The 144179-nt window shown below is 45.8% G+C and overlaps 1 long non-coding RNA gene across 1 annotated transcript; it reads left to right on the forward strand.

Annotated features, from left to right (window-relative positions):
- Nucleotides 1–28895: 28895 nt before the first annotated feature.
- LOC135973111 (uncharacterized) lies at nt 28896–90738 on the forward strand. Its single transcript, XR_010589810.1, has 4 exons — nt 28896–29630; nt 77156–77250; nt 81508–81762; nt 89220–90738. It is a non-coding gene; the product is annotated as an uncharacterized LOC135973111 (long non-coding RNA).
- The last annotated feature ends 53441 nt before the right edge of the window (nt 90739–144179 follow it).

Here is a 144179-nt window from a genome sequence, read left to right on the forward strand (position 1 = left end):
AACATCTCCTCTAGCCCCTCAGCTGCCATGTTGCCTATAAGAAATCCACCAGTGGATAGTGGCTTGAGGGGCAGACACTCTAATCTATTCCATTTTTTTAAAATCGCAAGTGTCTGTGTCTAGATAAAAAGTGTATCTATTTAATTGTATCCCTTCTCCCTGCTCTGAGTGTGGCACTTGTCGTCTTAGACCATAGGCTTTTCTGGACAGGGACCACTTGTTTGCATAGCGCCTAACACACTGGGGCAGGGCCCCAGTCACAACTAGTTCTTCTGGATGCCACCGTGATATCAGTTTGGCATAGAAATGTGAAGTAACATCTAGCCAGACAGCTCCTTGCTCCATAATGCTGAAAAATAGCATAGCCACTTGAGGGAAGGGGCGGGTTAGAATAACCCTTGTCAGGTTTATTTTTGTCAGTGATGGCTTCCTAGCTAAAAGCTCAGCTCCACAAGGCACAGTGGTAGTTCTCTCACTCGAGGGCTCTTTTCGGTGCCTTTTTGATGTGGTTTCCTGTAAGCTGCAGGGGCAAGAGGAGCAAAATCAACCACATGAAGAGGCTGTAACTTGTATGGGATCTGCACAGCACAGGGCTGTTGCTGCCTGAGGAAACTAAACAACTGAACTCACTGTCTCCGACCTCATCACTACTGTGACCTTTTCACTCTGCCCAGCAGTGCAAGGATCTCCTGCATTCTAGAGGGCTGTGGACCATCCATTGTCCAGAGGTTAGGGCACTAACCTAGTACTTGAGAGACCTTGGACACAGGCCAGGAAGCCTTGTCTATCTTTTCTGAATGGATGGGGGCTGAAACCATTGTTCCCTTTTTGGGAAAGTGCCACTCCAGAAATATCATTGATTGGCACCCCACCTGTTTACACTGAGATTATATAATCCAAACAGTTGCCTTTTATAATAGGAGACTTGCCACTAATTGGTGAACCCCAATTTCCTGCTTAAGCTGAACCAATAAATGGCTGATGGGGAAAAGTATCGCTCTCCTTTCTGCCCCAGGACCTGGCATGGGAAGGTCACTGCAATCAATCCCATCTTGACTACAAACAGTGGAAGCTCCCCAGCAGCATTTAAGATATCCCTTGACCAGCTTGTGATATCCATTTTGGGGTCAGAATGCAATGCTGTTTCCTCTGTATGGGTCCCAACTGGCCTTGGCTCATGGTCCTCACTCCTGAGCCACTAATCAAAAGGGCCTATGTCTTCTTCCTTTCTGCTGGCTCCTTTTCATGGCTTGCCTGATGATTGCTGGACAGACACTGGCTGTCCTCTGCTTCGTCAGTCTGATCCTGCTATAGTTCATCTAGGGCAGAACGTCTGTTGCTGGTGCCCATGTTCTTCGCTGGTTTGTTACTATTTTCCTTTGTCTTCCTCCACCCTTCTCATCTATCCCATAAATGATCTCAAATTTGCTACGCCACTCCAGAGGATGCCTCCTTAATGGGGTTTATCTGATTCAGCTTCTTGGGTTTCTCAGAACAACTTCAGCTTCTGCTTGAATTCCCTCTGCCTCTTCATTCAGAATGGAGCCAGTGCTGGGCAGATACTGCCAACAGTAGAGTTTCATAATGCAACTTCACAACATCAATCAGAATTCATAAGATGTACAACTATAGCCTCAGTCAATCATACTGGGCAAGTCACTTAGTTCCTCTGTGCCGCAGCTCCCCATCTGTAAAATGGGTCAGTACTTCCCTACTTCATAGATGTGCTTGCACTGATATGAGGTGCTCATATGCTTATAAAATCAGGACAAGGGATATCACTTTCTTTCCTCTAGTTGTGAACTTGAGTCATTAGAAAAGACTCGACCACGAGGCTGTTTCCCCGAAATAAGAAACCATAGACAACTGAATGGCTTAGGTGATTGGCAGCAGAGCCTGTCCACCAATGGTACAAATCTGCTTCATCTGGTTATAAATGAAAATGTGGATGGAGCACTGGACTTCTGTGTTCTGTGATGGGGCTCGGAGACATAGATTCTATTCTTGACTCTGCCATTGGCCTGCGGGTGATCTTGGGCAAGCCAGGACACACCTCTGTGCCTCAGGTTCTCCATCTGTAAAATGGCGATGATGATCATGACCTCCTTGGTAATGTGCTTGGAGATCCATTGGTGAAAAGTGCTAGGTAAGGACTAGGTATTCTGTATTATTTGATGTCTGCTCAGTGGAGTAAGTGAATCAGTGTGAAGTCTCAGTACAAGTTCTAGCTGAGCAAATCACTTTCCCAATTAGCACCAATTCTTCTTACCACGCTTAGCCCAGAGTCTGAGGAGTGGCAGGCTGATGGAGACCAAACTCCCTTCACACCGTGCTAAGTGCTCTTCCAGGTCAGGGTTGGGATTGCCACCTGTGCTGTGGTTAAAATGGCGAATTCGGGACTTGATTCTCCTGGATGCTGCTTTACACTGTTTAAAAAGCCCTTAGTGTCTCATCCCTGTGGCTTTCTCTTTCCTTTGCATGACATAAAACCCAGCAATGTGAGATGTCCTAGTCCCATTCTGTGCCAGATTAAGCTTTGAGTGCGATAACGTGCAGACCTATCTAGGTCACATTGTGGTGGTCCGCCTGGGGGTGCTGGGCAGTGATCCCCAGGAGGAGTGCCTAGCAGCAAAGGCTATGAGTGTAAATTGAGCCCAACTATTTCCCCTTTTGTGTCGGATAGCTGAGGGATGAGGCTACGCTGCGTTGAGCTGCGAGACCAAAGGCAAACCACACTGTTGAGAACTGAGTCTGGTGACTGTACTGGAAGATAAAATTAGAATGGTTTCTAGATATGGTCTGTCGAATTAAACACGTTGTGGGCCATTTGGTTTCTGTCATTTCTATCCATTAGCTGATCAGTCAAGTGGAAATAACAAATCAGAAAGCATGACAGACAGCATGAAACCCAGGCTTGGAACCACGGGAAAGCAGTGTTCCTTCTGCAGGGATGCTGATGCAAGCAACATTCACCACCACACCGCAGAGCTAGTCAGTCTATTGAAGTGTGTGTGTGTGTGTGAGCGTGCAACAGCCCTTTGTACAATAATTCATGAATAGACTTATCCCTCTCCTTTGCAGGACCCTTATCTGAAAGGTTTAATTGTTAGTTCAGTCAGAATGATCTTTTATTCTGTATTTCGCCGGAGAGCAAAGTAATCAATTGAGGATCAGACCCAAGGCCCAGTGAAACCCGTGGAAATCTTTCCATTGATTTCAGTGGCCATTGGACTGAACTCTGAGTGCCCCAAGGAATACTGAGAAGGCAGCTGCTCTTTTTCTTTTTACATGACACACACATACAACAACGAACTTAGCTGAATGTTCAGGTGGCAAAATGAAGCAGGCAAAAGTTAGGAAATGCCAGACTTAAGGTTTTTCTGTACAATTGGAATCCAGCCCCCTTGTGAGTATGCATTATGATGCAATCTCCTCAGACATTCAGTGCACAGGATGGACCTTCTCTGGGGAGGAGGCAGGACTGTGTAGTGGAGGACACAGTTGTCTGGAGGATCCCTGTCTTATTTGTTGCAGCATTTGGAAGGTGTGTGGTGAAGAAGGAAAGGGATGAAAGAAGACAAAGGATGGTCTCATGGGTAAGGCAGTTGAAGGACACCTGGAGAGTTGAATTCTATCGCTATCCCTGCCACAGAGTTCCTGTGTGAGCCTAAGAAAGTCACTTGAATCAAACTGTTCTCAGGCAGTTTTGACCATTTTGGGTTTAACCTCTCTGTGCCTCCACTTCCCATCTATAAAATGGGGCAAATAACATCACCTAATGTCACAGGGGTGTTGTGAAGATAAAATCCATCAATATTTCTGAAGCACCTAGAAATTACGTAAACGCTCACCAGAGACAAAGCCTCTGAGGAAATGAACACTTATGTATTAGGTGGTGGTGATGATTTTTCCCCTACTAGCCACAAAAATCATTCAGCATAATAACAGAACATGCGTGGCTTTAATAAGAAAGAGGAAAATTAGGTTACATGAGGGAAATGACTTAGAATGATGACGGGACTGGCTATTGTCATGAGTCAGTGACCTGCGATATCCTCATTTAGCCAGGACGCGCTTCTTATCACTAGGAGCATCCCTGTAACTTGTGCTCCTTTTCCAGTTAGTTAGTTCCCCTCCGTTGTTTGCTGACAGTTTGCTTTGGGCACCGTGAGTGCTCCCCCTTTGTGCATTAAAGTGAGAAAACCTCTTGCAAAGCCGTTGAATCGCGTCTGTTGGCAACATGCTTTGCATAGCCAGTTTGGAAAATTGCTCTTTTTTTTGTTTTGTTCTTTTTTACCCCTTCCTCTTCCTCTCCACCTCCCTCAGATGCGTTCGCTCGAATTTCCTCTGCAAATAAGAGAATGTCACATCGACCACCATGGCCCCACATTCTGAAGCTGCTACTTCCTGTGGTCTTTGTTCGGCTTGTGTTGATTACAGAGAAGAATCAGATCACGAATGCCTTTTAGTGTCTGTTGCTGAGTGCAAAAGGGTGTAGGTGTGCGGGCAGAGCCCCATAACTGCTCCCACTAACGACCAGCCTCACCCATAACCGCTGAGTCAGCAGCTCACACCTCGTTATTCAGGGATCTCATTCCTGCACTGTCCAAAGAAGAGAATGTTTCAAGGACTTGTCTGCACCAAAGCAATGTTGCAAAATTGTTCCAGCCATTGCTACCATGTGAAACTCTGTGCCCCAGTTTCCCCTCTGGGGTTAAATAAGAACTGTGGCCCAGGTCCTCAAAGGTATGTAGGTGCCTAACTCCCATTGAAATAAGCGGAAGTTAGGCCCCTACATACCTTTGAGGATCTGGACCTACCTACCTCTCTGGGGGGTTGTGAGGCTGGTTTTATTAGTGGCTTTTCAAGGACTGTGAGATCTTCAGATGGAATATACTATAGAAGTGGAAAGGGTTATTACGTGTATTTGACCAGCTGTGTGGGGCTTTAATCATGTTAGACAAATGCCTCACAGCTCTTTGAATATTTACCCCATAATATCAATCTGGACATAGCGACATATTAGTAGAATGATTATAGGATATAAAAATAGGTATGCGTTGCAGGGGATTAATGAGGGATCAAAGAGAAGAAATTCCTTAAATGCTCACATATTGATGTTAGGAGTCTGGGTAATAAACAGGACCAACTGGAAACACTCTTGAAGAAGCAATGTGATGTAGTTGGTGTTACAGAAAACTGGTGGGAAGATGCACATGACTGGAATGTTAAGTTTGTTTAGGAAGGAAAAAAGGAAGGGCTGGGCGGCATTCTAGATCAAATCCCATTCCCTGTTTTAGAGCTACTGACAACTCAGAAGCACAGGCTCTTGAATGCTTATGGATCAGTGTTCCAGCTAACAAAGTGCCAGATGAGTTACTAGTGGGCGGGTCTGCTACAGACCATCAAAGCAGACTATAGAACAGGATGAATGCCTCCTTAAGCAACTATCTATTATGTGTGAAAAGAAAAACTGTGTTATCCTGGGGAATTTCAATCTGGGGGATATATGCTGGAGGTTTTATGCTGCCACTAGTAAAACATCCTTGGAGTTTGTAAAAATTATACAAAATAATTTTCTAACACAAAATATAGCAATCAATGCAGGGTAATTCTATATTAGACTCATTCTTGTTCAATCTGATCAGCTAGTCAAAGTTCAGGTCACTAGAGATGTTCCAGTTGGAAGTAGAAATTGATGAAGTCCAGTATTTGCTTTGATGCCATCTTGTTTATTTACAAGGAATATGCAAAGTTCTGCTTCTCTGAATGGAGAAGAAACCAAGAACAAGAGAAGCAGTTTCTTAGACCCAAGCCTTTTTAGCCAACAGACCGAAAAATTCTCTCTAGTTTTTCCAGGGTCACATTGTGCTCACCGGCTACTCCTGGGCTTTCTTGCTTTTTCCCCTCGGCCTTTCTTTGGTCTGTCTGTTCTTATTTTTTGAGTGTTCTATCTTTCCTAAAACACATTCTAAAAATCTGCTGGGTGGGTTCACATACTCCTTTAGTTATAGGTGGGGGGGCTTATCCTTAGTTATATTAATTCAATCTTAATGAGGTTTTAACTCAACCATAAGAAGGTTTCACCCAGCTCATATCATTATAAAGAGGAATTGATCACTGAACTAAAAAAAATGAGTGGTTTCTTAGCTGTAAGTGATTATGACCTGATTACATTTTTTTATGTGCAAGCAGAGTATAGTTCAAGCCATAAATAAGGACTAATACTTAGGGTACGTCTATACTTACCTCTGGGTTCGGCGGTAAGCAATTGATCTTCTGGGATCGATTTATCGCATCTTGTCTAGACGCGATAAATCGATCCCGGAAGTGCTCGCCGTCGACACCGGTACACCTGCTCTGCGAGAGGCGTACGCGGCATCGACGGGGGAGCCTGCCTGCCACGTGTGGACCTGCGGTAAGTACCTTGTAGTTCGAACTAAGATACTTCGACTTCAGCTACATTATTCATGTAGCTGAAGTTGCGTATCTTAGTTCGAACTGGGGGGTTAGTGTGGACCAGCCCTTAGTCCTGCCATGAGTGCAGGGGACTGGACTAGATGACATCTCGAGGTCCCTTCCTATGATTCTAAGTATACTTGGTAATTTAAAAGGGCCAGTTTCCCAAAGCTGAATATAATGATGAGCAAAATTGACTGGGAGTGAAAATTTAACCGGAAAACATGAACTGTTGTTGTAAGCTGTTTGTTTGTTGCTTAAAAAGCCATGATCATGTAAAAAGGCTATGATTAATTAAAATCCCTCTGGTTTAGAAGGGAAATGAAAGCCGTCACAACAAGTACAAGACAGTATATAAGAAGATGGAACAAAGGGGAAGTTTGTACCAATGAATATAAATTAAAAGTCAAGAAATGCAAATATAAAGGGTTAAGGATACTAAGGGGGATTTTTAAAAATACAAACAAACAGAATGTTAACAATTCTATAGTGTGATTGAGTGCACCCTTGTATTCATACCCTACCTGGTAATGTAATAATCTTTGTACAAGGCATGCTTGGTGAGGTGGTATTGGAAAACTTGTAACTTGCTGATCAGTAATATCATGGTAAAATGCATATTGCAAAATGATGTGTAAAGTTATGAGCGTAAGCTGAAACGTTGACTGAAGTGTTTCCCAGATAAGCCACCAAAAAAAAAAAAAAAGTAAGAGAACAACAAAAAACATCCCCCCAACCCCGGAAAAAAAAAAAAAAACCAACCAAACAAAAAAATGCCACCATGGCTAAACAGCAGAGGAAAAGAGGTGATTAGAGACATAGTGACATCTTTTAAAAATTGGAAGTCAAATCCTGCTGAGGAAAAAGAAAGACACATAAGCTCCGGCAAGTGAAGTGTAAAAGGACAATTAGGCAGCCAAAAATAAATCTGAAGAGTGACTAGCAAAAGACTTAAAAATTACCAGCATTTAAAAAAAAATACATTAGAAGCTAGAAGCCTGCTAAACAATCAGTGGGGCCGCTGGATGATCAAGGTGCTAAAGCAGCACACAAAGAAGATTAAGGCCATTGCGGAGAAGCTAAATGAATTCTTTACATCAGTCTTCACTGCAGAAGATGTGAGAAAGATTCCAACACCTGAGCCAATCTTTTTTGGTGACAAATCTGAGAAACAGTCCAAGACTGAGGTGTCAATAGAAGAGGTTTAGGAACAAACTGATAAATTCAACAGTAACAAGTCACCAGGAATACCAGATGGTATTCACCCAAGAGTTCTGAAGGAACTCAAATATGAAATTGCAGAACTACAAAGTATGGTATGTAGCTTATCGCTTAAATCAGCCTCTGTACCAGCTGGCTGGGAAGAATTGGTAGGGGAAGGAGAAGTTGGTGGCAATCTGGGCAGCAGTGACCATGAGATGGTTGAGTTCAGGATCCTGAAGAAAAGGAAGAAAGGAGAGCAGCAGAATATGGACCCTGGACTTCAGAAAAGCAGACTGACTCCCTCAGAGAACTGTTGGGCAGGATCCCTGGGAGGCTAATATGAGCAGGAAAGGAGTTCAGGACAGCTAGCTGTATTTTAAAGACACCTTATTGAGGGAGCAGGAACCAAACCATCCTGATGTGCAGAAAGAATAGCAAATATGGCAGGCGACCAGCTTAGCTTAACAGAGAAATCTTCGGTGTGCTTAAACTCAAAAAGGAAACTTACAAGAAGTGGAAATTTGGACAGATGACTAGGGAGGAGTATAAAAATATTGCTCGAGCATGCAGGGTTATAATCAGGAAGGACAAAGCACAATTGGAGTTGCAGCTAGCAAGGGATGTGAAGGGTAACAAGAAGGGTTTCTACAGGTATGTTAGCAACAAGAAGGAAGGTCAGGGAAAGTGTGGGTCCCTTATTGAATGGGGGAGGCAACATAGTGACAGATGATGTGGAAAAAGCTGAACTCAAAGCTTTTTTTTGTCTCCGTCTTCACAGACAAGGTCAGCTCCCAGACTGCTGCACTGGGCAGCAGAGTATGGGGAGGAGGTGAGCAGCCCTCAGTGGTGAAAGAACAGTTTAAGGACTATTTAGAAAAGCTGGATATGCACAAGTCCATGGGGCCAGATGCTATGCATCCGAGGGTTCTGAGAGAGTTGGCTGATGTGATTGCAGAGCCATTGGCCATTATCTTTGAAAACTCACGGCAATCAGGGGTGGTCCTGGACGACTAGAAAAAGGCAAATATAGTGTCCATCTTTAAAAAAGGGAAGAAGGACAATCTGGGGAACTACAGATTGGTCAGCCTCACCTCAGTCCCCGGAAAAAAGATGGAGCAGGTCCTCAAGGAATCCATTTTGAAGCACTTGGAGGAGAGGAAGGTGATCAGGAACAGTCAACATGGATTCACCAAGGGCAAGTCATGCCTGACCAACCTGATTGCTTTCTAGGATGAGATAACTGGCTCTATGGATATGTGGAAAGCAGTGGACCTGATATAGCTTGACTTTAGCAAAGTTTTTGATATCATCTCCCACAGTATTCTTGCCAGCAAGTTAAAGAAATATGGATTGGATGAATGGACTATAAGGTGGATAGAAAGCTGGCTAGATCATCAGGCTCAACGGGCAGTGATCAACTGCTCAATGTCTAGTTGGCAGCCAGTATCAAGCGGAGTGCCCTGGGGGTCGGTCCTGGGGCCGGTTTTGTTCAACATCTTTATTAATGATCTGAATGATGGGATGGATTGCACCCTCAGCAAGTTCGCAGATGACACTAAGCTGGGGGGAGAGGTAGATATGCTGGAGAGTAGGGACGGTCCAGAGTGACCTAGACAAATTGAAGGATTGGGCCAAAAGAAATCTGATGAGGTTAAACAAGGACAAATGCAGAGTACTGCACTTAGGATGGAAGAATCCCATGCACTGCTACAGACTGAGGACCGACTGGCTAAGTGGCAGTTCTGCAGAAAAGGACTTGGGGATTACAGTGGACAAGAAGCTGGATATGAGTCAACACTATGCCCTTTTTGCCAAGAAGGCTAACGGCATATTGGGCTGCATTAGTAGGAGCATTGCCAGCAGATCAAGGGAAGTGATTATTCCCCTCTATTCGGCACTGGTGAGTCCACATCTGGAGTATTGCATCCAGTTTTGGGCCCCCCATTACAGAAAGGATGTGAACAAATTAGAGAGAGTCCAGCAACAAAAATGATTAGGGGGCTGGGGCACATGACTTATGAGGAGAGGCTGAGAGAACGGGGCTTATTTAATCTGGAGAAGAGAAGGATGAGGGGGGATTTGATAGCAGCTTTCAACTACCTGAAGGGGGGTTCCAAAGAGGATAGAGCTAGGCTATTCTCAGTGGTGGCAGATGACAGAACAAGAAGCAATAGTGTAAAGTTGCAGTGGGGGAGGTCTAGATTGGATATTAGGAGAAACTATTTCACTAGGAGGGTGGTGAAGCACTGGAATGGGTTACCTAGGGAGGTGGTGGAATCTCCATCCTTAGAGGTTTTTAAGGCCTGGCTTGACAAAGCCCTGGCTGGAATGATTTAATTGGTGTTGGTCCTGCTTTGAGCCGGGGGTTGGACTAGATGACCTCCTGAGGTCTCTTCCAAACTTAAGCTTCTATGATTCTTTGACTGGAGGACAGCTAATGCAATGCTGATTTTTAGAAAAGGCACCAGAGGTGATCGTGGCAATTACAGACCAATAAGCCTAACCTCCGTATCAGGCAAATTGGTTGAAACTATAGTAAAGAACACACTTCTCAGACACATAGATGAAGATGATATGTTGGGGAGAGTCAACACAACTTTTATAAAGGGAAGTCATGCCTCACTAATCTATTAGAATTCTTTGTGGGGGTCAACAAACATGTGGACCAGGGTGATCTAATGGATATAGTGTACTTGGACTTTTGACTAGGTCCCTCACCAAAGGCTCAGAGTCATGATCAGTCCTGGGGTTAGAGGGAAGGTTCTCTTGTGGATCAGTAACTAGTTAAAAGATAGAAAACACTGGGTAGGAATAAATGGTAATTTTTCACAATTGAGAGAGGTAAGTAGATGGGTCCCCCAGGGGTCTGTACTGGGACAAGTACTGTTCAACATATTCATAAATGATCTAGAAAAAGGAGTAAACAGTGAGGTGGCAAAATTTAAAGATGATACAAAGCTATGCAAGATAGTTAAGTCCAAAGCAGACTGTGAAGAGTTACAAAGAGTGATCTCACAAAACTGGATGACTAAGCAACAAAAGGGCAGATTAAATTCAATGTTAATAAATACAAAGTAATTCACATTGGATAATATAATATAATCCAAACTATACATACAAAATGATGTAGTCTAAATTAGCTGTTACCACTCAGGAAAGAGATCTTGCAGTAATTGTGGATAGTTCTCTGAAAACATCCACTCAGTGTGCAGCAGCAGTCCAAAAAGTTAACACAATGTTAAGAACCATTAGGAAAGGGATAGATGATTAAAACAGAAAATATCATAATGCCACTATAGACATCCATGGTACACCCACTCCTTGAATACTGTGTGCAGTTCTGGTAGTCCCATCACAAAAAAAGACATGATACAATTGGCAAAAGTACAAAGAAAGGCAACAAAAATGATTAGGAGTATGGAAGAACTTCCATATTAGAAGAGATTAAAAAGGCTGTGTCTGTTCATCTTAGAAAAGAGACAACTAAGAGGGGTCTATAAAATCATGACTGATGTGGAGAAAGTGAATAAGGAAGTGTTATTTACCCCTTCACACAACACAAGAACCAGAGGTCATCCAATGAAATTAATAGGCAGCAGATGTTAATGAAACTCACATGCACAATTAACCTGTGGAACTCATTGCTAGGGGATGTTGTGCAGACCAAAAGTATAACTAGGTTCAAAAAAAGAATTAAAGAAGTTTGGCTATTAGCCAACATGGTCAGGAATGCAACCCTATGCTTTGGGTGTTCCTAAACCTCTGACTGCCAGAAGCTGGGACTGGATGACAGGGGATAGATCGCGCCATACATTGCTCTGTTCTGGTCATTCCCTCTGGAGCATCTGGCATTGGCCACTGTTGGAACACAGGATACTGGGTTAGATGGACCATTGGTCTGACCCAGTATGGCCGTTCTTATGTTCTTGTGATAGTAATATAATTAATACCAGTCCTTAAAGTGAGAGGAAAACAAATCTTGTCAGAAGAACTGGATGTTGTTGTTTTTTTAGATTAAATGTTTATTGAAAAAGGTAAATGTGTTAACTAGGGCTGTTTTGATTAATCACAATTAATTTTTTTAATCACGATTAATTTTTTTCGAGTTAATTGTGTGAGTTAACTGCAATTAATCACAGTTTTAAACACACTGAAACAATAGAATACCAATTGAAATTTATTAAATATTTTGGATGTTTTTCTACATTTTCATATATATTGTATTCTGTGTTGTAATTGAAATCAAAATGTATATTTTTTATTACAAATATTTGCACTGTAAAAATGATAAACAAAAGAACTAGTATTTTTCAATTCCCCTCATACAAGTACTGTAGTGCAATCTCTTTATGATGAAAGTGCAATTTACAAATGTAGATTTTTTTGTTTGTTACATAACTGTACTCAAAAACAAAACAATGTAAAACATCAGAGCCTACAAGTCCACTCAGTCCTTCTTCTTGTTCAGCCAATCGCTAAGACAAACAAATTTGTTTACATTTACAGGAGATAATGCTCCCCTATTCTTATTTACCATGTCACCAGAAAGTGAGAACAAGCATTTGCATGGCACTTTTGTAGCTGGCATTGCAAGGTATGTACATGCCAGATATGCTAAACATTCATATGCCCCTTCATACTTCGGCCACCATTCCAGAGGACATGCTTCTATGCTGATGACGCTCGTTAAAAAAAATGCTTTAATTAAATTTGTGACTGAACTCCTTGGGGGAGAATTGTATGTCCCCTGCTCTGTTTTACCTGCATTCTACCATATATTTCATGTTATAGCAGTCTTGGATGATGACCCAGCACATGTTGTTCATTTTAAGAACACTTTCACTGCAGATTTCACAAAACGTAAAGAAGATACCAATGTGTGATTTCTAAAGATAGCTACAGCACTCGACCCATTGTTTAAGAATCTGAAGTGCCTTCCAAAATCTGATTGGGACGAGGTGTGGAGCATGCTTTCAGAAGTCTTAAAAGAGCAACACCTCCAATGCGGAAACTACGTAACCTGAACCACCAAAAAAGAAAATTAACCTTCTGCAGGTGGCATCTGATTCAGATAATGAAAATTAACATGCGTCAGTCCGTACTGCTTTGGATTGTTATCGAGCAGAACCTGTTGTGACATTCTATACGTTGGGGGAGCATCCTGGAACCCCCATATTCCTCATTTTTATATAATCTGGATCTTATATATAAAGCATGCCTTGTAAGGTATCAGGGGAAAGGTTATGATCTGCTGAAAGTCATTGTTCTATCTAAATATGTGTATCATCAGCGCATATTAAGTTATGAGAATTGTGTTGTATGGTTGTCACCAAAATATATTATGGGTTTGGGAGTTGCCTAAATACTGGCTCTACAGAGACAATGACAAGGTAGGTAACCAACACCCGGGGCCGGATGGGTGCTGTTGCACAGAAATCACTAGCCATTGTCCATCACCTGCATAAGGCCACACCAGGGGAATTGCTCAACCTTGCTTATGGACTCAACAATGCCCCCAGACATGCCTGGACTTGCAATCTCCAAGCACATGGGACTGAGGGTATAAAAGAGACCAAAGGGGCCCTATGCTTGGCCTTTTCTCCTCCCCCATCTATGCTGCAAGCAACTAAGATACTGAGAAGAAGACAAGACTCCAACAGAGGAGATAGGCCCAGGTTTAAGGAACAAACCTGGGTATCAAGGACTGCAATATCCAGTGGGGTGAGAAAAACTGCTTAATCTAGATGTTGCTCAGTTTGATAGGGTTGAGAGTTTAGACTGTGTCCTTATTTATTTATTTTTTTTTTGGCAACTAACCCTGAGTTTTTGCCTATCACTTAACATTTCATCTTGAGCAGTGCAAGATGATATACTCCTGAGGTACAAGGCTGGGAGCTGGGGGGATTTGGCTCTGGTGCCTTTCTCTGGGTGATTCATGAGTGGCTCTGGGAGCATTCATGCAATATAGCTGGGTGTGGGGCTCCACATGCTGTTGTGCTGAATGATCACACCGCCTGGAGGGGTTTGCTGCTGGTCACTAGCAAGGCATTGTGAAAGACAGTCCAGGCTGAAGAGAGTTAAGGGGTGTAGCCATGTGGACTCACCCCTGCGGTGCCTCCTGCTGGTCTCTGAAGGAATTAGCTCCATTTCCAGCTCGGAGCGCCCTCTGCAGGCGGGTGATCCACTACCACTTGGCCCCCGTGTCCCTCCCTGGACTCCGGTGCCCTGTTAGCTGGCGTGCTGCCCCGTGGCAGTAACCCCTTTCTCTCAGGGTCTCCCCTCCCCGGGAAACCCCCACCCACTATCCCCACCTCGCCTCAGTATAAGGCTACTGCCAGTCATCGTCTAGCCCCCACGCCCTGGGGCAGACTGCAGTATCAGCCTACTCATCACTGACAAGGTTGGGTTTGGACCTGCTGCCTTTGCCTACTCCCAGTACCTGTTGGCCTTATGCTAGCCGCAGCCTGGGGCTTTCCAGGCTGGAGCTCCCTGGCTCCTCTGCCTTTCCCTAGCCCTGCTCCACTCAGGTACCCTGTCTCTAGCTCCCTGCATCCAGGCTTTTCTCTCTGAATGCAGAGAGAGAATTTTTGAGGTCCTGGCTCCCAGCCTTCTTATACAGGCCAGCTGTGGCCTGATTGGGGTGTGGCCCAGCTGCGGCTGCTTCCCCAATCAGCCCAGCTTTTAGAGCTGCAGCCCTCTCCAGGGCTGCTTTCCAGCCCTCCCAGACAGGAGCGGGTGTCCACCCCGCTATAAGGGGGCACAGCGGTCCCACAGTCCCAGGCCGCACCCCGGGATGATCCCGTCACACCTGTCATCAGCAGGGTGCATGTCTCCTGGAATGGTGGTTGAAGATGAAGGGACATATGAATCTTTAGCACATCTGGCACATAAATATCTTGCGACGCCGGCTACAACAGTGCCATGCGAACACCTGTTCTCACTTTCAGGTGACATTGTGAACAAGAGGCAGGCAGCATAATCTCCTGAAAATGTAAACAACTTGTTTGTCTGACTGATTGGCTGAACAAGAAGTAGGACTGAATGGACTTGCAGGCTCTACAATTTTACATTGTTTTATTTTTGAATGCAGGTTCTTTTGTATATAATTCTACATATGTAAATTCAACTTTCATGATAGAGATTGCACTACAGTACTTGTATTAGGTGAATTGAAAAATACTATTTCTTTTGTTTTTTTTACAGTGCAAATATTTGTAATAAAAATCAATAAAGTGAGTACTGTATACTCTGTATTCTGTGTTGTAACTGAAATCAATATATTTGAAAATGTAGAAAACATCCAAGAATATTTAAATAAATGGTATTCTATTATATAAAGGCGTGATTAATTGTGATTTTTTTTTTTAATTGCTTGACTGCCCTAGTGTTAACATAATATTTTTGAACTTCTTTAAGGCATTTGACTTACTAACACATGATATCCTGATTAAAAAATTTGTACTATACATATTTGATTGATTAAAAATTAGAAGTAAGTGAAAATTGGAATTTCCATTGTCTGGTAAATTCCAATATTTTGATATTTGTTTTCATTCCAAATTGGGACCAAATAGTTGAAATAATTTTTTTCTGGGAAGAAAATTTCCAAAAAGTTTTGATTTGGAAAAAGTTGAAAAGTTTTTTTGTTTTAATATTTGCTGTTGAAACTAAATCATTTGACATTCCTGAAATGAAACATTTTATTTAAAGTTACTGAATCTGATCAAAATGTTTTGTTTGGAGTGAGTTCCATTTTAAGCTGCATATGCCTAACGTGCATGATGCCTCATGGGACTTATAGTTCAGGTTCTACTTGCTGCTCCACTTCCCTGCAATTCTGGGCTCCCTGACAGTACTACATCTCCCATGATGCACCTGAAGTCATTTGACTCCCATGATGTACCAGAGGGAGGACTGCAAAGGATTATGGGAAAAGTAGTATCACCAACGAGCCCAGCCCATGGAGAAGAATGGGGACATGGATTACAACTCCCATGAGGCACTATAGGCAGATACAGTTTAATATTGACCTGACCCGAAACCTAAATGTTTCTGTTCTATAACCTAAAATATTTCAATTTGAGTGGAACCAGTCCAAAACAAAATATTTGATTTTGATTTTTCCAATGAAGAATTGAAAACTTTCTGAAAATCAGAAATTTTCCCACCAAAAAATTCAATTTTGTGGAAATGACATTTTCTGTGAAAAAATGATGTAGGCAGAAAATTCCTGACCAGTTCTATTAAAAACTGGCTGGTAGATCTGAAAAGGTAACTGTTAATGTGGAATCATCATTAAATGGTGGTATTTCTAATGGGGTCCCACAGAGCTGGCTTCTCAGTCTTATGTTATTCAATATCTTGCCAATGAGCTGGAAGAAAATATGACATCATTGCTTGATGATAAACTTTGCAGGCGGCCCTCAGGCTGGTGGGCTGGTAAATAATGATGAAGATCAGTCTCTTATACAGAGCTGTCTCTATTGTTTGGTAAACATATTGCAAACAAACACGTTTTAATACAGCTAAATGCAAGATCATACATTTAGGAACAAAGGGTGGTCAGCCATACTTACAGGATGGGAAACTGTATCCTGGAAAACAGTGAGCCAGAAAAATATTTAGGGGTCATGGTAGATAACGGCTGAGTATGAGCTCCCAGTCTGATGCTGCAGCTAAGGGGGCTAATGCAAATCTTGGATGTTGTGCCTGGGATAGGCCACACTGATAATGCCACACTCAGGGCAGACTGCAAGAAATAGGGCAGACAATCCCCAGAGCTGGTGGTTTACTCTATAATTAGATTCACCAAACCAGAGCTTTTGCAGTATCACACTGGTTAACCAGAAGACAAACACAGTCCCATCAGCATTCCAGCCCTTGGCTCCCAGGCAACCCAATCTAATACAGGGAGAGGTTACTGAAAACCAATTTCACCATATGTGAGGTTCTTTCTAATCGCAAAGGATCTGGCACATATCCCCAGGGTAATATGAATCTCAGATCTTACCCAAATGTCATGCTGTCAGCCAATCCTTAGTAAACTGACTAACAATTTAATAATAAACCAAAAGAAGATGGGACATTGGGTGGGAAGGGCCAGCGTTCTGAGGCGGCCCAGAGTGTTCTCTCTCTCAGCTGCTTGGCTGGCTGATTCTTGCTTAGGGTCTGACTGATCACCATGTGTGGTGTCGGGAAGGAATTTCCCCCCAGGTCAGATTGGCAGTGACCTGTGGTGACAGGGAATCACCTTTGTCTGTCACATGTGGGTCACTTGCCAGGATTATCTGGGTCTGTCTCACTTCCTCATTTCCCTGCCATTGCGGGTGCGTGGGGCTCTGAGGCCTGTCATTCCCTCCTATTCTCTGCCTGTGGCACCTATTAGGCCAGTCTCCTGTCTGATGTAGCACTTCAGTCTAATTTCGGTCGTGGGGTTTAATGTGCAGTGCTAGGTGGCGTTGGTGGCGTGTGATATACAAAAGATCAGATTAGATGATCTGCTAGTCCCTTCTGGTTGTAAACTCTGACAGTTTCTCTCAGAGAACTCTCTCTCCTCAGGAGTTGGGGAGGGAAAACTAGAGACAGGCGTTGTTCAGCTTCTTCCTAGTCACCAGGGCCGGCTCCAGGGTTTTGGCCGCCCCAAGCAGCAAAAAAACAACAACAACAAAACGCGATTGCAATCAGCTCTACTGCCGCCGCTTCAATCTTCGGCGGCAATTTGGCGGCTGGTCCTTCGCTCCAAGAGGGACTGAGGGACCCGCCGCCGAAGAGCTGATGATTACAGTCTACATGGATCAAGATAGCAGATAGCAAAGGGTCCTTTAATCTATCAGGCCAAGGAATTACAAGATCCAATAACAGAAATTTGAAACTAGACAAATTCAAACTGGAAATAAGCACCGGTGAGGGTAATTAACTACTGGAACAATTTACCTAGGGCTGTGGTGGATTTGCCCTCATTTGAAGTCTTTACATTAAAATTGGGTGTCTTTCTAGAAGATCTGTTCTAGCTCAACAAAATGTTATTGGGCAGGAATCATTGGGTGACTCTCTCTTTTTAGTGTAGACCAGGCCTAACTCTTCCCATGGAGAGTTTCAGCCTGAGGGCTTTCAGCTATGCACATGACATTTACCCCTGTTGCTGTAACAGTGTGAATCACCTTAGAACGCTGACCTGGACCCACCAGATCGCAGAGAGGAGTCATGACAAGCCTTCCTGGGCCTCATAGCAGAATGACATCTCCAGCTGGTGACAGTGGAGGCTTGGCTTCTCTACACAGTCTGAGGGAGAGGCCTTCCCTGGGTGACCCTTGGTAGAATGACACCAAGCTGACAAACCTGAGAGCAACCACAGACAGATACTGCTACCAGGAACTGCATGCAAGAAAACCACTGCCTTGACATTTGTAACCTACATTTCCCGACCCACTGGCGTGCAGCTTCCTGTAGCTGTGTGTACACAAGAGACAGAGGAAATGCCTTTTTTATTTGTATTTCCTGCTCTAATTAACAGTCCCTTGTTTATGTGCAGCTGCAGTTAACCCCACCCCCAACCTCGCGGAGCCTGTCACTCAGAGGAGCCTGTTATGATCACAGGCACCTACGTGTGGAACAACATGGTCACCCAAAAAGTGCTTGTGCCTAGGAAGAACCTAATCAACGCCTGTCTCTAGTTTTCCCTCCCCACCCCAAGAGAGAGAGTTCCTTGAGAGAAAGTGGCATAGAGTTTATGGCCAGATCAGTCTGACCTTTGGTATATCACACGCCACCAACACCCCCTCGCCTCCGCACACTAAACCCCACCACTGAAATTAGACTGAAGTGCTACAGCACACAGGAGACTGGACTGTTATATGCCCCAGGCAGAGAACAGAAGGGACTGAAGTCCACCAGTGCCCATGCACCCACAATGGAAGGGAAATGATGAAGTGAGATAGACCCAGATAATCCTGGTAAGTGAGCCACATGCTGCAGAGGAAGGTGGACCCCCTCTCCCCAGGTCATTACCAATCTGACCTGGAAGGAAATTCCTTCCCAATCCCACATGTGGCAATCAGTGAGATCCTGAGCATGTGAGCAAGAACCAGCCAGCCAAGCGCCTGAGAGAGAATGCCCAGTGCCCCCTCAGAGCCCTGTCTCTCCCTGCCCCCTTTCCCATCACTGGCCATGGCAGCCCTGATGCTTCAGAGAACAGATAGATTTTTAAAAGTCCCAAAATACACTAGGCAAATCCCTTCCTGACTCCTGGCAGTAGCCAGCTGAAGCCCTGAAGCATGAGCTTTGGGAACATAAGTGATAAATCAAAGTGAGCCCCAGGGCTTTTGAGCCCTGTCCCCTACCATCACAACCAAACCTGTTGTACAGTAGCACTCACAAATCTGTCCAGTGCTCTCTTAAAACTAATTAAGTGCTTTGCCCCACAACTCCGATTGGGAGTCTGCTCCAGAACCTCACCCCTCTGGTGGTTAGACACCACCTTCTAATTTCCAGTCTGAATTCGTTCATGGCTATTTGAACTTGTGCCAACATTGTCCTTTAGCTTAAATAGCTCTTCACCCTCCCTGGTATTTACTCCCTGATGTATTTATAGAGAGCAATCAAATCCCCTCTCAGCCTTCTGTTTGCTAGGCTAAACAAGCCAGGTTCGTCCAGTCTCCTGTCACACCACAGCCATGCAGCAGCTGCACAGAAATAATTTCATTCTATCCGTGCGCTTAGAGCTAAGTTGGCATCTGAGCCTGAGTCAGCTCTGTGGGTACTCGGGCAGAGCCACCTCAGCACTGATCTGCCAGCAGCCAGCCTCCCCCGCAAAAGTACATCTTCCAGGAGACAGAACTTCCAGAAAGGAGAACAGATTCCCATGGGACACATGCTCCGTAAAACTCCCACCACCTCAGCCAAACAGACGCTTCCTTTGGCTTATCTGATAGAGCTGCTACCTTCCAGCCCCGTTTGAACTTTGGTTGTGGTATCATCTATATGTACACAACGCCAGTCAGACCGGTAATTCCAAGAAGGGCTTCAATCCATTCCAGCCTCTGGCCTCCAAATAGCAAGAAACACTAGTTCACCCCCAAAGGAGATGAGGTGTCCCTTCCTGGTTTATGGCCTCAGTTCTTAACCTTTTCCATATTGTGATACCATGACACAAAAATGTTGGGACACTCCCTCCCAGCTAGTCATGTAGAAAGCATGGGTGGACACAACTCTTTGAAATCTGTATGTGACCCCAGGTTAAGAACCTGTGACTTACCAGAAGGGGAGGATGTGACATCCAATTGCATATGGGAGGAGGGAATCAGAGAACCAAAGGGCTAGAAGAGACGGTAAGGATCATCTAGTCTAACCCCCATCTGGTAATCTAGTAGCCCAGAATGAAGAGGATCCCCTTTCCACCGCATATTTAACCCAGCTCAGCTAGGGTATCAGACTGCTCAGAAGACACTTTTCCCCCTCCTCTGTGACCACATTCAGTACATCCCTGATGATCCATTCAGCACAGGAGGTGTGCTCCTCTGGGAGATGCTGCCCGATTAACCGTGTCTTGCTAAACAAGGAGGAGGTTAAAGAAGAGGGGAGAGCCTGGGAAGGCTCCACTGCTCTTTGTGGAAAAAAGGCCCTCATCATTATCTGGTGTGATTCAACCATCCCAGTGTCTGAAAGAAAAGTCAATAACACAATGCAAATCACTATGAATCACATGCGGGCCTTGCCCTCCACAGGGCTGGTTTGGAGCTGGGTATCACATTCTGAATGTCAGCTTGCTGCTCCTCTTACTGGTGCCACGTTACTCTGCTGTGCAAATGAAGGGCAGGAACTCTCCAAACTCGCTCTGGGGAGGAGCAGCTTGGGGGCAGAACAGGTTAGCGAGGGAGTGGGGAGCAGGAGGTCAAAGTTGAGGTGTATCAACCAAGCTGCACAGCCAAGGCTCTGGTCTAACAGTAGGGTTTGCTGCAAGTCAGGACTGAGGTGCAGGGACAGAACTGAGAGGGGGACTGGACAGGACTAAGAAGGGTGCTGATGGTCAGCGTTGAGGGGCATCAGCTAACACGTGTGAGGTCCAAGCTTCTGGTCAAATATCATTCTGCTATTGCCCCTGGATATTGTGAACTCCATGAAGAAGAGTGTTCACGAGACTTGTAACACTAGTCTGTGTGGGCAGGCACTGGCCCACTGACCTCAGTGCTGTCCTCTAGAGCCCTGTCCCCCAGTATGTCAGTCTCGGGCCACTCCAAGTCATGGTGAGTTGTGTATGGTTGTTTTAAACCAAAGACAAGCCTCCAAGACAAAAGTCAGTTTCCTCTGGGACAATCCAGATGCAAACCCAAATCTCCCCCTGAGGTGGGAGAGGACAGCATTAATCCATCATCCCTTGTTGCTCCTTTTCCCTGCCATGAATGTCACCCACACAACAACGTGTGCCTGCAGTTCATGTCCCTGGTCCAGAATAAATTAACCATGTAGAGTTAATTCTTCCTCTCACCCCTAAATACAAGAATTCTGCTGCTCACTGAGCAAGGGACACACAAGGGAGAGAAAATCAACAGGACATTAGCTGGCCCTACGTTTGGGAGGTGGGGAAGGTGAGCTCCATATCTCTGTGCCTTATTTGTTATTAAATAGATTAGCCAAGATCTGCAGGAACGTGTCCAGCATCCCCACATCCAGCTCACTGCTCCACTTGTGTCCTTACACACATCCAAACTGTACACTCAATGGAACTAGGGAACTTCACACTCACCCAGCACTCAGGGCATGGTGCCAACTGGCGTTGAAACTCCTGCTGATCCTTTCCCAGCTTCACAGTGTCATTTCCACCTCTCTGGTCTGCACAGCTGGACAGGAAATTTCATGAAAGCAGCATTTCTGGTGGTGTTTGGATCCTTCCGCTTGCAGACACTATCCAAAGCAGGTAGAGCAGAGCTGTGTGACAAAGGAAAAAAGGTTCACCTTCTAAACACCAGGAAGGATCCATTCCCAGTTCAGCTTGAGGCTAATGTCATCATCTCATTTCTAGAACGACTCCCCTCCTAAACTGTCATTTCTTCCATCAGCACTGAAATGCAGCCACTCCTGGTGTGGGACACAATAACAACACACAACAGTTGGAGGGCAGGAGTTGAAGAAGGCCATCTGGTACTGATTCACCAGTCCCTCGTTAGTGATGGGTCTTTTGGGAAATTTAAAGCTAGATAACACTCAGCCCTGTTATGGGGATACAAGGGGAGAGCAGGGCATATGGGGTATTGTTCTTTACAAGGAGAGCTTGTGTTCAACCAAAAAATTATTTTATTCTAACTTCATATGCTCCTAGTATACCAGAGACTGCTGCTACCCTGCAGCTCTCTGTCCTGCTCAGCACTCAGAACCCTTTCAACTCTCTAGCCACCTCCCGCACACTTAGGTAACAACGTCAGCTATTTCACACACCCATAGCCTCTCCCTCTTCCATCCCTGCCAGGAGCCATGTACGATCTGGGTGCTTTTGTTCCCGATACACAAGGATCTGGGAAGGTTAGAACAAACCGTGGCACCAGACCACAGCCCTGTGCTCTCATCTGCGCCAGGCAGCAGATCTGTGTTTTTTGCTGCACCTAGCAGAGGGAGTAGCATGCTGCTCCCAGAGGCATCATGCCTATCTGAGCCACGGGTACATCTACACTGCAAAAAAACCCATGACACCAAGTTTCAGGGTCTGTTTCCATGAGCCCCACGAGCCTGCTAGCGGACTCAGGCTCGTGGGGCTGTTCATTGCTGTATAGACTTCCGGGCTCGGGCTGGAGCCCAGGCAGAGGGGAGAGGGTCTCAGAGCCCATCGATTTAGTCACTGCCTCTCGGGGGGGTGGATTACTTACACCAATGGGAGAACCCCATTGTTCTCTCTGTCTATTCTGTGGCACCACTGTAGCATTTCAAGTGCAAACAAGCCCTTACAGTACCGATGCAGTAGCTGCACCCACACAGTCATTAAGCAGAGGTGGGTGAAAGCACGCTCTAGCTGGACAGTAAACACCTTCCTGAGGTTTCTTTATATGGCAAAACAGCTGCAGAAAGAGAGCTAACCTTCAGGCCGCCTTTGGAGCCCATGTGATTCTGAGTGAGCAGTTCTTATGGTCAGGAGATTGCCAGGTGTAAAGTGCAGGGGCCCTGGGCAAACTGGGGGAATGAAGTGTGTTTAAGCAGCTAGATTACAGCGAGATTCCAGGAGATTCATGAGAGAGAGAGGCCCCAGGCCGTTGCTTCTTGAGACAGGGCTAGGGTTGCCAGGCATCCAGTTTTTGACTGGAACGCCCGGTCGAAAAGGGACCCTGGCAGCTCCAGTCAGCACCACTGACTGGGCCATTAAAAGTCTGGTCGGCAGCACAGTGGGGCTAAGGAAGGCTCCCTGACCCCGCGTGGCTCCCGGAAGTGACTGGCATGTCCCTGCGGTCCTAGGCGCAGGGACAATCAGGGAAGCTCTGCGTGCTGCCCCTACCCCAAGCATTGGCTCCGCAGCTCCCATTGGCTGGGAACCGTGGCCAATGGGAGCTGCGGGGGTGGTGCTTGTGGGTGCAGGCAGTGCGCACCGCACAGACCCGCTTGGCTGCCCCTGTACCTAGGAGCCAGACATGCCGGCCGCTTCTGGGAGCTGCGTGGAGCTAGGGAGCCTCCCTTAGCCCCGCTGCACCACAGACCCTGGGAGCCACCCGAGATAAGCGCCACTTGGCTGGAGCCCACATCCTGAACTCCTTCCCGCACCCTAACCTCCTGTCCCAGGTCAGAACCCCCTTCCTGGAGCCCACCTCCCTTCTAACCTCCCAATGCCCTGCCCCATCCCTGAGTCCACTCCCACACCCAAACTCCCTCTCAGATCCCACACCCCCTCCTGTACCCCAACCCCAGCCCTGAGCCCCCTCGCACACCCAAACTCCCTCCCCGAGCCTGCACCTCCTCCCGCACTCCGAACCCCTTGGCTCCAGCCCCCTCCTGCACCCCAAACCCCTCATCCTCAGCCCCATCCCCGAGTCCGCACCCCCCAGCCGGAACCCTCACCCTCTTCTGCACCCCAACCCCCTGCCCCAGCCCAGAGCCCCTCCCATACCTGAACCCCTCATTTCTGGCCCCACCCTGGAGCTTGCACCCCCAGCTGGAGCCCTCACCCCCTGCTGCACCCCAACCCCCTGCCCCAGCTCAGTGAAAATGAGTAAGGGTGGGGGAGAGCGAGCGACAGAGGGAGGGGGGATGGAGTGAGTTGGGGGGAGCATTGGAGAAGGGGCGGGGCAGGAGCGTGACCCCAGGGAAGGGGCCAGGCAGGGCAAGGATGTTCAGTTTTGTGTAATTAGAAAGTTGGCAACCCTAGAGACAGGGCCGTCCTTACCCATACACAAAGTACACAGCTGCGTAGGGCATCAGGAAATTTGAGGCACCAAATTTCCTGGTGCCCTACACAGCTATGTGCTGCTCCAGCCCCTGGTCCGCCTATTCTCCATGGCTCCTGCCCCTGCTCTGCCCCAGCCCCGCCGCTTCCTGCCCTCGCCCCACTCCTTCCCCGCCCCTGCTCCACCCAGGAGCGGTGCCAGGGTTTTTGGCGCCCTAGGCGGGGGTCCTTCCGCACTCCTGGTCGTCGTCGTCAATTCTGCGGCGGGTGAGTCCTTCTGCGCTCCCGGTCTTTGGGGCACTTTGGCGGCGGGTCCTGGAGCGAGTGAAGGACCCGCTGCAGAATTGCCGCTGAAGACCCAGAGCACAGAAGGACCCCCCCGCCGCCGAATTGCCGCCGAGGGTGGCAAAATGCCGCCCCCCCAAATCCTGGTGCCCTAGGCGACTGCCTAGGTGACCTAAATGGAAGCGCCGGCCCTGGCTCCACCTCAGCCCCGCTCCCACTCCTCTGAGGAGTGCAGCAGGGCTTGGCCTGCACTCACCAGCGGCAGGAAGTGCAGTAGCCCAGCCCCAGCTGCGCCGCTGGTCAGTGCTGGGGGGGGTTCCCCCCTGCTTCCCAAGCCAGCCCCCCTAGAGGCCTGCCCCCCCCATGGGGGGCTGTGTAGGGCCCCAGAATAGCTAGGGATGGCCCTACCTAGACAGGGCAGTGGTGGGTTAGGTGGGATATTTACGAGAGAGAGTGCCTCTGTGCAGATTGTGACCTTCTCTGCCTGAGGAAATCAAAACTTCTTTACGTTTTGTAATAAGCAAAATGAACTAAGAAAACACCTGAATCTGTATTGCTACTTTCTGTCCCAAACAGAAACTGACCATCTGCAAAGTCCCGAACGTTGCTACATCTTGGCAAAGGGGCAACAGTACAAAGGTTCCATTGCCTTTCATCAATGTCCTACCCAGCTGGCTCCATAGAAAACCATTGGTCACACTTTCAAGTGCCCAGCACTTGACTACTTTGGCGACTACCTCTTGTTCTGCAATCCACTGTAGCAGCTGTGATCAGTGGGGACATGGAGCCCAATAGATCCCGGGATTAAATGCTCTGAAGCTGGAGGCTGCATGTTCTAAGCGTCAGCAGTTCATCTCTGGAATTTCCTTCCCTTGCAAATCAAGCGGAGACTGAATCCTACCTCCCTGATGGCAAATGCAACATGCATTTCTCTGTAGCTTTCTCTTTGCCCAATACAAATGGCTGTAGCATGGCCAGCTGAGTCTTTTCGGGAGGCACAATATCTTCCTTCAGGAGCTTCCAACTACCCTTGAGAGGAGTGATTTGAACAGTTATAGGGGAGAGAAAGATGGAGTATGAGGACACATTTGGAAGATCCTGGAGAGGGAAGCCCTGGTGGGAAATTTTAAAAGGCTTGGATTTGAGAACCAGCATCTTGTTTTGCACCTGCAGTTTTGGAGATGCCTTTAGACATCTGCACACCTGATTGGAAGGTGCAGATTCTTAATGTCCACTTGGCAGAGTGCATCTGTATTTATTGGCAGATGCTAAATGGGAGGCTGAGTTGACCCATTTAAAACACAAAAAGAGCCTCAAAGAGTTCATTTAGAACCAAATAAGAATTTGAAGTTTTCACTGCGTAGAAGTGAGAGATGGATATCATTTGTGAGTTTCTCTAGTCCATTCACCACCCAGCCAATGCAGGATTGTTCCCTATGGTATATTCTCCTGGGCTTTGCCCAGTTTAATTTTAACTGATTCAAGTAATGGGGCTTCCAGTGCTTCCCTTAGGCCATCTCATGGCTAGGAGATGTTTCCTGATAGCAAACATAAGTGTATCCAAATCAAGCAGTTTTAGGCTGGTTTATCACTGAAGTATTTAGTATTTGAGTGAGAAACTGACCTAGTGCACACCAAAATAGCACAGAACACCTCTTACCCTGCTGTAACATCACATTGGTCAGTGGTGACTCACTTGCCTTCTGTAACCTTGTTAGCCGAGTTATTGTCCTCATCAGACACTATGCAAGCAAAAAGCCTCCCAAGCAAGGCCAGGTTTTGTAATGAGTGCATCACCAGCTTGACAGAGTTATTAGACCATGCAGGCAGGCATGAGTTAATGTGAGAAGTGGAGAGATTAACTGTTAATCAATCTTGGACTATTGGGAAAATTGCAGAAGGCCAGAAGAGTTCTGACATTGTGCCAATATTTAAAAGGGATAAGACAGGTAATTGTAGGCCTGTTAGCCTGACATCAACCATGGGCAATAGCGGAAAAACTAATAAAGAATTCACTTAATAAGGAATTAAGGATAGGTATATAATTAATGCCAGTCAACATGGTTTTATGGAAAATAGGTCTTGTCTCCTATTTGATGAGGTTACAAATTTGGTTGATAAAGGTAGATGTTTGTAAGGTGTTTGGTCTTAGTACCATCCAACATTCTGATTAAAAAACTAGCACAATACAACATCAATAACGCATATGTTAAATGGATTGAGAGCTAACTAACTGACAGATTGCAACAAGTAGTTGTCAGTGAGAGATGATTGTCCAATGATAGTGTTTCCAGTTGGGTTCTCCAGGGTCTGGTGTTAGGCCCAGTGTTGTTCAACATTTTCACCAGTGATCTGGAAGTAAATATAAAATCACGGCTAGTAAAATGTGCAAATGACACAACGATTAGCGGCGTGATAAATAATGATGAGGGCAGGGCAATCAGAGCAATCTGGATTGCTTGGGAACTTGGGCCCATTCAAACAAAATCTGTTTTCATACAGAGTTGTACATCTAGGAACAAGGAATGGGAGACTGTATCCTGGAAAGTAATGACTTTGAAAAGGATTTAGGGGTCACAGTGACAAGTAAATCAGCATGAGCTCCCAGGGTGATGCTGTGCAAAAAGGGCTAATGGATGTATAAACAGGGGCAGAGGAGTAAGTGGGTGATTTTACCTGTGCATTAGTGAGACCAATACTGCATCCGATTCTGGAATCCACATTTTAAAAAGGATGTTGAAAAATTGGAGAAGGTGAAAAGAAATACAAAAATTATTTGAGGGCAAAACAGCCTTGTAGTGAGAGGCTTAAAGAGCACATTCTCTTTAGCTTATCCAAAAGAGGATTGAGAGGTAACTTGATTATGGTGTATAGGTACTTTGATAAGAAGAAAATAGCAGGTACTGAAGGCTCTTCAGTCTAGCAAAGAAAGGCGTAAAGAGACCCAATGGCTGGAAGTTAAAGCCAGACAAATTAAAATGAGAAATAAGGCTCAGATTTTTAACAGTGAGTGTGATGAACCATTGGAACGAACTACCAAGGGAAGTGGTGGATTGTCCATCTTCTGAGGTCTTCAAATCAAGCCTGGATGCCTTTCTGGAAGGTACTCTTTATACAGGGATAATTAGGTGAAATTTAAGGACAAATGGTCAGACTAGATGATATAATGGTCCCTCCTAGCCCTACAAGTCTATGATTCTGGCCTTAGATTCTATTAATCATGTCAACACTTACCAGCGACTCCAGACTTGCTGTGGGAATTTCAAGCCAGTTTGGCACTGAGCCGGGTAACTAATATCTGCTCCCAGCTGTGATCACTCATTCCTTCACTGTTTTGGCTGCATGAGCTGCAGCATGGCTGTTGTTCTTTTGGGCAGTGTCACTGACACAACGGGGTCTCTAGACCTTGGGGGTAGTTTGCACTGCAAAGGCCAGCTGGGTGGCCCAGGTGGAGGGACTGCCAATAGACGGGAGACCATCCATCCTAAAAGCTCATTCATAGAATCATAGAATCATAGATTATAGGACTGGAAGGGACCTCGAGAGGTCATCGAGTCCAGTCCCCTGCCCGCATGGCAGGACCAAATACTGTCTAGACCATCCCTGATAGACATTTATCTAACCTACTCTTAAATATCTCCAGAGACGGAGATTCCACAACCTCCCTAGGCAATTTATTCCAGTGTTTAACCACCCTGACAGTTAGGAACTTTTTCCTAATGTCCAACCTAGACCACCCTTGCTGCAGTTTAAACCCATTGTTTCTGGTTCTATCCTTAGAGGCTAAGGTGAACAAGTTCTCTCCCTCCTCCTCATGACACCCTTTTAGATACCTGTAAACTGCTATCATGTCCCCTCTCAGTCTTCTCTTCTCCAAACTAAACAAACCCAGTTCTTTCAGCCTTCCTTCATAGGTCATGTTCTCAAGACCTTTAATCATTCTTGTTGCTCTTCTTTGGACCCTTTCCAATTTCTCCACATCTTTTTTAAAATGCGGCGCCCAGAACTGGACACAATACTCCAGCTGAGGCCTAACCAGAGCAGAGTAGAGCGGAAGAATGACTTCTCGTGTCTTGCTCACAACACACCTGTTAATGCATCCCAGAATCATGTTTGCTTTTTTTGCAACAGCATCACACTGTTGACTCATATTTAGCTTGTGGTCCACTATAACCCCTAGATCCCTTTCTGCCGTACTCCTTCCTAGACAGTCTTTTCCCATTCTGTATGTGTGAAATTGATTTTTCCTTCCTAAGTGGAACACTTTGCATTTGTCTTTGTTAAACTTCATCCTGTTTAACTCAGACCATTTCTCCAATTTGTCTCATTAGCTGGTTCTGGAGGATTGAGCTTTAGCGGCATAAACATCCAATTTGAAAGACCTGCTTTAATGAGAAGGTTCCAATGGGTAACTATCCTCACTGCTAAAATGTGTGCCTTTTTTCTCATTTGAATTTCTAATTTGTACTTGTCTGGCTTTAACTTCCAGCCATTGGTGCTTCATGTGCCTTTCTCCAAAGCCCAGCAGGGCTGACTCAGCTCTTCAGGCTTCTCAGATAAATATATTGAGTGCCAGGCAGTTTACTCTCTGTCTCTTTCAGGTGAGACCTTAAAAAGTGTAGATCTTATCTGATCTGCATGGATATGAATAATCCCATGGGGCTTTGCCTAAGGATGGGATTTTTGCCTTGGTGTCCTTGGCCCAAACATTGCTTGACCACATAGTGCTTTGTGTCATATTGTTTACAGCTTTCCATCCCAGAGATGGCTGCATTTCACATGGGGTTTATTTTTTTAAAGTATGTTGGGATTCTTCAGGATGGAAGATACTTATAGAAATGTCAAATCTTCTTCTCTTGGAGTGGACCAGCACAGAAATAATAAATCCTGGCTAAGTTTTGTTGCACAGGAAAATATAATAATAAAGGGGAGAAAAAACCCGCAGCCAGCCCTGCAGTCAAACAGGAATCAAAATATGTTTACGAGAAAGGAAACCACCTGGTAGCTCAGCCTCAGATATTTCACCTGACCACAGCTGCATTTCATCTGCTTCTGAGAGGATTATTGGCTGTTCCTTAAGGAGCTGATTAAAAGACCTACCTAGGGACATTCTTTTGCTTTCAATAGACTACACAGGCAAAGACTGGAGCTGGATGTGAAAATTCCCTGATATGTGAGCAGCAGCACTGCAGCTCACCAACCTGTTTCTGGCTAAGTTTCTAGGACACAGGAGACTGGAGCATGCTGGATTGGAATGGAGCTGCTGTGGGAGCCTAGCAGATATGCTGCAGATCTAGTGGAGCCTTCAATGGGAATGTCCCTAAAGGTAAGGGAGTTATATGCATTCATGCTGCCTTGTTGGAATAAGGGTGATCACTGATCTGAAAAATGCTCTGATTCCTCCATCAGTTTACTTGGGTTAGGGACCGGTATCATGGGACACCTGTAGACAGTCTCTTAAACCATTTCAGGTTCCAGGTAACCAGAATGAAACCCTACCCAAAGCCTCCCATCTTCAAGCTAATCTGATGAGATAAGGAGTTCTCAGTCCAAGTGTGCATCGATATTTCCACCTTCTCCTCCTCCACCACGACATTGGTTCTATACATTGACGTAGAAGGAGGGAGAAAGGGCTCAGCTCCACAGCCATCCCAGACACTGGTGGGTCTATGAAGATGTCATTTGTTCTACCCTTCAGATAGTTTTGCTTTCCAGTAACCTTTTAAGGAAACAGATCGACACTCAGGTGATTGGTGGTTTAGATCAATACAGACCCCATCCACTCTTTTAAGAGGGACACTGTTTCTCTATGAATTGTGCTGCCTCATCCAGCACTAACCCAGAGGCATCGTCCTTTTTAAAGGAACCTTTAATCTTGTTCCATTTGCCTGGCACAAACATGTCTCACCTTCCTCCCCTGCTCATGTCTCAGCTGGGTTTCTTTCCAGCTCCCTCCTCTCTGCACCGTGGTTGGAAAATAGCAGAGTAGACTGGGCTTGTTTTGCTGCTATCTGGCAAAATCTACTGAAATGGAAACAAAACCCCAACACTTTTTTTAATGAAATGATGCTTCTCTCCCCACCTCTGCCCCTCAGTTCTGCTTGAAAGCCAATGGGGAGAGCATCTTCCATCTAAGGATTTCAAAGCTTGGGTCATGACTTAGGAGCCCAAGTCCCACTGACTTTCAGGAGACTTATGCACCCATGTGCTGAAATCACTTTTGAAAATTAGATTTGAGCTCTTAAGTCACTAAGATGATTTTGGAAAGTTTACCCACAGTTCTGAGTGACAGAGACCCAGTCACTGAGCTTGGCAGGGCCACCCAAGGAATTTCTCCTTTAGATCATAAAAATAGACATAAGGAATTCCACATTTTGGTGTGTTCCAGTGTTTTGGGTTTTTTTCCCTACTGTGTCATGCAGTACTGTGACTAACATTTTCTAGCTTGAAATTAGTTATTACCACGCTTCTGTCCCTCTGCTTTTATAAACTTGTCCTGATGATAGTGAACTGGTAAATTGAGTATTGTTTATTTCAGTTTAAACTCCAGTTCCCTTGGATCATCACATTTCCAGACAAATCTGGGATCTCAATGGCTTAGCAAAATCCTTCCAGGAGGAACCTGATCTGATTCTCCTACATGCTGCTCTATAACTTTCCAAAATCTGTATGATTTAAAAAAAACACAACCTCACTATTTGTATATGAATACACTGGACCTGGACTGACACATGGTTGCTTTTGCTGCTAGTACATCGGCTTAATTTGCAGCAAGGGAGATGTAGTTGATTTTTAACTGTTAGGGTAATTGACCACTAGAACAGGTTACGTAGGGCGGTTGTGGAATCCCCATCATTGGATCTTTTTGAGAACATGTTAGACAAACACCTGTCTAGGTTTACTTGGTCGTGCGTCAACATGGGGAATAGACTAGATCAGAGGCTCTCAACCTTTCCAGACTACTGTACCCCTTTCAGGAGTTTGATTTGTCTTACATACCCCCAAGTTTCACCTCACTTAAAAACGACTTGCTTACAAAATCAGACATAAAAATACAAAGGTGTCATAGCACGCTGTTACTGAAAAATTGCTGACTCTCTCATTTTTACCATATAATTATAAAATAAATCAATTGGAATATAAATATTGGACTTACATTTCAGTGTATAGTATATAGAGCAGTATAAATAAACCATTGTCTGTATGAAATTTTAGTTTGTACTGACTTTGCTAGTGCTTTTTATGTAGCCTGTTGTAAAGCCAGGCAAATATCTAGATGAGTTGATGTACCCCCTGGAAGACCCCTGAGTGCCCCCAGGGGTACATGTACCCTTGGTTGAGAACCACTGGAATAGATGACTCCTTAAGGTCCCTTGCAGCCCTTCATGTCTATGACTCTGATTTCTGGGCATGCAAGTGTACCACTAGTTTTGGAGAATCTGATTCATGTCTTCTAATCCCCCCTCAGCTGATGCAGGATTATTACATAATTATTACACATTTATTAATGCATTGTTTATGGCTTGCTTACACTCACTCAATGAGCCATGGAACTAGTAATGTTAACTATTTCATACATTCAATCTCTAAATGAATATCCTGGATCTTGAGGGTCACCACTGATCCCTTGCTTTGTCCTGGATGGAACTCTATTACTTATAATAACACTAATACTCTCACAGCACCTTTCATTTAAGGATCTCAAACCCTAGAGGTTTCCTATGTATGTATGTATGTATTATTATTATTATTTTTAATTGTAGAGCATCAACTTTGTAAATAGCAGGTATCTTTAAAACATGGTACCTGCCTCAAAGAGCTTACCATCCAAATAGAGGGCATACAAAGAACTTATGGGGGAGGGGATGCAGTGAGGAATGGAGTGAATGGTGAAACTCGGCACACACCTTGTGAGTTGTGTAATTTGTGTAGGGATTTTACGCTTTGTGCCTATGTCTTTATCTAACCAGGAGACTTAATATTTCCCCGTGGATAGGGCTAGTGTCCACAGGCCTTTGGGAAGGAGTGCATTTAGAGGAGGGACTCAAGCAGTGGCAACAGAATCTAGAAAGCTATTTTCCCCTTTCTTTAGAGAAATCAGCTCGCCCCTTCAGTGGCTGGAGCTGATCCCAGGGAGAGAGGAAATAAAAGGATTCATGCTAACCAGGCTCTCATCACAACCATTCTGCTGCCCTACAATGCCATAAAGAGGAGGGGCTGAGAGCCACCACGGTGTTTCTGAAACCCTTTTAAATGGGAAGAAGATGTGGAAGGGATGGTCACAGGTTCTGGGGATTATAGAGGTTTAGCACCCCAAATTCAAGACATCCCAGTTTCTTACAAATGAGGACAAACTTTTCATTGCACAGCAAGGTCAGTTTAGTAATTTCACTGCTTGGCTTTCCTGGAGAGGTCCCTGTCTCTGCAGGGCTTACTTTGCCTGAGGAACTCTAGAGGTCCCTCACAGAATGTGTCAGTGGCACCTGAAATCAGCCACTCAGTACCTGCTGCTCCACGGCAGTGTGATGGGGGCAATATGTGATACACACCAAACCATAAGAAAGGTCCAGGGGGAGCTGCTCCATCTATTGGAATAAGGCCCCTCTAAAGCATTTGTCAGTCCTGTGGCTGAGGAGAAGATAATGGAGACTAATAAAGATAAATGGGAATGGAGCAGAAACCATGGCAAGTGGGGAAACATGGCAGGGAGGCGACTAATGTACAGAGAAAAACTCTACAAATATGCAGGGCCAGATCCCCAGTTGCTATACACATAGGCAGTTCCATTGATTTCGGGGAAGCGATGCTGATCTATGCTAGGTCAGGATCTGGCCCAATGGCCATTCCAGTCGTTGTCTCCAACCGGCAAAAGCAAATTTTTTTGGAGGAGGAGAATTGAAGAGGTCGGAGAATTGTCCCCCTTGTTGGTCCCAGAGATCCCAGATTTTAGTTCAGTGCTTCACAAGCTCATTCCTGCCCGGATTTCATATACCTCAGAAGATGGTGAGTTCAATTCCTGCCTTGCCCACAGATTCTCTATGTCCCTTTGGATGAATTTCCTAATCTCTGTGAGCCTCAGCTCCTTGTCTGTACTAATGCTTTGCCTCCTCCTTTGTTCCCCTGGCCTATATAGATTGTAAACTCTTTGGAGCAGGGATTTTGACTATGTGTTTGTACAGTACCTAGCACAGTGGGGGCCTGATCTTAGCTGGGTATTGCTGTGATACAGATAATAAATAATAGTACCCAGCAGCTCAAGGACTAGGAAAAATGGCATTCTTCCAGCTAGTCCACCTGCCCCCATATGTGCTTTGTTTTTAACCATCTCACACTTTGAGATCACTCCGACGTGCACAACAAGAAACCACCCTCCCACTCCTGGGTGATTCACAATGCAGATTCCCTCAAGAAACTGTGAGATCAACTCTCTAAGCGTGATAACAATCACTCCTCACAGAAGGTGAGACGCATCACAAACGGCTTTTCTGCAGCCCGCGACAACTTTATGGGCATCCCCAAATGAAAATCAGCTGCTGAGATCAAAGAGCAGAGCTGCCATGTTGCAGCCAGAGGTTTGAGGAGATTTGCATAGCGCAGGCGGGGGAGAGACTCCTGCTAGGTTTTGGATTTTCTTTCTTCTGCGTTGCAGGCGGGATCCCTCTGAATCTGCCCACTTTCCCTGCATCCCCAGCCTCACCATGTTCCTCACCTTCCTTTAGTCCTGCTGGCCGTGTGGAAGTGCTGGCCACCTCTGAACCACTGGGCCCCCTCCTCTGGCCCAGTCGAGCTGTCAGCACTCCTCACTGTGCCTGGCATCGGTGGCCAAGGGAGCAGTTCTGTGTTAAATAGAGCACAGAACAGCCTGAGCAAGTGGGAGAGCCCAGGAGAGCAAAGGAAACTGGCAGAGGGGCAGAGGTGGGATGCTTTTAGTGCAAGCGGGGTCTCCTCAGCTCAGCAGTGAGGACACTGGTGCTTTGGCTTCACCCCAGGCAGAGGGCCAGCGCCGCAGAGGGCATGTCTGCATTGCAACCAGAGGGGTGACTGCTGCAGGTGCAGACGTATCCCAGCCAGCTTCGATCTCGCCGGCACAAATACCAACAGCAAGGAAACTGTGGCGGCACGGGCTGTCCAAACCCACCTAGGAGTACTTGAGCAGCGAGCCCAGGCTACCTTGGCTTTACTGCTATTGTTATTGGAGCTAGCCAGCTGCCTTGCCTATGTCTGCATGTGGGGCAGTCACACCTTTGCAGTGCAGACAAACTCTTCAGCTCTGCAGAGCTTTCCTTCAGTGGATTTCTGTGACCGTAATCTTAGGTGCTATTTGTAACACTATTAGGTGAATACATTTTCACAGTTGTATGATATTTTACCTTGATGATGTTCTAGTAAAGGTTGAAAAAATATGAAATATAGGCTATGCTTTGTTCACTGCTGAAATGCAGCCACTTCTGGGGTGCAGGGATCGGCTGTGTAACAGCTCACACCAACACGATGTAACCGGGCAAAAGAGGTTGAAAGTATGGATGAATTCCATGGGCCTGATTCTCTGCTCTATCCAAGCTGTGTTCAGTGTGGGATCAGAGGCTGGAGGGGCAACAGTAGATTTAAGTCACCTTTGCAGATCTAAGGCCTAATTAGGGACTAGCAGTGCCTCCAACTCTTGTAGTTGTTCTTAGCCAAAATCATGTCACTTACAAGAGTGGTCAGACCAGAAGCTCTGGCCCACTACCAAATGTGAACCCTCTGATTGGCTGCCTGTCCCTCTTGCTCGCCTCCTGGGGCAGAATAACCAATCAGAGCTGCTGCAGGCAGTACACTCTCTTCTCTTTTGACCTCTTGGAGTTGGCAATACTGGACTCTTCCACCAGTCCCCTGTGAAAGTTGGAGCAGCCTGACAACTAGTCTCACACATACCCAGCTGCTCACAGCCCAAGGAGCTGCTCCAGCACCTGGGAGTAGCCAGAGCATAGATATGTCCTAGCTGTGTGCCCTTTCCACTGTGACTGCCCCCACCCTCATGCCCAGGCCTGTGCGGGGGGTAGCGTGGCTCTCGGCCACCCCCAGATTCTCCTTACACTGCAATCTCCAGGTGGCTCCATACGTCCCTCTGAAATGACAAGGGAGAGTTTAGGTGAGTGGCCCCTGACATCCTCTCTCACTGCCACCCTCTCTCTAGCCTTCTCCCAGCACAGTGTTATAGGTACGGGCAGAGCTGGGAGCCCTACTTCCCATTAGAAGACCTGTTTGGGGTTGCTTATATCTTTGCTAAACTGTAACCATTTGGGCTAAAATGTCCCAGGCAGAATGTCTACCTCAGGTTAAAATGGCTAAAATGGTTCAGCCATTTCTGAGACGGAGATTAAGGAAAAATACATTGGTTTGCCCACAGGAAAAAAAAAAATTCTTACAATTGTTTCATGGAGAAGCTCCTGGGCCTCCATAGTTTGAGTTGAGACCTGAAATTTGGGAGGGGGACGGCCTGAGCATCAGCGAGGTGCCTTTTGCTTTTCCATTGAAAATTCACCCAAGTTTGGCCAAGTTTGTCAGCCTCTGCAAAATGTCAGCGATCGTACACCCAGCGGAGGCAGGCTAGGTTTGGCAGAGGACATCTCTGAAGGCTTCATCTGCACTGTGCGTGCTCCAGCCCCTCATGGCTCTTGTGTGTGACTGGACTGTGCCATCCCCCATAGAGCAGCCAAACACGCTCCAGCCCAGGGTTGCCTGGGCTGAGCAGGATTTTCTCTGCAATTGCTGCTGTGAGCAGCTGTGGTGCTGGGCACCAGAACTGAGAGCAGGGAGACTTTTTCCTGGGTGCAGTGCTCCCCCTCCTGGTACCCAAGCAGCGAGGATGAGGGTGCAGCCTGACTTTGAATGAACTGGTGAGGGTTGCTGGAGCTGGGGGGAGGTACTGGGAGTGCAGAGGAGGGTTGGATAGGAAAGGAACAGAGGGGGAGGGAGATAGGAGCCACAGATAGGAACAGAAGGGGGCAGGAGTTGGGGTGTTTATGGGAGGTGGGCAGGAGCAGAGTGGGAGGAGGCAGGAGAAAAGGGGTTGGATAAGAGCAGAGGGGTCTAGGTACAGAGGGATCTATAGCCACCAGCACAGAGTCCTCTCCAGAAGCTGGAATTGAACACAGGAATTCAGAGTTTTTGTCATCAGCAAATAGCTGTGAAGCTCACAGGCAAAGAGCGTGTTCCAACCCCCTCTAGTGCCTGATCTGCATACTGAGCCCACTACTTCTACTGGTTACTCTGCTAGCTCAAGTGGCAGAGATCTATGCTGTTGGTCTGAACACTGCTGATGATTCCGTATGGTTCCATGTAATATCACATAGGGGTGTGTGTGTATGTGTGTGTGTGAGAGAGAGAGAGAGCAATTAGGAAATGACATTAAAAAAATCTATGTGAAAAGAACATTAAGGTTGCAAAGCCCAAGCTCTTGAAAGTTAGGAAATGCCAGAATTCGGTTTGCACATGAAACCTTAATTGAGCCCTCTTGTGCATATGCATTATCATTGAGTCTTTAATGGCATGATCACATACCACTTTTCCCACAGGACCCCTGCCTCAGTCAGCAATTGGGCACTTATTTGTTTATTCCTTTTTATTGTCCTAACTCAGTCTGTGGCTCTGGGCCTTATTTACTGCAAACCATCCACACGCTGCACTGAATAGAGAATTATTAATTGTATCCTGGGGCGTTTCTGCTGCGCTCTCACCATGGTATCTGAGGGCTTCTGAAATATTAATGTATTTATGTCTACAATGCCCCTGTCAGGTGAGTGGTGGTATTATCTCCACTTTACACATGGGGAACTGAGACACAGAGAGAAATTAGATTTGAGCTCCTAAGTCACTAAGATGATTTTGGAAATTTTACCCACAGTTCTGAGTGACAGATACCCAGTCACTGAGCTTGGCAGGGCCACCCAAGGAATTTCTCCTTTAGATCATAAAAATAGACATAAGGAATTCCACATTTTGGTGTGTTCCAGTGTTTTGGGCTTTTTTTTCCCTGCTGTGTCATGCAGTATTGTGACTAACATTTTCTAGCTTGAAATTAGTTATTACCACGCTTCTGTCAAAAGTGGCCACTAATTTTGAATGCCCAACTTGAGACATCCAGGGCTTGATTTTTTTCAGTGTACTTAGCATTTGTGTAGCACTTTACAAAGTGCAGCTCCACAGTTGCAGTTGTGACTCACAGTTTGTGAGCACTCAGCGCGTCAGCAAATCTGGCTCCAGGTCTTTCACATCAGGCATCCACACAATGAGGAGCACACAACTAGTGGCCCCCTGTGAAAAGTCTGGGTTAAGTGACTTGCCTGGCATCACACAGGGACTCTGGGGCAGAGGCTTCATGAGAGCATCCTTTCTCTTCCTGCAATCCCATGCTCCATGACACACCTTCCAACTTCTGCAACAAATGAGGTAGGGCTTCTGCAGACAACAGCCTCTTTCGTTACACAACTTTGACTCGTTCCCTGAGCACCATCTGTGCTGTGCACTGAGTGAGGCAGCAGTCCCGTGGAAAAAACAGTACGTATATGCTCATGTAATTAAAGACTTTACCATCATGCACAAAGTGGCCAAATTAAGATTGCCCGGGCAACCCAAATTCTGGCACTTCCTAACTTTGGAGTGCTTGACTTTGCAGCCTCACTGTTCTTTTAATGTAGCTTTTTGGATATAATTATTTATACAGTGGCGGTGCCTGTCTTTGCATAGCGGGACCATAAGCATAGACTAGACTGTGCTAGAACAAAAAGACAGTCCTTGTCCTAAAAGGTCATCTCTACCTTCTTCAGCTATGTGTCACATGACAACACCCTTGATTGTTTTCAACCTGGCTTTTCCTCTGGCCATAGAACAAACGCTGCTCTCTTCCGCATTGTTAGGAACTCTATCGTTCTCTTTGACCACGTTGTATCCCTCAGTGCTGTGCAATCACCCTCCTGTGTCCATAGCTGTGTTGGCATTTCTGGTCCTCTCCTGTCAGGACTGTGCTTCTACTTGCCAAACCAGTGGTGACAGTTATGTAAGAAACATAAGAACAGCCATACTGGGTCAGACAATGGTCCATCTAGCCCAGTATCCTGTCTTCTGACAGTGGCCAATGCCAGGTGCTTCAGAGGGAATGAACAGAACAGGTAATATCGAGTGATCCATCCCCCATTGCCCATTCCCAGCTTCTGGCAAACAGAAGCTAGGAATACTCTGAGCATGGGGTTGCATTCCTGACCCATCTTGGCTAATAGCCATTGAGGGACTTATCCTCTATCTCTCATTCTCTTTTGAACCCAGTTATAGTTTTGGCCTTCACAACATCCCTGGCAACAAGTTCCACAGGTTGACTGGGCATTATGTGAATAAGTATTTCCTTATGTTTGTTTTAAATGTGCTGCCTATTAATTTCATTGGGAGACCCCTGGTTCTTGTGTTAGGAGAAGGAGTAAATAACTCTTCCTTATTCACTTTCTCTACACCATTTATGATTTTATAAATCTCTATTATATCCCCCATAGTCCCAGTCTTTTTAATCTCTCCTCATATAAAACTGATCCATACTCTTAATCATTTTTGTTGCCTTTCTCTGTACCTTTTTCAATTTTAATATATCTTTTTTGAGATGGGATGACCGTAACTGCATGCAGTATTCAAGGTGTGGGTGTACCATGGATTTATACAGAGGCAATATGATATTTATTGTCTTATTATCTATCCCTTTCTCAATGATTCCCAACATTCTGTTCGCTTTTTTAACTGCCGCATCCCACTGAATAGATGTTTTCAGAGAACCATCCACAATGACTCCAAGATCTTTCTTGAGTGGTAACAGCTAACTTAGACCCCATCATTTTATATGTATAGTTGGGGTTATGTTTTCCAATGTGCATTACTTTGCATTTATCAACATTGAATTTCATCTGTCATTTAGTTGCCTAGTCACCCAGTTTTGAGAGATCCCCCTGTAACTCTTGTTCAGTCCAAAGCTGACTGAACTATCCTGAGTAATTATGTATCATCGGCAAATTTTGCCACCTCACTGTTTACCCTTTTCAGATCATTTATGAATATGTTGAATAGGACTGGTCCCAGTCATAGGTGCCGACTCCATGGGTGCTGATGGGCTAGAACACCCACGGGGAAAAATTAGTGGGTGCTCTGCACACACCGGCAGCCAAGCTCCTCTCACCCCCTGCCCCACCTCCTTCTCCCCTGAGTGCACCATGTCCCCGCTCCTCTGCCTACCTCCCAGCGCTTCCCGCCTGGCCGCCACCAAACAGCTGTTTGGCAGCGTTAGCATGCTCCAGGAGGGAGGGGGAGGAGTGGGAACATGGCGCTCTCAGGGGAAGAGGCTGGGAAGAAGCGGGGCCAGGGCGGGGATTTGGGGAAGGAGTTGGAATAGGGGCAGGGAGGGGGCAGAGTTGGGGCGGGGACTTTGGGGAAGGGGTTGGAATGGGGGCGGGGCAGGGGTGGGAAGAGGCAGGGCAGGGGTGGAGCCTCATGGAAGGGGTGGAGTGGGAGCGGGGCCGGGGACAGGGGGGGTTGAGCACCCAAGGGTAAGAGGGGAACTCAGCGCCTATGGTCCCAATACAGACTCCTGGAAGATACCACTATTTACCTCTCTCCATTCTGAAAACTAACCATTTATTCCTACCCTTCATTTCCTGTCTTTTAACCAGTTACTGATTCATGAGAGGACTTTTCCTCTTATCCCTTGACAACTTACTTTGCTTAAGAGCCTTTGGTGAGGGACCTTGTAAAAGTCTTTCTGAAAGTCCAAGTACACTATATCCACTGGATCACCTTTGTCCACATGTCTGTTGATGCCCTCAGAGAATTCTAATAGATTGGTGAGGTATGATTTCTCTTTACAAAAGGTGTGTTGACTCTTCCTCAACAAATTGTATTCATCTATGTGTCTGATAATTCTGTTCTTTGCTATAATTTCAACCAGTTTGCCCAGTACTGAAGTTAGGCTTACTGGCCTGTAATTGACAGGATCACCTCTGGCGCCTTTTTTAAAAATTGGTGTCACATTAGCTATCCTCCAGTCATCTGTAGAAATGCTGATTTAAATGATAGGTTACATGCCTTCAGAACTCTTGGGTGATTACCATCTGCTCCTGGTGACTTGTTACTGTTTGAATGTATCAATTTGTTCCAAAACCTCCGCTAGTGAAACCTTAATCTGGGACATTTTCTCAGATTTGTCACCTAAAAAGAATGACTCAGGTGTGGGAATCTCCCTCACATCCTCTGCAGTGAAGACCGACACAAAGAATTAATTTAGCTTCTCTACAAAGGCCTTATCTTCCTTGAGTCCTCCTTTAGCATCTCGACCATCCAGTGGCCCCACTGATTGTTTGGCAGACTTCCTGCTTCTGATGTACTGAACATTTTTTTTGCTGTTAGTGTCACATTTTCTGGAATGGCTCACAACTGTGAGTGCCGACCTCAGGGCACATGGTCAGAAAACAGGGCAGATACCCCAAGCTGGTGGTGTGTTCTATAATTAGATTTCCCCAAATCAGTAACAAATGTAAACTCCTGGATCACTATCCCAGTCTTACCTTGGAGTCACAGACATTCCTCCTGAGACTGTCCAGTCTATCTTGCCACCCAGACAAACTGGACTTTGTGATAAAATGGGTACTTTAACCAAAAATCACATATCAGGTTGCTCCCAGTCCCAAGAGACCAATCACTTACTCCAGATCAATTGGTAGTTCATGTCTTACACCAAAGACAACTCTGGCACCCAGTTCTATAGTAAACTAACTAAAGGTTTATTAGCTAGGAAAAGGAAATAAGAGTTATTTAAGAGGTTAAAGTAGGTAAAATATATGTACAGATGAGTCCAAGTTTGTAATTCGAAATGGTGGCAGTGATGTAATAAACTACCAGTTTCCTAAAAGTCTTTTCAGGGTACCCAGATTGTCTCTGGGAATCTGCACTTTGCATCTGGTACATTTCCCTGTAAGAGTCCAGAGATCCAGGATCTTTCCTTGAATCCATTCTTATAGCATCTTCTCACAGAAAAGAAGCTGACAGTGGCACTACTCACGTGAGGAATGCACTTTGAGTCATTGACCTCTGGTCATCACACACTTGCTTTGAAATTAGCACTTTTCTGTTAAAGTCCTTCTTTAGCATTCAACAAGACTTCTTTGATGGGTTATTTAGTTACGGAGGTATTCACAATGTAAATGTTTGCTATTACATTATAACAGGATACAGATAAGTGAAAACAATGCAAGTAACATCTCATTAGTTTTCATGAAGTTTAAACAACAAGAACACTGTTATACATTTAACAATCACTTTGATCTATACTAACGCACAAGTGAATTGACCTAGGGATTTGGCATGAGCTGGCACCTGGTCTTTAGTTAGTTTTTGAGTCTTTTTTGAGTTCCTTCTTGAGGCTCAGTTCCTGGCCTTCTGTTCTTTTCTGGTTCCTACCTACCTTCTTCCTCAAAGTCATCTTATCTCCCAGCTACCATGCCTATGCTGATGATACCCAACTGTGGCTTATACCAGACTCTACAGGGGAAAATAATAATAAAAAAAGTTCACTGATGCCCCTCAAGCTTCATTTAAAAATTAAACTGGTTTTGAATTCTAGGAATCAAAATGACTCCTTGCTCCTACTTCCTTCTGTCTTGGAGCAATAGAAAAAGCGTTAGGATTTCTTGCATCCCTGCAGCACTGTCCTTCTGAGCATCTCCTCAGAGCTTTCCAAATGTGGACGAATCAGGTGCCCCAACACACTGTGAGGCAAGTATATATTATTAGCCCTGTTTGACAGACAGGGTATCTCCGGCACAGAGTGGTTAGCTCACACTCCAAAGGAGGCTTTGGCTGGCTCAGGTACAGAACCAGGGTTTCCTGACTACTGCTGTGGTGATTTAAGAACCGAGATTAGCCTGTCTCTCTCTTTTTAATTCCAAATGCATTTTTTTCCTATTTGGGCCCAACGTTTTCTTACCAAAGGAGATGTTTACAGCTGCAGGGCACTGGCTTTAGGCCCTTCCTGCATTATGCATGGTGCAGACAAATCTCCTGTATGTAGTTTACAAAGATTCAGGATTCTCATCATAAATATTATGGTGGCAAGCTCTTCCCTGCTCTTTTCTGTAAATTCTTAGTTGAAGCCCTGGACATGGACTCAGGAGACCTGGTTCAATCCCAGCTGTGCCAAGGACTCCCTATGTGACTGAGGGTACGTCTCTCAATCTCTCAGCCTCCCTCCTGTATAAGGGCATAAGGGTACTCCCTTTCACCATTCTCTGGTGGGCCTATCTGTTTGGATTGCAAGCTCTTCAGGGTTAAAACGGTCTCTCATTATGTGTTTTGTACAACACCTAGCACAATGAGGTGCTGATCTTGGTTGGGGTCTCTAGGCACTGTGGTAATGCAAATTAATATGATAGATGATGCTTACTTACATCCCTGATAATAACAACTTTTGGTTAATAGAAGCATTTGGCCAGCAGCTGCTCCTGTCCAATTGGGATCGGCTGCTGGGAAAACGTCCCTAGTAAGTTATTATCAGGGCTGTTAGTACATTATACTTGTTGGTTCAGACATTAGCACCATGCTTGCTGCTTACTGACAACTTTATTGGAGGAGAGGTTGTACCTGCAGTCAATTTGCTGGCTCCCTAGCTGCATGGCTGAGCACTTCTCTGGCGAGGCGTGGCTTCCCAACATGTAGACTTATCTCTTGCCGATAAAGATGTGGTTCTGGAGGCCCTACGTGAGCCCGGCGCTAAGCGAGTGCAAGTAGCAGAGAAGTTTGGGGTTGCGCAGTGTCTGTCGTTTTCGGCATTCTTAAGAACGGCAGCATGAGATCAGCCCAATCCGTGGCTGCACTTGTGAGTGCGAGGGAGGGCAAGGAGGTGGATGTTGAACTCCTGTAGCTCTGATTTCAGCACAAGCTTTGCCAAGGTGCTTACAGCTCTCAGGACTATCAGCTGGCCGCAGAGCAGTGGAAGGAGTCAGTTCTTCAGATGGCTGGCTCAGTGGGTGGAGAGGCCAATGCAGCGTGGATCGGCATAAGGAGCGTAGCAAGAAACAAGACACCCTGTCCTTCTGGCAGCTGCTGTGTGGACAGCAGATGCCCTGTCCTGCATTCTGCTGAGTTCCAGCCACGTGACATCTTCAGTGCTGACAAAACTGCTCTCTGCTCCTGGGCCTTTCTGGCAAAAGGCTTGGTGTACTGACGGAAGTGTGTGTGTGTGTGTGTGTGTGTGGTAGCTATGGACTGCATGTGCAAACACGGATGGGACAGAGAAACAGCCTGACAGCTGTGAAGCTTGCTGTAGTGCACTTGTCACAGGCTGGTTGGCCCTTTGAAGCAAACCTTGCCCATGACTGGGCTGGTTCCCCCAGATGGTTGTGATGATGGAGGCAATAGGGAAACCCTGCAAAGAAGCTGGGGGTGCAGCATGAATAGCCCAAGGAGACAGAAGCAGGGTTTGTTTTGGGATGTTTAGTTTTGATTGTTTAATTGGATTTTTGTAACCCCAGGAGGGGACTGGACTGAGCAGTGACTTGGCTGGAGGGCAAGGCCACATAAAATGACAGACTGCTGTGGCATCAGAAAGACTACAGGGGGTGCTAGATTGAGTGAACCCCTGCAATACCCCACCCAGCCATGTGGAGGCGCTCTGGAGGCTCGATTACAGCATTCGCTACAGAACTGACAAGTGTAACTTTTTCATTTTCTGTTTTCTGTTCTTTTGTAACTTTGTATCAAACAAAACTTTACTAAACAGTTGCTGAATGTCTGCAACTACAGCATACCGTTATTCGGCACCAATCCATGCACCCGTTCGCTTGAAAATGGGCCTTTCCCTTATTGGCAACTGTCAGATAATGGCAAATTTTAGCCATGAACCAAAGACTTGCTAATATTAATACTGCAGTGATTTTCAACCTGTGGTCCTGCAGACCCCTGGGCTCCGTGGGCTATGTCTAAAGCAGCAGTGGGCAAACTTTTTGGTTTGAGGGCCACATCAGGGTTCCAAAACTGTATGGAGGGTCAGGTGTAGTGTATTAAATTTCTCCCCATAGGAATGTACTACTTACGGTGTACTACTTACAGCTGCCAGGCCTGGTGCCCTGAGCAGCATGGTAATGGGGGAGTTGCAGGGGGGTTGGATAAGGGGCAAGGGGTCCTGGGGGGCAGTCAGGGGACAGGGAACAGGGGCGGTTGGATAGGCATGGGAGTCCCAGGGGGGCTGTTAGGGGGCTGGGGTGTAGATTGGGGTCAGGGCAGTCAGGGGACGGGGCGGGGGTTTGGATAGGTGGTGGGGTCCTGGGGGGGCAGTTGGTCCCGGGAGGGGGCAGTCAGGGGACAAGGAGTGGGGGGGGGTTGGATGGGTCAGGCATTCTGAGGGGGACAGTCAGGGGGTGGGAAGTGGGAGGGGTGGATAGGGGTCAGGGGCCAGGTTGTTTGGGGAGGCACAGCCTTCCCTACCCGGGGTGTAGTGTATTAAATTGCTCCCCATAGGAATGTGCTACTGACGGTGTATTTGTATTACTTACGGGAGCTCAAGGGCCGGGCAGGACGTGGGCTGTAGTTTGCCCACCTCTGGTCTAAAGGGGTCCGTGAAAGATGACTATGAAAATAAAGCTTCAGATCCCAGAAAAGGCATTCTGTTTTTCTGAGCGATCAAAAGTATGTAAATCCCCCTACCTACAGGTCAAAATCTTGAAGTAGTGTCATTACCATAGAAGCCAACGGTTTAGTGTTCTTTCTCACGCTGTGTCAAGTACCATGCTGAGCACGTGCAACATTTAACAGTTGAATTCTGTTCAGTTAGTTTTCAGCCTAAGACTTAGTCTGAACAGAATTTAACGATATATACAGACGGGAGATTTCCAAAGGGGTCTGCAAGTGAAAAAAGATTGAAAACCACCTTAATAATAATGTCAAGTATCAGAAGGGTAGCCATGTTAGTCTGGATCTGTAAAAAGCTACAAAGAGTCCTGTGGCACCTTATAGATCAGGGTAGGCAACCTTTCAGAAGTGGTGTGCCCAGTCTTCATTTATTCACTTTAATTTAAGGTTTTGTATGCCGGTAATACATTTTAACGTTTTTTTTAGAAGGTGTCTCTAAGTCTATATTATATAACTAAACTATTGTTGTATGTAAAGTAAACAAGGTTTTCAAAATGTTTAAGAAGCTTCATTTAAAATTAAATTAAAATGCTGATCTTATGCCACCAGCCTGCTCAGCCTGCTGGGTGTGTGTGTGTGGGGGGTTCAGGGCAGAGTGCTGGGTGTTGGGGGCGGGGGGGGGGAACTCAAGGTCAGGGCAGAGGACTGGGGTGTGTGGAGGTGCAGGGCACAAGGCTGGGTGTGTGTGGGGGTGTTCAGGGCAGAGGGCTGGGTGTTGGGGGGGGACTCGAGGTCAGGGCAGAGGTGTGTGGAGGTGCAGGGCATAAGGCTGGGTGTGTGTGGAGGTGCAGGGCACAAGGCTGGGTGTGTGTGGAGGTGCAGGGCAGAAGGCTGTGGTGCTCGACTTGTGGGGGTGCTCCCAGCTCTCTGCCCTGAGCGGCTCATAGCAGGGGGCTGGGAGGGATATGCCCTGTTCCACCCCCTTCCCTAAGGCCCATCCCTACCTTTCTCTGCCTGCTCTACGGAGCAGCGAGCACACTGCGCTCGGCTCTGCTCCTCTGGGAGGAGGAGGGGCTGGAATGCACCACGCTGGGAGAAGAAGCCGGAGAGGGGGGAAGCTTGGCTGCCGCAGGGGAGAGCGGTGTGGGAGGGGTCCCGGTCCCCCGCCCCACTCAATTCCCCCGCCCACCGCTCTCCCCTGTGGGGGCAGGAGGCAGAAGCTTGGTCCTGTGGCAGCCAAGCTTCCCCCCTCCCCCGCTTCTTCCCCCAGCATGGCACTTTCTGGCCCCTCCTCCTTCTCCTCCTGTCACCGGGCAGGCAGCGTGCCACTCAAAATCAGCTCGCATGCCGTAGGTTGCCGACCCCTGTTATAGACGAACAGCTGTATCGGACCATAAGCTTTTGCTGCTACTCTGAAACCTGTGGGTGAATACTCACTTCGTTGTAATAATAATGGTGATTGCGGATACATACCAGTTGCAGTTCTAACCTGAGACCATTAGATGGCAGCATAAGCCACAGTATAAAGTGAAATGCAACTGAGGTTGGCAGGTGCCCTAGGCAGGTTAAATAAACCACAAGAGAGTGGTTACTATACATGGAGTTATTGGCTTTAAAACATTCTGCAGCTTGAGAACTGGCAACTAATTTACAAATAATCTTTTTGTGTGTGGGAGGAGGGAGGGGAGAGATTGATGCAATAGGCCTGGAGAAGGGAATGGAAGAGATACAGAAGGACTATGATGAGACGATAGAGCAAGGCAGTGAGCAAGAAATAGATTCCAAAGGAAAGAGACAATGCAGGGCAATGTGATGGGGTGCAGAGGGGACAGGCACAAGTAGAAGCAATTAGGAGACACGCTAAGGCCAGCTCTAGTCTAGAAACTTTGGCCAGGATAATAATGTTGCTTAAGGGGGTGATTGTTCACGAGATTTTTATACTGGTACAAAGCCCTAGTTTAGCCACAGTTATGATGACAAAAAACCCTCCTTTTGCTGGTGTAGCTTATTTTGTTCAGAGAACTGGTATAAGTTTTACTAGCAAAAGCACTCTTTTGCTAGTATAAGGTCCATTTCCACTAGGGGCGTAGCTGGTATAGCTATACTGACAAACTCTTTCTAGGGTAGCCCAGACCTTAGATCTTGTCTACACACAAAAGTTGTACCTCTTTAATGATACTGGTATTGTTAAAGCAGTACAACCCCCCCCCCCTCCTCCTCCAAGTGTGGACACAGTTCTACTGGTGTAAAAGTGCTTCTCCTGATACAGCTATTGCCCTATGGGAAGAGGAATAAGCTACACTGGCATAAAGCACCTTTATACTGTTAGAACTGTGTCCACACTAGAGGGGGTGCTGGGATAACTAATTTGGTAAAAAATCATACCGCTAACTTACATAGTTATATCAGTGCAAAAACTGTGTAGACTAGGCCTGAGAGGAAAAGAGATGCTGGTTGCACAGAGAGGAGAGACACAAGAAGTAGAGGAAAAGTAATAGAATGAATTGGAGATTGAGGGTCTGCCCATCCCAATTGCCAGTGATCTCAGCGAAACACTCCAAGTGTCCTCAGTGGGCTGGGGACTGGGCCCTGGGCAGGAAAGCAGTGGGCATAAAGTAATGGAAGCAGGTTTAAACCAAGGAAATATGTGCCCCACTTCCAGGTTATTGATTTCCAAATTATTGTGCTCATGAGCAGTGGTGGCAAGTTTTAGAGCAATCCTGCACCCTCTCAATCCTGATCATGATGCAATGGTTGGGCCCCAAACTCAAGCTGCTGGAGAGAGCTTCTGCACAGACCTTGATTTATTTCATTTTATTTAGTGAGAAATCATTTTAATCTCTCTGCCCATTGAATTCTCTATTTTGTAGTGTACCTTCCATGAGCCCTATTCAAAATGGTTACTAAGAACTATACTAACAGTTACTATATCATCTATACAAGTAGAAATCAAAATGTACCATGGAACTTAGGGCTAAGAGATCTAGCTTTTATTTATGTCCTATCTGACAGAAGTTACAATATGCTTTTTTACATCCTAAGATCTTGTGAGCTGTTTGAGCAGATGCTTTGTTCCACCCCAGAGGGAGCTGCATGTCACTGGTGATCCTTGTATGTATCCTTTATGTACCCCACAGGGGTGTATTGAGGCATAATTAGTTAAGAACTACAAAGATGCCATAGAAAGGTTACATACTGTATCTACTTCTAGGCACTGATAACTACATAGACCTTGTAACTTATAGGCAGCCAAATGAATCCTGTGCTCCATACTGCTCACACCAATCTGGTTCCTGTGCAGTGACTTTACTTACTGTCCTGTGATGAATCTCTGCATAACAGGATTTAAAATGGAAGTAAGTAAGTGACATATAATGCAGGGCCAGATCTTGGTATCTGACATGCATTAGGGCTACATGTAATATGATTAGACTTGTAAGGGATTAGATTTTTATCAGTAAACGTTGATTTCATTGTACACACAAACCAACAATACACTATTTCCATCAACTGATAATTTGAAATTTACAGATAGGCAAAGTAAGAAAAATGCTGCATGAGAACTTAATAGTGTTTGACTTGAGGCTATTTAGGTTGTATATTTTGACATGTGGTATTGACAATTTGTGTATTGACAATTATAAAGCTTAAACTTTTTGAATCTCAACATCATGGGATAAGAGGAGAGGGAGAGCACAGGGGTAGAGAGGTGCTGCCTCTCATCCCTCCCCCCACCCATGCCCCTTCTCCCTGCTGCATTCAGAAAGCAAGACTCTGATTTTCACAGGGTCTTTTGTTGGAAGCCTGGATTTCCCACCTCTGCTACAGCAGCATCAGCCTCTGAGAGGGAAGCAGCATTGCCTAGTGGATAGAACACGGGTCTGGGACTCAGGAGACCTAAGCTCTAGTCCAAACTCTGCCAGCAGTTTGTGGGATGACCTTAGACAAATCTGTGTGCCTTCCAGAGATGGAATAAATTGGGAGTGATAATATCAGCCTCTAAGCGCCTGTCTAGGGCAGGAAAAGTGGTTGGGATTAGCTAGTTGTCACGGAGTCCCGGGCGATGCTTTGGAACTGCTCCCCACAAAGCCAGTCAGGACTCTGGGAGCCTCCTCTCCCTTGGAGTAGACTGTCTTCAGGGCAAGAAGCTCACACAGCTTCACTTCCTGGGTCTGACCTTGGAGCATTCAGCATATGCCCCTCCATGCGCTTCCCACAGCAAGCCCAGGCGGGGTCCTGGGGAAGTCAGAGGGTCTGCACGCACCCCCACTTTGCAGGGCGGGCTCCAGGCACTAGCTTGGCAAGCAGGTGCTTGGGGCGGCCACTCTGGAGAGGGGCGGCACATCCAGCTATTCGGCGGGAATTCGGTGGACGGTCCCTCACTCCCGGCCGGAGCCGAATTGCTGCCACAGATCGCGATCGTGGCTTTTTTGGCCACTTGGGGCGGCAAAAACCCTGGAGCCGGCCCTGCCACTTCGCCGTCAGACGTGACTCTTAGCCAGGCAGTAAAACAGAGGTTTATCAGATGACAGGAACACGGTCTAAAACAGAGCTTGTAGGTACAAAGAACAGGACCCCTCAGCCGGGTCCATTCTGGGGCCCAGCGAGGCAGACACCCACGTTTGCACTCACTCCTCGTCCCCAGCCAGCCACTCCTTTTTGGCCTTTGTCTCTTTCCTGGGCCAAAAGGTCACCTGAGCTTTGTTCACCTTTAGCTATTCCCTTGCAGGGGGGAAGGGCCCCAGCCATTTGTTGCCAGGATTCAAAGTGTCGGCCGTTTATGCACACTGGAGAAATGATTGGGGGAAACTGAGGCACCCACACAGTATTCAGAGGAAGCATTAAGAACAGTCCCACTTTGTCACACTAGTGCATCTCCTTTGTTCCTCCACCACTTGTTCTAGTCTAGACTGACCCTTACTAGTTTATTCTAAGCAGGATGAAATTCAGTAAGGACAAATGTAAAGTATTCCATTTAGGAAGGAACAATCAGTTGCACATATACAAAATGGGAAATGACTGCCTAGGAAGGAGTACTGTGGAAAGGGATCTGGGGGTCATAGTGGATCACAAGCTAAACATGAGTCAACAGTGTAGCGCTGTTGCAAAAAAAGCAAACATCATTCTGGGATGTATTAGCAGGAGTGTTGTAAGCAAGACAAGAGAAATAATTCTTCCACTCTACTCCATGCTGATTAGGCCTCAACTGGAGTATTGTGTCCAGTTCTGGGCACCACATTTCAGGGAAGATGTGCACAAATTGGAGAGAGTCCAGAGAAGAGTGACAAAAATGATTAAAGGTCTAGAAAACATGACCTATGAGGGAAGATTGAAAAAATTGGGTTTGTTTAATCTGGAAAAGAGAAGACTGAGGGTAGGTCTTCACTACGGGGTGGGGGGGTCGATTTAAGATACGCAAATTCAGCTACGCGAATAGCGTAGCTGAATTCGACGTATCGCAGCCGACTTACCCCGCTGTAGGGACGGCGGCAAAATAGACCTCTGCGGCTTCCCGTCGACGGCGCTTACTCCCACCTCCGCTGGTGGAGTAAGAGCATCGATTCGGGGATCGATTGTCACGTCCCGACGGGACGCGATAAATCAATCCCCGAGAGGTCGATTTCTACCCGCCGATTCAGGCGGGTAGTGTAGACCTAGCCTGAGAGGGGACATAACAGTTTTCAATGACACAAAAGGTTGTTACAAAGAGGTGGGAGAAAAATCGTTCTCCTTAACCTTTGAGGATAGGACAATTGCAGCAAGGGCAGTTTAGGTTGGACATTAGGAAAAACTTCCCAACTGTCAGGGTAGTTAAGCACTGGAATAAATTGCATAGGGAGGTTGTGGAATCTCCATCATTGGAGATTTTTAAGAGCAGGTTGGACAAACACCTGTCAGGGATGGTCTAGATAATATTTCGTTCTGCCACCAGTGCAGGGGACTGGACTAGGTGACCTCTCAAGGTCCCTTCCAGTTCTATGATTCTATGATTTGATTGTCATGAAGTAATTATTGTTTGACCCCCGCTCAATTGTCAGACCTCCCCCATAATTTAAAGCAATAAAAATAGGAAAAAAAGATTAAAAAATAAACATTTATATTATCCATTGAAATTATAAAAACAAAGTCTAATTCTGCCAGGCCAAACTATGTTTTATTTTTATTATTTTGTATTTATTTATTATCTGTATTTTTGCAATGCCTTGGAGTCCTGGTCATGGACCCCACTGCAGTAGGCATTGTACAGGCACAGAACAAAAAGACGGTTCTTGCCCCAAACAGCTAATGTACCCTTGGTGCAGGTGATCTGCCCTAGCCTAGAAATTAACTTGGAAATAGCAGTGTCTTCCTGAACTTTTGTGTACCTAAAGAACTCTCCATTCTTGTCCTTTCTGTTCACTTGTGTACAGTGGGTTTACGCTATCTGCCCCACTGAATGTCTGCGTTTTATATGGACACAGCAGGTGCTGGCTGGAACATGCTTAAATCAACCCAAATCCGCTAGAGGGCAGTGCAGGACTAAGAATGAAAGCGGGTTGCTTTATAACTGGCTGTGAGTTTAGTGGAGCAGCCTAAAGAAATAGATAGAGATGTGCTTGTGAATCAGCACTGGTAGCTACCTAGTGAATGTCCCAGTAGGGCCCCGTTGAGAGCACAGGTGACAGAGGCAATGCAAAGGGGAGGGTGCTCTCCAGGCTTTGCATGGCAGTCCTGCTTTAACAGCAGGGTGGGAGGAGTGAATTGCTGGAAAGGCCCCTTGTCCCAATCGGTCTGTCCCCTTCCAGCTGACCTTCTGCAACTCAGTCTCCCTGCTTTCATCTCTGTCGCCTTCAGCTTCCACTCCCTCCCTCTTCTGCTCTCGTACCAACCCTGCCAATTTAGAAACTAATAATCGTTTAGTGTCATTAATAACATGTAGCACTTCTGTATCGCCTCTCATCTGAGAAGCTTAAGGCGGTATACAGACATGAATGTGTAACACCTCACTACAACCTTCCGAGGCAAGGTTCAGTATTAGCCCACTTTTACAAGTGGGGAAACGGAGGCACAGAGCAGTGATGCCTCTGGCCCAAGGCCCATGGTGAAACCAGGAATTGAGCCCAAGAGCCCTGAAGCCTTTTCCTGGAATCCCTCCCTGAGAGAGGGAGTTCCACATTCCCCCCAAGTCAGCATGGTTTAGCACTGGGGCTCCTCTCTCGGAAGTGAGCGCGCCCCATCGGCTGCAATCCTGGACTCCATTATGCAAGACCAGGCTGAAAGCGGAACAGAGGGTGAGCGGACCCGGAAGTGAAGTGCATGATCCTGTCACACAAAGTGTTTAGAGAACAAAAGGGAGACCTGAAAGCTGGGAATTGACTGTATCTAGGTGATACCCATACCTGGGAGGAAGCTGCTGTACTATGTGGCAGTCAAAGATGTGTGACTTGTGCTGAAACAAGGAGCACTGGCATGCTGCTCCCTTACCCACTGGTGTGTTCAATTTGCTGGGTGACAGCAGGGGTGCCCAGGGCACGAAGGAGCAACAGAGGAGGCACAGCCACTGGAAAATAGGGGATGGCCGAATGCCAAGCCAGCCCATCATCTGTGCGTTGTAATAAGGAGTGCAAGGTTCTTCTACTCTACAACTCTGTTCGAGTCAAGGGGCCGAGATAGCACATGATTAAAGAGTTGTGGTGTAGATGGGACCTAGCTGGGTCCCTGTAACCTGGCTGGCCAATCCAGGGATTTGTGGGGACCTGGTCACATTATGTGTTTTATCCATATTGTAACCAGTTCCTCTGACTGGGTTATAGGTGTAGGTGGGCCTAGGTAAAGCTGCCAGGGGGAGATGTAACATGTTCAGAAAGTGTGCTCAATGGGAACAGCGGTAGGGCTAGCTGCTCCACTGTCCTCTTCCTGGTCTCTCCAAGAGCACCCCAGTCAGGTCTTGGGTCTCTTGCCCTTGCATGTCTCAGGGTAGAATTATGCGATTCTTCCACTCTTAGGCCTGGCTATAGTACCCCATGTATGCCACGGCTTATCTCCTGGCAGGTCTGACTGGGTTTCTAGTACCTGCCTTTCCTCCACTTGGGAACCTGAGACTAGTGATAATGACCAGCGGCCTTTTAAAAACAAAGCAAATGGAATAAAGCATTAGAGAAAGGAGGATTTCACAACAGCCTACATCTCATCTCATGCTGCGCTACAAGCTAATGTAGATGGGCTTTCCTCTGACGTTACAAGCACAGAACCAGTTTGCAGTCTTTCAGGAAGCCAGGAGCTCTAGGAACTCAGCCTGCTTTCAGTTCGTCTCCCAGAAGCCATCTCTCCATGTCTTTTCCCACTGTGCTCCGGGAAGCTGGGTAATCTGAGAGCCCACACCCTCTCCGTGGGTGTCTGGGTCCATTGACCAAATTGCTCAATGCTCTTTGTGACAGGGCCAAGGTATGGAGTCTGACTTGTGCCTCAGACTGTTGTTTCCCAGCCAGCCTGTCTAGAAGACTATCTGATGAGAGTTGTTCTATAGCTTGGCAATTAGATGCCTCACAGTGGCTTGTAATCTCTGGTCATGTGACTGTATCTGCCTGTGGGATTAGGGTAGGGTTACCATACGTCCGGATTTTCCTGGACATGTCCGGCTTTTTGGTCCTCAAATCCCCATGCGGGAGGAATTTCCAAAAAACAGGACATGTCTGGGAAAATAGGGAGGCATGGTAAGGGGACCGCCTCCTCCCCGGGCTCCAACTTTCCGGGACCAGGCGGCGGCTGTTGGTTCTCACCACCTGGGCAGCCAGACTCAGGAGCAGCCGCTGCTGCAGCTCCCACTGCCGCGGGGGGAAGTGGCCAAGCATGTGGCGCTAGACGGCTGCGGCTCTGGCACCCAGGGCGTGAACCCCCTGAGCCCGGGCCTGCTGCGGGGACCCAGCTGGTGCAATCCTGTGGGCGGCCCCAGAGTGGGGTCAGCAGGCCCCAGCCCCCCATCCCGCTCAGGTCCCGCAGGGGAAGAAACAGGGCTGCCGAATGTCGATGCCTCCGCCCCGGGGCCGCCTGCGGGATTGCACCAGCTGGGCAGCCAGCCCAGACATGACTGGCCAGGGGCTGGGCGCAGCATGTGTGCTGCCGGGTCCCCACAGCAGGCCCGGGCTCGCAGGGTTCGGGCCAGGGCGCCAGAGCTGCAGCCGCCGAGCGCCACGTGCTTGGCTGCTTCCTCCCCCCGCAACAGTGGGAGCTGCAGCAGCGGCTGCTCCCGAGTCCGGCTGCCCAGGTGGGGAGAACAAACAGCCGCCGCCTGGCCCCGCGGGCCGCCCCCCTACTCTCCCTCCAGGTACAGCCCGAGTCCTGCCTGTGCTGGGGCCAGGCTGGACTCACTCACCCCAGCCCCGCGCTCCCCCTGCGTCTCCCAGGCTTCCCTCCAGTGTTTGCGGAAGTTGTGGAGGGAGGAGGAATGGGGGGGGTGTTGTTTTTTTTTGTTTGTTTTTTGTTTTTTTGCTCTGAGGGCGGAGTTGGGGCAGGGCCAGAGCCCTATGTAATGTCCTCTTTTTGCTGGATTGAAATATGGTAACCCTAGGTTGGGGGAGGAGGGAGTATCAGAAGCGACAGTCTAATGCCCCATCTCAGAAATCTAGCGTGTGAACCGCATTTTGGGGTCCAGGTGGATGTTTGTTACTGAGCACTCCCAGATAGGGTGATCAGACAGCAAGTGTGAAAAATTGGGATGGGGTGTGGGGGGTAACAGGCACCTATATAAGACAAAGCCCCGAATATCGGGACTGTTCCTATAAAATCAGGACATCTAGTCACCCCACCCCCACATCACGGTTGGGACCTGCAGTGCTTGCAGCTGCCTGCATATGGTAACTGAAGCTAGGTCTACACTACGGGGGTCGACCTAAGATACGCAACTTCAGCTACGTGAATAGCATAGCTGAAGTTGCGTATTTTAGGTCGACTTACCTGGCTGTGAGGACAGCGGCGAGTCGACCGCTGCCGCGCTGCCCTCGACTCCGCTTCCGCCTCTTGATGCGGTGGATTTCCGGAGTCGACGGCAGAGCCATCGGGGATCGATTTTATTGTGTCTTCACTAGACGCGATAAGTCGATCCCCAATAGATCGATTGCTACCTGCCGATCCGGCGGGTAGTGAAGACGTGCCCTGAGTCCAAGAGAGGCCTAATCAAGCCTGGAGAGAGGGGTGATGAATTACATGAGGAGGATAAAAGCCTTAGGACCATGCTCACAGTCCGGAAGAACTACTGGGGGGACAAATGAGCAGCGTAGGGTGCTGGTGGTCAGGGCTCCCTTCTGAGGGGGACAGAGGCATCCATCTGCCAACCTGGCCTGGTGTCCCAGGAGGTGTGCTGCCTGCCTGGAGCCCACATCTGAGACATTACAGTAGGTTGCCCAGGCTCAGCTGTCCCTCTGACCATCCTCCTGTGCTGCTCACCCACATGGGCACCAAGGATACCGGCAGGTGTGACCCAGAGCAAATCAGCAGTGACTACAGGGCTCTGGGATCGAGGGGGAAGGACTCGGGGGTGAAGGTTGTGTTCTCATCCATCCTCCCAGTGGAGGGTAAGGGCCCTGGCAGGGCCAGGTGCATCCTGGAGATGAATGCATGGCTGCACAGATGGTGTTGACGGGAAGGCTTGGACCATGGGATGCTGTTCTGGGAAGGAGGGATGCTGGGGAGAGATGGGGGCCCACCTGACCAAGAAAGGGAAGAGCATCTTCTCCTAGGGCCTGTGTTCTACAGGAGGCCAGGCCAGATGATCAGAACGCTGCCTTCTGGCCTTGGACTCTTGGAATCGTCATGAATGGATGTGCCAGCCTAGCGAGGAGGGCTTTAAACTAGGTTCAAAGGAGACAGAGGACAAATCCCAAAGGTAAGCATAAGAAAAAGGCGACCTTAACAGAGAGCTAGATGCTGTGGGGGACTTGAAAACTTACCAAAGGGTCATACAAGCAACAAGAGGGAAATCAGTGGGGGAATCAGCTCAACATCTTAGATGTTCCTACACAAACGCAAGGACTCATAGACTGTAAGGTCAGAAGGGACCATCATGGTCATCTAGTCTGACCTCCTGCACATTGCAGGCCACAGAACTTCACCCACCCCCTCCTATAACAGACCCCTAACCTCTGGCTGAGTTACTGAAGTCCTCAAACCATGGTTTAAAGACTTCAAGTGACAGAGAATCCACCATTTACACTAGTTTAAACCTGCAAGTGACCCATGCCCATGCTGCAGAGGAGAGTGAAAAAAAGAGTATGGGGAACAAACAGGAAGAACTGGATACATGTGAGCATTGTAGTTGTCTCACTCATGGTGGAGATTGGCAGAGGGAGTTCAAAATCACGAGAGACCAAAAAAATATCATCTAATGTTTCTTTGGGAGGCCAATCTCATGAATTTTTTTCAGCCTGACCTTTGATTTTTGAACAGCCAGTGTTGGTGATACTGTGTGTGCCCTGCAATCTCTCAGGGCTGCACCTCCAGACTAAGCAGAGTCGGGGGGGCATGCTGAAAGTCAGCTGTGGTCAGTAGTAAATGGATTTAAACACTGGTACTCCAGCATCTCCCAACCTTGGACACAGGTCCTGTGCAGGGCCCCAGACTAGCTCGGGGCAGAGGTAAAAGGGTGAGGAAAGCCGCAGGAGCAGGGTTACTCTTTGAACGCTTTCCTCCCTACTCCCCTTATGGTGGGAACAGCTCACGTATACAGGGCTGCAGGCTCAGGCAGCAGCCTGCTAACCCAAGCTCCTCTGTTCTGCTCCCATGCAAACCAGTCTGCCTTGTTCCCAGTCACTTGTACCCGTCTAGTGAATGGGGAGGGGGATCAGAACTGCCAGAGAAAAGGAGGAGGAGAGGACGGTCAACCAAGAGCATGAGAAAAAGCAAAGAAAAAAAAGGAAAGAAAAAAAAAACAGAAAAGGAGAAAATGGGAAGGAAGAAAGAGGGTTGGTTTCTTTTGTTGTCCCCCCATTGCATTCTCTGTGGAAACCCAAGTGCTGGGAATGCACTCCAGGGCATGTCTCCCCAAACCATGATTGCCTTCTCAGCACATAGCTGAGATGGCCACTGGATGGAGATGACAACGACAAGGAGGTGTATACCTTACATTGTTTCAGTATTATGGATGGGACAAAACAATACCCATGGTGCTGAGCCCTCTCAAACTTTAGCTATGTTCAAGTGTGTATCTATATCAGAACTTCAGAGGTGTTGGAGCAAATTACATCCTTGGGAAGTGACCGTTCAGAGCCACAGGCAGGTCTGAAGGTTTTTACAGTACCTTTGGAACAGGATGAATCAAAGCCTCCGATCCCAGCACCCTGAACCTTGCTGACATTCAGATCTACTCAACATAAACCTGAGACCCGTCCCTGTCTGGAATGAAGTTAGTGTTCAAAGATCACTTGGTGGTGACTGGCTTTCCAATGGTGTTTGGGGGAGGTTGGTTTTAATTCCAGTTTTAATCCCCGATCAAGGAGACATGTGTGGGACTTTCCGATGATGAACAGGAACTAGAGGAAAGAAAATCTGCAACTGAACATTCTGTTCATTTTATTACCAAGGTCTTGACCCCACTGCTCACTGTAGAGCCTGAATCCTCCTTTCTGGACCAAGAAGGGTTTTGATTGGCCCACGATTCTCCCCTTTCTCCCTATGTTTTGAGTTGTGTTTGGGGACTAGCAAGCTCAGAGCAGCAGCCTTATCCCTGCTTACGAAGTGGCTGGCTTGCTCTGATGTGGTTTTGTGGTTACACGTAACATTGCTCATGTGGCCCTCCTGCACTTTTGCTTTTCTGACTCACTAGTGAGTGCGTTCTCAAGTGTAAGTGTGAACCTCTCTCAGGAGACTTGTGTAAACAGACAGGAGAAAAACTCCAAGGTGCAGCTGCTTCTCAGTGTTCCTGGGACTTCTTGCACTTGCATGTGTACCTACCTCTTGAAGGCCTTGAACCTTCAAGCCCTTTTCCACTGTGCAACAGGAAGTACAAGCTTATTGTGCGTCCAGTGACACAACTGCATGGCCAAGTGCGGGTAACATAAAGTACTAGGCATAGACCTTTGTGCTGAGTAACTGGGAGACTCAGAATACTTGCACATCTTACTCCCAGGTGCAGGTACAGGGTGGAGAATGGGCAGAGCTGAGGATCTCCTCAGCATGCCAATGAGGTCTGTGCACCCTCTTTGACCTTCCTTGTGCTGCAAGGTAGGAGTAATCTGACCACACTGCTCCCTTTAATGCAGGGATAGTGTCCCGCTCACACCTGATCTAAGGTGCTTATATAGTTCCCATTACCATGGCATTTGAGCAACTCACTCTTTCAATGCGTTGAGCCTCACAGTGGTAGTGCCATTAACTCCATTGCACAGATGGGAACTGAGGCATAGAGAAGCTAAGTGACTTGCCCATGGTCACACAGGGAGTCTGTAGCAGAGCAGGGATTTGAACCCAGGTTTTCCAAGTCATAGGCAAGTGCCCTAATCACTGGCTCATCCTTTCTCTTGCTCTAGCAGCTTCATCACACTTTGTGTTGCATTTGTATCTGCAACATTCTGAACCTGTGCTGGACAGGACCAAGCTCTACATATGGGAAACCATTCAGGGATGCTTATCCAGTGTCACCAGTTAGAGGGATGTGTTAGCTGTTAGAAATGAACCGAGCAAGTCAGTGTCTCTGGAAATGGGTTGGTGGTCTCAGTCCAGTTCCTCCTGGACAGGTATCCTCAAAAATCACAGCCACAGCTGGCTCCTGTTTTGGCTGTCTCAGCAGAAAGGCCAAGGACAGAGTGAGGCAAGAAGAATGTCCCACCCTTCCAGGCCTAATGGTAGTCCTTCCTGATCCGGGCAAGGCACATTGCTATGGCATGGGCTTCAAGGAAGTGGGCCCTGCCACTGCCTGTGTTGTACCTGGTGTGTGATAAAGAGAAGATGTTGGCTTCCAATCCCTGGAAAGCGGAATACTGGATCCAAGCATCCCAGGACACAGGGGAACTTCAGATGTGGGTCCCAGCTTGTCCATGGTGCGTGAGGCAAGTGAAGAATGCCCTATTGAGTTATGCTGCACTGAAGAGAGCCTGGAGAAGGCAGGGCCTTTCAGCATATTTCTCCTGGGAAGTCCTGGCTGACCACAGCTCAGTGCCAGGTTTACTTTTATTTCCTGCTCCAGAGAGGAAGCAGGCAGGTGGGATTTTTGGTCTAGAGGCCAGAATGGGCTCCTGCCTTTCTACGTCAGAAGAGTTCTAGGGGGGGCAGGTAGGCTAAGTAATGCCGAACGAACACATGGAGAGACAGAACCGGAGTCATAAGAACATAAGAATGGCCGTACCAGGTCAGACCAAAGGTCCATCTAGCCCAGTATCCTGTCTACCGACAGTGGCCAATGCCAGGTGTCCCAGAGGGAGTGGACCAACAGGTAATGATCAAGTGATCTCTCTCCTACCATCCATCTCCATCCTCTGACAAACAGAGGCTAGGGACACCATTCCTTACCCATCCTGGCTAATAGCCATTAATGGACTTAACCACCATGAATTTATCCAGTTCTCTTTTAAATGCTGTTATAGTCCTAGCCTTCACAACCTCCTCAAGTAAGGAGTTCCACAAGTTGACTGTGCGCTACGTGAAGAAGAACTTCCTTGTATTTGTTTTAAACCTGCTCCCTATTAATTTCATTTGGTGACCCCTAGTTCTTGTATTATGGGAATAAGTAAATAACTTTTCCTTATCTACTTTCTCCACATCACTCATGATTTTATATACCTCTATCATATCCCCCCTTAGTCTCCTCTTTTCCAAGGTGAAGAGTCCTAGCCTCTTTAATCTCTCCTCATATGGGACCCGTTCCAAACCCCTCATCATTTTAGTTGCCCTTTTCTGAACCTTTTCTAGTGCCAGTATATCTCTTTTTAGATGAGGAGAGAACATCTGTACGCAGTATTCAAGCTGTGGGCGTACCATTGATTTATATAAGGGCAATAATATATTCTCAGTCTTATTCTCTATCCCCTTTTTAATGATCCCTAACATCCTGTTTGCTTTTTTGACCGCCTCTGCGCACTACGCGGACATCTTCAGAGAACTATCCACGATGACTCCAAGATCTTTTTCCTGACTTCTTGTAGCTAAATTAGCCCCCATCATATTGTATGTATAGTTGGGGTTATTTTTTCCAATGTGCTTTACTTTACATTTATCCACATTAAATTTCATTTGCCATTTTGTTGCCCAATCACTTAGTTTTGTGAGATCTTTTTGAAGTTCTTCACAGTCTGCTTTGGTCTTAACTATCTTGAGCAGTTTAGTATCATCTGCAAACTTTGCCACCTCACTGTTTACCCCTTTCTCCAGATCATTTATAAATAAGTTGAATAGGATTGGTCCAAGGACTGACCCTTGGGGAACACCACTAGTTACCCCTCTCCATTCTGAGAATTTACCATTAATTCCTACCCTTTGTTCCCGGTCTTTTAACCAGTTCTCAATCCATGAAAGGACCTTCCCTTTTATCCCATGACAACTTACTTTACTTAAGAGCCTTTGGTGAGGGACCTTGTCAAAGGCTTTCTGGAAATCTAAGTACATTATGTCCACTGGATCCCCCTTGTCCACATATTTGTTGACCCCTTCAAAGAACTCTAATAGATTAGTAAGACACGATTTCCCTTTACAGAAACCATGTTGACTATTGCTCAACAGTTTGTTTTTCTATGTGTCTGACAATTTTATTCTTAACTATTGTTTCGTCTAATTTGCCCGGTACCAACGTTAGACTTACTGGTCTGTAATTGCCGGGATCACCTCTAGAGCCCTTTTTAAATATTGGCGTTACATTAGCTAACTTCCAGTCATTGGGTACAGAAGCCGATTTAAAGGACAGGTTACAAACCTTAGTTAATAGTTCCGCAACTTCACATTTGAGTTCTTTCAGAACTCTTGGGTGAATGCCATCTGGTCCCGGTGACTTGTTAATGTTAAGTTTATCATTAATTCCAAAACCTCCTCTAGTGACACTTCAATCTGTGACAGTTCCTCAGATTTGTCACCTACAAAAGCCGGCTCAGGTTTGGGAATCTCCCTAACATCCTCAGCCGTGAAGACTGAAGCAAAGAATCCATTTAGTTTTTCCGCAATGACTTTATTGTCTTTAAGCGCTCCTTTTGTATCTCGATCATCAAGGGGCCCCACTGGTTGTTTAGCAGGCTTCCTGCTTCTGATATACTTAAAAAACATTTTGTTATTACCTTTGGAGTTTTTGGCTAGCCATTCTTCAAACTCCTCTTTGGCTTTTTTATTACATTCTTGAACTTAATTTGGCAGCGTTTATGCTCCTTTCTATTTGCCTCACTAGGATTTGACTTCCACTTTTTAAAGGAAGTCTTTTTATCTCTCACTTCTTCCTCGGTGAAGAGGAAGGTAAAACAGCCAGCCAGAGCTGAGGAAAGCTCTGTGTGGGGGATGAAAAGAACAGGGAGAGCTTGAATGAGCAGGAGCAAGTTTCTTTAAGCAGGACTTGCTGCTGGGGTTCAGCAAAGCCCTCCAGAGATACCAGTCAGCCCCCTCAGCTGCAGTTAGCTGGAAGCAACTGGAAGTCTGACATCAGCGCATCAGGAGAAATGCACAATGGAGCAGCAGTGTCTCTTCTAACCAAGCAGGAGGACTGAATTGCCAAGCGGAGACCTGACCCAAAATCTGGCACTGCTGATGAACTAAGCTGAGGTTTCTTTGGGCAATAAGTTATCTACAGACAGGTACTTGTGTGTGGTGGGCTCCTACCAGCATGTTTACTGAAACTTTCTGGTTGGGCGAATGTAACCATGGTGTATGTCTCTATCTGTCCCTGTGTGAATATACCTTCACCTATTTGGCTAAGTTCTGGTGGGCTTAATACTGTAAACTAGCAAAATACTAGTAAAACCACATTAAGCACTCAGCAATGCCTGACCCCATTAACGTATTAATCAGCAGAGCAGACACCCCCCTCCCACACAGAACCGTCTCCTAGCCAGGAAAACCAATAAGCTTGCCCTATCAATAATTGTGTAGCACAGGATTCTTCACCAGGAGTGGGAGGGTTATAGGAAAGCAAGTGCCCAAGATGAGAACATAACAGGAACTTGGCTGGGGGAAGCTGAGAAGTTGCCCAGAGCACGGCACAGACAGAAGGAATCGTGAACTCGAAGTTGAGAAATAGAAACTGCCAGTTGAGAAAACACAGACTGGAGACTCAATATGAAAAATGTGCTTGCTGTCTCACGATGTAGGAATGCAGCCTTAACCCCAGTAGGAAAGATTAATTTCCTGCATTTGCAGAGGGCCAAAGAGACTTCCTATAAAACCTCCTCTGTCGTCTTCCCCTCAGTACCCCCTCCCCCTCCGTTTTTGATCTGTCTCGTCCCCCTGAATTTTGGTGCTAATGAAAGTGCTGAGAGATGGAGGTGACATTGTCCAGTAGATAGGAAGTGAGACTAGCAGTCAGGAAACCTGGATTCTGCTCCCAGGTTGATGGCTATGGAACAAACAAGAGCCTATGAGAGCAGTCCAGCCTCTGGCTGTCTTTGAGAAATACTGCAAAAATCTCCCTCTTCAGAAAGAGTGGCACTCACAGCACTGTCACCCCCTTCTAACAACCCCTCCCACCTACCCTCCCCCCAGCATTAAAAAAAAATCTGGAACAAATCAACCTAAAACAAATAAATTAATTAAATCAAATCCACAAACCTTTACCCAAGCCAAGTTTTTACTCCAAAAAGGGAACCATGTGGGAGACTCCATAAGTTGAGTAGGGGCTTTTCTATTGCTATGATTTTTACAGGGAAGACGCTCTGATATTGTTGTGATGGCCAGCAACAGAAAACTCTTGAATGGACTGGCAGACAGATGTCCAGTGTAGCCGTAGGTGCTCAGTGCCTCTGAAAATCAGAAGCTAGGTGTCTAAATTTGGGGACTTAAAATGAGTGGCCCTTTGGGAAAATGAAGGCCTGAGTGATTTGCCCAGCGTCACATAGGGCCCAGTACAACTTCCACTGAAGCTAGAGAGAGGCTTTCTATGCACTTCTGTGGAAAGTTGGATTGTGCCCATAGAGAGCATGCTGCTGAGCTAAGAACAGGACACAGGAGGTGTGATGCACAGTCCTCTGCTCTAACCACTAGACATACTCTTGCTAAATTGTTGGTGTCGCCCACTCAGTGCTGGGAACCTGAGAACAATAGAACACCAATTCCCCTTTATTGTGTCCCCCAGTTATGTCAGTATCAAATGCTGGCAGCGTGTCACAGCTGCCTAAGAAAGGTCACCGAAAACCAGAAGAGTTTCACATAAAACGAAGATGAAAAAGTTGACTCAGATTCACTGAAGAGAACAAACCCTTATCATTTTCTTTCAGAATTGTCTGTTTTTTGTGAAACTCTCGGGTTTTGCCGTGACCTTTTCCATGTACCCAAACATAGGCAGCTTTGTTTCTGAGTGCACGTGGTGAGGGACTTGAATAAACACATTCTGGCAAATTGAGACGCTGGCTCATACCTGTGTTTGACCTCGCTGGCTGGATTGAGACCCCCTGCCTTCATCCTTTCCAGCTACAGTACTGGGTGGAGTGGGAGAGACTGCACTATTATATGCACTGTGCTTTGGAGAGGTTAAGCCAGGGTCCTTTCTGCCTGTACCTGATGCCTGTGTGCATGGAAGCTGAGGATCTTGGGGAAATGGTGAGAAGAGGAGGAGGTAACCCCAGAGCACTGGTCAATATTTCCTATCTCAGTAATGTGAACTGTATCAGCCGAGGCTGGGCAGCTGAATTTATAGGGCTGGATTCTCCAAATGTGGCCTAGAGCAGCTCCATGCACATACAAATGCAGACTTCAGGGGACGCAAATGGGAAAGGGGGAGCAGCTCTGAAAATCTGGTTCATGCATTCCTCTTACACACAGCTTCTCCCCTGTGTTTGTCATACACTGTACAAGGATGCACATTTAGTATCCAGTAAGACCCCTGCGCTCCATGAAGTCCACTTCCAGCGACTTCCAGGGAGAATGCCTGGGGTTAACAGAGGGCAGCTGCTGTCCCAGGGATTTTTTTAGTAGGTGGTATTTATTTTGCGTGCTGTGAGTGGCAGGCACAGGTGATTTCAGAATGAGACGGAGAGCTTGTCAGTCTGGAGCACTGCTTTGGATCCAGCAATGGACAGTGGTAGCTGCTGGTGGCTTTTGTGCCATTGGATGATCTCAATCCTGGGCCTGGAGAATCCCTTTCCTGAGGACATGCTTGCGCGCATCGTCACAGCTGGCACTGGCTGGCAGTGTCATCGGGGATGGGCTGACCTTGGAGGGCAGGGCTGAGGAGCAAAATGGGGAAGCTTCTGCTGTCTACCTGCTTCATTGTTCCATAGAGAACTCTGCTCTGTTCACTCTGAGCCCTTTCCTCCCTGCACTATGCCCCCTGGTCAGAATGTAGTAACAGCTTATTCCATGCATGCTGGTGGATTTCTCTAAAGCCACACCTAGCAGTTAGCTACTGACTGAGGCTGAGTGCCTTGGCTGGGGAGATCACTTAGCCCTGAAGAGCTGCATGCAGCCCTTTGGGAAAGATAAGTGTTTGCTCTCCCTTCTGCAAGGAAAGTGAAGTGGCTGGGACCAGTGCATAGGGTTACCATATTTTAACAATCAAAAAAGAGGACACGGGGTGCCACCCTAGCCCCGCCCCCTCCCACTTCCCGCCCCCCTCAGAATCCCCCGCCCCCCTACCTGTCCCCCCCCCCACCCTAACTGCCCCCAGGACCCCACCCCCTATCTAAGTCTCCCTGCTCCCTGTCCCCTGCCTGCCTCCAACCGCTCTCTACACCCCCTTCTCCCAACAGACCCCCCAGAACCCCCAACCAATCTAACCCCCCCGTTCCCTGTCCCTTACATCACCCAACTGCTCTCTACACCCACTTCTCCTCACAGCCCCCCCAGAACTCCTGACCAATCTAACCTCCCCCCGGTCCCTGTCCCTTACCTGCCCTAACTGCTCTCTACACCCCCTTCTCCTGACAGCCCCCCCAGAACCCCTGACCAATCTAACCCCCCCTGTTCCCTGTCCCTTGCCTGCCCCCCCCCCCAGGCTGAGGGAGAGCTGCGGGCTCCATGTGCAGCCAAACAAATAAGGCGCTGCTCTGCGGGGGCGGAGGGGGAGGGACTCTGGCTGCTAGAGGCCCCAGTGGCTGTGAGCGGCTTTCAATCAGGCCCAGCTGTCCAATCAGCCGCGCTGCACTCTGCATGAGGGGAAGGGGGAAATCCTGGACATTTCTACCTTATTAGAAATCCCCCCCCGGACAGCCATTTAAAGCTAAAAAAGCTGGACATGTCTGGGGAAACCTGGATGGATGGTAACCCTACCAGTGCAGTGCCCAGCACCCACAAGGTGCAGCCCGGGGACAGGGGCAGGGAACTTCTTGCTTCTGGCCAGCCACTGTAGCTGGAAAAGGGAATGTGGTTTAAAGTCCTTTTGTTGAATCCCCAGGAGACATAGGCCCAGATTGGCTGTAGCCTTGCACCTCGGGTGGTCATCTACAGCAGCGCAGAGGAGATGTAAAATGCTGCTGTTCTGGCTTAGTAGCATTTTTCACTCACTTTGCAGAGATGGAGATTACTGCAGAAAGTGCAGGGCCATGGGGAATCAGGCGCAGCCAGAGACGAGGGCAGTAGTAATGTTGAATTGAACAGGAGTGCAGCTGGTTCTGTGTCAGGGTGATATTCCATTGGACCCCCAGAGCTACACCCTCCCCCCACGTGCTGGGAGCCATTTGAAATCTGAATCCAAGTTTGGATCTGAATTTTGAAAATGGCCCTTAACTTGAGAGCAGATGGGCCAAAGGTGTGAATACTCACAAACTGTACTGAGGCTCCAGCCCATCTCTGCTCTAAACCAATGCTCAACAGGATTAAGGCTTTGGCCTTGCATTCACAGCCCTAGTTCTGCTCAGCGTGAGGTCTTAGTTGCTGTACTGAGTATGTTGGAGTGCGTTAGTCACAGTCTCTCTGCTACCAGCCTTTGGACCATTCACAAGTGTTGATCTGGCTGATGTGAGACTGTTTAATTAAACACCCAGAATCGCACCTGACTTTTCTTACTGTACGTTCCAAGTGGCGCCGTCCCTGAGAAAAAGAGAGAGGCTTTGTTACAGCTCTTTTGAAGAAGCTTTAATTACAGTGAAAAACCCTTGAAATGCCAGCCGGGACCACAGTGTGATGGTGCCTGTCAAGGCTCCTTCCCCACTCTGAACTTTAGGGTACAGATGTGGGGGCCTGCATGAAAACTTCTAAGCTTAACTACCAGCTTAGATCTGGTCCGCTGCCACCACTCCCAATGGGCTAACTCCCTTCCCTGGGTAGCCTTGAGAGACTCTTCACCAATTCCCTGGTGAACACTGATCCAAAACCCCTTGGATCTTAAAACAAGGAGGCATTAATCATCCCCCCCGCCCTTTCCTTTCCCCCCACCAATTCCTGGTGAGTCCAGATCAATCCCCTTGGATCTTAGAACAAGGAAAAGTCAATCCGCTTCTTAAAAAGAAGGCTTTTAATTAAAGAAAGAAAGGTAAAATCATCTCTGTAAAATCAGGATGGAAAATAACTTTACAGGGTAATCAAACTTAAAGAGCCCAGAGGAACCCCCTCTAGCCTTAGGTTCAAAGTTACAGCAAACAGAGGTAAACACCCTAGCAAAAGGTACATTTACAAGTTGAGAAAACAAAGGTAAAACTATCACGCCTTGACTGGCTGTACTTAAAAGTTTGAAATATGAGAGACTTGTTCAGAAAGATTTGGAGAGCATGGATTGATATTTGGTCCCTCTTAGTCCCAAGAGCGAACTCCCCGCAAAACAAAGAGCACAAACAAAAGCCTCCCCCCCCACCAAGATTTGAAAGTATCTTGTCCCCTTATTGGTCTTTTGGGTCAGGTGTCAGCCAGGTTACCTGAGCTTCTTAACTCTTTACAGGTAAAAGGATTTTGGAGTCTCTGGCCAGGAGGGATTTTATAGTATTGTACACAGGAGGGCTGTTACCCTTCCCTTTATAGTTATGACACCCCCCCCCCCCCGCCAAATCACAGATAGTGCTGGACAGCCGGTTCCACACTGGCTGTGATTTCTTCCTGGAGTTCTAGGAGAAAACAGAGTTAATAAGACACATGCACCTTTAGACATACTACTGATTATATAAAAACTAACAATATGTCCCACATTGCAAGAACAATTTTTAACCAGTTGATTTGGGGAAACTTTCACAGGAGAGTGCATCAACCACTTTGTTAGAAGCTCCTGAAATGTGTTGTATTTCAAAATCAAAATCTTGGAGAGCTAAACTCCACCGAAGAAGTTTTTTGTTATTTCCCTTGGCGGTATGAAGCCACGTTAGCGCAGCATGGTCGGTTTGTAGTTGGAAACGCCGTCCCCAAACGTATGGGCGTAGCTTTTCCAGCGCGTACACCATGGCGTAGCATTCCTTTTCGCTGATTGACCAGTGGCTTTCCCTCTCAGACAGTTTCTTGCTGAGAAACACGACAGGATGGAATTCTTGATCCGGTCCTTCCTGCATTAAAACTGCTCCCACACCCCGCTCAGATGCATCTGTGGTTACTAGGAATGGTTTGTCAAAGTCTGGGGCCCTTAGCACAGGGTCAGACATGAGTGTCGCCTTAAGCTGGTTAAAGGCCTTTTGACACTCATCAGTCCACTGAACTGCGTTTGGCTGTTTCTTTCTGGTTAGGTCTGTCAGTGGGGCAGCGATTTGGCTGTAGTGTGGTACAAATCGCCTATAATATCTGGCCAAGCCTAAGAAGGATTGGACCTGTTTCTTTGACTTTGGAACCGGCCACTTTTGGATAGCATCCATTTTGGCCTGTAGGGGATTTATAGTTCCTTGACCCACCTGGTGCCCCAGGTAAGTCACTCTGTTTTGGTCTATTTGACACTTTTTAGCCTTAACAGTTAGTCCTGCCTGCCTGATGCGCTCGAAGACTTTTTCCAGGTGCTCCAGGTGTTCTGCCCATGAATCAGAAAAAATAGCCACATCATCGAGGTAGGCAACTGCAGATTCTCCCAATCCTGCTAGGAGACCATCTACAAGTCTTTGGAAGGTGGCGGGTGCATTTTGCAGCCCGAAAGGGAGTACATTGAATTCATACACCCCTGCCTGGGTGATGAAGGCTGACCTTTCCTTGGCCGGTTCATCTAGTGGTACTTGCCAGTACACTTTGGTTAAGTCTCAGTTAGAGATGAATTGGGCATGTCCCAATTCTCCAATAGTCATCTGTGCGTGGCATTGGATAGTTACATTGTCAGGACGAGTTACAACATTTAGCATACGGTAGTCCATGCAAAAGCGTATTTCCCCATCTGGTTTAGGAACTAGAACCACTCGAGATGCCCATGCACTCTTAGAGGGGCGGATTATACCCATCTGTAGCATGTCCTGGATCTCCCGTTTTATAGCAGTTTGGGCATGAGGTGACTCCCGGTAGGGTGGGGTTCTAATTGGGTGAGCATTACTTGTGTCAATGGAGTGGTATGCCCGTTCAGTCCATCCTGGAGTGGCTGAGAACATTGGCGCAAAGCTAGTGCACAGCTCCTTGATCTGCTGTTGCTGCAGACGTCCAATGGTCGCAGAGAGGTTCACCTCTTCCACGCCACCATTACTTTTTCCTTCGTAGTAGACACCTTCAGGCCACTCAGCATCATCTGTTCCCTAGGCTGTAAACTGGGAAACCTTTAATTCTCTGGAATAAAAGGGCTTAAGAGAATTAACATGGTATAGGCTTTATGTTGGAGGTGAAGGCTGCTATGAGATAGTTAACAGCTTCTAGGCGCTCCTGGACCGTGAATGGTCCTTCCCACGACGCTTCCATTTTATGGGCCTGGAGCGCTTTTAAGACCATGACTTGGTCTCCTACTTTGAAGGACCGTTCTCTGGAATGTTTATAATACCAGGCCTTTTGCTCTTCCTGAGCATCCTTTAGGTTTTCTTTAGCAAGGGCTAAAGAGTGTCGGAGGGTGCTTTGTAGGTTACTTACAAAGTCTAGAATGTTAGTTCCTGGAGAAGGCATAAACCCCTTCCATTGCTGCTTCACCAACTGTAATGGCCCCTTAACCTCGCGGCCATACACAAATTCAAATGGTGAAAACCCTAAACTGGGATGTGGTACAGCCCTGTAGGCAAAAAGCAACTGCTGCAACACTAGGTCCCAATCACTGGAGTGTTCATTTACGAATTTACGTATCATGGCCCCCAAAGTTCCATTAAACCTCTCCACCAGGCCATTGGTTTGATGGTGGTAAGGGGTGGCAACCAAGTGATTCACCCCATGAGCTTCCCACAGGTTTTTCATGGTCCCTGCCAGGAAATTAGTTCTCGAATCTGTAAGGATGTCGGAGGGCCAACCTATCCTGGCAAAAATGTCTGCTAATGCCTGGCACACACTTTTAGCCCTGGTGTTGCTTAAGGGTACTGCTTCCAGCCATCGGGTAGCAAAATCCATGAAAGTCAGTATGTACTGCTTTACTCTGGGTATCTTCTTTGGGAAAGGACCCAGAATATCCACAGCTACTCGCTGAAATGGGACCTCGATTATGGGTAGTGGCTGGAGAGGGGCTTTGATCTGGTCTTGGGGCTTTCCCACTCTTTGGCACACCTCACAAGACCGGACATAATTAGCAACGTCCTTGCCCATTCCCGCTCAGTGGAAGGACTTCCCCAACCGGAATTTGGTTCTGTTCACCCCAGAATGGCCACTGGGATGATCATGGGCTAAGCTCAAGAGCTTTACCCGATATTTAGTGGGAACTACCAACTGTCTTTGAGGATGCCAGTCTTCCTGGTGCCCACCAGAAAGCGTCTCCTTGTATAAAAGTCCTTGTTCTACAACAAACCGGGATCAGTTAGAAGAGCTGAGAGGGGGTGGGGTGCTCCGTGCCGCCGCCCAAGCTTTCTGAAGGCTGTCATCTGCTTCCTGCTTGGCCTGGAACTGTTCCCTTGATGCTGGAAACATCAGTTCCTCCTTGGACTGTGGACTTGGGCTTGGTCCCTCTGGAAGCGATGCAGGTGCTGGTGCTGTTTCTGTTGACTGTGAACTGCTGTCCGCTGGTGCACTATGTGGTATTTCAGGCTCTGGCTAAGCCTCTTGGATAGGGTTATCTACTGTTTCTGCCAGTTCAGGCTCGCTGGTGCCCTCTGGTGTTGGAGTTGTAGACAGGTTTGCAAACGCTGTACTCAGTGCTTGCAATGGTTCTGGTGCTGGTTGTGTTGCCAGTTCTGGTTCTGGGACTGGCTTTGGCTGGGTCTCTGGGATTGGATCCACTACAGCTGTTGCAGTCGTTGGCAGGGGATCCGGTTCCACCACCTCTGTCTGGGTCTGTGGTAACACAGACGGGGCCCTGGTGGACGGCTCAGGAACAGGGATGGGTGTGAAAGGTTGCTTAGCCTGGCTGCGGGTGACCATTCCCACCCTCTTGGCTAGCTTCACATGGTTGGCCAAGTCTTCCCCCAGCAGCATGGGGATGGGATAATTGTCATAGACTGCAAAAGTCCACATTCCTGACCAGCCCTTGTACTGGACATGTAACTTGGCTGTAGGCAAGGTTACAGAATGTGACATGAAGGGTTGAATTGTCACCGGAGCCTCCGGGTTGATGAGTTTGGGGTCCACTAGGGATTGGTGGATAGTCAACACTTGTGCCCCAGTGTCCCTCCACGCGATAACCTTCTTTCCGCCCACTCTCAAGGTTTCCCTTTGCTCCGAGGGTATTTGAGAGGCATCTGGGCCTGGGGAATCTTTGGTGTGATTGTGGTGTTATGAACTGTAATCAGTTGGGGTTCTTGGGGCAGTGGGCCTTTATATATAAACCTAGTTCATTACATTTAAAACATCGCCCTGCTAAGGTATCACCGGGGCGATGTTGGTTGGTGGAGACTGGTGTGGTGGGGTGAGAAGGCGGCTGGGGTTTCCCTTGGGATGTAGGTGGGGCCTTGGGTAGTCCCAGGTGGTAAGGTTTTGTTTCGAGTTGCCCCTTCTGATATTCGCTCCAACTGCTACTAGTTTTTTTCTTTTCTGCCACCTCCACCCATTTGGCTCCAATCTCTCCCGCCTCGGTTACAGTTTTGGGCTTCCCATCTAGGATGTACCTTTCTATTTCCTCAGGAACACCCTCTAAAAACTGTTCCATTTGCATTAGGAAGGGCAACTCTTCTGTAGATTTAACACTTGCTCCTGATATCCAGGCATCCCAATTTTTCCCAATGTGGTAGGCATATCGGGTAAATGACACGTCTGGTTTCCACCTTAGGACTCTGAACCGCTGACGGGCATGCTCAGGTGTTAGCCCCATTCTGATTCTGGCCTTGTTTTTAAAAAGTTCATAACTGTTCATGTGTTCCTTAGGCATTTCAGCCGCCATCTCTGCTAAGGGTCCACTGAGCTGCGGCCTCAGCTCTACCATGTACTGCTCTGTAGTGATGCTGTATCCAAGGCAGGCCCTTTCAAAATTTTCTAAGAAGACCTCAGTATCATCGCCTGCCTTGTAGGTGGGGAATTTTCTGGGATGGGAAGCGGTACCTGGAGAGGGGTTGCTAGGGTTGGCTGGTATATCCGGCCTAGCCCTTGCTAATTCCAGTTCATGCTTCCTCTCTCTTTCCCTCTCCTCCATAGTTCTCTTGTGGGCAGCCTCCTTTGCCTTAATTTCTAATTGTTTTAGTTCCATCCGTCTCTTATGTTCGTTTTCTTTTTCTGTTGCTTCCAGTCTAGCCAGTTCTACTTTGTTAGCTGCTTCACTGGTAGTCATTTTCCTGCTTTCTTGTGCTGGGCCACACCCTCTGCAGTTCACTGAAACTGGGATGCACTCAGCTCAGGGCCGGCTTAGTTAACAGAGACTTTTTAACTAGCTATACCCGAGAGGTAGAAAGAAAAAAAAACAATTCAGTTTGTAAATTCCTTTTGCCAGCTGCTTGCTCACTGCGGGAACCCTTCTCTTAACAAAGACCCTGTTAAAAAAAACTTAACACCTCTGCCTTCATGCAAGGATGAGATAAAATATGCATCTACCTTCAGCTCTGCTTTTTAAGCAGCTAGAAAGGAGAAAAAAAAATCTTACTGGCTTTTGGTTTAAAATGATCCCACCGCTCTGCCACCATGTGAAGGCTCCTTCCCCACTCTGAACTTTAGGGTACAGATGTGGGGGCCTGCATGAAAACTTCTAAGCTTAACTACCAGCTTAGATCTGGTCCGCTGTCACCACTCCCAATGAGCTAACTCCCTTCCCTGGGTAGCCTTGAGAGACTCTTCCACCAATTCCCTGGTGAACACTGATCCAAAGGATCTTAAAACAAGGAGGCATTAATCATCCCCCCCCCGCCCTTTCCTTTCCCCCCCACCAATTCCTGGTGAGTCCAGATCAATCCCCTTGGATCTTAGAACAAGGAAAAGTCAATCAGCTTCTTAAAAAGAAGGCTTTTAATTAAAGAAAGAAAGGTAAAATCTTTGATGGAGTGAAATTTTTTTTTAACATAATCTTGTTTATTTACAAAGTCCTGCTTCTCCGAACATAGGAGGAACCAAAATTAAAAGGAGCAATTTCTCAGCTGACAGGCCCAAGCTTCTCTCAGCCAGCACCTCTGACCCCAAACATTGGTTTCTCCCAGGGCCACATCATGTTCACAGGTTACTGCTTGACTTTCTTGCTCTGCTCTGTGTCTCTCCCAGTCTCTTGTCTGCTCCCCCCCAGCTGGTCTGTTCAATGGACACACACACATCCACCTGGTCAGAACAATACCCAGTGGAATCTCCTGCCCACGGGGTGCTAGTTTCTGGGCAGTTGCCATGAGGCCGGGTTTTAGGTGTGTCCCCTTAACTGTCTCTTACAGCTTCTGAAATGAAGGGTGCATTCAGAGCCATCAGTTTCAACAGGGTTTTAATTGGACCCATTTAAAGATTTAACTCTGCTCACAACAACACAGAGACCAGTGCGGTGGAGGGGGATGCAAAGAAGGATAGAGGAGGCTAAGAGAGTCAGGAATCTCCACTTGGGGGGCAACTGTGAGTCTAGGGTTCTTTTGATGCTAAGGTGGTAATCAGTAACACCAGGGCAACTTTATCTGGTTCAGCTCTATCTAACTCCCCTGCTGTACCCCATTTCTCCCAGGATCGAGAGTGGCGATGCTTTGCAGTTTCCAGTATGACCTTCCCCTCCACCCCCATTTCCCATCTTTCAGGTGGAAGAACTTGTCTAAAACCTCCTGATTTCTTTATTTCTCTAGGCAGTAAGTGGGTTGGGTACCTGGGGTCTGAGCCTTCCAGAGTCCAAGTTCAGGTTGCAGTGAACTGGGTACATCTTACACATAAGTCTCCAGGCCAAACTCTGCAGCCTGTGGTAAGTGACACACCAGTGAAAATGGATTTGAACACAGTTATAAGTGGTAAAGTGGGGTCACATGCCTGGACTTAGTATTAATAATATTAGAGCTGAGTGAATGTGGATATTGCCTCTGTCTTCTCTCATGGAATATCTGTGAGCAGATTTATTCATGCTCTCAGAACTGTTCATGATTAGGAATTATTCTTTGGTGAAACATATTGAGTATTTTATTCACTCCGAGTCTCACTATTCTTGCTTATTTGTGTCTCTGAGATCAGAGTAGCTCAGTTAGGGACTTGACAAAGATTCTCCATGGGGCATTGAAATTGTGTCACTGTAAGTAGACGGTCCCAAAGATTCAGAAAACCCAAGTCACATCAGGTGCATCTCACCAGATTTCAGTAAAACCTGTAGTGCCACTTCTGTGTGCACATAAGACCTAAGCTTACTGGGTGCAAGCTAAACTGCTATAAACCAAATGTGCATTGATTAAAGAGTATCCACACGCAAAGTTGAATCAGTTTAAGTGGATTGGTTTGAAAACACACCTTTAGTTTAAACCAGTGTAACTCTGTGTAGGCCTGATGCAAAATCTGTGGATGGAAAGTGCTATAGATGTCAGAAAAGTTTTTGTCTGAGTTGGGGAAGTCACAACATCTGGGGAGATATCTGGGGATATTACCAGACCATCCATCAGTTTGATCCTGCCATAATCTGCTACTAACTATTGCAGCTTCTCAGAGGTGAAGATATAAGGATATAAATTCTATGCCACTGTCATCAGAAACAGAAGAATTACTGTTCAGAGTTCTCATACATGGTAGATGTCCACTCATTTCATTTGCCAGTTCAGACTGGAGGGTACTTTTCACCTATAGCATGTACCACTAAATGCTCTGGCACAGGCATTTATTTCACTTCCCCATTTGGCTGCTGGTCTGATTTGTATAGGAAGAACCAAATTTGTTTGGGGGAAAATACCTTCTTCCCTAACAGTCCAAGAAGGGGGTTAGGTGGTTTTAAGAAAACTTGTTTGTTACAGCTTTGCAGTACCCCAAATTAGCCAGCCCAAAAGAAATTAAGATTAAAAATACACCCAGGAGTTTTTTTTTTTTTTTAAAAGAATATTCTCCCCCTATTGCCATATAAGCCCACTAGATGTCACTTCTGTGTAAGTCTACTGAGCTCTTCGATTACTTGTACAGTTAGAATGACAGGGCAACACTGCACTCAGTTATACAGGTGCGACTGTAACTGAGCTACAGTCAGCTAATAGATTAGAGTGGGGATCAGCCTCCAAGAATTCTTACCATCTCCTTGTCAGTGAAGGATTGTTTCCTGCTGACCATAGTCAAGTGTTTTGTCCAATCTGGCTTTAAGTCCCAACTGAAGGAGCTTCTCCTGTTTTCCCACAGAGACTCTTTCACTGGTTAATAGGAAGATTTTTCTTTATATTCTGCCTAAACTTTCCCATTCCTTCTAGACACCCCCATAGGTTTCACACTAAATCTCCCTCCTCAGTGTTTGTGGCTTTGACATATTTTTCAAGTGTCGTCATATCCCTCCTTGGTCGTCCTTTCACTACAATAAACATTGGCAATATTTCCTCCTGCTCCCAGGTCACTTTTACTGACCTTCTCTGAACTCCCACCAGTTTGTAAATATCTTTCGGCCATGCAGTGCCAAGAACGTATCACAATTGTCTAGGGGCAGCTGTTCCAGAGCCAGATGAAAGATTTTATAAGTCAATTGTCACCGTTGCTGATGCAAGTTCAGTTGCGCTGCAATGAGAACTTTGGGAGGCTTAGTCTAGATGGCTGGCTGGCTCCAGCCATTGTTCCCAGCACTCTGATATCTAACCCTGCCAGAAGCGAGGCTAATGAGTTTCCTGAAAATGGATTATGGAGCTGTTTCCACTAAGGCTCCTGCCATCGTTCAGACTGGTGCAGTTGAATCACGGTTAGCAATGGTTGGAATTTTCTGTAAAAAAGTCCCTAGTTTAGAGCAGGCGTTGGAGAGGGGATATTACCTGCTGCTTCTGAAATGTAAGCCTTTGCATATACAGCCCAAAGCACCCATCTCACGCTACAAACCCATGTCTAATCATGTGACCTCTAGGTCTCTTTCAAGCATTACCCCTTCCCTAGATTTCCCTGTGCAGGCTGGATTATTTTGGCCCAGATCTATTGGCTGCAGCTGAGTCTCATCTTGCTGTTTTTCTGTCTCTGTTTCTAATTTCCCAAGAGCTCTTTGTACTATTATTCTATCCTGGTTGTTGATCATTGCTCCTCCCAGTTCAGTTCTATTTGTGGAGCTCACTAGGAATTTTAAACAGTTTGGTTCTGGCTGCCAAACAATTCAGGATATTCAGGAGTTCCAGAGAAAGTTGTGCTATTGGCCCTGATCTTATTGTCAGGAATCGTTTTAGCTTCACTGCCGCTCTGCACATTCACGATTGAAAGGGAGTTGCTGCTTGTTGAATGGCAGCACTACGGAGCCTGAATGTCCTTGGCCTTGTCTCTTGTGTAGTCATTCACACACACATAGCATGAGCGTGAAATGCTAGTGGAACAGCTTGGTGGTAGTTTACACCCGCTTCATGCAAAGTACAAAGCAGAGGAGATTAAGGCTCCAAACCTAAGTGTGGGAAAGTGGCATAGTTGCCTGGAAAGGCTGGAAAGCACTGGTCTCAATATCGCAGCCACTGATAAGTATTTCAGCAGCAGAGGATATTCCTTGCCCTGAACCCTGGAGGAATCTGTCAGCAGCTCACTGCTGGATATTTCACACCGAACACGGTGAGGCAGAAATCCCACCCTCGTGGAGAATTTGAACTCTGTGTCTCATTCTCCTAACCCTGGTACCCATCTTACGCTGGTGGTAACAGCACTAATTTTCAGTAGCGTTGCTCCCAGCTTACCTTGCCATGAGTCAGATCAGTCCAAGGCCTTATATTTTTAAATCTAGATCTTCTCATGAAGCAAGCGTCACATATCAGTTTTACTCCTAAAGCCACTGGTTTTAGAAAAAACACTGGAAAGTTTAGGATTTCACTTTGAGTCACCTTGGTTTTCTTTTTATGGGAACATTGCTAAGAGTCTCCCTTCTTGATACAGTTCTGACCTAGCAGGAGCTGGGATAGCCCCTTTGCTGAGGTGGTACATTTGCCCTTCATAGGAACTTGAATTAATCTGAATATCATGTTATTAGTATTTGCATTATTTATCTACTGACTTTTATTTTTCTGCCTCAAGGGAACATTTATGGGGCCAAGATAACTCAAGATCTGGGCTTCAGAAGGTACTTCCCCCACCCTGCAGCTGCAGTGACCAGCACGCGAGCTGGCCGCAGTACTTAGACTGTGGAGACTGAATTTCTTAATAAAGCTGACACATTTTTGTGGCTAAAAATTCACCTGAAAACCAAGTTCACCAAAGTCTAAATGCACTTTGAAAAGCGCTGCAGAAGCTTGATTTTTCGCTAGCAAAGCTCAAACGGCTTAGCATTCCCTTAGCTCTGGGCTCCACACAGACAGTAAATTAGAGGTTATTCCTTCTATTGACAATCAAACTGTACAAAGGCAGAAAGCTAAACGAGCCGTGCAACATTATCCATCCCTCATATTGCAAAACCACCATAGATCACACTCAAACTGAAGCATTAACAAGTTACTTGTGATGAGGTGCTAATAATGTGGTTTAGTTTTCCAAGTAGAGTTTAACAAATTTTAAAAGGCAAAGCTTTGCTATTAACCAAGTAACAGACGGAAACTTGACTTCATCATGAGTTATTAAAATAGTCACCTCTTTACAGTAAGGCTATTGTGCTTTCTCTTCTTTTCTACTAAGAACTGCAGAGAAGAAAGCCACTTACAGCTTCAGTGTCTGTGCATATGAGTGGAGACTGGAAATCATAACTGAAAGCTCCAGCTAGGTACTTCTGGGTAAGTGCGTGTGTAGCTATTCTGTGTTGGTAACATGCAGGCTGTCTTCAGGAGAACCTGTCGGTCAGTGACACTAAGGGCAGGACTACACTTAAAAGCTGCGCCGGTGCAGCTGCGTCATTGTAGCACTTCAGTGAAGATGATACTACATCAACGGGCTTTTCCCATTGGCGTTGTTAATTCACTTCTGCAGGAGGCGCTAGTTATGTCGTTGGGAGAAGCCCTCTTGCTGGCATAGTGCTGTCTACACCTGGGGCTAGGCTGGTATATCTGCTTCGCTCAGGGGTGTGGACTTTTCATGTAATAGTGTAGACCTGGCTCAAGGGTATGTCTACACTGCAATTACGGCTGGCCTGTGCCGGCTGGCTTGTGCTGCGAGGCTGTTTAACGGCAGTGTAGACTTTCAGGCTCAGGGTGGAGCCCGGGCTCTAGGACCCTGCGAGGTGGGAGGCTTCCAGAGCCTGAACTGGAACATCTACACTGCAATTAAACAGCCCCATTAGCCTGAGTCAGCTGGCACTGGCCAGTTGTGGGTGTCTAATTGCAGTGTAGACACAGCCTAAATGAATGATCCCAGGGCTGGAAACCAGGAAGTCCTGCATTCTAATCCAAGATTTGCCTCTAGTTTACTACCCTGTTTCCCCGAAAATAAGACATCCTCCGAAAATAAGGCCTACTTACAGTTTTGCCTCTCGTTGTAATATAAGGCATCCCCCCGATAATAAGACCTCCCCGATAATAAGGCATCCACCGATAATAAGGCATTTTTCATTTCTGAAAAATAAGACATCCCCTGAAAATAAGACCTAGCGCATCTTTGGGAGCAAAAATTAATATAAGACACTGTCTTATTTTCGGGGAAACAGGGTATGTGGTCTTGGGTAGATCACTCCATATCTGTGCCTTAGTTCCCCCCCCCCCCCCCCAAACCAGAGAATAATAATGTTTACTCACCATCTCACAGGGGTTTTGTAGGGACTAATGTGCAGTATGATTAGTATGAATCTAGCTGCCAAGTTTGGTGAAGCACCTTGAGCGAAATTTTATGCAAATTATTTAATGAGCCAGATTGTTAATTTGCAAATAATTTGCATATAACCATACATTTCAGTTTAAAGAAAAGATATGGCTTTGAGGGTCATGCCAGGCATTGACCTGGCAGCCCTGATAAATGAAGCCCTTAACTTTAACTATAGGGCAGTAGCAGGCAAGTTTCCCAAACACTGCTCTTTGTTAGCCTCTTCCAACACAATTTATAATGATGTCCCCCAAACCTCCTCTTAAAGGGCCGGCTCCCACGAGCCAAAATACAAACTCTAAAAACACAATGAGTATTAACGTGACTTCCAAATTCACTTCAAAATACATTTTGGAATAAATCATTACAATTATTACAAGGACCTTACATCGACTTAAAAGGAGAGCATCTCTCTCTCTCTCAACCGTGCTATGGCTGTTTCCATCAATTAACACAGACTCAACTGACACTGTAGGCTTCAGAGTGACACACAGACAGAGTGGCAATCCTGGAATCTCCTTATATAGCTGGGTGAGTAATAGTTGCCTTGCCCCTAAAGTAAAGAGCCTGAGGCCTTCATTAATAAGGACTGTGAAGTGCACAGACATATCAAATACTTAGCAGAAGCACTGGGACTGGATTTCCTGTGCTCCTTCTGGCATTGCCGCTCAGTGCACATTCCCCTAGGCACATTCCCCCCCAGGGGATTTGGTGAGGGAGAATAGCTCACTTTTGACATTGTCCCCGAGGTGTGGGCAGGCAGGACAGCCTGGCTGATCATGTGCCCCATGAGATACGTGATATTTGGCAGGTCTGTCTCTCCTGCTGCAGCTAGGAATAGGATTGCCAACTTCGTAATCTTTAAAAACTGGACGCTCCAGTAGGAGTGCTGGAACCTCCCCTGCCCCCCAGACCTCACCCCTATCCTGACACTACCCCCTAAAACCTCATCCCCCATTCGCTCCTCTTTCCCCCTCCCTTCGTTGCTCACTGCTTTTCCCCTCTCCTCCCCTTCTTGCGTGGGCGGGAAGGACTAAGGTGACCAGATGTCCCGATTTTATAGGGACAGTCCTGATATTTGGGGCTTTTTCTTATATAGGCTTCTATTACCCCCCCCACCCCCTGTCCCGATTTTTCACACTTGCTGTCTGGTCACCCTGGACTCCTCTGCAGAGCCGGGACTGGGAGTTGCAGCCACCTGATGCAGGTAGGAGGTGGCCCTGGCTCAGTAGGGGCTGGCGCAGGTGATGACCTGGTGCCTCCCTGCCTGCAGTAACTGGACTTTGGGTGTTCGGTCAGTAGATCTGACTGGACAGCGTCAGGTCCTCTTTTTGACCACACTTTCTGGTTGAAAACCAAACAGCTAGCCCCCTAGCTAGGAAGCTAAGCTGTAGTTTAAATCCACAGTCTGCTGTAGAGATTTCTGGCCAGGCCAAGGCTCTGCCATAAAACTCCTGCAGAGCTGCAGAGAGGTGCTGGGAGCTCGTTCAGGTTTCAGGTAGATACTGCCCAAGGTCTCCTCGCCAACCAGGATGAGAAAGAGAAAGAGAAAGCTCCCCCGGGTGCTGTGAAGACATGCTTGTGCGACTCTGCAAGCAGCACCTCCTGCTACCTCCACACCTGCCCCTTTTGAATCAGGGTTCACCAACACTGCCGTGCACACCCACAGCTCACCGCAGGGTAGTCCCATGGCTGGCATCGACAGCTGCTGTCCTCCCACGCGGGGGACTGACTGCTGTCCTACTTCTGTCTTTTACTGTAAATTGCTAATATCAGAAAATGCTGAAGCTGCACAATGGCCCTTCTGTTGCTGCTCGCAACGTTTCCAGGATGTCTCAGAGTTTCCTGTATTTTTTTGGTGGGTTTGCTGAGGTTTCGGTCTTGTCTTCTCATCCCCCTTTTGCAGCTGGAGGAACTGAGGAACAGAAGCGCCTAGGGGCACAGATCTCAGCATGAATGCTTGTCCTTGGCCCCAAATGCAGGAATTGAGCATGTGCAGAATTTCCAAAGAGAGATGGGCGGGAGGAGCTGGTGAGCCAGAAGAGAGGTCAGGCCAGGGGATGAGCATGGTCTCGGGAACAGGTGTGTGCCACTCGCTTTCAGAGCTTCAGGGAGCCAGCTTGGGCTCACGGCAGCTAGGAGTGACGGACACAAGGTAGAAGATACAGAAGAGGGAGGGCTCCAGTTTGGCCTTCGTTGGCAGTTGGGCTCCCAAATAAGGGAGCAGGGACATTTCATTGGTGTGAGAGAGGAAGATGTGGGAATGGGAGAGGGAGGAAAGTAGATACAACCATGGGGTTGGCTTATGGTGGCAGATCAGGGAGTGAGGTGGTAAGCAGAGCTGGTGGTGGTGAAGACGGAGGCACCTACTTGAGGGAAACCTGTCAGGAGGGGAAGGATCACTGAGACAGCTCTGATTCTGCCAGCTGACTGGGCTCACTTGGATTTTGCCTGGCATTTTTTTGGATCAAGTAGTTTTGGGTTCACAGCATTAATTAGCATATGTAATTTTTTATTAGCATAGGATAATATGACAGATAGTGGCATGGACACATAGCACTGCCCACATAGGCTAGATACATCATGGGTATTGAAAATTGCCCTATCATGAGGCTGTACGGAGTACCAGAAAAGTGGTCTCTTCAGCAATCCCCAGAGCCATCTTTTGCCGCTCGGACAATTCCATCAAGTGCCACGTTTAGCCAGTGGCCTTGGGGGGAGCCACATGGATCCAGGCAGAGCAGGACATGGTGCTGCAGACAAAGCATGCAATAAAACAGGCTGGCTCCAAAATCTTTGTGCACTTGGACCATGGACTCACTTCTCGTCCATCCTGCTTTTCCGCTGGCCTATATATGCCAATGTAGCTTCTGAAAATAGATTCTCTGGGAGCACAGCCCTGCAGGGGATTCTTTGATTATGTTTCTCTTAGTAACTCATGAAACCCACAGGAGAGCCGGCAATAGAAACTACATTACCTGCCTCGCAGGCCTATACTTGACTATATCTATACTCTGCCTTTACAGGCCATCACCCATTAAGTGTGTACTGCAGGAGCAGTGTTACACAAGGGTTTATGCAGCTCTGACTGTGTTAGTTACTGCCAAGTGCTGGAGGCTATTGCAGGAATACTTTCCCCCAAGAAAGCCCAGTGAAAACTCCGATAAGCAGTTTGTGTGCAAGGAGTTCACATGAAAAGTGAAAGTTCTAAGTATGTCATCTTGTTCTTCCCCTTTCAGTGTCTTGTTACTGAACTCCTTCATTGGCAGTTGCACCCTGGGGTGGAGGCTTGTGGATGAAGACACCAAGCCAGGTCATCTCATGTAGATGGATGCATGGAGCAGACCCTCCAGGCACTCATCTCTTCTGTTCCACCTGCAAGGGTGACTCAGCCATCTCCCCTGCACCGTCTCCATCCCCACCCTCCTTAGGACATGCCAAGATCTCCCTCTGTAATCCAAGGCCTCTTCTGAGAATAAAGACTGGGTGTGCAGGTGAGTGGGATGTAAATTGTCATCCCCCGAGTCCCATGGGAATGAGTCAGTAAAATAACGGAGCCGTCAATGAGATTATACTGGGGTATGTCCAGATCTGGTTCCGTCAGAGTGATTTTGAAGTACTGCTTAAAGTTACAGCTATTTCATAGCAACACATCAGATTTTCCCCACTGGCTGCTCCACAATAGCCCTTTGCTTATCAAGGGCTACATCTGGGAATAGAAATTGTATGGCAGGCCCTGAATGCTCACAAAATTGGGGTTGGGGTGCGGAAGGGGGTGAGGGCTCTGGTTGGGGATGCAGGCTCTGGGGATGGGGCCAGAAATGAGGAGTTCAGGGTATGGGATGAGGGTCCGGGTTGGGGCACGGGACTGGGGTGTGGGGGAGGGAGGAGGGCTCCGGCTGGAGGCGCGGTCTCTGGGGTGGGGCTGGGGAGGAGGAGTTTGGGGTGTAGGAGGGTGCTCTGGGCTGGGACTGAGGGGTTCGGAGGGCATATCGGGGCAGGGGGTTGGGGTATGGGAAGGGGTGTAGGCTCCGGCTGGGGGTGCGGGCTTTGGGGTGGGGCTGGTGTGCAGGAGGGTGCTCCAGGCTGGGATCAAGGGGTTTGGAGGGTGGGAGGGATCAGGGTTGGGGCAGGGGGTTGGGGTGTGGGGAGAGGCTCAGGGATGCAGGCTCCGGGTGGCGCTTACCTCAAGCAGCTCCCGGAAGCAGCGGCACGTTCCTTCTCCAGCTCCTACATGGAGGCGCGGCCAGGCAGCTCTGCACACTGCCCAGTCCACAGGCACTGCCCCTGCAGCTCCCATTGGAGTGCCAGAGGAGGCCATTAGAGCGCGTAGGAGCCAGAGGGGGTCCATGCTGCTGCTTCCGGGAGCCGCATGGAGCGGCCCCCGACCCTGCTCCTCGGCTGGACTGCCAGAGTGGGGCAAGCCCCAGATCCCATTCCTCAGCGGGAGCTTGAGGGCTGGCTTATAACGGCTGGCAGGCCAGATCTGACCCGTGGGCCATAGATTGCCCACCCCTGTGTTAGAGTGTAGGATCAGAGCCCAGTGTGTCCATCTTCCCTCGTATCGAAATCAGGGTCATCTGCTTGGTGTCAGCCCACAAAATGATTCACTGTGTACTTTGCTGATGGCAAGATATACAAGACGGCCCCAGCAGTTCAGGCCTAGGGAAAGTACTACTGCATAGGGGAACCAAGGTAGATTTTAATTTTAGCATCTCTGCAGTTTGGTTTTCTGTCCTGAATTTCCACTGTGCACACAGCCAGAGAGGAGTTTGTATTGATGATGTGGAGCCCTGTTTTTATTTTACCTCAGCAATTGCCTGTATTCCTCCCCCTCTCCGGATGTGAGATTTTAAAAACTTCCTGGTTTGGGCCAGTCTGGGAATTTTGCAAGAACAGCAGGGGCAGGGATAGCTCAGTGATTTAAGCATTGGCCTGCTAAACCCAGGGTTGTGAGTTTAATCCCTAGGGGGTGGCCACTTTGGGACCTGGGGCAAAAATCAGTACTTGGTCCTGCTAGTGAAGGCAGGGGGCTGGACTCAATGACCTTTCAGGGTCCCTTCCAGTTCTATGAGATAGGTATATCTCCATATATTTTTTTTATTTATTTTTTCTCCAGCTACAGTGCAAAACAACAAGAACAAATGAGTCATAGTGCCATTGAAATACGGAGAGCTATTCTGATTTACACAGTTGAGAATCTAGCCCTTTGTTCTCATATTTCTAATAATTTTCCACTGGATATACTATTTTAAAATCAGTTCCTCTGTCCCCTCCTGCCTCCCCCTCTGGGGTAAATGAATTTATCTGGCATTTATAGCACTGGACTAGGAGTGAATTCTTGTAGTCACTCTGCTGTTTGCTGTGCATCATTGGGTACAACCTTTAGGTCCTCCATCTATGAGATGGAAACAGGAAAACTTACTCACTCCTCTAAATCACATGAAAGATACTGTGGACACAAACAATGTATTATTATCACTGCCTCCTACTCAGCATGTTTTCCTGTTGCCATCACTTTCCTTCCCTTCCCTTTCTCTTGAGTTTGTGAAGATCATTTTTGGGGCAAATGCTAGACTCACCCCCAGGCTACCGCATTTAGACTTTCCGGGGGTGTGTGTGAAAATTCCAATCAATACAACTGACACACAATACCTCTCTTTACAATGTAAAAAATGATTTCTCCAGCTGCTGCAGGACCTGGACTGAATCCAGCCCAGTGAGGATAAGTTGTCATAACTTTCGCCAGGGGTTAGAGCAGGAGAAGCAACCAATTGGACAATGTAAGAAGGTTTAAGATCCAACCCATGGGCTTGATTCTCCTCTCATGCACTCCAGTGTCCATCAGGAGTAACTCAGCTGAAGTCAGTGGAGATGACTGCAAGAAGAGAAATAGCCCCTGTGGGGGGAAGGAGGAGAGCTACTTTTTTCTCACAGTTTCCTCTAGGTTCCCTGTCCTGCTACAGCCCACCCTATCCACACATTAATGGCAGCTACACTCGCTATTTCGGTAACCTCTCTGTTTGGCCCCTGTTATTTCTTCTCACCTGATTGGGGCTGAGATTATTGTCACTGAGAACATGAATTATCCTATGAGATTCCCATTCTGGAGTTGTCGGCCATTCATCTGAACTACAGAGTGGTCACCCTCATTAAGCTGTTTAGAAGGAAGCCCCTTCTTTGGTTCTCCCCTTTGCATGCTGGATGCTTGGGGGCCCAATTCTCCTCTTACTTGGGTTTGACATGACTGTAACTCCATTGACTCCAGCAGAGTTGCTCCTGTTTGTTCCAGTGTAAGCGAGAGGAGAATCAGGCCCCCGTTTGTCCAATGCACTCGCTCCTTCTCTTGTTAAAGGTCTTTGCATGCTTACACAGTAGCTAGAGTAAGATGCGTTATTTTCTTACAGAGATTTTTTTCATCCTTCCACTATTTCCTGCTTTCTGATGCTGCTGGGAGACCAGACATTGACTTAAAAAAAGAATCTAACCCTTTGCAGGTTTAATGTCCATATACCTTTCCAGTTTAGGGTCTGAATTGCTTCTCTGTCCTATTTCCTAGTTTCTACATTACATTGCTAACCTGTGCCTCCTTCCTACTATCTGATTCTTCTCTTCCCACATTGTTGCAGCCATTTCTCTTCCTCTGTGATCATTATTTCCTGGGTAACACTCCTTCTATACAGTAGCACTTTCATCTTTAAGGTGCATAACAAATATTAAGTAATTAAGCTTAGGTAGGTAAGTATCAATCTCTCTGTTTGACGCATAGGGGAACTTAGAGACAGAGAGATTAAGTGACTTGCCATGACAACAGAGCTAGGCAATCACAGAGCTGGGATTAGCGCTCAGTAGGAGTTCCTGGCTTCTAGTCCTGCAGTCTGACCACTAAATAATGCTAGTTCTCTCTAGCATCAGTGTTCTTCTTCCTATAGGCCTCCTCCTGCAATCTAGCTTAGCTTCTGTCTTACTGTGGTTATTTCTACCCTGTCTTACATCACTAACTATATTGCAAGGAATAGAGGATAACTGCCTGATGCTTATGGAAAATAGTTTCTTTATAAGGGACAGCAACCTATATCTATGATACAGTGTCATCCACAACACAAAATCATACACTTGTAGAAGATTACAGTATATGTTTCTTTGCAGAACACTGTGTATTGCTACAAGGTGTAGAACAGTAGGCATCAAATGAAGACCAGTTTGTAAAATGCAGGAGAGGTGTCACCCCACTCTGTTTACGCTTCTGTGACAGAGTCTGCTTTCTGCTGCCTCTATTGCCTGCTTCACTCACCATTTCCTTCCTGTTTCTCTGTCTGTGCCTGATTAACTGACTTTATTATCAGGAGAGGTTTGAAGGGAAACTATGCTTCTGCTTTTCCAGGGTAATATCCCTCTACTACTGAGGTTACCGATACTGGTATTTGAAATGTATTCCTTAGGCCAAAATCTAATTGAGTTACCAGGGTCCCACTGATTGAGCTGTTCAAGAGCAGTCCCTGTAACCAGGGCTTGAAAATATACGGTGGTGTTTATGCTACGTAAACTGAGTAACTGGTACGTTTTTGTTTCCTGTGTGGTGTGTCTTTAAATTTCTAGGAGTCCTCTAGCCATACAAATGGTTGTCATTTTGTGAGGCCGCTCTGATATAGCATGTTACAGAGGAGAACCACAGTGTGCTCCTGCGTGCAGACTTTACTTTAGATGTTTGCCTTAATCTCAGATCAATCAGTCAGCTCCGAAGGATAGAGCATGAAAAGCATATTGGATAGAATGGGTCAAAAATTTGAATTTTCATCCTGTGGAGAATGCTAATATATTGAAATCAGTTATTATCCCAAATCAGAGGAAATTTTGAAATATCAAAATATTTTGCTTCAGCTTGGTTAGACATGATTGTGTGCCCCCCTGACCTGCCATGGTGCATCCTGGGAGTTGTAGTTTTAATCCCATAATGCACTGTTCCAGTTCAACCAGAGTGCATCATGAGAGATGTAGTCCAGCCTGGGAGCCCAGTCCGTCAGGGAGAATGGGGGCACAAGGCACCTGAATTACAACTCCCATGCGCCACCATGGCAGCTCAAGAAGACACAGATTAATGCTGAACTGACCCAAAACAAAACATTTCATTTTGGTTTGACAGACTGATGTGTTTTGATTTCAATGACTCTAATCCAAAGTGAAATTCTTTGTTTAAATTTTCGGATGGAAAATTGAAACATTTCATCAAAATTGAAATTTTCCCATGGAAAATTTTGGATGTGAGGAAACTACATTTTCTGTTGAAAAAACATTTTGATGGAGAATTGTTAAGCAAGTCTAACATCAGATACCTACCAGTCAATGGACTAATCCTATTAGCCAAGGGAGGGGACAAAAGAACAAAATGGGGGCTTAACGGCAAGCTGCAGTTGCAATGCTCTCATGAGAAAATTAGCTTCCATCTTCCCAGGTGCCAGGACTCCCATCATGGTGCTGTCCCTAGACCCTGTTTAGGAGACTCTGTTTTCCAGATTGGCCTCTGTCTAGTAGTTGTCTGATATATTTGAAAACTTCCTCTTGCCTTTGGAAGAAAGAAGGAGCATGCTGCTTGGGTACACTATGAGAAGTAGCAGAGGCATGGGAGCTGTCTGTCTGCACATATAGGGAGACAGCTTTGCATCATTCAGATTTGCTTCAATGATAAAAGTTAGGAATTGAGCTAGGAAATGGTGTAAAAACTTTTGAGGATATGGCCCCTAATCTTTAAAATGGAAATTGAAATTCTGCAATTGATAATTAAACAGTGAGCGGGTGACTGGATATGCTGATCTCTGCTAGTTAAAAGAGATTTCCCCACTACAATAACCCTAGTCCCCAAGGACAATGTGTACTATCTAATCTAACTCTTTATGTAAAGATCACATCAGTAACCAGTCAAGCAGGTGAATTAACCACAGTATAAATTCACAACACATTTCAGCTTCCGTCTTCACCAGATGATGAAAGATTCATCTCAATCACTGCATAACCTGTAGAATTTCAGACTGTTTTTCAAAGAAATACTGCAGAACAGTAGACAAGGATGTGTTCTAAAGAATTCCAGACGCTGTAGGGGTATGTTGCTCTCAATAATCCTTAATGCTGAGTCACATTCAGCTGTCTACTAGAACTGGTCAAGAATGTAGGGATGAAACTCCTTTTGATGACTATTTTTGTTTTGAAAAAGTTTTGAAAATGTCCCATTTTGACATTTTCTGAATGAAATGTTTTGATTTTTTTTTCAGTTTAAAATAACTTTTTATTTAGAAACACGTTATTTCATATTACTGTTTTAAAAATGAAAAGGTCAAAATTGAAATATAACATTTCTATTTATTGAAGCAAAACATTTCAACTGCCCTGAAACATTTTTTTTAATTTTTATTTTTAGTTAGTGAAAATTTTTGAGATTTTGGCTTTTTGTCCTGAATTGGGGCAGGAAAAAATTTCAAAATCTCAATGTTCTTCTCGGGACAAGAAATCCATTTCCTGACCATCAATGTAGAATCTGAGAAATCCTCTTGGTATCAACCAAGTTCCTCTGGATTTACATCCATGCACATGGGCTCAGAATCTGAGGGATTGTGTCAAATTGCGCCCAATCCTGTGGGGTGCTCAGTGTCTCTGGTGAAGTGTTCAGTACAGCTGGTTGGGAAAAGATTTTCCTGTCCTTTGAAAATTTTCGAGATTTGAATTTTTTTCCTATTCTGCATTGGGATGAAACCAAGACCTTTTGAACAAGAGAGACCGTTCCCTGTTTAGCCAGTAGCCCTGAGCACTCACCTGTGATGTGGGGTCAGGGACCCACAGCTGAACCCAGACCCAGCTCACTGCCTTTAGCTGATTCAGCTAATAAACCTGGCCTCCTGCAGGCACATTCTTAAACCCTGCAGCAGGCCTGGGTCCCTGGCTGCTCCGCGGAGTCCCACAGCTGTGTTTCTGGCCCTGCTCGTGCTTTCAGCTCCTTCCTTGTTCCTGGCCTTTATTCCTCCCTCCTGCTGCTTGTTCCTGGCTCCTGCTCCTAGTTTCCTTCCCTGGCTCCTGCCCCTGCTTTGGCTGATACTTTGGTTCTGATTCCTGGCTCTCGGCTCCAGCTTGCTCTCTGGCCTTGGTGTTTGGCTTCTGACCATGGTTCTGTCCCTTGGTTCCTGCTTCCTGGCTCTAGCTCACTCGCTGGACTCGATAACTCGGCTCCTGATCAGGGCTCCGGCTACTAAGCCTGGTCATCTCTGCTCCAACCATTAGGCCAGCCTCCTGCTCTGACCATTAGGCAAGACCACCCACGGCCCAGTCCTTAAAGAGGGTGACCTGGGTTCAAGTTCTCACTCTGCCTGATTTGGAGTAGGGACTTGAACCTGGGTCTGTGCATCTCAGCTGAATGCCTTTCTCACTGGGGTATGGGCTATTCTGAATGGATGGATGCACTGACTCTCTGTCTCCCTCCCTCCCTGATAAAAAAAACCCTCTTTTTTGACAAATTGGTATTTTTCCAGTGAAAAACTGTGTAGATGAAAAATTCCAGACGTCTTGTAGTATGGAGCACCCACAGTTACCAAGGCTGGGAACCATTGTTACAAGATACTGTCTACTCCCTTGTCATCAAATCATTCTGGGATATGTTAGCTGTGGCAGTTGCCCTGCGAACTAGGGTTGTGCTAGATTATAAAGCAGGCTATAGGTATTTTACAGACCATATATTAGGTGGGTGGGAATATGTACCTGCGAAGCCAGCATCTGGCATTAGTGCTGCTGCAGAATCTCACCCAGGACCTAGAGCCAGTGGCCTGTAATTGCCCACTATCTGAGTGAGAGTGGAAAGAAAACGATAGAGAAAAAGTGACAGTGTGTCCGCCTCAAAACAGTACTGAGATTCACAGCCCATGTCAGAGACACTGACCCAACTGTCACGTCTTAGCACTTCCTTTTACAGGTTGCTACGAGAGAGAAAGAGAGATGGTGCCGTAGGGGAATTCCCTCTCCCTGCCACGCAGCCCCCTTTATTTGTGATGGTATATGAAGCCTGCGTGAGGCAGAGACCTTTGGCTGATAGAGCCAGTGCCTGCTGAGTAATACATGAAATGCCGTTTGGGTTTCCAAAACCATCAGTCAGGAACCCTGCTCTGGACCACACAGCACACACTCATCTGAGCTCACGGAGACAATCAGGGATCGGAATTTCCCCTCCTTCTTTTTGTTCCGGTGGTGAGGAACCACATTATCAGGCTGAAGTTAAACCTTTTTGTGAGCTTGGCCAAGAGATTACAGCTCTGCATTTCCATGCACTGCCACAGGTGAACAGTGTCCGCGGAAGGAATCATTACAACAGGGCAACTTCCCCCCCTCCCCTGCACTTCCAATGTGAAAGAGGATTTGACTGAACCTTTGCAGCATGTCTGCAGGCTTTGTTAGCCACACAATAAATGCTTTTCATTCATGGCTCTGTTGTAAAGGAAATGAAGAATGTTGGAGGCCAGAATACAAATATACAATGAAGGGGCCATTGGGTGACTCAGTTTTGCCTGGTGGAATTACATTCCCACTGTATTTGCTGACAAGGAAAATATCCTTGCAAACTGATGGAATGTTTCAGAAGAAACAAAATTTGGGTTATAATCAGCCAAATTCCCCCTCTCTCCCATGGTGAGTGATTGCAACAGGAATGTGAAGACGTCACATGAGCAGGAAGTAAACAGAAAAGCTCATCAGCCCTGTCATATGACCCCTGTGAGTCCTTCCCTCCCAGCAGCCACTCTCACAGTTCTTCCCCTGAGCACTAGTGCATGGGGTGGGGGAAGCAGAGCTGGATTTAACTCTCCATCACATTCTTGGCATGTTTTCCTGCCCTACTGCCAAAAGATACTGAATGCTTTATGGGTTCCAGATATGCTCAGTAAAGGTAATGGGCAAAATGATATGGAAGTAAATATAAAATCACTGCTGATAAAATCTGCAGATGATACAAAGGTTGGCAGAGAGGTAAACAATGATGACAGGGCAGTCGTACAGAGTGATCTGAATCACTTAGCAAGCTCAACCAAATTTATTTTAATATAGCCAAATGCAAAGTTAGAACAAGGAATGCAGGCCATATGTACAGAATGGTGGACTGTATCCTGGAAAGCAACTACTCTGAAAAGGGTTTATTAGTTGAGTTGTTTGTCCACTATGACTAACTTCAGGGAAGAATTGGTTGCGAATCTACGCGAAAGGCAACTTGAGTGATAGTGAGCATGCTTCGGCAGTCTGGGCAGCTTTTTTTTTTTTTTTGTGCTTGGGGCGGCAAAAATGGAGCTGGCCCTGTTGCCAAAGAGATAATATTAAAGGCACAACAGCAAAGTATCCTCACACAAAGAAAAAACAGGAAGAGGCCAATATGGTTGCATAATATGCTCTTTAATGACCTACAAATAATAAAAAAAAAAGGAATCCTACAAAAGTGAAAACACAGATAAAATTGCTAAGGAGGAAAACAAAAGACTAGGCCAAGCATGTTGGAAGAAAATTAGAAAGCCTAAGGCACAAAATGAATTACACCTAGCAAGGGACATAAAACACAATAAGAAGAGTTTCTATAAATACTTTAGAAGCAAAAGAAGGACAAAGGAAAGCATAAGTTCACTAGTTAGCATGGAAGGAGACCTAATATCAGATGACACCAAGAAGGCAGAGGTGTTTAATATCTATTTTGCTTCAGTTTTCAATAAAAAGGTTAATTGTGACCAGGTGCTTAACACAATTAATATTAATAACAAGGGGGGAAGGAACACAATCCAGAATAGGGAAAGAACAAATTGCTAAACAATCAATTTGTAAGCACTTAGAGGATAATAGGGTTATAAGGAATAGCCAGGATAAATTTGTCAAGAACAAATCATGCCAAACCAACCTCATTCCAGAGTTACTGGCCTAGTGGATGGGGTGATGCAGTAGATGTGATATATCTTGATTTTAGTAAGGTTTTTGACTCAGTCCCACATGACATTTTCATAAGCAAACTAGGAAAATGTCATCTAGATGAAATTATTATGTGGTGGGTGCACAACTGGTTGAAAGACTGTACTCAAAGAGTTTCACTGTCAAACTGGGAGGATGTATCTAGTAGGAGTCCTCAGGGATCTGTCCTGGGTCTGGTGCTATTCAACAGTTTCATTAATGTTTTGGATAATGAAAGAGAGAGTATGCTTTTAAAATTTGCAGATGACACCAACTTGGGAGGAATTGCAAACACTTTGGAGGACAAGATTAGAATTCAAAATGATCTTGATAAATTGGAGAATTGATCTGACACCAGTAAAGGAAATTCAATAAAAACAAGTGCAAAGTACTAGACTTAGGAAGGAAAAATCAAATGCACAATTACAAAATAAGGAATAACTGGCTAGGCAGTAGTACTGCATAAAGGGATCTGGGGGTTATAGTGGATTACAAATTTAATATTAGCTTGCTGACCGATGCAGATGCAAAAAAAGTAAATATAATTCTGGCATGTTTTAACAGGAGTGTCATATGTAACATCCAGAAGGTAATTTTCCTTCTCTACTTGACACTGGTGAGGCCTCAGTTGGAATACAGATTTGGGAGCCAAACTTTAAGAAAGTTTTGGACAAACTGGAGAGAGTCCAGAGCAACAAAAACGATAAAAGGTTTAGAAAACCTGACCTATGATGAAAGGTTACAAAATATGGGCATGTTCAGTCTTGAGAAGGGGGACCTGATAAAAGTCTCCAAATATGTTAAGGGCTGTTATAAAGAGGATGTGATCTATACTTCTCCATGTCCATTGAAGGTAGGACAAGATGATGTCACTCCCTGCATTATATAGCTTTAGCATATGGCAGGAACCCTTTGTTTCAAAACTTGGTTCCCAGACCAGTTTGTGGAAAAATACTGACATCCCAAGATGGAGTCCAGAGTCATGTGGCCTGGTTACCTGGCCTTGTAGAGTCATAGTAGCCATTGCTTACAGGCTGTCTGCAGCATTCTCAGGAAGGCTCACCAGGTGGGGGATAAGCTTCTTCTAAGGCCTATTGTTTCCTCTAATGGCTCTTTGCACTGAATAGGCCCTTCCCCACTCACTATCTAGACTGAAAGCATCTTGTTTAGTTGGCGTTACCCAGGTGTAACTACATTTGAAGAACAGATACATAGTCAGTATTTATAACTTCAGATACAAAAGTGATATTTGCATACTAATGGATGATAATATTCAGCAAATCATAACTTTCCCAATGACACTTCACATGACTTATCTTGTACAAAATGTATCATAATTATGTCATAATCATATCACTATGAAGCATATGGGGTGCAGTGTCACAGTCACTGCACCATTCTAGGAGATGTCATAGTTGCCACCCCTATACTGGGCTTTTTGGCCACTGGATCTGAATAAACATGGATGTAATAACATATCCCCAGCTCACACCTAAATTCTACCTTCCATGCTGGCATATTCAGAGCCAGCACGGAGTCTACCTATCCATGATGCAGGAAATGCAAATGGCCCTCAGCATGGCCACTTTACCCCTTGCATGGAGGTATCATGGAGTTTCATAGCCCAGAAGCCTTGTTTGAGTCCTTCCTGTTGGACTGCAAGATCTTTGGTGCAGGGACAGTCCCTTTGTTCTAGCTGTGCACAGTGCTCAGCACAATGGGAAGCTGATCCCTGACTGGGGCGTCTAGGCTCTGCCACCTTACAAATAATAAAAGACAATATAATAAAATAATAATAATAGCGCTTTTTGAAACACTCCATCTTTCCCAGCTTACTGGTACTTGGAATGCTTAATTTTCCCTCCCAGGAGCGCCACTTTCCTCAGCTCTGCTAGAAGGGTTAGAGTTGGATTTCACATGGCAGAACACAGCATTTAGTTTGGCATCATGTGGCAGAACTGCTGAATTGATGAAGGAAGCGTGGGATTGAAAACCTCAGCAAAGCTTGGGGTTAAACTGTTAACCAGGGAGGCAGACATCAAACAAGAAAGTGTCACCCATTTTGGAGCTTTTTTATGTTAGTAGGGACGGATCCTCACACAGCATAAATCAACATATCATAAGTCAGTGGAGCCATAGCGATTCACAACATCTGAGGATCTGGCCCATAACATTAATTTCAGGTTACAATATCATTAGTGTTCAAGGACTGCTTGAAGTGGAGAACATTAAAGGACAGATCATGGTCCCTGACTGTTCCCTCTTTGTGTGAACACCCATGCTGGAAGAACTGCTGCTGTCTGAGGGTTTCATCAGCAGGGGGAAATCCCTGAGTGGTATAAAGCGGGTGAGGGCTCCTATGCCACCCTCTCCTGACGTGGGCACAGGGGGAGGGGTTTGGTGCAATTTGGAATGACCTGCATGTTCCTTCACCCTGATGATCACCATCTGCTGGAAGAGTTCCTTGGCTGCTCTGAACTGTACCAAGGATACAGCCTAGGCCCTGGAGGAAGTAGGAAGGTGGCCATGACATTAAGGTGAGGAACAGGCTGGGAAACTTTAGACCAGTGGTTCTCAAACCTTTTGTACTGGTGACCCCTTTCACATAGCAAGCCTCTGAGTGCGACCCCCCTTATAAATGAAAAACATTTTTTTACATATTTAACACCATTATAAATGCTGGAGGCCTGAGGGTCCCGACCCCCAGTTTGAGAACCCCTGCTTTAGAAAGATGTATTATTATAATAGTGTGATACAGAATTGAAAATAGGGACAGTTAGCCCAGTTCTTATTTCAATTGCAAAGTTGCTGCTCAGACTATACATAGTATTTTTATAATCAATTTGTTTGTGACACAGTTCCAGTTCGGATGTGGGTTTGTACAGATGCCAGCTCAGAGAAGGAGCAGAGCATTAGCATATGTGATTCACACATCCCTTTAATATAACGTATCACAGTTCGTGTAGGAAAAGCAGGAACGGGGAATACAAAATTGCGATTGTACTGTCTTGGCTATGTTTGAAGGGACGGAAGGAAAACTGGCTGTTTGGGTGGGACCACTTAAGTTTTGTTCATAAATCCTGAGAATTTTATCCAAGCGTTTCCTCTTTGTACAAATACACAAAGACATTCCAAGATTTTGCTAAAAGAATTTGCAAGCTTTCCTATGCTTTTCTTACTGCTCTGATTCCTGGGGAAACTGAGGTGGATCTGAGTTATCACTTAGGATTGACTTGGAAAAGGAATATTAAGAAATCCTGAAAAGTCTCACTTTAAAAAGTGTCTTAGCTATTACTTTACAGGAATGAAAATATAGGCTGTTATGATTCTGTTTTTGCCATAACAAATGTGTTTCAAATTCTTTGAATCTAGTTGCTTAGCCTGAGTGAATGTGATTATTTCTGTTTTGTCACTGGGTATTGTTATTTTTATTCATTATTTGTATTGCAGTAGCACTTAGGATTCATAGATTCTAGGACTGGAAGGGACCTCAAGAGGTCATAGAGTCCACTCCCCTGCCCTCATGGCAGGACCAAATACTGTTGAGCCCCAGTCTTGGACCGAGACCCCCCTGCGCTAGATGCTGTACAAAACACAGAACAAAGAGATGATCCCTCCCTGCAGGAGAAAGGATATGTTATTATCTGCAGTAGTACGGACGGGGAACTGGGACACAGAAAAAAGAAGGCCAGAATTTTCAGAAGGGCTAAGCACAGTTTGAGATCAGGCTTCTGAAACAGCTCTGTTGAGAAAAAAGGGAACGGCTCAGTGCGGTGCTCCTGTGAGAAGTTGGTCCCAGTTGTGGCTGTTGCTGAGCACTCTTTGAATATCTGACCCCATGTGACTTGCAACAGGTCACACAGGAAGGCTGTAGCAGAGCTGGGGAGTGACCTAGATCTCATGATTCCTAAGCCAATGCTTTAACCAGCCTTCTTCTGTAGCTTCCAGTGGTAAATTGCTCATCCCATCCTGGCTGCTAATAGTAAAGTTAAGCACATGTTGGAGCAATTTAAGTTGTCTTGGCATCTATAATTCAGATGCTTAGAAGAATCATGCTGGCAAGAGGTGGGGAACACTTTATTCATTCAGTAGGGTGGGACATATCATACCAGTCATTAGTGATAAGTGGGATGGTTGAAAACGTGCAGTATAGAAGACAAATCACCCCTGAGTTTGCACTTGTGCTAACAGGTGTCTAAGTCCAGCCAATCCATGTGGTTCGAACTTCTTGAGGTAAGGCATATCCTGTGAATCACTTCTTAGGACCAAAAACCTGGCATGGTCAACAAGCCTGCCGGCCTCCCAACCTCTAGAGGGCTTACAGCAGAGAAAGTAACATTAGGACAGTGTAAAGGAGACCTAATGAAAATACACCAGCTTTAATGCAGTGCGTGCAACTGTTTGGTTACATTTCCTGTTCCCCGGTCCCTGGCTTGCATCTGTGCTGCTTATCACTTCTCCCTCAGAGTAGGATTTTACACTGATCAGAAGCAACTCTCCCCTTGCTGTCCATTATCCTGGTGCTTCTAATCATTCCAATTCTCAGTGTAATTTACTTTTGACCACTTTGGCATTTGCTTGCTCCATCTGAAAATGTGATCATGGCCAAGTATACACCAAAGAGCCACCTGAGAAAGGAGGACACGAATGCAGTGAAAGGCTTTTGCGACTCCCCAGCAGAGGATCCCCTATACACTGGTTAATCCTGCCAGTGGTTATGTTGGCCTTAGGGGTGCTTTGCACCAGTGGCATGGTACAAAGCAACCTGAATACAGGGGAGAATCTGCTCTGGTGCCCTGGGAATATCAAAGGTGCTATTTAAAAACTATATGTAATTCACAGTCCCCTGGTCTTCCTATAGGGCAGCAATCTCTACCCTCTGGAGCCACATGCAGCATTTGAGCACCTACATGTGGAGTCCATGCTTGAAGCTTTTCTCACTCTTGGTGGTCACAGTGCCTTAATCACCTTTCGTTCCCAGGTGTTTTACAAACTGGCATAGGCGGTGCCATTCCAGGGAGCACAAGTACTGCTCCCTCCTTGTGCTCTAAGGTACAGATCACCCCAAAGGGAGCACTGCACCATCCACAACAGCCCCTGGAGATGGCTGGCTGGTGCACGTGTACAGGGCCGGCTCCAGCCTTTTTGCCGCCCCAAGCGGCAAAGCGAAAAAAAATAAAATAAAGCCAATTAGCGGCACTTCGGCGTGTGGGAAAATGGGCCTGGCCAACTCCATTTGCACCGACCATGAAACCAACATGGACTCGCCTTACAGGCCGCAAGCCTGAACCAGATTAAGTGTCATGTTCTCTGCCAGTAATGGCCAAGGGTTATGATCAGAGGAGGGGGTGGAGGCTGGTGGGGGAGGGGGGAAAGAATGGAAAGCCCCAGCAGCAGTAATAATAAAGTGTGTATTTACGGCTGGCAAAATATAATAACCGCTTGTGTGGAGCAATAAGCAATGCAGTAATTAGCTAAACTGACTAATCATGCCTCCCCATTTGTGTAGCCATGCCCCCCCCAATCCAATTGCAGAAATCCCCCATTATGTAATTGTACTCTGCTGGGAACATTTAAATAACAGGCACCACCAAGAAGCCCTCCACTCAATTTGCACCCTTTTCTGGGAAGATTGCAAAAGGAGTACCGAGAAGAGCGAAAAGACCCTAACTCTCCTATTCCTATAAATGACGTGTAACATGTTTGCGGTTTTTGGCTTTAGAAAGGCTCAGTGTACTCCAATCGGGGGAATGGTTTCTAACTGCTACCCCCAATACGTTGGTATTTATTCAATAAACGGGCCTCAGGCTTGAGTCTCTGATCAAAATGATGCGTGGGTGACTTTTTCCACAACAGGCGGCACCTCAATCGTGTCGCTTCCTCTTCCAAGGCACTTCGGCGGCAGCTCAAAGAGGAAGAGAGGGAATAAGGCATCTGCCGCCGAATTGCTGCTGAAGACCCGGATATGCCTCCCCTTTCCATTGGCCGCCCCAAGCACCTGCTTGCTGCGCTGGTGCCCGGAGCTGGTCCTGCCTGTGTATCACTCACAGGTGCTGGGGAGCTCCGAGAGGGCTTGTGCCCCTTTACGTATGATTCCTCCCAGAGCTCCCCTTTGGGATGCCACCTCTCTGCTCAGCACAGATTGCAAACCGTATAGCTAAGATTATTTGCAGATGGGCTATTACACTTGTGGTGAACTGTCACAAATCCATGTTGCAATCGTCTTAGACACTGCCCCTTAATTCTAGGAAACGATGCAACATTCTAAATATAGAAATGGGAACATCAAACAACCATGCTTTTTTTATGCTGAGATTACCAGAGGGAACAAGCTTGAAGGCATGGAGATGGGGGTTGGTGAAATGGTTAGATAAATAAGCAACATCCCAAACCTTTGCCCATGGAATCAAGCACTGTGAAAAAGTTTGACTGAATATTTCTCCCCTTGTTTTTCACCTTTGTGGTGGTCGACGCTTATGAAAAATAACATGAGACAGTTTGTCCAGGGGCTTTTTTTTTTTCACTGCAGTGTTAGCATGAGTTATCCACTCTTGAGTTAGCCTAACTCATGAGAGCAGTCTCATTGTGAAATCACGCTCACGCTGCACAGCGTGACTGGATGAGGAACACAGAGAAGTGGAGTCCCTGCTATATTGCTAGCTTCAGCATCCGCAGCACTTGAACTTTAACTCACACCCCTGATAGGCCAGGTAGCTCTTCTTTAAAGCACCACTTAACTCGAGCTAGAGATTTTTGTGTGTGGACGCGAGTTGGGTCAGGAGCAACGCTCAAGTTATACCTCAAGCTCACACTGCAGCGAAGACAAGCCCTAACTCGTTATGGCCCTCCCCACTTCTTCCACTCATCTAGCACTTACATCCTTTCGGGCTCTTCACATGAGTAGGGTGACCAGATAGCAACTGTGAAAAAACCAGACAGGTGTGGGGGTAATAGGCACCTATATAAGAACAAGTACCCAAAAATGGGACTGTCCCTATAAAAATGGGACATATGGTCACACTACACATGAGCCACTTCCAGATGCAACTGTTCTCTGCAGCTCCTGCCATCTGGGGCAGCCTCCCTCTATCTCTCCACCTTGTCATCTCTCTAGCTCATTTCAAATCCCAGATGAAAACAGCTGTGCGCCTTTGAGAGACATGATCTCACTTCCCTGTAGCTCTGCAGCTGTATCACTGCTAGGAAACAGACAAAGCCTCAGCTGGGATGATTTAGTTGGGGTTGGTCCTGCTTTGAACAGGGGATTGGACTAGATGACTTCCTGAGGTCTCTTCCAGCCCTAATATTCTATGTGGTGCAAATTAAAGGTATGCTGTGCTTCATTGCGCAGAGGTTACACAGAGCAGAGGAAATGAGCAATTTGTGCTTTCTCCCAGGCTGCCCCTTATACATGGGAGGAGTGCCCTGTAAAAATCTGGCCACAAAAACTGGTAGTTGGTGTGCTGCGAGCACGGTTCATGACACTGATCAGAATCATCTCACTGTTCCATGCATGTTTGTTTTACCCACCCATTCAGTTCAATGTGACTTTATTGGCACGACCAGCTACACAAGTGTTGCTAAAGTGTTAGGAAAAGACAGCCCCCTCAGGTGTCTGTCAGAGGCAGGTACAATGCACCCAGGATAGGGTCATGCAGCACATTGGAGTTTGATCCCCTGGGTCCATTTATCGTTATTGTCTATTCCTGAGCTGGGGCTCCAGACTACCCACTCCTTTCTCCCAGGTTAGGTAGTTTTTACTTGTCTCTTTTTGATGAAATTTCCCTTATGGTTTCTGATCATTTGAGGGATAATCTGGCTCACAGGTCTTCATATTTGGGACACCCCTTATCCCCCATCTGACACTTGGATTGTAAGCTCTTCAGCAGGGTTTGTACAGGCAAATAAATAATAAACCTCATGGAACTTGAGCCAGGATCTGCATGCTCCAGTTTGAAAAAGTCACCTTTGAGAAAAGCCATTCATTTAAAAGCATTTTAAAGTTACCTTAAGAAACATACGGACGTTGCTTAGAAGTGGTGGTGCTTCCTTTGCCTCTAGGAGCCAGGAGAAGTTATGTGCAAGAGAAACAGAGGGTCTCAGGACCTGACTTTTCCTTCTCAGCTCTGTTCACTTTTGGAGCCTGGTTTTCAGAAGCAAGGCGCCTACAATTAGAGCTGGTAGAAAAATGGAAAGACAAATTCAGCCAAAAAAATTGAAATTGGTTTCTGTTCTGTAGGGTTCAAAATGGAACAATATTTAGTTTTTCCATTTTTCACAATTCCATTTCTCCCCTTTCTTCCCCTTGTAACAAGGTGGCTTATCTCTTAAGGGCTGGAGGGCCTGGAGCCAGCCAACCCTGATTATTGAAAAGGCACACCTGGGTATGGATCAGTGATTTCCTTATAAAGAGCAGTAGAATGCTGTAGTAAAGGGGGGCTGCTCAGGGAGATCAGAGACTGATAGGAGGCTTCAGCAGAGAGAGTCCTGGGACTGAGAGCAGGCAGGGCCTGGGAATAACCTGTCAAAGCAGGGAAGGCCTGGGAGCAGCGTGATTAGAGACTACTAGGAGTGAGCAGCCTTTGGGAGTGAGACATGACAAGAGGGTAAAATGAAAGGATTTTGAGTTGTTTATTTTAGCTGAATATCCCCAGAAAGGGGTGTTGTGAATGGACAAAAAGGGTGTGTGGAGTCATTGGGAACAAGTTTTGGTTTAAAAAAAAAAAATCATCCATTTCTACACAAAGTAGTTCACATAGAAATGACTTTGCAATTGTATGACTAACTTCCATGTACAGCACCTGTGACTAAATTAACTGCATATGCTAATAGTCAATTAGCATTGTAACTGGGCACTTGCATATGCACTGATCTGATTTAGGTGTGAATTTGTGGTAATTACACACACAATTTAATTTGACAATTATGCATGTTCAGTTTTGAAAACTAGATGCCTTATCTTTCAAAAATAAATTTAGTACTGAGGAAGGTACATGACTGGCTGTTCAAGAAAGCAAAGGTCTTAATTTCCCCCCCTCAAAGTCAGGTTAAAACATACAGGCTTGTAAGCTCCTTGACAGGCAGTGTCAGTGTGACACTAGTGGTAAGTAATAATGTTCATTATCTGAGTCTGAGACAGGGTCTGATCCAAAGCCCATGGGATTCAACAGAAAGATAGCTACTGACTTTAATTGGTTTTGGATCAGGGCCTTAGTTGCTGGCCTTTGTTTAATTCCTGACAGATTAATGGGTTAGGGTCAATATCATTTTTACCATATCTTAAAAACAAAAATTAAGAACTTGTAATTGCTATATTGAGGGTAGGTTTTCTGGACCTCAAATCAAGTGAAAGATTTAGTGCAGGGGTAGCAACCTATGGTATGCAAGCTGATTTTCAGTGGCACTCACACTGCCCAGGTCCTGGCCACTGGTCCAGGGGGCTCTGCATTTTAATTTAATTTTAAATGAAGCTTCTTAAACATTTTAAAAACCTTATTTACTTTACATACAACAATAGTTTACTTATATATTATAGACTTATAGAAAGAGACTTTCTAAAAACATTAAAATGTATTACTGGCACGCAAAACCTTAAATTAGAGTGAATAAATGAAGACTCGGCACATCGCTTCTGAAAGGTTGCCGACCCCTGATTTAGTGTATGGCTGCACTGCAAGTGAAGCACAGGTGGGCACATGCGGTCTAGCTAGCATGCGTATCGATAGTAGTGCAGACCCTGTGGCACATGCTAGGAACCTGGCTACATGACCAGAGTCTCTGGGGGGCTGCCAGTCTGAGTATAATCCTGTGCCACCCCCCTTCACCATGGTTATGACCTTTCCTAGCTAGATTAGCACTAGAATGTGTATGCCTACCTGGGTGTCAAGGGCCATGAGCCCTGGTCCAAAGGGCTCTTTGAAGCTAGCAGGTTCCAACCAGCTAACCTAGGACCTGCTAACTATTGTCAGACTAAGACCTGAACTAAATCAGAGGGCCTGAGTCCTGGGAGATGCTTGGCAGAACACTGGTGGCCCGGATTGGTCCACAGCCCCAACTTAAACCCAGCCCAGAAACAGGAAGCTGTCCATGGAACTGGGATCCACCTTGTTCTGGACTGTGGGTCTTGTGTGTCGTGTCTCCCCTCTCCCCCGGTATCCTGACCTGGCCCAATTCTGGTTACTGATCCGTGCTTCTGCTCTCAAGTTTGGCTCCTGCTAAACTGACCCTGCCTGACACCTGCCATCTGGCCTGACTCTGACCTCCCAGTATCTGACCCTGCCTGACTCCCACTAGGTCAGACTGCCCACATCCTGGTTGTGACGCTGGGCTCCAATCATGCCTTCATTTGCAGTGTAGACAATTTACCCTTAGGAAGCTCAATATAGTTAGCTTATCAAAGAGCAGGTTCAGAAGTGATTTGATCACAGTCTATAAGTGTCTACATGTGTCTAATAAGACTGGGACTTTTCAGCGTAGAAAGGAGACCACTAAGTGGGAAAGTGATAGAGGTCTATAAAATCATGACTGGAATGGAGAAAGTAAATAAGGAAGTGTTATTTACTCCTTCTCATAACACAAGAGCTAGGGATTATTCAATGAAATTAGTAGGCAGCAGGTTTAAAACAAACAAAAGGAAGTATTTTTTTCACACAACACAGTCAGTCTGTGAAGGCCAAGGTTATAACAGGGTTAAAAAAAGAGCTAGATAAATTCATGGAGGATAGGTCCATCAATGGCTATTAGCCAGGAAGGGGAGGGATGCTGTCCCTAGCCTCTGTTTGCCAGAAGTTGGGAATGGGCGACAGGGGATGGATCACTTGATGATTACCTGTTCTGTTAATTCCCTCTGGGGCACCTGGCATTGGTCACTGTCAGAAGACAGGATCCTGGGCTAGATGGACTTTTGGTCTGACCCAGTATGGCTGTTCTTGTGTTCTTATGTTCACGGGGAGAAGATTTCTGATAGTAGAGGCCTCTTTAATCTAACAATTGAAGGCAAAAAAAGAGCCATTGGCTGTAAATTGATGCTAGATAAATTCAGGCTAGAGTTAAGGGTAAAATTTTTAACAATGAGGATAGTTAACCTTTGAATCATAAAAAGCAACAGAGGGTCCTGTGGCACCTTTGAGACTAACAGAAGTACTGGGAGCATAAGCTTTCGTGGGTAAGAACCTCATTTCTTCAGATGCAAGTAATGGAAATCTCCAGAGGCAGGTATATATCAGTGTGGAGATAACGAGGTTAGTTCAATCAGGGAGGGTGAGGTGCTCTGCTAGCAGTTGAGGTGTGAACACCAAGGGAGGAGAAACTGTTTCTGTAGTTGGATAGCCATTCACAGTCTTTGTTTAATCCTGATCTGATGGTGTCAAATTTGCAAATGAACTGGAGCTCAGCAGTTTCTCTTTGGAGTCTGGTCCTGAAGCTTTGAATCATAGAATCATAGACTTTAAGGTCAGAAGGGACCATTATAACCATCTAGTCTGACCTCCTGAACAACGCAGGGCACAGAATCTCACCTACCCACTCCTGTATCAAACCTGTGTCTGAGCCGTTGAAGTCCTCGAATCATGGTTTAAAGACTTCAAGGTGCAGAGAATCTTCCAGCAAGTGACCCATGCCCCACGCTGCAGAGGAAGGTGAAAACCCCCCAGGGCCTCTGCCAATCTGCCCTGGAGGAAAATTCCTTCCGGACCCCAGATATGGCAATCAGCTAAACCCTGAGCATGTGGGCAAGACTCACCAGCCAGCACCCAGGAAAGAATTATCTGTAGTAACTCAGATCCCACCCCATCTAACATCCCATCATAAGCCATTGGGCATATTTACCGCTAATAGTCAAAGACCAATCTCATTATACCATCCCCTCCATAAGCTTATCAAGCTTAGTCTTGAAGCCAGATGTGTCTTTTGCCCCCACTACTCCCCTTGGAAGGCTGTTCCAGAACTTCACTCCTCTGATGGTTAGAAACCTTCGTCTAATTTCAAGTCTAAACTTACTAAGGGTGTGCTTCATTCTTTATCACTTGAAGTCTTTAAATCAAGACTGGATGTCTTTTTAAACGTTATGCTCTGGTCTAACCACAAAATATGAGTTTGATGAAGAAATTACTGGCCAAAACTATTTGGCCTTTGTTATACAGGAAGTCAGACTAGATGAGCATAATAGTTCCTGCATCTATTAATATAATTGCAACTGAAAATGATATCCCATTACTCTAACCATATTGTGCTATTGCATTATATATAACTAGCATTTTCAAATCATAATGGTTTGATAGCATTGTATACAGTAGCTTGTAAATTTCCAGTGACTTATTGTGTTTTGGGTTCTGATCCTTGTATATGTGTCAAATATTACTCATTTTAATGCAGTAGTAGGGCTGCTATTACTCTGAGTTTTCATTCCCTCCCACCCCACTTCCACCCCACTCCCCCACATGATGTCTTCAGATACTGTGGTTTTAACATTTGTCAAGGACCATGACTGCACACCATATTGTGAACTGTCAGTTCCAGTCATTTTGAGAATCACGTACTTTCTCCTCTCTGAAGTGGTGCTGAGATGATTCTTCATTGCTTGTTAGAGGCCTGGAATGCAGCAATTTTCTGCCATATTCCAGTAGCAATCAACACACTGAAATACATTCTTTTGTGATTTCATAAGTGTAAATCCCTGGCAAATCCAATGAAAGCAGGAAGATCAATCACTAGCAGACTTCCTTCTGAGTCAGAATTAAACCAATGCCTTAGCATGTTGTCAGGACCCAGTTCATACCATATTTTGAATGGCACATAATACCAAAATCCTGAACCAGTTGTGGTCACTAGAGATCTTATGGCACTTTTCACAAGACAAGCATTGCAAGACCTGGTACTCTGACCAAATCCCAACATGGGTGGTTAATTTGCCCTATTTTAAACTAGGCTTGTTCAATTTTCTGGTCCTACTAGGATGGCTACCACACTCCACCCCAGAAATGGCTGCAATCCAGTAATCACAGAAATGTAGGCTTGGAAGGGACCTCGAGAGATCATCTAGTCCCACTCCCCATGCTGAGGCAGGACCATGCTGAGGCAGGCAATGGTCTAGTCCTAATGGGACTAGACCATTCCTGACAGGTCTTTGTCTAACCTGTTCTTAAAAATCCTCCAATAATGGGGATGCCACAATCTCCCCTGGTAACTGATTCCAATACTTAACTATCTTCATAGTTAGAATTTTTTTTCCTAATGTCTAACTTAAATCTCTACTTTAAATCTACTTGATGTAGATTAATTCAATTTCTTTTTGTCCTACTTTCAGTGGCCCGGAGCATAAGTGATCGCCTTTATAACAATTTGTCTTTATAACAGTTTTTAGCATATTTGAAGACTATCAGCTTCCTCTTCAGTCGTCTTTTCTCAAGACTAAACATTCACAGTTTTTTAATCTTTCCTCATAAGTCAGGTTCTCTAAATCTCTTATTGTATTTGTTGCTCTCTTCCAGACTCTCTTCAGCTTGTCCACATCTGTCTTAAAATGTGGTACCTAAAATTGGACACAGTACTCTAGCTGAGGCCTCACTAGTGTTGAGGAAGGTGGGACAATCACCTACTGTGTCTTGCATACAACATTCCTGTTAGTATACCCCAGAACATTAGCCTTTGTCTCAACTACATCACGTGGTTGACTCATATTCAATTTGTGATCTACTATAAACCCCAGATCCTTCTCTGCAAGTACTATCGCCTAGCCGGTTATTCCCCATTTTGTATTTGCAGATGATTTTTTTTCCTTCCTAAGTGTAGCACTTTGCATTTGTTTTTACTGAATTTCATCTTGTTGATTTTGGATCAATTCTCCAAATTATCAAGGCCATTTTGAATTCTAATCCTGTCTTCCAAAGTGCATGCAACCTGTCCTAGATTGGTGTCCACTACAAATTTTATAAGGATACTCTCCACTCCATTATCCAAATAATTAATGGAAATGTTGACTAATACAGGACTCTGTTGGATCCCACTCTATGTCCTCCGAGTTGGACAGTGAATCATTTCAACCAGTTGTGCGTCCACCATATAGTAATTTCATCTAGATCACATGGAGTCCATCCTTATTCTGCTGCTCTCTCTCCCTCTTTTCCTTACGGCCATGAAGTCAATCATTTTATGACCATTTTCATATAAATTGCCTTCTGCCTTCAGAGTCAGCACAAGTACTCCTCCCTGTGGATTATAATTAAGGCTATGATTTAGTCATGGGTATTTTTAGTAAAAATCATGGACAGGTCACGGGCAATAAATAAAAAGTTACATCCTATGACATGTCCATGACTTTTACTAAAAATATCCCTAACTAAATCTTAGGTGCTGGAGAGGGGTGCTCTCACAGATGCTGCTGCTCCTGTGGGGGTGGGGAGTGTGCTCCAGGGTGCCGCCGCTGCTGCTCCAGGCATCCGAGCAGCGGCCGGTGTGGCTGGCCCCATGGCTTCCTGAGCTGCTCGGGCAGCCCTTGGGTCAGCCACACCAGCCAGTGCAGAAGTCACGTAGGTCATGGAAAGTCACGGAATCCGTGACGTCTGTGTCCTCCGTGAAAGACTTGCAGCCTTAATTATAATCAAGTCTAAAATGGCTCACCCCCCTGGTTACATCCTCCATTTTCTGAATCAAAAAGTTGTCCCCAACACTTTCCAAGAACTTACTGGACATATTTTGTTTTACCTTATTACTTTTGAAACAGATGTCTGGGTAGTTAAAGTTCCCCATTATTGCCAGGTTCTTGTGTTTTAGATATTTCTGTTGTTCTAGAAACGCGTCCTCCACCACTTCCTCCTGATTTGGTGGTCTAGACTCTAGAGTAAACCCCTACCATGATATCACCCCCTTTTCCCCCCCTTTTATCTTCACCCTCAGACTTTGAACCAGTCTGCCTCTCACCTCCTTGTGGACCTCAGAACAAGTGTATATAATGTTGATGCATAATGCAACACACCTCCTTTTTTTTCACTGCCTGTCCTTCCTGAACAAGCTATACCCCTCTATACCAAGATTCAAGTAATGAGATTTATCTTTCAAAGTTTCTAGTGCCAATGAAGTCATAGTTTATCTTGTGTACTAATATATCCAGTTCCTCTTGTTTATTCCTCATACTCTTTGGATTTGTGTATAGACATCTAAGATGCTGAGTAGATTTCCTCTTTGTTTTCCCTCTTATGCTCCTGAGGATGGATGGATGGATGAGGACTGAGGTTAATTATCATTACACAGTGACACTATTAAAATATCTACAGTTACTTGCATTTGCAAGTAAGTAATATTACCACAATATATGTGGTGGTCTTTGTTCTTAGGGTAGGCACTACCTAGGAAATCCTGCAAACATTACTTTTTTGCAAAGACATTTTAAAGCTTTCAGTGGCAACCACAGTATGTATCTTTTGTAAGGCTTTCAGGAAGTGAGGTTATGATTAAAAAAAATAAAAATATCCCTTGAAGACATTCTCACATGTAAATTTCCCCATGTGTCACATCTTCTGTCTCTCTTTCTCTCTTAGATTGTAAGCTCTTAGGGGCTCTTTTTTATATTATCCAGCACTCACCACACAGTCAGTAGTAAACAGATAATTATTCGGTGTTTTGTAACTGTGTAAACCACGATCAAAGCAGCAGCTAGAGCAATCAATCAATCAATCAATTGATAATAGTAATATTTAAGTAAATCTATTTAAGAGAAGGAAGGCCTGGTGGTCAGGGCCGGCTCTAACTTTTTTGCTGCCCCAAGCAAAAAAAAAAAAAAAGGAGCGCTGCCCCGCTGAAACAAAAACAACCCCCTGCAGCACCGCCCCGCCAAACAAAAACAACCCCCCGAGCGCCGCTCCGCCGAAACAAAAACAACCCCCCGAACTCCACCCCGCCGAAACAAAAACAACCCCCTGAATTCCGCCCCGCTGAAACAAAGAAACAAACAAACAAACAAAAACTCGAGCGCCGCCCTGCCACCCGAAGATTGGCTGCCCCTTACAAGGTGCCACCCCAAGCACGTGCTTGGTTGGCTGGTGCCTTGAGCCGGCCCTGCTGGTGGTTACAGCAATCACCTAGGATTTGGGAGACCTGTGTTTAAGACCCTGCTTTGCCACAGAATTCCTATGCAACCTTGGGCAAGTCGTATAGTCTTTCTGTGCTTCAGTTCACCATCTGTTAAATCGGGATAAATAGTATTGCCATGCCTTGCACGGGAGGTTATGAGAGTAAATACATCAGCGATCGTGAGGTGCTTAGAAACTGTGGTGATGGAGGCTGTATAGTACCTTTGATATTGTAAAAAGAAGAACAGGAGTACTTGTGGCACCTTAGAGACTAACAAATTTATTAGAGCATAAGCTTTCGTGGACTACAGCCCACTTCTTCGGTATGCATCCAAAGAAGTGGGCTGTAGTCCACGAAAGCTTATGCTCTAATAAATTTGTTAGTCTCTAAGGTGCCACAAGTACTCCTGTTCTTCTTTTTGCGGATACAGACTAACACAGCTGCTACTCTGAAACCTTTGATATTGCGTGGATTTTCTGGTGCCTGAGAATAGGACAACAGTTGGTCATTGTGTGTGGGATTATCCAAATTGTCTCAGTTATTTAGCCCATTGGCTTTCCTTGGCACATGTCCTTCTCCATCACTTAGAGGAGGTTGAGAACCTCACTCTGTGTCTGTATCCAAACATCATAGCTTGGGCCTATGCCTATAAAGGGTAGGAAGTGGAATCCTGAATTGGGATAGCCCCGAAAAATGGAAATGTTGGGGTCAGATTTGTATTCTGTGTCTCTGGTCTGTCCATATAAAATGATCAATAGCCTATTACTGAAAATCTGTGGGTGAGGCAGGGGTTGTCATTGGAGGGGCTCATCTTTGTATCTGTGCTTTTAGAGACCACGCTGAGCATTACTTTATTATTATTTGTATTCTCTTTTAGTGTCCTGCCCCAGGGCCCCATTTTCCTAGGTGCTGTACATATACAGGACAAAAACATTCAAGGCTCAGAGCATTCAGCTTAACATCTCTTTGGGGCTTCTATTTCCTTTTTCACTAGCAAGGCCTAATTATCTGATTACTCTCAAACTATTGTTTCCTTTGTGTATTAACTACACATCCTGTCCACATGTATAGGCAGTTCAGTCTCTGCCTTTGTTTGTGCCTCTTTTGGCTTTGATAGTTGTCAAACTATGTACGGAATCTGTCACTATCCTTTAACCAAGTGTAAAACAGATAACAGGCGATATTTGGTTAGTGTTACTTTCTCTGGGCCAGACCATGACAATGGAGGGAAAAAGGATGTTTGACCTACGTCATGGTAATTTTTCCTCTTAATTGAGCAGCTCATTTACAGAATATTCTTTCTGATGTGTGGCTGTGTAAATTCCCCGTTCTGTGCCCCTGGTGACAGCACTCGCGCACTCCAGCAGCAGCCGAGAGACCAAGAGCTGCACGCGCGAGAGGAATTCCTCTGGGTCCAGGATGAGATACGGTGAAATTCCCACTGCCTGCAAGCCACCGCCAGTGTAAAGAATATTCTCGTTCTGTCAGCGTCATGGGGAAGCAAAACTCTTTTCTGGCATCAGCCGAATTTGTCAGTGTTTTCCATGGGGGAAAATACTGGGGTTGAGGGAAATCACAAGAGCTTCCAGCTGTGATGAAGCCAGAAGCAAAGCTGGCTGAACTGGTGGCAGTGCTTCACTTCAGAGGGCTTGGTTGTGCAGTTTGGCTCAGTCACATTTTGCTATGGCCCATTTTTTGCACATGATCCCTAGAGCCAATGTCCTCAAAGGTATTTAGCCGTCTAGCTCCCATTGCTTTCAATAGAAATTAGGTGCCGAAATACCTTTGAGGATCTGCACCTGCATCATATTCAGCTCTAGCGTAAGCAGGTGCAAATCCCATTGACTACAATAGATACCCTAGCACTTTCTCCAGGGCCAATTGGCCTAAGACTGCTCCGTACACTCTTATGTGATAGCTGCCCACTGTAGGTCATCAGTAGGGATTAAATGCAGGACCTCTCAGTTTAAAAAGCAAGACTCTACCGCATAAGCTAAAGGACTACAGCCACTAGGTGGGAGAGGAAGCAAGCTAATTAATATCTTATGGGGAGCACTCACACTGAGTAGTACTTTCCCACCCAACAAGAGAGCACAAAGACCCAGACTGTGGCAATGGGGGTTACACTTACACTTACCTTCTCGCATGCAGTCTTCCGGGACACTTAGGTTTTGTGTGTTACAGGATCATTAATTTCAAGTTTAGAGCTGGGCAAAACCTTTTCAGACAATAGTTTATTCACCAAAAAATGTGGCTTCAGTTGACCTGAAATGATTTGTGATGAATTGTTAGAATAGCTTTGATTGAATCTGACAATTGAAGTCCCCTTTCCACCTCAGGCAGAGTGGGGAACTGAATGCTGGTCTCCCACATCCCAGCTGATTAAATGTTACAAAGAGAATCCCACTGCCTCCACCACTTCCTCCTCTGCTGGGTGTTCTATGACTGTAGTCTCCTTTGCTCTTGTTAAAACGTCCAAAAATGAAACAAAAAAAAAGTGTGTCACTTCAGTCAACCCGACCTGTAATATTTTCATACTTTTCAATTTACCAAAAATGTTTGAAAAAAAATTGGTTTGGGGTCAAACTGAAACAACACTTTTTATTTTTTTTTCAAAATTGCCAGCAAATCAAAAAAATTTACTCTTCTCCCAGCTCTTATCAAGTCAAACTTACCATGTGAGCAAATGGCCATGTATGTTATCTGTATTGTGATGAGCTTGTAATAGGTCTGGGAACGAAGAGATCTAGGTTCTATTCCTTGCTGTTCTGCTGACTTGCTGCTTGATTGTGGGTCAGTCATTTCACTTCTCTATGCCTCAGTTTCCCCATCAGTAAAATGGGTGTGGTGATGGTGTGTGAGGTTTAGCTCAGTGAAGTTCGTAAAGCCCTTTGAGTTCCTTGGATGGAAGGAGCTGGAGAAGGACAAAATATTTTATTATGAAAGCTCAATAGGTAAATTATCAGCTAGCTTCCAAGAAGAGGTAGATGAAGAATCCTTCTGTGCGTATGATCATAGCAAATGTCTCTGAACCAAACTGTACACCTGTCCAGTGACTGGGTCCAAGGGTGGAGAGAGTCCCAGGAGCTTCTTCACCCTTTCAGTCCCTGCTTGAGACCAGCCAGAATGCAATGACCTTGCAGGGTTTGCACTGCTACTGGTGCAGACTTCTGAAAACACAGGAACATGGGAAATGCCTGAGCAGATCTGTACTCCATCTAGTCTAGTGTACTGACCCCATCAATAGCCAGCACCAGCTGTTTCAGAAGAAAATGCAAGAAATCCAGCAGGAGGCAGCTATGGACTAACCTGCCACCAGGGGAAATTTCTTCCTAACTCCCATTAGTGTGTGGTTGGTTTATGCCCTGGAGTGGCAGAGTTTAGATCCCTTCCAAACTTTATTTTTAAATCTTTAGTATAACAACACTGGATAATCTCATTCTGCATATACAAATCCAACCATTTTTTGAATCCCACCAACATCTTTGCCTCACTGATATCATGTGGCAATGAGTTCCACAGGATAACTGTGCATTGTGTGAAAAAGAAGTGGAGGGGTTAAGGGGTGGGACCATGGCATCCAGCACGGGCCTGTGACTAATGCCACAATTTGGCCATACATCTCTCTCCTTTTTAAAGAGTGGTTACTAGTAGGGTTAACATATTCTCCTTGCATTCCTCCTAGTGCACTTGGTAAAACAAAACAAAGTAACTGAAATGAAATAAGAATTAATATTTGGTGTTATGGTTTCCTCTCAAAGCAAGACCTCAACTGCTGCTTCAGTATTGCACCCAGTGGGATCTATGAAGGAACCAGGATTTACCTGAATCTTTTAAAAATATCTGAAATATTTAGAATCAAAATAAATGAGTGGAGGAAAATGAGAGAAATTTGAGGGAGTGAATGATTCAAAACCAAAAGGGCTTTCCTACCCTTATTGCACAGGAAGGGCTGCCCTGATTCTTTGTTGCTTCCCCCCTGGCATAGTCATTTACACCTGTCAAAGTGCGTATAGGATGGTACCCAACTAGGATTATCCACTTATCCACAGTAGCACTAGCCACTAGAGCTAGTTGGGAATGTTTCCACCAAACATTTTTTGGTTGGAAAATGCTGATCTGAAAAAAACAAAATTTTTACCCAGGATCAAGTCCAGCTCTGCTTGGTTCATAGGAAGTATTTGAACTAACCACTGGGTATTGGCTAGCCTGAGAGGTCTCTTATTCTCTCACTCATTTTCATGATAAAATTTGAAAGGTCTTGGTTACATCCCAATATGGAGTGGAAAACACATGTGCAATCTTGAAAGTTTTCATGGGACAGGAAAATTGTTCCCCCCGCCCACTTTGCACTCTTTACATATGTGTAAATGACAGGGCCGTCTCTAGGTTTTTTGCCGCCCCAAGCAAAAAAAATTTTGGCTGCCCCCCGTCCCAGCCCTGGGCTCCTCGCTGCACCCCCCTGCCGCCGCAGCCCTGGGCTCTTCCCCCCCCCACACACACCCGCCTGGGCTCTCTTCCCCCCCCACACACACACACCCTGCTGCCCCAGCTCTGGGCTCCCCCCTACCCACCCACCATTGCCCCACACACACCCCTCCTGCCATCCCAGCCCTGGGCTCTCCCCCCCCCCCACACACCGGCACCCTCCTTCCACCGCAGCCCTGGGTCACTGGTAACTAGCTCCCAGGGCAGGTCATTCAGCAGGAATTTTAGATGTGCACAGAACACAGACAGGATTGGTTCCCATATGGTTACAGAACTGCAGTAAAGTGGAACAATTTTCAGCTTGTGTGATTGGAGGATATCTGGATGCATATTATAAGACTGTCCTATATAAATGAGGAAAAGTTGAGGTGCCTTTATTATTCTTTTGTTCCACTCTTTCTTTCTATGGGGAATTTGCCAATGCAATATCACTGTCTTCCTTTTAAACAAACAAACAAACAAAAAGGCAATGGCTGTTGAAAATAGCAATTCCAGTCCTAATAACCACTGTGAAGCATTTCTTGCTCAATTTTATCCTACTTTTTCTACAGCAAGTTACAGTGGATCAGTATATTTGATTTGGGAGAAATGAAGTAACAGCTGCCCAAACTGAGCTTGAGCACTCCTGAGTTTTGAGATGTTCAAATCTGGAAGGCAGGTGCTGGGGTGGGGAGGGGGAAGCCTGTGGCTCTGCAGGGAAGCGCGGCAGCGTGTCTGGCGCTGTGCGAAGCCAGACATGCTGGTCTGAGTGGCACGGTAAGGGGGTTGGGGGGTTGGAGAAGGGGTAGGAGGTTCCGGGGGGGAGCTGTCAAGGGACAGGGAGCAGGGGGGGGGTTGGATGGGGCAGAGGTTCGGGGGGGCAGTCAGGGGCAGGGAGAAGGGGGGTTAGATGGGTTTGGGGGGGCAGTCAGGGGACAGGCAGCAGTTGGATAGGCATGGGAGTCCCAGGGGTTTGTCAGGGGACAGATAGGGAGTAGGGTCCTAGGGGGGAAGTTGGGGGGTGTCTCAGGAGGGGGCAGCTGGGGACAAGGAGAAGGGAGGCTTAGATAGGGGGTGAGGTCCTGGGGGGCAGTTGGGACAGGGGTCCCAGGAGGGGGTGATCAGGGGACGGGGGGGTTGGATGGGTTGGGGTTTCTGTGGGGGGCAGTCGGAGGGAGTGGATGGTGGCAGGGTGGGGCTACCCTCCCTCCCTGTGGAGTGTCCTATTTTTTGACTGTTAAAATATGATATCCCTACCACAGTGCAGCTCTCCATTCACAGCAGGCTGCAGCCTGAGGTCTCAGCTTCCTCCCTCCCTCCCCCTCTTTCCTGTTGGTAGTGGCCAAGGGAATGCTGGGAAATGTAGTTCTTTCCCTGCTCCAGGGCTGGCTCTATAGGCAGGGAGCTAACCAAGGAACTACAGCTCCCAGGGCCCCCTGTTGGTTCTCAGCTCCCATGCTGGATCCCTGCTGCCCCTGCAAATGGGCTGCCCCAAGCACATGCTTGCTTTGCTGGTGCCTAGAGCCACCACTGGTAAATGACTACAGAAGGTGCTAGGTAGTTCAGCCCCTGTTGTAAAATGTTCAAAAGCATGTAAGTGATTGACAAGCCTAAGGCCATGTCTACACTAGCACTTATGTCAGCAAAACTTTTGTTGCTCATGAAAAAAATGCGGCCCCCACCACACAACATAACCGCTGGTGTGCACAGCGCTATGTCGATGGAAGACGCTCTCCTGCTGACAGAGCTCATTGAGTTGGTTTTATTGATGGGAGAGCTCTCTCTTCTCAGCATAATGTGGCTATACAAGTGATCTTACAGTGGCACAGCTGTATCGGCACAGCTGTGCTGCTGTAAGCTTGCAGGTGTAGCCATGGCCTAAGTCCCACTGAAGGTGGTTAGAGCCAAGAACTGGGAATCGGGGAGCCTGGGTTCTATTTCTAGCACTACTACTGGCTTGCTGGGTGATGTCTCTTAGCTTCATTTTGCCCATCTGCAAAGCAGGTAAAATAACAATATTTATCTCCCTCAAAACTCCTAGTCTTATCACTAGTATCTGTAAGGTATTTGAGAGGAAAGGTGCTGGTGAAAGGCAAAGCAGTAGCGTTATGTGCAGCGGTATGTTGCAATTGTTCATTGTCTATGCGGGACCCATAGGTTGCAGTGTCACCCTGCAAGCTGCCCCAATGTGCATTCTGAAACCTCTTGTGCAGTTAGGTCACAGGGAAGTTCCCTGGGGCTTGCCACACACTGTGTGGTACAGTTCAGTTTGCTGTGGATCCCAATCTAGCATGTGTAACAGGAAACTTCCCCAGCAAGCTCTGCACTGGGTATCACTAAGACGTCACAAGCTGCAGCTTTTCAGCCTTTCTCCTTCAAGTAAGTCAAAGAAACACATGAAGTGAGAAGCAGCAGCATTACTCAAAATAGGAGATGATGGCTTACTGCATCAGTCAGGAAATCAGGGCCCTCTTCCCCTGCGTCCCCTTTGCACATTTATGTTATGGTACATATTTCTGCATGTTTTATATGTGCATTGCTTTCTATACAACAGGTGTGACTGAAATACACTCCAGTACTTTTACAACTGGAAATTAGTATCTTGCCACATATATCAGATATAAGGTCAAATTCCTTTGCTGGTATAAATCAGGGTAATTCCTTTGATTTCACTGGAGCTACACTGACTTACACCAGCTGAGGATCTGGCCCATAATGTGAAAATATTTTGCTTTCCAAATAACAAATGCCTGGAGCTTGCAGGTAATATTTGAGCAGAGGGGTGCTTTTGTGATGTCAGCAGTCAGGTCACTCTTGTTCTGCAGACTTGGTATTTCCGCTCACTCAGAGAGTCGTTAATATAATGCTGTCCAAACATAAGAGCAGATTCAGCTTGACCATGACTTGGAAAACGGGGAAGCAGAAGAGGACAAAGGAGAAGAGGGGGAAAAACAGGCAAAGAGAAGTAGAGGAAGAGAAGAGAGAGAGAGATTTTTTAATTCCTCTATGCATGCTTTTACCTTCCTGCACTTCCACAGACCAGTTTGCCATAATTCAGTTTCATGGTTTGCTTTCCCTTCATTATGAATGTTAACTACCACTGAATAGTGAGGAGATTGAGACTGGGAGGGATGAAAAGGGTAGCAGGGTAACATTGGGTTACATTGTGTTGTCACCCCAACTGTTATTCACCCCCTCACAAGAAGCATTGGGCTTTCTGGGTGATTGATGTACCTCAGGCAGGGAGAGATTACTGTCAGGCCTGATGAGGGTGGTGAGAGGGCTCTAGTCTCTCAAAATATTGTATTAGGGGGTGGGATATGTAGATTCATAGAATCCCAGGCCAAAAGGGACCATTGTGATCATACGGCCTGACCTCCTGTATAACACAGGCCATAGAACTTCCCCAGAATAATTCCTAGAGCGGAGGTGTTAGAAAAACATCCAGTCTTGATTTAAAAATGGTCAGCGATGGAGAATCCACCATGACCCTTGGGAAATTGTCCCAGTGGGTAATTTCTCTCATCATTAAAAATGTACACCCTATTTCCAATTTGAATTGGATCGTGTTAGACCTTTCTCTGCCAGATTGAAGAGCCCATTATTGAATATTTGTTCCCCATGTAGGTATTTAGAGACTGTGATCAAGTCACCCCTTAACCATCTCTTTGTTAAGATAGATAAATTGAGCTCTTTTCGTCTGTCACTATAAGGCATGTATGCTAATCCTTCATTCTCGTGGCTCTTCTCGGCACCCTATCCAATTTATCAACATCCTTCTTGAATTGTGGGCACTAGCCCTGGACACAACATTTCAGCAGCAGTTGCACCAGTGCCAAACACAGAGGTAAAATAACCTCTCTGCTCCTACTCAAGATTCCCCTGTTTATGCATCCAGGCTCACACTAGCTCTTTTGGCCACAGCATTGCACTGGGAGCTGATGTTCCCATATCAGCTGATCCATTATCTTGCATGGGATTGATGTCAGGCTGGCAGATTTATGCCTGAGTTATCCCACGTATTCTTTTTAAAAATTGGCACAACGTTAGCTTTCTTCCAGTCTTCTGGAACCTCCCCAGTGCTCCAAGACTTACTGAAAATCAACAGAGTAGTATCCATCTAACACTGCATGATACATCTTTGTATTTAGGGACCTGGCAGTCTCATTGGTTTCAGAATAAGACCTAGCTCTGGCTTTGGAAAGTGTTTTTATCATTGGACCATGCTTGTATCACTGTTAATGTTGATAACTCCCAGTAGGGCCGATAACTCTGTTTCCTAGAAACCAGGGATGGCAGATTCATGAGGTTTCCTCCAGTTTATTGACAGCCTCTATTATTATCCTGCATTATTTCTATTACAGTAGTGCCCAAAGTCCAAATCGGGATCTGGGACCCCATTATCTATTAGTCTGTTTTATCTGTGCTCAGCACAGTACAGAGATACACTGGTTGGTCTGAAGAGCTTACACTCACTTCCAGCGTTCTTCCCCCATAATATTGACCTTTTCAGTGTCGTCAGTGGTAGAAGCCCCACTTATTTAAAAGCAAGTCTGGAGGAAGGACTAGGAAATAATCTGTAGGGAATGGAGATGAGCACAAGCTGGCAAATTTGGATCTAGATTTTAACACTGCACAGTGTCGCGATGCTGGGATGCTACCCTGGAGGAGGCATAGACCAGGTGGCTGTAGACGTCTTTTCTTTCTCTGGTTTCCATGATTCTAAGATAACAGAAAGGATGTTGGTTGGGTATTACATCAAGGGGCAGATCCTCAGCTGGGGTAAACTGTCATAGCTCCATGGACTTTGATGGAGTTATCATAATTTATACCAGTTGAGGATTTGGCCCCAAGTTCCTTCCTCTCTGATTCACATATACACCATTCCCAAACTTCCCCACCTACAGCCAGCTTAAAAACTTGTAACTTGCTGTTTTCTATTTTTCCCTTAGAGTTCTTTCCCCATGACTTTCCCCTAGTAATGGGAATTATGTTCAGTTGATCAGGGGGCTGAGTCACTGCATGGAAAAAAGCCGGGATGACCAAACTCAGTTAGAATGGTCCATGTGGATCTGAGGGACTTTTCCTTTGACAATGTCAAATTGTATAGATTTGGGGACTGATTCAGGCACCCTTATGTTGGGCAATACCAGCTCACTCAGGGCTAGGTTATACCATGCCCTGGGCAGGGGGCAATGCAGAGCTACAGCACCCCAAGGGACATGCTGGGAACACTGCCTTAGGAAAGCAGGAAGATTCTTGGAGCTCTGTAGTGCACTGGAGGAAGAGGCTCACTGATATACCCCTTTAAAGTGCAGCATGTCTTCCCCCTCCCAACCAGGTGTTTTGTTAGTTCTGGCCTTTCCTGCTCCCATGGGGTGCCCATGACCCTTGATGCTCAGGCTCTGGGATGGAGCTGGGCAATGGGAAATTACAAAGGGAATCCCTGTGTCAAAGGTAAGTTCCATCCGGCGGAGGGGTTGGGGTCTACTGTTGTTTAGACTCTGCAAGACCAAGAACAGTAAGTGATGTTGAGTTGGTTGACTGAAGGATTGATATCATCCCATTCTGGTTCATCTTAATGGTGTTTAATGCTGTGTAGTGTAGTAACCGGGACATCTCTTTACTCTGAGCTAGCAGAGAGAGGGTAGAGAGGTTCTCTCTTATTTTTTGACCTCTGAGTCTGATCCAGTCTTGGATGAACCCACCAAATATCAGATGCCCACGTGACTCTAAAACTGGTGGGTCTATTACACTTGCCTTCAAGATTTGGGGTGAAGTTTTTCTGGCTACCAATGCTACCAAATTTCCATGTGCCACTATTAACTTAGGATCAGACTGGTATAAGATGTTTTGTTTTGTATAAGATGTTTGATGTGTTGTGTTATTACAGTATACCAGGAGCAGGGAAGGAAGGCATCCATCATCCTCTCTTTCCCTAGATAACTACTAAGTGGTTGTCCTCACTTACTCTTCCTTGATAGTGAGGGAGTGTTTTACGCAGAACTCCTGGTTATTTAAAGGGACAGTCCCATTGTTTTGAAGAGGAGGTGTTAACTGTATGCTTTGGCATATGGTTGAAATGGTTTCTGAGAGTGAATCCTAACCTCTTCACCACACCATTCCCTCTAAATACACAAATGGAGCTTCAGAAAGCCAACCAACCAAACAAGAAAAAACCCTCAGCCTGGGAAATTCCCTTTGCTAAACCACCTCCCTCCTTCTCAGGACCTATCCCAATTCTACAAAACAACAAAAGTGGCCACTTGAGAATAACACATTCATTAGACAAAACTGCCTGTATTTTTCAAAACTACTTTTGATGAGCAAATCCTTTTTCTTAAACTCAGTCCCAAAGCTATGGAAAAAAATACCCACTTGACATTGTTGTTCTGCCAGGTAACATACAGAAGAGGAGATCTCTTTAATGAAGACAATAAAATTATGGGGCCAGGTCCAGTTCATCTAACTTTTGCAGTAAATTCATACAGCTATCAAATCCCTCCTTAGAACCTAGTTCTGCTGGGATGCCTACAAGTCACTCCCATCTAGCATTGGTTGGGCACATGGTGAGCTGTCACTTATGCTTTTCTGCTACCCTGTCTTCTGCTACCTCCTCCTTGCACTCACCCTACCCCATTCGCCTGTTTGATACAACTGCTGCATCCTGCCTGTTGTTCATGTTGTGAGGTCTCTGGGGCAAAGACTGTGGGTGGGATTCACAAAGGTATTTAGGGACTAACTCTGGGAATTAGGCGCCATTCACATTTCTATCTTTGGAAATCTGACCCTGGGCACCTTTCAAAAAAAACCCAACAACCATCCAGAAGCAGAGAGTTCTTCGTATACTGTCTCTCTTCCCCTCATATCCCCTCATATCTTCAATGGCAGAGAGGGTTGCACATCTATTTGGGATTTTTGTTGCTTTTGCTTTATTGCTGAAGAGAAGCTAAGGGGGAAAGGAATGAGTCTGGCCCTTTGGGAATGAGATACAAAGTTGTTTTGATCACCAATTGCATGATTTCCATCACCAATTTCTAGGAAAAGATGGTGGCACGGTGAGTGAGACCAGCACTGTGCAGATGACAATGGGAACCTCTTTGTATTGGTATTGTTAGTCAGCTTAGGCATCTAGGGAAGTGCTGAAAACCACATTCCTTGAATTAGTTAGAACTAGGTCAACAAAACACTATGATTCCACAACTGCATAACCTGGGAGGAGAGGACAGGACAGGTGAGGATTTGGTTATGTTCAGCCCTTAGACTAGTAGTTATGAAGCTGTTTTGGATGGTTTATACAGTTCCTCAGGGTGTATTGGCCAAATGGAAGTAGTTGAATGATCTTTGTCTATTATTTACATTAGTGAAGCACTAAAAATCCCAAACAAGGATCAAAGCCAGACTTTGCCAGGCACTGTAACAAGTAACAAACAGGTGCCAAAGATGATGGGGAAATTCACAAAATGACTTAGGTGTGATGTTTTGGTGCCTAACTCCCAGAGTTAGGTACCTAAATACCTTTTGGGAGGGATTCACAGGCCCTGCCCCAGAGACCTCACTGGAACAATTTCCCAAGGGGCGGGTAGATTCTCCATCACTGAACATTTTAAAATCAAGATTAGATTTTTTTCCCTAAAAGATCTGCTCTAGAAATTCTTGTGGGAAGTTCTAGGACCTGGTTTATACAGGAGTCAGAGTAGATGATCACAATGGTCCCTGGTAGCTCAGAGTGCAAGGAGGAGGTAACAAAAGAGTTTAGCAGAAAAGTAGAAGTCAAAGCTCCCCATGTGCCTAACCAATGACAGATGGGAGTGACTTGTAGGCATCCCAGCAGAGAGAGGTTTTAAGGAGGGATTTAAGAGCTTTATGAATTTTATGCATAAGTAAGGTGCACCAGATCTGGCCCTATTTGTCTTCAGTAAAGAGATCCCCTCTTCTGTATGTCACCTGGCAGAACAACAACATCAAGTGGGTATTTTCCCCCACAGCTTTGAGACTGATTTCAAGAAAAAGGATTTGCTCATCAAAAGTAGTTTTGAAAATCACAGACAGTTTTGAGTAATAAACGTGTTATTCTCAGGTGGCCAGTTTTGTTGTTTCGTGGAATTGGAACATGTCCTGAGAGGGAGGGAGGAGGTTTTGCAAAGGGAATTTCCAAGGCTAAGTGGTTTTCTTTTCTCTCCTCTGAACATCCATTTGAGTATCAAGAGGATCTAAAGCTGTGGTGAGGAGGTTAGACTCCCTCTCCAAAACTCAGAAACCACCTCAACCATATGCAATTAATACCTCTTCAAAATAATGGGACTGTCCCTTTTAGTAACCTGGAGTTCAGCTTAAAGCAAACCTCCACTCTTAAGGAAGAATAAGTGAGATTGACACTTTGGTGTTTGATTAAGGAAAGAGGATGATGGGATGCATTCCTCCCTTGCTCCTGAAATACTGCAACAACAAAACACCCTCATAAAAGTGTAGCCGTGACTGCACGGGCAGCGGGACTGGCTAGGTGGCCTGACTACAAAGGCCTAGGTATGTACCTAGGGCGGTTATCCCAGCACCACTTGTGCTGCCACAGCTCCATTTCTATGTTTAGCATGCTTGCTGTAGCAGAGCTAGTACAGGTATATCTATCCAAGGGGAAAATTACACCTCCTGCTCCAGTGTAAACATACCTACAATCTCCCAGATCTCCCTACTAGGAAATACTTTTTGATATCCAGCAGGCATTTCCCTTTGCCCAGCTTCATCCCATTATTCCTAGCCATTCCCCTCAGATCACCTCAAATGGTTACTCCCTCCTTGATGCTGATATTATTATGAAAGGGCATTGGGAGGCTGGTGGAAGATGACAGGCAAACCTGATGCACAATGGTGATCCCAAAGACACTTAATAGTAGTGGGAAATGATTATACTGTGTCTGAGTTGGAACAAGGGAGGCCAAGCTATTCTGTTTGCCCTCAGGAGTTTCTACTGGGCTAGAGTATCAAAGTGACTTACAGTTGGGTTGGCACCAATCACAAGTATGCCAGTGTTTTCAACTTCTTCTGAGCCCATTGCTTTTTTCTGGTACCCCTTCAGGAGGTTTTCTGGTCACGGATATTATGGCTAACACCATCCACAGTGATTTGTGAAACATGCCTGCACTTATTGGGTGGTTATGTGACTGAGTGCACCTGTGAGGAGAGTTCCACAGTTACTTCAAAGCTACGGAAGCATAGATGAGTCATACCCAGGCTAACAATGCTTGCATTCACCATCAGATAATTACTACAGCACCATGTCCTGCTTGTTACCAGGAATGATATCAGTTCTTTCTGTCTGTCTGTATCCTGGGTTGTTAACCACTTCACTGCTGAGCCTCTGCTTTGGTGTCCATGCTATCCTATTTAACTGAATGATGTCTAACTGGATTTTTTTTTTAAATTAGAGATATACCTATCTCATAGAGCTGGAAGGGACCCTGAAAGATCATCAAGTCCAGCCCCCTGTCTTCACTAGCAGGACCAAGTATTGATTTTTGTCCCAGATTCCCTAGGTGGATCCCTCAAGGATTGAACTCACAACCCTGGGTTTAGCAGGCCAATGCTCAACCACTGAGCTATCCCTCCCCCGCTAGTGAAGTGCCTGGTAGATGATGAGGCTTCACGGTATGAGTTTCATCTGACATACCTGCTTTTTAGGTGACAAATCTGAGGATAGATAATACAACAAAAATATCATAGTGCCACTTAATAAATCCATGGTATGCCCACACCTTGAATCCTGGGTGCAGTTCTGATCACCCCATCTCAAAAATATATATTGGCATTGGAAAAGGTACAGAGAAGAGCAAAAAGAATGATTAAGGATATGGAACAGTTCCATATGGGGAGAGATTAAAAAGACTGGGACGGTTCAGCTTAGTCATCTCTTTTCCAAGGGGAGATATGACAGAGGTCTACAAAATCATGCATGGTGTGGAAAAAGTGAATAGGGAGGTGTTATTTACCTCTTCATATAACACAATAACTAGGGGTCACCAAATGAAATTAATAGGCAACAAGTTTAAAATAAAAGGAAGTATTTCTTCACACAACACACAGTCAATCTCTGGCATTTGTTGTCATGGGATAATTTTGAAGGCCAAAAAGATAACAGGGTTCAAAAAAGAATTAGTTCAGTTCATGAAGGATAGGACCATCAATGGCTATGAACCAAGATGGGCTGGGGATGCAACCCCAGGCTCCAGATGCTCTTAAATCTCCAACTGCCCGAAGCTGGGACTGGATGAGAGGGGACAGATCACTCAACAATTGCATGTTCTGTTCATTGCCTCTGAAGCATCTGGCACTAGCCACTGTCAGAGACAGGATATTGGGCTAGATGGACCATTGACCATATTGGGTCAGACCAGTCTTATATACATGGCGTACTGCTGGAGATACACAAAGTATGTCAGACAAATGTATATATAGGGCAGCCCTGTAGGTGTGTTTTGCACACTTTGCATGGAAACTGAGGATAAATATGAATTAAGATGCACTTAGGCACTCACTTTTGAAAATGTTTGGCCTTAATGAGAAGCTGGTGGTGTGGTGGAGTCAAAGGGTGGTAACGGTGTCTGCTCACAGAAAGGAAAGGTGGTTTGCACGCATATTACACAAAGTTATGAGAATAGCGCCGTAGTAAGTAACCATAATGCTCAACAAACTGAGTACAAATTATAAAACCATCACAATACATAAGATAAGATTGAATACAGATTCAACCTTGCTGTTAAAATCAAATTACGCTTTTAACAACAGTCCAAAAAACAATAAAACTGAAATTACAAAAGTTATGAATAAGTAAATCCATTTAGGATAAAAGTGCCACAAAAGTCATAGATACCTAGCCCAGAAGGGACCATTGTGATTACCTAGTCTGACCTCCTGGATAACACAGGCCAGAGAACTTCCCCAAAATAATTCCTACTGCAGATCTTTTAGGAAAACATCCAAACCTGATTAAAAAATTGGCAGTTATAGAAAATCCACCATGACCCTCAGTAAATTGTTCCAGTGGTAAGCTACCCTCACTGTTAAAAAAATTTACACCTTATTTGCAGTCTGAATATGTCTAGCTTCAACTTCCAGCCACTGGATTGTGTTACACCTTTGTCTGCTAGATTGACAAGTCCATTATCAAATTTGTTCCCCATATAGATACTTATAGATTGTAATTAAGTCACTTCTTAAGCTAAATACATTGAGCTCCTTGAGTCTATCACTATAAGGCAGGTTTTCTAACCCTTTAATAATTCTTGTGGCTCTTCTCCGAACCCTTTCCAATTTATCAACATCCTTCTTGAATTGTGGACACTAGAACTGGACATAGTATTGCGATCATCCCAATGCCAAATACAAATGTAATACCTCTCTATTCCTACTTGAGAGTCCCCTGTTTATGCATCCAAGGATCGCTTTTGCCCACAGCATCACAGTGGGAGCTCATGTTCAGCTGATTATCCACCACAGCCACCAAATCTTTTTCAGAGTCACTGCTTCCCAGGATAGTGTCCCCCATCCTGAAGAATGGCCTACATGCTTTGTTCCTAGGAGTATATATTTACATTTAGCTGTATTAAAATGCATATTGTTTGCTTGCACCCAACATACCAGGCAATTCAGATCACTCTGTATCAGTGACTTGTCCAGTTCATTATTTACCACTCCCCAAATTTGTGTGTCATCTGCAAACTTTATCAGTGATGGTTTTATGTTTGCTTCCAGGTCATTGATAAAAATGTTAAATAGCGTAGGGCCAAGAACTGATCCCGGCTAGAAACATTGTCTGGGAGTGTAATGTAGTAAAATCTCATTCCGTGGGGAAGGTAGTGATGATGGAAAAGTGAGAGCAGTGTCATTTGATTAATACAATTCTACAGAATCATCATTTCCATGATGTCACCCTCTGCAAGTGGCAGGGGGGATTCACTGCCCTCCCAGCTCCAGGTCCTTTGGTTGGTGGAAATTTTGATCATACGGTGTAGTCAGAAATGGGTCAAGTTGGGTATCATTAGTGTCAACCTCCTCATGGAAACCATGAAAGAAGTGCCCTGAACAATGAGAGGCAGCATGTATGTGTTCATTACATCATACAACGATGACATTCTTTGAGTAATTCTTTGCATGCTGGAGCATTTTTCCTGCAAGGTATGCAGATATCTCATCCTTCATGCAAGTATGAAATAGTAGCTTCTTCACTGTGACAATGGAAATGTTCACGGAGTCAATTATTTTGTATTGGACAGATGCAATATCATATGTGTCAGACACGAAGTGGACTTCATCATAGGTCCAATATTTTCTCTGTAGCCTCAATGAAGTGTTCAGGCAAATCTCAGCAGGCATTACAGCAGGCATTAACAATTTCTAGTTTGTCGAGAGCTTTTACCTCAGCCATACCATCTCTGATTGCTATGCTGAAAGGCCTCTGCTGGTGTAAGATACTGGTCACATTGTCAGTAGGTGCTGGTTTAGGAAGACCATGCAAGATGTGCATTAGTTTGCTTTTTGTGTGGCACATATGCATTGTTCCATCACATTCAAACATCAATCATGGGACCACGGAGAACCTGTACTTTCCCAAAGTCTTCAAAGATCAACAATACACTGAGATCTGGACACGACCAGGAGATAAGCAAACAATGACCTGTCTGCATTTAGTGCTGGAATAGTATCTGCCATCCTCCTCTGACTTCTTTCCATTCAAGGACAGCTTTAGTTTGTTCTTCTTGATTGGAGCCCATAGACTGATGGAGTCTTGGATAATTCTTTGTGTGTTTAAGATTTCATACAAGTCGTGACCAGAGTATCCAGTCGACTGATCTCTTTAGCTGTCATTTCATTGAAAACTGCTTTTATCATGATTTTAATGAGCTCTGGTCTGTCACATGCAAATGGGTTACCAGTGTGACTAAGCTCATCCTGTAGCTTTAAAATTGCCCCTTCTTGGCATTCAACTTCACCTAATGAATCTAGATGGTGCTTGGTTATTTCTGGGGAAGAATTCCCAGCCATGGTTAATGTAAATATTGCCAGTAAAGCTGCCTTAATCAGCTAGTATAGGCTTTCCCATGCAGCCCCTAATGAATGGGGGTACATTGAGGGCCTGGCCAGAGAGGGAACATGGGCAGAGTACTTCTGGAGATCCCAGGATGGCATAACAGCTCCTTGGGAGCCATTATCAGACAATTCAAATAAGAGGAGCTTTGAGGCTGCTCTAACTTGTGCCATAGGTCAAACCAGCCATTAGCTGGCCCTGGTATAGAGTGATGTGTAGATTATGGAAATCCAACCCTTTAACCATCCTCTCAACCCACTGGACTTCAGCCAGACTTGTGTTTCGAGATCTCAATAGGAGTTGTACTTCTCACTTTTCCACTAGAGGGCAGTTTTATCTTGTATGTTTTGTTTCATGGAATTGCAAATATGATTCAGAATCATTAAAGAGACACAGTGAGTGAGGGAATACCATTCACTGGACCAACTTCTGTTGGTAAAAGAGATAAGCTTTCGAGCTACCACAGAGCATTACTCAGACAGGCAGAAAATCAGATACAAGCAAAGAACATCCTTTTTCTGGGAATTCTCCCATGTAGAGGAAGGAAAAAGCCTGTTGTCTGTCCTCACAAAACCTCTTCCACAACTCCTAAACATCAGTGTGACGGATGAATAATTTTAAATGAAAATGTGCTATCATGTGCCTACAAAATGTGGAGCTGGGAACAGGCATTCTGGAACTATTTTGAGTTTGGCTGATGTGCGGACAGAGACACAGCAGAATCATAGGCAATGTGAAATATTTTGCAAGGAAAGTATTTTTCTTCTGCTTCTGGATGTAAGCCCTATTACACAGAGCACACACCAGGAACCAGTTGATGAAAGGAAAGTGTTTGCAGATACGTCTATTTTGTATCCTATAGGTCTGATTCTCAAGACTGTAGATTCCAATCACTCTTACTCGGCATTTACACTGATATAATTCTATGGCATTCACAGCAGTTAATCTAGATTTGCAGCAGTGTAATTGAATTCAGAATATGGGTCAAAGACAAAGACTTATTCTGTGTGGAGAAAGATCTCACCAAAAAGCTTTGGGATGGTCTAATGAAGTTCGTTAGAAAGAACTAAGCAATGATGGAGACGCTTAATTTCTTCCTGCCATGGAAAGTTGAAAGAGGTGTAATATAAATCTATAGATATTAACACTTCACAGCCCAACAGGTTTAAAAACAATTAACATCTACACAAATCAAAGTCTTGATTATAAAATACATAGTAATCTCAGGCTTAGGCAGAGTGGCTGCCTATAGGCTTGTCTGCATTGTAAAATGTTGTTGGGATGGGACCAATGCTTCAGCGTGTTTAGGTAACATGATGCTGAGCATGATGTGTCCTGATCTACACTGGCCACAAACTCATGGTCAGTGTCTTATCATAGGAATGTAGGGCTGGAAGGGACCTCGAGAGCACAGCAAGTCCTGCACTGAGGCAGGACAAAATAAACCAAGACCACCCCTTGTTCAACCTGTTCTTAAAAACCTCCGATGGTGGGGATTCCACAACCTCCCTTGAAAGTCTGTTCCAGAGCTTAACTACCCTGATGGTTAGGTCAGGTATTAGGAAAAACTTTCTATATCTCTCTTGCTGCAGATTTAGTCCATTACTTCTTGTCCTACCTTCAGTGGACATGGACAGCAATTGATCCCCATCCTCTTTAATAACAACCCTTAAAATATTTGAAGACTCTTATCAGGTCCCCCCTCCATCTTCTTTTCTCAAGACTAACAACCCAGGTTTTTTAATCTGTCCTCATAAATCAGATTTTCTAAACCTGTCATCATTTTTTGTTGCTCTCTGCTGGACTCTCTCCAATTTGTCCACATCTTTCTTAAAGTGTGGTCCCTAAAATGTACCCAGTACTCCAGCTGAGGCCTCACCAGTGCCGAGTGTAACAGACGATTACTTCCTGTGTCTTACATATCACACTCCTGTTAATACACCCCAGAATGACATTAGCTTTTTTCACAACTGCATCACATCATCTGACTCAACAAACCACAGATGTGCTCAGACATGTGATAGCTCTCTTTGAGGTAACTGATATTGGCTGGTGTGGTCTTGCTTTCTGCAATTATTTATATTACTCTAGTGCCAGTAAGGACCCGACCAAGATCAAGGTATCATTGTGGTAGGTGCAGTACAAATACATAGAGATGGTGTCTGCTCCAAAAAGCTTACAATCTAATTGGATAAAACAGAGAAATGGAATGTCCTCACTTGACAGCTGGGAAACTAAGGCACCAAATGGTTAAATAACTTGTCCAGGCTCTCTTTGGGAATCTGTAACAGTGCAGGGAAATTGAACCAAGCTCACCTGAGTCTCATTTCAGTGCCATGCCTTCAGGGGATCTCTCTTCTCCCTCCTGAGGGTCTGTCTGAATCAGGTGTTCTTGGATTAGACATTCCAGCTATGATGCACCTTTCTTGAGACTGCTTGCCAGAGGTCATCCATGGCTAGTGGCAAGGCCTTTGTATTAAGGCATCTTTGATCATTTTATCCTCTGTAGACATTTTTCCCAGCTCTTTTTGGATCATTTTCACTGTGGCCCTCTTTTCTCTGGTTTGTTTTAATTTTTGATTCCTCCATGGAATATCCCACTCCTGGTCTTAGAGAGGTTGAAAGTCAATCTAACAAGGATTCAGTTGAGTTGCTCACTGATTCATTGTGGTTAGATAGAAAAGGATTGTGGTGGAGTCTTCAATAGCATGGGAATTGCTGTTCTCCCTTTTTTGCTCCTGCCTGCCCTATAGTTCAGAGGGCAGGTATTAAGGATAGTACAAGCACAAAAGACCTTGCCAAAACAGTACTCCAATGTCATCAACACCTTGCCCAGTTTGCAGAACACTTGTATTCTACCATCCTCATTGTACATACTGTGACAAAGTCAGGCTAGGCACCTGCAAGAGGGTGATGGAAGGCAGTATGTTAGCCCTAGAATGATTAAGGTTTTTTTTTCTTATAAGCTGAGAATGGGTTACCTCAGGTCAATTAGGGACACCTGAGTCCAATTAGGGGCTGCCCGAGACCTTTAAAAGCCCCTCCTCTGGTTAGAGAGTAGGAGGTGAGACAAGCTGCTGCAGGGCTGGTAGCAGCCTCTCACCCTGTCTCCCTGATGCCCTCTTCCCTACTGGGGGAAACCCCCAAAACGAAGTGTCTGTTTAGGGGAATGACTGACGGCCCAGGACCAACAGCAAGACACCACCACCCCAACAAAGGGAACAGGGAAAGATATTCCCCTTTTGTATGTGCAAACTGGTTTATTTTGGTTTGCTGGAGGAACCCTCTTTGGGCCTGCTCTGAGGCCTACCTTGAAAGTACTGATAACAGAATACAGAGGGGGAAGACAAACACTGTCTAGAGTGGGGCTGATTTAACCCAGGCGTTACCACCAACAGAGGGGGACATGCAAAGTCTGATGAGACAGAGGAGGTGCCTTGCCACAATACCTGTACTTGGAGCATTCTTTATTAACAGATGATGGCAGTAATTTATTGTGTGTATTATGGTACTGGCATAGAGGCCTCAATCAACACTGATGCTCTGCTGAGCTACACACTGTACAGCACAGTCCCTGCCCCAAAGAGCTGACAGTCTAAATGGACCAGACAAATGCTGGGAATATTTCAGGATGCCAAGTCCTAGGAAAGAAGACATTGGAACAGGCCATTTGCACTGCAGTGTGAGGGGAAAATTGGCTTTTGTCAGGAGAAGGAAGGATCAAGCCAAACCAAAACCCTGAAGGTGATCAAATTGGGAATTGGGAATGCTTTGTTCCAGGTGGGCCTTGAGTGGTTGATTGGAGGGAAGGCTTTGAGCTAGGCCACCTGCTTCGAGCCAGCAGCTTTATAAAAAGGCAGCCAGTTGTGAACAGAGTGAGCAGCGAACAGAGGACAGGCAAACAGAGGGAGTTCACCTGCGGGGATTTCGCACAGAGTGTTTTTGCCTTTCAGGCTCCTGTGAGCAGTACATACAACATCTGAGGAGTCTCTTAGAAGGAAGACATGGCTAGTGAGTGATCAGCTGTTGTGCCCTGCGCAGAATGTGCCATGTTTGTCTTTCTCCCAGAGGACAGAAGCGACTTTGTCTGTACGAAGTGCAAGCTGGTCCGCATATTGGAAAAGAAGGTTAAAGGACTAGAGGACCAAGTATCAACCCTGCGTTGCATCAGAGAACATGAGGATTTTCTGGATAGAAGTCAGTGTTTGGTGCTGGAAACACAACATGCTGAAGAATCAGAGAGTGCAGTGCAGAATGGGGAAGAATATTGGCACCATGTGACCTCCAGAAGAAGAAAGAGGAGAACGTATGTACCCCCAATGCAGATAGAGGTGTGAAACCGTTTTCAGGCTCTCTGCACAGGTACTACTGCGGAGAAAGATTTGGAAGAGCCCTCTGAGGGAAGGGATCAGAAGGAGGCCCCATCGACCAGAAGGCATGGGATGCATTATCCTAGGGATGGGGGTTCCATGACCACCACTCCCAAGAGGAGGAGACGGGTGGTGGTGATCGGGGACTTCCTCCTAAGGGAGATGGAGTCATCCATCTGCCGACCAGACTGGGAGACTCGAGAAGTGTGCTGCTTGCCTGGAGCTAGAATCCAGGATGTGACCGAGTGTCTGCTGAGACTGATCAAGACCTCGGACCACTACCCCTTTCTACTTCTCCATGTGGGCACCAATGATACTGCCAAGCATGACCTTGAACAGATCACTGCAGACTACATGGCTCTGGGAAGAAAGATAAAGGAGTTTGAGGTGCAAGTTGTGTTCTTGTCCATCCTCCCTGTTGAGGAAAAGGCCCAGGTAGGGACCGTTGAATTGTGGAGGTGAACACGTGGTTACACAGGTGGTGTCGGAGAGAGGGCTTTGGATTCTTTGACCATGGGATGTTGTTCCGGGAAGAAGGATTGCTAGGAAGAGATGGGATCCACCTAACGAAGAGAGGGAAAAGCATCTTCACAGGCAGGCTTGCTAACTTAGAGAGGAAGGCTTTAAACTAGGTTCGCCGGGGAATGGTAACCTAAGCCCAGAGGTAAGTGGGGGAGTGGGATACCGGGAGGAAACACAAGGAGGAAGGTACAAGACAGGAAGCCTCCTGATTCATACTGGGAAAATAGGGCAATCTGTTATCTTAGGTGCATGTACACGAACAGCATATATGGCAGGCGACCAGCTTGGCTTAACTGTGAAATCTTCAGTGAGCTTAAACTCAAAAAGGAAGCTTATAAGAAGTGGAAATTTGGACAGATGACTAGAAAGGAGTATAAAAATATTGCTCGAGCATGCAGGGGTGTAAACAGGAAAGCCAAGGCACAATTGGAGTTGCAGCTAGCAAGGGATGTGAAGGGTAACAAGAACGGTTTCTACAGGTATGTTAGCAACAAGGTGGTCAGGGAAAGTGTGGGACCCTTACTGCATGGAGGAGGCAACCTAGTGACACATGATGTGGAAAAAGCTGAAGCACTCAATGCTCTTTTTGCCTCTGTCTTCACAGACAAGGTCAGCTCCCAGACTGCTGCACTGGGCAACACAATATGGGGAGGAGGTGAGCAGCCTTCAGTGGTGAAAGAACAGGTTAAGGACTATTTAGAAAAACTGGACATGCACAAGTCCATGGGTCCAGACCCAATGCATCCAAGGATGCTGAGGGAGTTGGCTGATGTGATTGCAGAACCATTGGCCATTATCTTTGAAAATTTGTTGCGATCGGGGGAGTCCAGGATGATTGGAAAAAGGCAAATATAGTGCCCATATTGAAAAAAAGGGAAGAAAGATTCCAGGGAACTACAGACTGGTCGGCCTCATTTCAGTCCTCGGCAAAATCATGGAGGAGGTCCTCAAGGAATCCATTTTGAAGCACTTGGAGGAGAGGAAGGTGATCAGGAACAGTCAACATGAATTCACCAAGGGCAAGTCATGCCTGACCAATCTGATTGCCTTCTATATGAGATAACTGGCTCTGTGGATATGGGGAAAGCAGTGGATGTGAAATATCTTGACTTTAGCAAAGCTTTTGTTACGGTCTCCCACAGTATTCTTGCTAGCAAGTTAAAGAAGTATGGATTGGATGAAAGGACTATAAAGTGGATAGAAAGCTGGCTAGATTGTCGGGCTCAACAGGTAGTGATAAATGGCTTGATGTCTAGCTGGCAGCTGGTATCAAGCGGAGTGCCCCAGGTTCGGTCCTGGGGCCGGTTTTGTTCAACATCTTTATTAATGATCTGGACGATGGGATGAATTGCACCCTCAGCAAGTTTGCAGATGACACTAAGCTGGGGGGAGACTTAGATATGCTAGAAGGTTGGGATAGGGTCCAGAGTGACCTAGACAAATTGGAGGATTGGGCCAAAAGAAATCTGATGAGGTTCAACAAGGACAAGTGCAGAGTCCTGCACTTAAGATGGAAGAATCCCATGCACTGCTACAGGCTGGGGACTGACTGGCTAAGCAGCAGTTCTGCAGAAAATGACCTGAGGATTACAGTGGACGAGAAGCTGGATATAAGTCAACAGTGTGCTCTTGTTGTCAAGAAGGCCAACGGCATAATGGGCTGTATTAGTAGGAGCTTTGCCAGCAGATCGAGGGAAGTGAGTATTCCCTTCTATTCGGCACTGGTGAGGCCACACCTGGAGTATTGCGTCCAGTTTTGGTACCCACACTAGAGAAGGGATGTGGACAAATTGGAGAGAGTCCAGCGGAGGGCAACAAAAATGATTAGGGGGCTAGGGCACATGACTTATGAGGAGAAGCTGAGGGAACGGGTTATTTAGTCTGCAGAAGAGAAGAGTGAGGGGGGATTTGATAGCAGCTTCAACTACCTGAAGGAGGGTTCCAAAGAGGATAGAGCTAGGCTGTTCTCGGTGGTGGCCCTGATGGCAGAACAAGAAGCAATGGTCTCAAGTTGCAGTGGAGGAGGTCTAGGTTGGATATTAGGAAAGACTATTTCACTAGAAGGGTGGTGAAGCACTGGAATGGGTTACCTAGGGAGGTGGCGGAATCTCCATCCTTAGAGGTTTTTAAGGCCCAGCTTGACAAAGCCCTGGCTGGGATGATTTAGTTGGTGTTGGTCTTGCTTTAAGCAGGGGGTTAGACTAGGTGACCTCCTGAGGTCTCTTCCAACCCTAATATTCTATGATTCTATGATTCTAAATGATGGGGCACTCTGGCAATGTGACCTCTTCCAGCCACCAGCACCTTACAGGCTGATTTTGTCCCTAGATGATAGGCCAAACAACCATTTCTTGGCTTCTGAAAATGTAGGCATCTGTGTTTCTGCTAAAATGATCTGCAGTGTGAAGTGAAATGGTCAAATTCAACTGTACTCCCATCCCGTGAGCCCACGGGAGCTGTTGTATCCTTAGAAGGATTTACCCCTGGGGGAGGATAGGTGCTGTTTCCACTGAGACCTGCCCTTGTGGGGGCTTTTGGCTACAGACACAGCTTGAAAATGTGACCAGGTATCAAGGCTGAATCCCAACTCTGTCATTCCGAGTGCAGAAGTGGGGCCCGCAAGGATTTTAAAAATTAATACTTGTCACTCCAGGTTTGTATTTAACTCCCAAAGTTACAACTTTTCTCTGACCTTGGCTTGGTAAATGCTGCCACCACCCAAATGCAAAAAAAAAAAAAACCAAAACAAAAAAAACCACCTTTTGAACCCAGGAAGGAGCACTTGGGATTTCCTCCCTGTGGGGTACCTTCAAACCCTTTCACCCCCTGAGAAAGGAAACAAAGAAAATTAGCTGTGGCTGCCAGCTAATCAAACAACATGCACAAACCTCTTAATACACCAAAAATCCAATCCTGTTCTTAAAAAAGATAAATTTTATTAAAAACAAAAAGAAAGAAAATACATCTGGAACTTAGGCTTTTGCTAGATTTTAAAAGAGCAATTCCAAAAATCAAGCACTGAAAATAGCTTTCTTGGGGGTTCAGCTTACAGGTAGCAAGCAAACAAAAGCATCTGGGGTTAGCACAGAGGAGTCCACAAGCCAATAAGAAATAAAAGAAATAACCCTAATCGTGTCTGTGACGGGTTGGATCATAGAAACCCCCTTGGGACTGCCACCTAATGTGCCTAGACTACCTCTGAGCCCGTTTTCCCTGCCAGCTTGGGACTCCAGTACCTTGCCTTGTTTGAGCCAGACACGCTTGCGTGCTGCAAACACAGATCCAAGTCTGAACCACGTCCCCCACAAACTGCAGGCTTAACTGAAAACACCTTAAGAAGTGCTCCTGTCTCCAGCACTCAGATACCCAGCTCCCAATGGGGTCCACCCCAAATAAATCCATTTTACCCTGTATAAAGCTTATACAGGGTAAACTCATAAATTGTTTGCCCTCTATAACACTGATAGAGAGACATGCACAGCCATTTGCCCCCCACCCCCCAGGTATTAATACATACTCTGGGTTAATTAATAAGTAAAAAGTGATTTTATTAAAGTAGGATTTAAGTGGTTCCAAGTAAAGACAGACAGAATAAAGTACATTACCAAACAAAATAAAATAAAACATGCAAGTCTAAGCTTAATACAGTAGGAAACAATGCAAGTAAATCTCACCCTCAGAGATGTTCCAATAAGCTTCTTTGACAGACTAGCCTCCTTCTAGTCTGGGTCCAGCAATGACTCACACCCTTGTAGTTACTGTCCTTTGTTGCAGTTTCTTTCAGGCATCTCCTTGGGGTGGAGAGGCTATCTCTTGAGTCAGCTGAAGACAAAATGGAGGGGTTTTACAAGGGGCATATATAGTCTCTCTTGTGGGTGGAAACCCCTCTCTCTCCCTCTGTAGAATCCAGCTACAAAATGGAGTTTTGGAGTCACATGGGCAAGTCACATGTGCATGCATGACTCAGTTTTCTACAGGACATTCCCAGGAAATTCAGATGTGGATTTGCATCTATCAAGGTCCATTGTTAACCAAGTACTCCCAATTACTTGACTAACCCCTTCACACTCTGTTGACCAAATCTGCCTTAGGTGCTTTCTACAGCAAACACTTTAAATACAAGCATAGAGCCAATGCTCATAACTTCAGATATAAAAATGATGCCTGCATACGAATAGGATGAATACATGCAGAAGAACATAACCTTTGCAAAGATATGTTACATGGCATATCGAGCATAAAACATATTCCAGTTAAGTCATATTTACACTCATAAGCATATTTCTATAAAGCATTATGGGGTACAACGTCACAGCATCTTTTTAGACATTCCCTAATTTTACTTACATATCTGAGGCTCCAGATAAGTAGGTTTGAGGTATGAATTGATAATCTATAATCATACCTGGCTTAAAGCTGGTTACAGCATTACTGCCTGTGTCCCTGCAGCCCAGAGAACAACAGACGAAAGGAAAGTTTCTTTCCCAATTTTAAAAAGTTCTACCTTCCCATTGGCCCTTTTGGTCAGGTGCCCACTTTTTTTTTCTTTACCTGGGGGACTTTTTAACCTTGTACAGGTAAAGCAAGTAAAGAACAGCTACCAAGAGGATTTTATAGCTAATTGGCTGGCTGGGTATCCATCAAATGGAGCTATCCCTCCTTTATTTATCACACGCTCCACAAATCACAGACGGTGCTGGCCAGCCTGGTTCAGGTCGGGTCCACACTGGCTGGGATTTCTTCTTGGAGGTTTAGGAAACAGAGTTAATAAGATACATGCACCTCTAATTGTACTAATAATTACATGAAGAACTAAACAGTACTTTTTACATTTCAAGGACTACAATGAGTTAGAATGCAGGGACATTTTTACCCGGCTGATTCTGTTAGTCTCTTTGACTGTATGAAGCCATTTCAGTGCAGCATGGTCAGTCTGCAGGTGGAACCGCCGTTCCCAAATGTATGGGCATAGCATCTCCAGAGCATACATACAGGATGTTAGGAATCATTAAAAAGGGGATAGAGAATAAGACTGAAAATATATTATTGCCCTTATATAAATCGATGGTACGCCCTCATCTCGAATACTGCATACAGATGTGGTCTCCTCATCTCAAAAAAGATATACTGGCACTAGAAAAGGTTCAGAAAAGGGCAACTAAAATGATTAAGGGTTTGGAACGGGTCCCATATGAGGAGAGATTAAAGAGGTTAGGACTCTTCAGCTTGGAAAAGAGGAGACTAAGGGGGGATATGATAGAGGTATATAAAATCATGAGTGATGTGGAGAAAGTGGATAAGGAAAAGTTATTTACTTATTCCCATAATACAAGAACTAGGGGTCATCAAATGAAATTAATAGGCAGCAGGTTTAAAACAAATACAAGGAAGTTCTTCTTCACACAGCGCACAGTCAACTTGTGGAACTCCTTACCTGAGGAGGTTGTGAAGGCTAGGACTATATCAGAGTTTAAAAGAGAACTGGATAAATTCATGGTGGTTAAGTCCATTAATGGCTATTAGCCAGGACAGATAAGGAATGGTGTCCCTAGCCTCTGTCTGTCAGAGGATGGAGATGGATGGCAGGAGAGAGATCACTAGATCATTGCCTGTTAGGTTCACTCCCTCTGGGGCACCTGGCATTGGCCACTGTCAGTAGACAGGATACTGGGCTAGATGGACCTTTGGTCTGACCCGGTACGGCCTTTCTTATGTTCTTATACACAATAGTGTAACATTCTTTTTCTGAAACTGACCAGTGGCTTTCCCTCTCAGAAAGTTTTTTGCTGAGAAACACAATTGTTGATTTGGTTCTTCCTGCATTAAAACTGCTCCCACACCACACTCGGATGCACCTGTAGTTACGATGAACGATTGGTTGAAGTCCAGGGCCCTGAGTATAGGGTCAGATATAAGGGCCACCTTAAGCTGGTTAAAGGCTTTGACACTTCTCAGTCCACTGAACTGCATTTGGTTGATTTCACTGGTCTACAATTTTTGAGAAGTCGTCTGCTTCAGAGATAAAATGTGCTATTTATTATATATTTTGATGTGCTGAATTCAAATATGACAATTAAAACAACTGATTGGCTACTGTTTCTAAGATATTTAAGTTTTTACATTTTATGTCTATGTATATTGTGTAGATAGTAGAGTTTTAATCATAAATTGTAAACCTAGGTCTTTTCATGTGTTTATGGTTGCTTTACATGATAATATTTCACCTGTCCTGTTTATGTAACACTTTAAAAATCAGCAAAAGGGTTATATATAAATAAATAAAATTTACTATGAAACAAAAGGTGAAAAACTATTATGTACATAGTTTAGTCCTATTCAGTGTCTACTCGGCACTTCTTGGCTTGTCTCTTGTATTCATTAAATGGAGTATCTCTTGTCACTGTCCAGCAATAGTCTGCAAGAATTGATGGGCTCCATTTGCCCTGATAGCATTTCTCCATTGTTGCAATGTCCTGGTTAAATCACTCGCCGTGCTCGTCGCTCACTGCTCCGCAGTTGGGTGGAAAAAAATCTAGATGAGAGTGCAAAAAATGTATCTTTAGTGACATGTTGCAACCAAGGCTTTTGTATGCCTTGAGGAGGTTTTCCGCGAACAACCTGTAGTTGTCTGCCTTGTTGTTTCCGAGAAAATTTATTGCCTCTAACTGGAAGGCTTTCCATGCCGTCTTTTCCTTGCCACGCAGTGCATGGTCAAATGCATCATCTTGAAGAAGTTCACGAATCTGAGGACCAACAAAGACACCTTCCTTTATCTTAGCTTCACTTAACCTTGGAAATTTTCCATGGAGGTACTTGAAAGCTGCTTGTGTTTTGTCAATGGCCTTGACAAAGTTCTTCATCAGACCCAGCTTGATGTGTAAGGGTGGTAACAAAATCTTCCTTGATTCAACAAGTGGTGGATGCTGAACACTTTCCTCCCAGGCTCCAATGACTGTCGGAGTGGCCAATCTTTCTTGATGTAGTGGGAATCTCTTGCACGACTATCCCATTCACAGAAAAAACAGCAGTACTTTGTGTATCCAGTCTGCAGACCAAGCAAGAGAGTAACAACCTTCAAATCACCACAAAGCTGCCACTGATGTTGGTCATAGTTTATGCACCTCAAAAGTTGTTTCATGTTGTCATAGGTTTCCTTCATATGGACTGCATGACCAACTGGAATTGATGGCAAAACATTGCCATTATGCAGTAAAACAGCTTTAAGACTCGTCTTCGATGAATCAATGAACAGTCTCCACTCATCTGGATCATGAACGATGTTGAGGGCTGCCATCACACCATCGATGTTGTTGCAGGCTACAAGATCATCTTCCATGAAGAAGAATGGGACAAGATCCTTTTGACGGTCACGGAACATGGAAACCCTAACATCACCTGCCAGGAGATTCCACTGCTGTAGTCTGGAGCCCAACAGCTCTGCCTTACTCTTGGGTAGTTCCAAATCCCTGACAAGGTCATTCAGTTCACCTTGTGTTATGAGGTGTGGTTCAGAGGAGGAGGATGGGAGAAAATGTGGGTCCTGTGACATTGATGGTTCAGGACCAGAAGTTTCATCCTCTTCCTCTTCCTCTTCCTCGTCTGACTCAAGTGAGAATGATTCTGGTGCATCAGGAACCGGCAGTCCTTCTCCGTGGGATACTGGGCGTATAGCTGATGGAATGTTTGGATAATGCACAGTCCACTTTTTCTTCTTTGACACACCTTTCCCAACTGGAGGCACCATGCAGAAGTAACAATTGCTGGTATGATCTGTTGGCTCTCTCCAAATCATTGGCACTGCAAAAGGCATAGATTTCCTTTTCCTGTTCAACCACTGGCGAAGATTTGGTGCACAAGTGTTGCAGCATATGTGTGGGGCCCACCTCTTGTCCTGATCTCCAATTTTGCAGCCAAAATAAAGGTGATAGGCTTTCTTAAACATAGTGGTTATACTGCGCTTTTGTGATGCAAAAGTCACTTCACCACAAACATAGCAGAAGTTATCTGCACTATTCACACAAGTACGAGGTATCTCTGCTCACTTGGGCTAAACAGAAATGTGTCCCTTTGCAAAATCAAACACTGACAAATAAGAGAGCACGATACTGTATGATTTCTAGAGCTGATCTAGGGCAATTTGTTCAGCAGAGTGATGTAAGCTTCGTTATGATTGCATCATCCATGACTTCTAGGAATAACATGATGCAATTAATATCATGTATGATGCAATACCAGCTTCAGATTGCATCATTCATTGATTTGCCTAAAAAGCAAGTACTGTCCAAACCCAGTCATAGATTTATTCATAGATCCAGTCAAAGATGTATTTTAGTCATTTCTGGTTTAAATTGAGATCCCTTCCCTTTATAACTCACTTATCCTCCGCCATTCCCAAGTCAAGGGTCGTATATACTGACCCAATAGCATATCTTGAAAACTAGAGCCAATCGACAATTTTAAGCATCATTTTCGTTCTCAGTGACCTAGAATTAGTAAAGTTTGACTACATTTATTTCAGAAGCATTTTGGCTGTAGAGCAGTGTTTTTGGTGTCCTAAGAGGTTTGTGCATGTTGTTTGATTAGCTGGTAGCCACAGATAATTTCCTTTTGTTTTCTTTCTCAGCTCTTCCATGGGGGGAAGAGGGGTGAAAGGGCTTGAGGGTACCCCACAGGGAGGAATTCCCAAGTTCTCCTTCCTGGGTTCAAAGGGTTGGGTTTTTTTGCATTTGGGTGGTGGCAGCCAACGTCAGAGAAAAGCTGTAACCTTGGGAGTTTAATACAAGCCTGGAGTGGCAAGTATTATTTTTTTAAATTCTTGCGGGCCCCACTTCTGCACTCGGAGTGACAGAGTTGGGATTCAGCCTTGACACCAGGTCTTAATAGGACTCTTGCCAATGGAGGCTGCCTAGAGGTTGTGCTGAATCACTGGGGCATAGCTGGTTGCAGGATCCCAGGGGAGTGAGGATGGTGGTTACCTCATGCCATCACAACACCACACGAGGTGAGTTTTCCACTGCTGGCAGCTCGAAGCCCTGGGATGCGCCTGTGGGGGCCAGCAAACCCAGGACTATACTAAATTGTGCAGCTCTTCACCCCTCCCCCTTCTTGCTTCCTGTGGAATGATCCGGATGACAAACATGGTGCCATCGACCAGGAAAGATTGAGGCAAAGCATAAAAAAAGGCAGAGGACCTAAGGCAAATGCCACCCCCAGCCCCTCAATGGCCTCCTCACTTGGGTGCCTGGAATTTCATTCTCCGCTCATTCTTTACCTCTGGGAACTTCTTATGAGGATTAGGACCTAAGAGGAACAAGAAGGACCAAGTCAGAAAAGACCATGACTAAGCACTGTCTGTGCTGAAGGAACATCTGAGAGCACCTCCCAGAGGATCCTATGCCAGGTGTGTGGGTCCCACCTTGGCAGGAAGATTTTTGGAGGGAAAGCTCCAGGGGATCCATGCAGGAAGATTGGTATCTCTGGGGAATATAGTTCTGCCTTTATTCTTTCCACTCCCCATGGGTTTGATCCCAGCCGGCCAGTCTCCTCTAGTGGCAGGTTTAATTCTGATGCTGGTTTGGTTCACCTCACCCTCAGCTTTTGTACTGTGACTCCTGGCTGGCTCCTTCATCTTCCACTGCCGCCTCCTCCTAGTCCCTTCCCCATCTCCTTAGTCTTTTCTCCTCCCCACCCCCGCGATCAGATAGATCAGATAGAAGACTGTTTATAATGTAGGGTGGGGCAAAGCTTCCTTCTCTCTCTTTCTCAATCAATCATCCAACCAGTCAAGACAAAAACCTGGAGAGGGTGAGGAACAGCAGATAAAGTTTCTGGTTCACACTGTGAGGAGGGGAGATAGAGAGGAACTGTTTCCCTGTGGACCTTCAACTGTGGGAGGGAAAGGGGTGAGCTGGAGTCCCCTTCCCTGGCTGTGGAAGAGGGGTTGAAAAGCACCCTCACTCTGCTCCAGCCCGTAAAGAACACTGGAAGGAAAGATTTCTACAATCGAGGTTGTGTGTATGAAGTAGTTTTATTTTGAAAGACTTTTGCAGCCACCCCAAGTGAAACTGGAGCAGGAAATTTTAAAGGGCTTGCTGAGAAAGTGGGTGAGAGTGGCTCAGTTATAGGGTCCCATTGTTAGATGGACTCCTTAATGTGCAGGCTGCCACTAGCAGAAAGAATATCTGAGCTAACCCTTCAGGGGACCCTACACCTCGTGTGCTGGTTTACTCACTGCGGAGAGGGACAGTGACTCTGCCTCTCAGCTCCCCTAGCTCCCTTTCCCCCATATGTCTTATTCGGGCCCTTGGTGGTGCTGTTTTTGTGATTACTCGGTGCCTTTTATCCTATGTTCTCAGAACCTACAGACATTGAGTTACGCTGTATCTCCACTGTAATGTGTATCTGTTCCTGTTCCTAGGGGAGTCTGAGCTACAGAGGTGTGTTAGCATTCACTGAGGTTTTTCAGAAGGTGGGTTGCAGAACCAGGGCTAGAAACCTGTATCAACAAAGGATTGGTTTGTGTAGGGAATCTAAGGGTGGTGTTGTTGTGTTATTAAGGGCTCTAAGTTGAAACACCCATCATCCAAGAAGCACTGAGGGCTTCCCCATTCTTCAGTCCTCAGATCTGTTTTATCTATTGCCTTTTCTCTTTTTCTGGTACAAGAGAAAAAGAAGAAGTGTTCTACATTTCACACTTCCATTCTTATATTCCAGGATTTGCACCAGGAAGTGTCCTCTCCCTCTGTCATCAGTGGGGAATTCCCTCAGTGAATTGGTCTGCCTTCAGATCCTAAGCCACAGGTTCTGCTCTTGGCCCTTTAACGTCTTGGAAGGAGGCCTACTCCTGGGACTAAGAGAGGCATTTGATTTTCTATTCCCCTCCTCAGACATGTGTCGAATCAGAGTGGATAAAGAAATCGCTGTCCTGGATGCCCCCAGCCAGTCTCAGAGTTCCTGCCCTCCCACTCCTGAATCTTGCCTTGTAACAATGTGTGGACCCACCCAGTCATACCTGATCTTCTTCAGAGCTCAGGTATATCTCTTCCATATGTTCTTGAACCTCATTGTCATGGAAGATGTCAGAGGAAGGTTTCACTCTCAGGGTTGAACATATGTTCACTAGTAGCCACAAGCTCTAATCAAGAAGCTTAATCATGAGTCTGCTGATCTTTTCTTAGTCACATATGTACAGGCATCCTACTCCCTTTAATTGTTTCCTATCATGTCTGAGTTTGTTTCAGCCAGGTTGAACAGAGGTCTGAAATTTCCCTCTCTGAGGTCTGGTTTCAGTTATCTTGGCCTTCTCAGGGTTATTCCTACCAGTTCTTATACCTCTATGTTTTTCTGCTTTTGGAGGAGACCACTTGCAGAGACATTTTCCCTCCACTGGACTTCTCTTCTCCAGAGTCTGGGTGGATAAGCATTAACATTTTCCCTGCATCTAATGACTGAGGATGTAGCTCATTTAAATGATGAAACCTGTCTGGTGCACTGGAGAATGAAGGTTTGTTGTTTAACTCCCCATTCTTTCAATTTCTCATCAGGCAAGCTGGTGTATCAGTTGCCTCAGGAGTTCCTCCCAAAATGTTTTTGAAAAACATGTGATTGAGCCCATGGTCTTGCTGTACCAGCCTCTATCCAAATGTATCCTATTCCCTTGAAAATAATTGTATCTATCTGTCTTACTTATATGGGTCCCACTGCACAGTATCTGAGCACCGCACAATCTTTCGTGTATTTTTCTACACTCTCTGGATGAAATCCTGGACCCTCAAAGTCAATAGCAAAACTCCCATTGACTTACATGGAGCCAGGATTTCACCCTCAGTATGGAGAGAGCCATTAAGTTTAACTTAATTTTGGAGGACAAGATTGTCTCTTTCCTAGACCCAGAGTAGGGTCTATGGCTACCTTGTCCCTATCAGTCATTGGTTAAAGCCACATACTAACTTTGAGTTGTGAACAGATGGGTAAGGTTCCACCTGTGCCAATTAAGGGCTGCTCTAGCCAAAGTATTTCCACTTAGGCTGAGAGGGCTGAGATCATTACATGGGAAATTTGTAAAGTCAGTTATGGTCTTTTTATCTCCCTTTCCCAAGTAAAAATAGATGGTAGAGGCAAACTTAGCTTCTAAAGTTGTCTATGCTGTTTCTTATCTAAGCCCTTCTTCGTACGGGACTGCTTGCTACATCTGCTTGTAGCTTGGAATTTTTCAGAGGATGGGAGAAGAGGGGGACAAATGACAAAGAGAAATTACTCACCAGTAATTCAGTTAGTCAGAGTTTCTCCTCTTCTCCCATCCTGAATGCCTGCTTCCCTCTCTCCTCCCCTTTTGGTATGGGGCATCCTACCTGGGTTGGGACTTTATGGCTTTAAAACTCACTGAGGAGCTGGTGGGTGCAGCTTGCCTTATATCCTCTGGCTTTCTCTATTCTTTGCCTCTATGTTTCCTGGTTGATGTCCCTATAATGTTTGTAACCTGGAATGTTGTGCAGGATGGGAGAAGAGCAGGGAGACTGACAGACTGAATGACCAGTCATCATTTTCCAATCATTAAGATTCAGATTTATCTTCAGATTCAATATGAATGGAGCAGTTTACATCTCGCAGCTATTGTTTCTTGTATCTGCAGCCTCAGGCTTACAGTCAGAAGAGTTTTTTTTACAATCATAAGGGTTGAAATTTCTGGGGCCAGATTCCTCCCCTGGTGTAAACTGGGGACCCTCCACCAATTTCAATGGTGTTACACTGATTTACACCACTTGAGGATCTGACCCTTGAATTTTTCTATAAAATGAAAACTTCAATTCTGCAGCAAGTGATGGAACACGGGAGAACTGCAGGTCCCGAGTTGTGTGTACCAGCTCAATCTGACCATGCCTCCCTTCATCCAAAGATCAGGTACAGTGCAGGAAGAAGTACTTTGCACTTTGAGCTGGAGATGTAACATCTAGCTTGGGTAGATCTATGGGCACTAGCTATGATGGAGCTAGTGTGCTCAATATAGAAGCATAGCTGTGGCGGCACAGGTGGCTGGTTGGACTAGCTGCCCAAGTATGTACCTAGGTCCGCAGTGGTATTGTACTTGGGGCACACAAGCTAGTTTGTCCCATTGCTTGTGCTGCCATGGCTATGATTCTGTTTTTAGCACACTGGCTCAATCAGCACCAGCACAGGTACGTCTACCCAGGCTGGAAATTACACCTTCCAGCTCCAGTGCAGAGATACCTAGAGTGGAAGCTTCTCCTACACTGCCCTGCCTGTCTGTCTCCACAGTGAACTTGAGGGGCCATATCTCAGAGTGGTGCTGAAATGGTAATTCATGACTCTGGCTTATTGAGACCTCTTGGCTAGGACAGCCACAAAGGTGCCAATTTAATCCAGTTGTGCTGCTGATTTTTGTGATATATGGATACTTGTGCGCTGGACTGAACTAGCCAATTTATAGCTTGCTTGTATGAGAGTTGACATAAAGGACCAGATCCTCAGCTGGTGATAATCAGTATGGCTCCATTAGTGTCAGTGGAGTTGGACAAATGTACATCCACTGAGAGTCAGGCTCCTAATTGTCAGAATGTAAAATTGGCCAGAAAATGATGCCTACAGTCGTAGATGAATCTTAGCCTGAGTGAACTTGCTTTTTTCTCTTGAGGGCAAAACAATGAATCCCAGTAGAAATGTGCATTACATCCATTTAGGATGCAGTCCAGCATTCCTTTAGGGACTTTAGCTGAGTTAAGATCTGCAGGAATCAGCCCTTTCTTTGGAAGCTGTTTAGGAAATTATCCTCAGGGCTAATTACAGAGTTAGCCCTGGTCTACACTACAGGGTTAGGTCGAATTTAGCCGCTTTAGGTCGATTTTATAATGAATGCATCTACACAAGCAACCCCATTCCGTCGACCTAAAGGACTCTTAAAATCGACTTTTGTACTCCTCCCCGGTGAGGGAAGTAGCACTAAAATCGACCTTGCTGGGTTGAATTTGGGGTAGTGCAGACGCAAATTGACGTTATTGGCCTCCCGGTGCTATCCCAGAGTGCTCCAATGTGACCACTCTGGACAGCACTTTCAACTCCGATGCACTAGCCAGGTACACAGGAAAAGCCCCAGGAACTTTTGAATTTCATTTCCTGTTTGGTCAGTCTGGCGAGCTCAGCAGCACAGGTGACCATGCAGTCCCCCCAGAATCGCAAACGAGCTATAGCATGGAGCGAACAGGAGACACTGGATCTGATTTCTATATGGGGAGAAGAATCTGTGGAGGCAGAACTCCGATCAAAAAGAAGAAATGCTAATATATATGCCAAAATCGCACAGGGCATGATGGCCAGAGGCTACAACAGGGACAAACAGCAGTGCCGTGTGAAAGTCAAGGAGCTCAGGCAAGCCTACCAAAAGACAAAGGAAGCAAACAGTTGCTCTGGGTTAGAGCCCCATACATGCCGCTTCTAT

Source organism: Chrysemys picta, chromosome 8, assembly GCF_011386835.1.
Source record: "Chrysemys picta bellii isolate R12L10 chromosome 8, ASM1138683v2, whole genome shotgun sequence".
In the NCBI taxonomy this organism is placed as follows: Eukaryota; Metazoa; Chordata; order Testudines; family Emydidae; genus Chrysemys; species Chrysemys picta.